We start from the raw sequence: 135,143 nt of genomic DNA, 5'->3' as shown, positions 1-135,143 counted from the left end.
ACAAAGTATCTGGCCTTTAGGAGTAATCATGGTATTTTAACATCCTTTCATCCTGCAGAGTGCAATTTGTGAGTGGCCTGACAGATTTCAAAGTACTCAAAATAAGTGAAACTTTTTTTTAAAATGCCTCTTTATCTGTACTCAGGTTTTATTGCACCTGAACAGAAATATATAGCTGTTCTGCATCACAGAAGTATATTGTCTTACGAATGTGTAAGTAGGGATGTGGTGCTGCATCAGCTGCAGCCACTAAGTGGCAGGAGAAGTACAAAATTTCCTGTATTAGGCTCTGAATCCAACATGCCAGCAGTTTGCTGCCTGTGGCATATGGCAGGGGTCAGAGGACTACTAACAGCTTCCCAAACGGTAACTTGTTCATTGGGGAAATAGACATAACTGTACATAACTATACAAGTTAACAGCCACTGGTGTATAGTTTAGGCAGCATGTATCAAGAACAGTAATACATTCAGAAAGGAAAGCTCTAGTTTCTTCCTGAAGTCTATTCTGAATGAGACCAGGCTTGGGTAGATCTCTTCCAGGAAGAAAAACACATATTCTGTATTAGGCAAGAGCTCTCTCGTTTTTCCTAGCATCTTATAAGCAGGGACAACCTAGTGCAGGTCTTTGTCCCCTGAGGTGATGGCGTACAGGAGTTTCAGCCTGCGGCTACCAGGTGGAGTGTCCCTGGTTGTTCTAGTCACTGAGATGTGTCATGGGAGCCTTTGAGGTAGGTGGGGATTATTCCATTTCTAGCTCCTTAGACAGAGGCCAACGTGTCAAAGCATGTCTCTAGTTGGATAAGAGGTGAAGGAATGCAGCTCGCCCAGGCAGTCTGGTCTCCATCCATTCCCTGGGCCTGAGTACCATGAATCTGATCCATCTGTCTTATTTCTGTTGCAGTCAAACATAGAAATATATGGTTCTGCAATGACCTGGTCAAGGACTGCCTGCTTAGACCATTGCATTGTCTTATTTTTCCAAGGTAAATAAGTGCACATTCTTCTATCTAACAGAAGATGAAGGCAGTATTAGTCACAGTCCAAAGGAAATCCTAGAAGCACTGGCACCAATGCACAAGGGCAGGTGTTGTCAGGGGATGTGTTTGCATCTTCTGCTGGGCCTCCCAATGGGCTTTCCTCAAGCTTCTCCTTATTTCACCTCTACCTTCCCTGAACTGCGCAGAGCCACCTTCTCTCTCTTCAAAACCCATTCCCAGTGCTTTCATGTGAGGGTTAAATCAGAGAGCTTGCAAGCTGTGCAATGAAGTGAAGCAACTGCCTATGGCAGTCTGGGGTCAGAGAAGGGAAATATCAGGTGAGCTTATGACAGCTCTAAGAGATGAATGAAGTTCTGCATGTAGGCAGTGAGATGCCGTGGATTGTGGCACAGGCTGTTCACAAGCCTCCCTGTTCCAGAAGGGGCATAAACTGGCTGTTGCTGTGGCTAGATCTGTGTGTGTAGCTGGCTAGCTGGAAGTGGGAGTTCCTGGAGGTTGTCCTCTGTCTTTTCTAGTAACAGCCACCTTGATGAGGAGTGGACGGATAGATTTTTTTCCTCCTATGTGGCATCTATATGACTCATGCTTTGGTCCTGACAGATGTTCACACTGGTTGTGTTTCTAACTGGCTTCCTGCTGCACCTTAAAAAAACCAGCATTCCCAATGTTCAGTCCTTAGGATAAGTTCTCAGAATTTCAGTCACAGTTGGTGTAGATGAGAAATCTCCAATCTCGGGGTCTGTCATCAGGGTATAATCACACTGCAGTTACTCAAACTCTGGCTTTGGAAGCCTTCACATAAACCCAGCAGGTTTCCAGCACCACCACGAGGACCTACCACCCTCTTCCCTCAAATACTTTTTCACTGAACTCAAACCTGTCATAATCAAGGTGAAATATGATGCCATGAGCATGGGAGAGTAGTTATTTGGAGAATGTGATGGCAGTCTCTGCCTGTAATTATCTGACTGCAGGAATAAGTAGTAATCCTGCCATTAGGAAAGACCATCAACACATGCTCTTTGATCTGCCATGCACTGAGAGGTTCTTACGTTTTAGAGTGTTTTTACCCCAGGATCATCTGGACCAACTCCAATTACACTGCAAGAGGAGAAAAGGGGCCCCATTTCTATCTCTGAGGCTTGGAGCTACAGGATGAATTCTCCCTACAAATGCTGCACTGTAAATCGCAGAAGAGATTTGAAGCTGTTCCCTGGCTGGTTGTGGCTATCTCCCAAGCTTTACCCTTGCTATTTCTGTAAACCCTTCTCTCTTTCCTGTAAGGACCATCACAGTGAAATACGAAATACCTCTCTCTGCTTGTCCTGACTCTTGCAGGACCCACTTAGAATACAGAAGACACATAACATCATCTACAAACAAGCAGCTTTCTCAAGAAACATCCAGTAGGTCTGCTGTTTTTATGGTGAAAGCAATGTTTATGGAACTTAGCTGTTAAAATGGATTTTCGTTGTAGGAAATGAGTGCCCTGCTGTGACACCATTATTCTCAGTTCCAGCAGTTCACTAATGTTCCTTAGAAAAAACCCACAATTTATGTAAGTTCAAGACACTGTATAAGAACTTCAGGAAATGGGCTTCATTGCAGACGTTTCTCAGGGCAGGGACCCAATGCTGACAGAGCTTCTGCTACCACACAGAGCCACTGGGATGCTTTCCAGACCAGAGGAGATACATGGGAGCTGAGTCCTCTGAGGACACGAGGGCTGATACAGCCAAGGGAACTAGCTGCTTTTCCTTGCAGCTAGGATTTTTGGATGTCAGAAGAATGGCTCTATGTTGTGCATGTTGGATCAGCAGTCTGCATTTTCATCCTCCTGCTAAGCAATAGAGCTTCTCTGGGAAAACTGAGAAAGCCCCAAATACTAAAAATAATTGAAATACCCTTTTCTCAGTCCACTGTGAGCTGTAGGTCATGTTGTGGCTGAACTATTCCTTTTCCTTCCTTCTTGGTATCAGACACTGATGCAGGCAGTTAGTTGAAACTGGGTGACCTGAAGGCTAGAGAGAACAAACTGCTTGGCTGAGCACCACCTCTGTTCCTGCGTGCAAAAGAAGAGCATTTAGACTCTGCCAAATGTCGCTGAATGTTCCTGTCAGAGGAGAGGAAAATATGTGCAGCAGTGCCGGAGTGTCAGACTCATCCTGATTTCTTATTTAACACCCACTTCAGATAGAGCTTTTTATTAGAGCTGTCCCCTGGCTTATTGAGAGGCACCTGGACTAGGACACGTAGTCCTGCCTCTGGTGAAAACAAAACTACAAATACCATTTCTGACTCCTTGTAGGGGTCTTCAACAGCTGGCAGCATGCTCAGTTGTATGTGCTGTGATTGTGAGCTGAACATAGACCTCTTTTTATAAGAAACAAGCATTGTTTTTCAGTTCTCTTGTTGATTTGGCCACAGTGCTTATGAAATGGATGTTACAAAATAAAGGCCCTTGAAAGATATTCCCCACTGACAGCTGTGGGAGGTGACCTATGGTGTAGAGGACAGATCACAAGGCAGAAGAATTTAACAAGAATGATTAAGCACTGGAAAAAAATAACTGTGCAAAGAGACAGACGTTTTCTTGCTTGATGTCTTCAACTCATGACCAGAAGCTGTTTTGGAAGAGGTCTTTTATTTGGATATGTGATTGGGCTCTGCTCAAGGAGATTTAGGTGAGATCTTCTTTCTCATGATATGCCAGATGCAAAGCTATATTTTTGAACTAAGAAACATAGGAAATAAAGATAACATAAACTTTGATTTACAGCATACCCTGTGCAAACCACATGTCCTTGGAGGGCTGAGCTCTAATTACTATCTTTAGTTTCTTTCTAACAAACAAACAAATAAAAACCCCATCCAATTCTGTATGATTTACTTTCTCCTGACTTTAGCCATCACACTGTAGAGTTAGCTGATTTGGGACAGGAAATCCTTCAATGAAGGAGAAAGAATTTATATATGGCCATTAAACATTGAAAAGTAAACATTTCAAGTGCCTCAGGCAGTTATGATTACACAGCTTATCTATGCACAGTGGGTTCATGGAGCCTTGTTTCCAAAACCGGAGCAGAAACTCTCAGCGGCTACTTTGTGGTGGATCTGGAGGTATTGCACCTGTTGTCCATGCCACTGAGGAAAGTCTGAGAGCTGAAATAACCTTCCAGTAAGGTCCCTCTGGCTGTTGTGGCTCACTTGTAGGGGAGCTCAGTGCTGCTTTTTCTGAATCTGTTCCTACTGCCAGTGCATCAGTCATGCAGTGACCTCTTCTACACCGGGGCTAACAGGGATCTCAGGTGTGACGTGTCCTGGGGAGCACTAGGGTGGGTGAGACCTTGTACAGAACTTGCATAGTCTCATATCCTGGTGGGGGAGTCTCTCAGTGTATCTTTGTTTTCAAATGAAGAAAAGAATTGGGGCTCTACTGCAGGGAGGTGGAGCATTACTCCAGCCAAGGGTCTTGGGGTTAGGTGGCCCAGGGAATGAACTCTCTCCGTTGTGTGCCCTATAGCCCAGCTGGAGGAAGTGCCTATGTGTCATCAGACCAGGTATGACTTGTTACAGTAGGACATGTTGCAAAAGGTCATCAGACGAATTTACAAACAAAATGCCAAAGGTGTTAAAGAGCAGAGGGTACGTGTCACCGGCTGGACACTCATCAAGTGCATGGCTGGGGGCTGCTGTCCTGCCCCATCAACTGCTGAGGGGGGTGAGCACCCCTGGCGAGGGCGCCAATGCTCATTAAGGCCTGTGCTGACGTGGCGCACAGCTCCTTTCATCCTGTGACCCTGGAGAGTGCTGTGCTGGGCAAAATGGGAGCTGTCGCCTTTAAACAAAGCATCTGTTTATTCTTGAACCAATTAGTGAGGGCAGTTAGATCTTGAACTCGTTACTGAGCCCAAAACAATTACGATAAAAACAAGTTCCAGATGGGCTCAAAAGGAGTTGTTTTTGTCTTTACTAAATTAGAATGGATTCCATGTCTTCAAGTTCCTCTGGCATTTATGGACAGGAAACATGAATTACACACAATAATTTACTACAAACAAAAGAGATGAACGCTGCAACAGCCCATTTATCTTTGCTCATGTGCCTTCTTGAGGTTTATGTGCTGCTTAACTCATGGGGAGAGTTAATAGCTTTTTTCTTTGTTTTCTAACTCTTTGCTATTTTGGTTTGCAGAAACTGAGACAGGAAGCTGTTGAGTTTCTGTTGTGGGGTGAAGCTTACCTGCAACCCCAGGCAAATGCTTGCATGTTCCTTAAAATCAGCCCAGAAATGGGGAAAACAAAACCAGAGGTAACAGGAGGGTCCAGTAGTGGTCTGTCACTGTGTATGTGCAAAACCATTCCCTTTCAGGAAATACATATATATTTAAATCAAAGGCCAAATCAATCCACAGTGGCGAGTGTGCAACACACACTAGTTCTTCTTTTCCAGGAATATTTTCTTGTGAGTTGGTTTGTGGATTGTAAATGTTGACAGTACAACAGGTTACTATCACTAATCCTGCAGATACAGAATGGGTAAATACTGTCTGGAAAAGAGAGTTGCCTCTGGTACCACCATGTTTCAGTTCTTCCTTTGAGTGACTTGAGCAAATGTTACAGACGGGAGTTCTTCCAATTAGTTCCTCGGGCAACTCCAAGAGCCCCCAGACAGAGACCTTTTTCAAAGCCCATCCAAAATGGACTGAAGTCTGGGCATCAGACATATTTTTATGGGAACTCTGAGTTTCTGATATCTTGGGTTTTGAAACTGATGCTGCACATTGACACGAATTCAACTGCTTCCAAAAGGAAGTGGAACCCAGAAGATGGCAGGCAGCAACGGTACATCATTGCTGCTCAGACCTGTGCTTACATCTGCTTTGGGTCCCTGGGCAGGGGGAGGACAATGGGACAAGGCAGGAGGAAATCAGCAAAGAAACTCCTGAGCAGTGTTTCTGTTCTGGCTGTCCCTCACACCTTCTTGCTGCTGAGACAAAGGGTTTGGGTTTGCTTTTTTCAGGCTTTAGTTAGATTCCATGATTTTATAGAAGGTGGCATGTCGGCATCACTACAAAGGTGTATAATGTGAACTCAGCTATGCGGCTAGGCTGATGTGAAGTTGTGGAAGGACATAACTCCCCAAATCCATAAAATGTGACAAGTGTTGTAATAAAGACTAAAGCTGCCCCTGGGCGTACTGTAGTGCATGAAGTCAGTTTGGCTGAGCTCCGAAGGGAGTGAGATCATGAGCAGAAAGCAGCCTGGGAACTGGGGGTGACACTGAGATTTGTTTGGCCTCTTCCAGTGTGAGATGGTGAACTTCCCAATGCATTTCATTGCTACTCCTCCTCCCCCCATGAATCTTAGAAAAGAAGGTCTTAATTAGAAGCCTGGACAAGTAGAGTTCTCCGGTTTTGGCTGGCAAACAAGGGAAAAGAAGAAAAATGAGAAACTGATGGCTTTTTTTTTAGATTTCATGCAGTGTCTGATTTGTACATAGTCCTCCACAGGGAGTAAGTGGGATTGAACATTTGGATTCTCCTCTCTGTGGAGCTATTGAGACCGAGCTCCAGGATGATGACTGCCTTCCAGCAGAGAGGCTCCCCATGTTCATCTCAGCCTTGGTTCAAACAAGGAAGGGGCAGGAATCACAGTGCTTGAATTCAGCTTCTGGCTGGCATTGCCCACAGGCAGTGAGAGCAGATAGGAAACCTCTAATCCCCCATCCAAAGGGGCAGGATATTTATTCCTTTATTTCATTTGTTATTCATTTATTCACTCTCAGTTCTTCGACTCAGTTGCCCCTTCTGCTGGGGCTGCGAGCTCTGCGGCATGCTGAAGGGCCGAGCTGCAGCAGCATGGCATTTGGGCTGAAGCAGCCACATGAACACAGGCAGCCCTTTGCAGAGCTCCTGGCCCTGATGAGGAGCTGTCTTTCCTTGTAAGCTCAGCTATTCTCACCTGCCAGAGCTCTCACATCCATCCCAGCTCCCACCAAAAGCCTGTAACAACACAGCCAAGCTTATTGACACTGCTGCAGTTCGAGGTCCAAGTTTCCCCCTCCACTCCACTCCCAGGATCCCTAATGCGGCCCTGGCCTGGAGCGGTTTCTCCTTTCCCCCGAGCAGCCAGGTCAGAGACAGCTTTCAGCACCGCAGTGCCCAGGGTGCACAGGAACCCGTCCCCTGGTCTCATGGGTGCCCACCTGTCTCGTCTTCTCCCCTCTCTCCCCTGGTGTGTTGCTTTAACCTTCCGTCCCCTCATCTTCCAGCTGGGTTTTGTTCTTCATCAAAGGGCAGTCAGGGTGGAGGTGGTGGAAAACACAAAGACTCCCTCCCCCGCCAGTGATTTAATTTCCCATTAACTGAGGGTTTAAAGGGAAATCTCAGGGCTCATTAAGGTTCTGATGACAGCTTAACCTTCTCCTGCAGAAACCCAACACCAGGCCCGTTCCTCCGCCTGAAACCAGGCTGGCTGTAACATCAGACCTGACTCCTGAGCACGGCAGACAGCTCTGGAAAGCATAATCAGCACGAGAGTAGAGCATGTCAGGTTTATGCAGACCTTTATCAGATCATCCTTTCAAAGAGTGTTTTGTAATATATTTGACAGCTACGGGAGGAGCAGAGACACCTGGTGCTCTCCTGGAGAGCCGAAGGCAAATGCTGTCACCATTACTCCCCAGGGGATCGCTGGGCACCCCCTGACCCACCGCCCCTGGTGGAACCACGCCGTCCCTTGGCTTCAGCCAGCGACTTCGCACTGCCCGGTGCGACCTCGGACAGCTCGGGGAAGCGCCCTGTTGCTCCAACCAAGAAGCAGCAGAGGTTTTAGCACAAATGGCTAAAAACCCCAAGCCCTTTGCGCATTGAGTGAAGGCAAGACCCTTTGGACCAGCAAAGCACCCGGCACACCAGCTGAGGCACTCACGCACCCGCCCCTTTTCACGGCCCAGCTCCCAGCGGCGTGTCCCTCTCCCTCCCAGCAACCGGCTGTCCCCAGGCCGCGGGAACAACCCGCGGACAGCCCCCGGCTCTCGCAGGCCGAGGGCCCGGCCGCCGCGGACCCGACCTGAGCGCACCGGACCCGCCGCCGGGCCGGGGCTCCCGCCGCCGGGCAGCTCCCCGCCCCGCCCCCGGAGGGCGTGGCCGGAGCAGCGGGGGCGGGACCGGGCTCCGCCCCAGCCCGCGCAGCCCCACCTCCAGGGCGCGCACCCTTAGCCCCGCCCCGGCCGCGGTGTCCCACCCTTTTCTCCCGCCGATTCGCCTTCTCCCGGGAGGCACGTGACCTGCTTTTTGCTTTCCCCGCCTTCCCTCAACCACGGCTCACTGGCACCGCCCGCTGCCATTGGCTACGGGAGCTCGCCCCGCCTCCAGGAGGCGGCACCCCACGGCCTCTCCCCCCCCCCCCCCCTCGCCGGCCCGTCACCTGCTGCAGCGGGTCCATTCCGGGTTGGCGGCGGGTGGAGGCCGAGGGCATGAGGCGCGCTCCGGTTGGCCAGCTCGCGCCGCCTGTCGCGTCGGGATTGGCCGGGCGCGGCCCGTGGGGGCGTGCCGCCGCGGCGGCGCGCGGTTGCGAGGGGAGGGGGTGTTAAAGGGCCCGCGGCGCGGCTGGGCGCTGTCGCTGTGCGCCATGGCCTACCAGGGCTTCGCGCAGGAGTACCTGGGCATGCCGGCCGTGACGCGGGCCTACACCACCGCCTGCGTGCTCACCACCGCCGCCGTGGTGAGGGCGTGCGGGGTCCCTGCGGGGGGAGGCTGTGGCGGGGAGGTCAGGGTCCCGGAGGGGGTGCCGCGCCGCGCTGTGGTGGGGGAGCCAGGGGGCTGGCTGAGGGCAGCGGGCGCCCGGCAGCGGGTGGCAGCTGCTCTGCCTGTCTCTCACAGCAGCTGGAGTTCATCACCCCCTTCCAGCTGTACTTCAACCCCGACCTCATCTTCAGGAAGTTCCAGGTGAGGCCTCGCCCGGGCTTCGGGGCCCCTCTTGCCCCTTCCCAGCGAGGGGTGGGTGCGACGGCATGGGCCCGGGGTGTCCCGCTCCCCAGGGCAGTTGGGGAGTGCCCTGTGATCCCAAGGGGCTTCTTTCCCACTCCTCCAGCGTTCCCGGATTGGCGGGAGCTGGGTCGCCAACATGGTGTCCCCTCTTGTCACAGATGCCTGGATGGAGATAACTTCTTCCAGCCTTTCCCTGCCATACACCGCCTTGGCGTTTCCTTTTTTCCTTTACTTAAAAGCTGTCTCTTCCTTTTCTGTGACACCGGGACGTTTGGCCAGCTGATGTCGGGCTGGGTGGGGAAGGCTTTATTGTAGAGAGGCATGGACAGTGATTTACTTTGGTTTGGGGTGCTGAATCGTGGCTGTCCGTCCCTTCCAGAAAAGTAGAGAAATCTTCTTTCCCGCACCTGGAAGGGCAAGATACTTTGCTGTGGGCAATGGAGGGAGGTCCGTCCCACATGAAGGTGGTGCAGCTCTTTGGTGTCCTGGGGTAGTTCTGAGTGGATGGGTGCATGACTGGGTGTCCCTGGTGGATAGGGTGATGGGCTGCTGTACATGTGATGGGGAGAGACCTGTCTGTCCACCTCCTTCTCTCTCTCCTCTCTCTTCTCTTTCAGATATGGAGGCTGATCACCAACTTCCTCTTTTTTGGGCCCCTGGGATTCAGTTTCTTTTTCAACATGATATTTCTGTATCCTTTGGTCTCAGTGAAGCTCTCTGCTCCCTTTTTGGCTTAGACGCAATTCCCCCTGTCCCATCTTCCTCCCCGGGCTGACTTGTCTTGGCAGCAGTCTAAGGCTGTGGATTCTTCCCTTGGCTCTTTTGGCCTGAGCTGAAGCCATTCACCCAACAGCTGTGGCCACCTCCTGTACCTCCATCTCTGCTTGCTGCAGGGCAGCCCTTGCCAAAAGGCTGAAGAAACTGGCAGTGCTGCTGCAGCTCATGCTGGAGAGCAGTGCCCATTCCTGGGGTGAGCCCTGGCTGGAGCACAGCAGATGCCTCTTTCTTTCCCTGGGGTCAGTGCTATGAGGTGAAGTTTGCATTGTTCTGCTCTGGGGCTTGGACACCTGGCTGATGGCTTCCTGTGATGAAATAGCTTGCACCTGGCTTATTCCCTGTAAAGTCATGCTGTGGGGACACAGGGTGGCCAGCTGTTAATTTCCTATACTGCAACCCCTCCCTTCTCTCCTGCTCTCAGGTACAGGTACTGCCGCATGCTAGAAGAAGGCTCCTTCCGTGGAAGGACGGCTGACTTTGTCTTCATGTTCCTCTTCGGAGGGTTTCTCATGACAGTATCCTTTTGAGTTGGTTGAGGCTCTTTGGTGTCTTCTGAGATGCTGTGAATAGCGTGGGGTTTGTCTGCTGGCTCTCTGTATCCCAGCTGTATTGTGTAGTCTGTAGCAGGTACATGCCTGCAGAGCAGGACAGCTGGCTTATGAACCTTCTTGGTGCCATGGGGCAGAGAGCTTTGTTGTGGCCCAGGCCTGCCAGGCACATGCCCTGAGGCTTGGTAGAGCTCTGGTGAGCATGAGGTGGAGGGACAACTTCTGGCTGTACAGCAGCAGCTTGTGCTCCTCATCTTGCCCACCCTCGCCTCCTGGCCTGTGCCTCACCCTTAGAGCGGAAGAAAAATACAGGAAAAGCTGCCTGGAAGTGCTGATGCACCTGGCAAGGGGATGGGCTGCCTGATCCCAGAAGAGGACGTGTGGCGGTGTGCTCGGGAAGCTCAGCCTGAAAGGAATCCCCTTATTACGCTCCACGAGAAACCATCCAGCCATGTCAGGGCAACCGTGTCTGAGCTCTACTGGGTGGAGCAGACTGGAGTGCTGCTACGGTTGGCATGAGGCTGGGTCAGCAAACGGAGCTGCAGCTGAAGGGAAGAGCACAGAACCATAAACACAAGGAGTGGGGTGACTATGTACTGTCTGCCATCAGCATGCTGGGCAGCATGAGCCCAGCACTCTGTCCTCGCAGCCTGTTAGTGGCTGGAGATACCATCACACATCTTAAGGAGTTCTTTTATTGTAGGACAAAATAGTCTGGGTAGGGAGAAATACCTCCCTCCCAAGCATAAAATCTTTTCTGAATGTCTTGCTGTTGTCTTATGCAGATGGCTCAGAGCACTGTTCTCCCCACAGTGGTCTGCATGAAGCTGTGTGAACTCTTGTGGCTGTTGGCCATCCTCAGGTGTCTGGCTAGTCAGTGTCCAGGTCCCTGCAGCAGCTGCGTGCTTGGCCATAGGGAGATTTGGAGTCTAACTGCAACAATGGCAGGGGAATATTTTGCCTCCAGCTGCCTCCTTGTGTCCTGGAGAAGAGGGCTGTGAATGGCAACAGCCATCTCACTGCTGAAATTCTTCTGTAGAAGGCGGATACTGAATGGAACGTGTGGCACATACTAAAAACTAGCTCACAAGTGCTCTAACAATATGAAGGCCCTTATCAGAACGTCATTTTTGATGGTCACTTTGTAAAGGTGACTATATGAGCTCCCTGGTCTTTGATGGCTGTGGAAGGTAGATTAAGGAGTGAGCAGTCTGTACGTGCCACTCCAGAGTGTCTTGCTCCGGGGTGGCAGGGAGGGAAATGCGGTGTGCTATGCCAGCCCAGGAAAGGTTTGGTGGCATGGGCAATAGCTTGGATGCTGTGATCAGCTGCCTGTAGTTCTGGGTTTCCTAGTCACAAGGCATCCTCTGCTGCCTGCAGGTGGTGGGCAGGTTTTTTTCCTTGACTCGGTAGTTCCTAGCTATTTGGACTCTTTGCCAGCCTGTTTTTCCTGGGCCAGGCTTTCACCATCATGCTGGTGTATGTGTGGAGTCGCAGGAACCCTTACATCCGCATGAACTTCTTTGGGCTTCTTAACTTCCAGGCCCCCTTCTTGCCCTGGGTCCTGATGGGATTCTCTCTGCTCCTGGGCAACTCCATCATCATCGACTTACTGGGTAAGTAAGTCAAAGCTGGTGGGTGCTGGGAACAAGGGCCCTTTGCAGCTGCAGTGCTCTCAATTCTTATAGATGCTACTGGGGCACTAGCATGGTTTCTTGGTTTCATCTTATTTCAGATGGTGGATTTCCTAAAGTGAGCTGGCTGAGGCTGCTGGGTGGCCAGCCTCCTGCCTGAGCTCTTGCTTGTGACCTGTGTTTTGCTATGTCTTCCACAGCATCAGAAGTTGGGCACAGCAAACAGCCTGGCCTTCTGGCACCCCGGCACGCTGGTGGGAGCTGGGATGTGGGTACACAGCTGAGGGATTCTTGGAGCTTCATCCTGCTTAGGCTCCCAGCAGCTCTGGGTCAGCTGGCAAAGGAGTCACAGCTGGGCCTGACCTTGCTGACATCTCTCCCCAGGGATTGCAGTGGGTCACATCTATTATTTCTTGGAAGATGTTTTCCCCAACCAGCCTGGAGGAAAGAAGTTGCTGTTAACCCCTGGCTTCCTGTAAGTAAAGCCGATTCTTTCTGGGCTTTGCTGTGTTGCTTTGCAACCTGGGTCCCTTTCATAGTAAACTGTGGTCTGTGACAGCGTGGGGTGACTATAGGACGCAACTGCATGCTGATAGCACCTCAGCTTGACAGTTTATGCCTCTGCTGCAGAAAGCTCTGGCACTTTGCACGTTATATACGTATGTACGCAGGGTCCATAAAGCAGTTGCTGTTACCTTAAGCTTTGCTAGTTGAACTGGAGTGTTCTTACTGCTTGTGGAAATGCTGGATGCAGGTAGGATTTTTTTTCTCGTGTATTTCTGTAGTTTAAGAAAGCAGAATATGTTCTGCTTCATGCTGAGGATCAAAGCTGACCTAGAGATCAAGGAAGCAGGTACTGTCATGGTTACATATTGAGCTGAGCAAAAGAACAGTTAGGGCTGCTGCAGTAGGCAGGTGGCTGTGGCTTACAGCCAAGCCCTGTGAAGGGCTAGGATGTGCCTAGGAGGGCTGAGGGTTTTGTCCTCAGCTCACTTTCCTAACCTGCCTGCTTGGTGGGATGGGCATGTCCCTTGCCAGGAAGATGGTATTTGACACACCTGAAGAGGATCCCAACTATAACCCTCTCCCTGAGGATCGTCCAGAAAACCAACCTAGAGACCAAGACCAGAACCAGCAGCAGCATCCACAGTAACACAAGGGACTTCTCCATGTGGCCAGATTCCTCTCTTCCGGCTGGACTTATGCTGTGGCCCAGGATCCTACTGGAATAACACCAGTTGCCATTCCAATGTGTAATGTTTCACTATTTGTATGGGTAACCCATCTTCCCTTTTTATCAAGTGGTTCCACAGAGCTTTGCACATAAGAACAGATGAATGCTTACGGAGGTGTTCTAGGGACAGGGACTGGAAGTTGTGATGGCTCCTCAGTTACCCAGGGGGGAATAAGTATCAAATGGGGTGTTAAACCAATTACTCCTTCTCTTGCTGTTAATGACTTGCTGTGTGCCAGGTCACTCTTGTCCTCTGTACAAAGACTAATGCTCCTGGCTCTCACTGTTGTGAGACATCTCTGTGGGCTTTCAATGAAGTAGTACTCCCAACTCTGCCATGGTAGAATGCAGCTCAGCCTCTTCCTTTCCTCTAAGTCCCCCACTCCTTTTTTTGGTTGTTTCCAAAGAGTCTTTACATTAAAGTCTTTATTTTTCAGTTGTGTGTCTGTTTCTGCCAGGGACAGAGGCAGCAATTCACCAGTACTCATCAGGACTTTGTTCAAAACTGCCAGGCTGCTTGCTTGGGCTTTTCTTTTTTGGTGGGCAAAGCAAAGTTCAGGCTAGCTGGAATGTGTCCTTCCCCTCTTCTGTCAGCAGGACTGCAGAGCATGAGGAGGGGGGCGGGCGTGTGTCTAGTTGGACAAAGGGATGCCTGGGAAAGGACAGGGGACAGAGCCGGACACTTGATCCAGGCAGTGACTGGAAGTAGCACTTGACACTAGTAATAAAGGCTGTCTGCACATGCAGTGTAATTCCACTCTTGTTGAATTTTTTCAGTTCTGAAACTTAAACATCTGAATTTTAGGGGAAAACTAAACAAGCTAGTCCCTTCCATGAACAGCTGTACTAAATGGATTTGGTCATTCTTGCTAATGCAGTACCCAGGTGTGCCTGCACCAGACCTCAAAGCCTTTGGAGTAAATCTGCAAATGTATCTTAGGATAGCTCATTTGGTAATGTTGCTGTCTGCTCACCTAGACAAGCTTGCAAACCACCACTAAAACTACCAAGAGAAATGTGAGTAACCAGCATCCAATTAAGAATAATGATATAGAAGCCTTGTAGCAAAGGAAGATTGAACCACAGCCTCCCCCACTCCCACCTCCTCTGTGGGCTTCCCATGAGAACACCTTTTTTATGAAAAATCAGACTTAATTTGAACAAGCTATTTTGCTGCACTTGTTTCCTTCTAGGAAGAGGATGCAAGAACTGTACAGATAGTAACCTTGTTCTGGAAGACACAGTGGTTCTAAAGGCTAAGCAGCCTCAGACTTGACAGCTACTTGCCATGTGCTTTGCTCATGACATAGTAACACAGAGCTGGTGTTTCAATCCCTGGGAAGAGTTTGTCTTTAAAGTCTACAGATGTTCTGTTTTAAATTGCTTCTGAGATGGGACTTTGAAATGCAAAATCTGGGCTACGCTTTTAGCTAGGGTACTAGATTAACCTAAGCAGTTGTGATTATAGAGCGAGAAAGTTGCTCCCAGCTGTTGCCTAGTAGTCCTAACACATGGAGAAAGCTGGGTGAAGTTCTCATCTTTCTGGGACTTGGCCCCCTGGACTGTCCTGCCTTGCCCCTGGCTGCTTGGAGGGACAATTCCTACAGCCTCTCTGGGGCTTGAGAAGCAGAGGGAGGCACTTGTAAACCAGCCACAGAAGCTGTAGTCCTTGCATGTCCATGCCTTGTGAATTTTACAATGAGGTAACCACAAGCTTCACAGCAATTAAAAAATTGCATCACAGATGCTAGTTTAAGGCTATAGCACTCTCATGCTTGTTTTGGTCAAATTCCCCAAAGAGGCTGCTTGCAGAAGTACCTGATCATAACAAAGAGAGGCTGAAATGTTCTCATGAAGAGCTGGAGTTTTTATGTCCACGAGGCAAAAATATGTTTTACACGGGAGGCCAAGATGGAGCAGGAGTTCTAGGTTTTGTGTTACTTGCCGAAATAACCTTTCAACCTCTCTAATAAGGAATAACGGATAGAGTACCACTCTGGCACTGGAGCCTAGAATAAGACTGCAATGGTATGATTGCTAAATTGCAAGTTTGTGGTTCCTGCAGACTAACATCTGGAAAAAGTTCCCTCCCACCCAGGAATCAGAACTGGCTCTGCTATTACTCAAGTCTAAACATGATAAATTAAGGCTGGAAAGTGTTTTTTGACTGTGCTAGCAGTGTGGGTGGATCAGCAAGGATTGTAAAACCCATTGGCTTTATGATAAAGGCCTGAACATAACTATCAGGCTGCCAGCAAAATCTGCCCTGCTTGCAACACTCATCAGTTCTGGCAGTAAATGGCAGGAACTCTTATCAAAGGGCTGGTGTACCTCAACAGCAAGGTAGGTTCTAATTAGTTTTTTAAGCAAGCTTGAATTTTTTTAATCTCACTTCAATGGATCTTCTGTTTTTAAACTCCCCAGGGAAAGACAGGTTGTTTCTAGGGTTGCAAAATCCTGACACTGTAGTGCTAAGGGTATTTAAGACACCCACTTTGCTTTGGGTGCTCTGTGCAGTGTAACTGGCAGCTATGTGCACTGACAATGACCACAGCAAAGCCACTTGCTGAAAAGCAGCTGTAGTCTCAGTGATTGCAGGCTTCAGCTTTTGTACCAGTTCAGAGACTTTGTTTTCCAGATGCAGTCTTCACAGAAAAAAGGGTTCACCACACACCAGGTTGACATCTGACAGAAATGAATGTTACATTTGTGACTTCAGTTAAACTGTTCTACCCTTGTCAAGTCAGGCAGCTGAACACCTCACTGAGTTCATTACAGACTGCACCAAGTGTGGTAACAGACCAGTCCTTTAGAGAGTTGTTTGCTGCTTCTAGTTTTAAGTCTCATTCTCTTTCCCTGGAGCAAAAGGTTGCAGGCTGTTTTATCTATCTGTTGAAGTAAAGCACTCAGTTTCCACCATGCTTCAGGAAAACTGAAGGCATGTGAGTATTCAGCATTATACTCAAAAGCATTAATACTAGGCCCTGGGACTGCTCAGTTACCAGAATAGCACAAAACACAGTGAGATTCACTATTCATTCAAACCTACTGAACTCAACCTAAGTAGTATGCATTCCTTTTATTTAAAAAGTTGTCCTAATAGTGCATGTTGCACCTATACAAAAGAATCTTTACACTGTCCACACACAGGTATATAAGGGCTCCAACAGCTGCCACAGGTCTCGGATAGATCACGTGCTAACGCAGCGTTCTTGCTACGTGGCATTTAGGTGGAGGGGATGGGGCAGAAGTCAGCAGTACTGGGAACTCTTGGCAAGTGGAATGTGTGTCCCCTTCAGGGACAGAAAGACCCCTGCCAATCCTAGATCCATTTGGGGAGAGGAGTAGGGATAAAGTCTGTAGGAAGAGCACCAGTGTCACAACAGGAAGATTACCAGGCTGGAGCAGTATTGGCCAAACGTCTCATGCGCCTAGGAGGGAGAGAAAGAGGTACAGTAAGTGCTGTGTTACAGTCATGTGAAATCTTATTAAAACCAACGCTTTTGGGGAGACTGCTGCAGCTTTGTGAACTCTGTAAACAGGTTTATTGCCTAGACAGACTTCCTTGGTCACCTGAGAGTGCCCCTGTTGATAAGGCTAAGACACTATTTTCAGAACAGCTTTTAGGGCACTTTTGCTGATTAACTTGGATTGAACTGATCACTACTGAAAACTATCCAACCAGCCATGGCTAAGAAGCAAAATAATTATGAATCTTAATCAGCAGTAAAAACATCCTGGTAAAGAGCTGAGCCAGCATATTTACTGTTCCCACAATGTATCTTTTGGAGACATTCTAGCAGTTCATTTTTATCTGCCAGGAGCAATTTCACCAAGTAGGAGCAAGTGCTCTCAACTGCTTGTCAAACATCACTTAGCAGGTCTCTGGTGGGCAGAGCTCCTCCTGGAATCACAACAGTGCTCCCCCACGCTGGCAAACAGGTCAGCATCAGTCAGGCTGGAGCTGGGAGCTTGCCCATTCCTACATCAAACAGCACTTTACCCTACATAAAAGGAAGCCTTGTGGCAGGATTCTAGGTAGCATAACAGTGCATGAAACTCCAATATTTTTGATGAATGCCTTCCTATAGGAACAAATCCCCCTGCACAAGCAGAGAGCCCAAGGGAAAATAAAAAAAAAAAAAAAAAAAAGGAAACGTTGCTTCAAGCAGGAGATGGTGAAAGTAGAGATTTAAATGTTTGTGGAGCAAGGTGCTAACAGTTTAATATCCTGAAGCTAAAGGGATATGAGTTTCTGTTGTGGTGCGCAAGTTTGAAATCCTGCCAGTTGGCTCTCAGCAGAGAAAGACAAACATCAAAGCTTTTAACTTCTGTCTTAAGAGACAGGCCAGAAAGAGAACTGTCTGAACGAGTGGCAGCACCTTGTATTTCTGTCCTGGTCTCTGATCTTCTTCTCCATCTCGGCATCTGTGAGGGTTTCCAGAAGAGGGCACCACTGGTCAGCATCCCCCGTGTTGCGAATAGCAATTTCCACAGTCGGCAAAGGGTTCTCGCTGCATGGCAGGGCAGAAGGCAACAAAGGAACATCCATCAGCGGTCCCAGAGCACTCCTCTGGGTTACCAGCCCAGATGCAAGACACAAGGACAACAGAGCGTCATTTACAAGGTTTCAGGCTCAAGCATTCATTCTTAGCACTGCATAGTACAGTCTGGTTCCCAGGAGCACATGAAGGGCTGATGGTTACAATCTTGTGGAGCCTGAAGTTTCTGGGAAACCAACTATGACCATCTCCTTTCACCACCGGAGAGGGGTTTGTCAAAGCAACCATGGCTGACGCAGTTCTCTCCCGCAAAGGCCATTACGTAACTGGCTGACAGTGTTCAAACCCAATTAAGCACAGGCAAAGTTCATACCGGTTTATTAGCGCTGGGAGCACTTCTCCCAGAGCAGCAGCTGAGCAGAGACTGTTAACAGGGCTCTTGGTCTAGCTTTGCCTTTCTGCAACTCTGACTTCCTAGGTGTAGTTTGCGTAGCACACCCCTGACAGCTCTTCCCTGGCAAAAGTCTGTCTTTCTGGGAGCCTGGTGGGATGGGAGCCTGATGGGAACAAACATCGTTCTCCCAACTGCCATGGAAAGGGTCATCTTTTAGGACCTGCTGTTGCAACCAGAGGCTGTGGCTACTCCCTGCACAAGTAAAGAAACACCAGGCTCTGTCCCAGATCACAAGATCTGCTCCTCAGACATCTCTCTGCCCTGACCAGCTGTATTATCACATGCACAAAAATATTTACTGCTTCACTAGCTACTTTTCAGTAAAAGTCAACAGGAACTGACTAGGAGTAGCTTCCCAAATATTGACGGTGGAGCCGGAAGCCCAGCATAAATACAGAGGAGCCTCAGAATGTAAATGTTTGCTTTGAATTCTAGAAAGCAGCTCAGCCTGAGCTGCAGGAAGTGTGTGTGTGAGAGAAGCCCTCCGGCAGGTGTGCACACACATCTGGCCACCTCCACAGAGACATGCCTCCCTCCACAGGATTTCAGCACTCATGGGCAGCCCTCTCATTCCCCCAGGAACTCAAATGCTAATCGCCACGGGAACAGACAACATCTGCATCAAAGCTATTAATCTAGAATAACAACTCTTCAAAGTAATGCTACAATGAAAAATTAATCCAGTGCCTTTGGTATCTGATCCTGGGAGGAAGCTTTAGTCAAATCTACTTCCAGTACTGCTGACATCCACTAAGCAACACTCAAAACCAGGAATTTCATCTTAGCCCCAGATTGCTACACGTTCCACGCTAAATGCTAGATCTTAACTGGCTTTTTTGACTTGATAGCATGGTCTCTACCTCATTTACTATGCTTAACACTGAGCACCCACTAGAATTAAATGTGGGTTGGAAACCCAGCCTCATGCACATAACTTAATTGCTAGCCAACTCAGATACCACATTCCTTTAGCAAAAAATCAGAGATAAACTGAAAAAATTCTCCCTCATCTCTCATCTACATCTCACCCAAAGTAAGACAGCTCCTCCTCCCGTTATTTTCTGATGAAAAGGACAGTGCTGCTGGCAGAATGACTGAAATGCACTGTCAGCTGCAAGATTCCCAGTGGAGCAAGACACTCCCTCTGTTAGGGTGCAGGCCTCTGGCAGTAGTGTCATGGGCATGCCAACAGGGCAGGGAAACATCTTATTTTGGAAAAGGTGACTCCTCAGGCACATAGGTTTGGTGTGTGACAGAACCTGTGCCATCATTCAGGTCTCGAAGGCAAAACTCTGGCTATGAAGTGCTGTTTGCTGCCACTGGAAACCGTACCGAGGGGGAATCATCATAGCACACCATCCCCCTGAAAATCCCATAAGCATCAGTTAACTGTCTGCTTCCAGTCCTGCCCCTTCCATTGGGCTTTCAGGCTCTCCTTGTTCTGCACAGAGCAGGCCATCTGAAAGAACTGCCCTGGCTTTCATCAACTAGAAGACAGTTTCATCTCTCCCTCAGATGATTAAGAGGCACATGACTTCTCAAACCCCCAGTCCCTCGACATACTAAGTAAGGTTCTTTTGATACATCTAAAGCAGACCCTTTCTTACATCAGTGGAATGACTTTGGAGCAACCACCACTCCTGTGGTTTGGGAATTCAGGAACTAACTAACCACAGAACCCAAATATCATTAATCACTGTAAGGTTTCAAAAGTACTCCTTTGCTGGAAGGAAAAAGGGAACAGGAGGACATGTTTTTACTATGACACAAAACGAGGTTTAAATTAGATGGTTTTTCTTCCCTGAACAGCTCATGTCTACGTACTTTGTTCTGTTGCGGTTCCCTTCCTAGTTTTCGATTCTTCCCCTTACAATATTGCCACAGTCTAAAGAAGGCCTGAAATCCACCTGTTTGAAGTACCCCTAAAAGGAAGCACTCTTGAATAACCATGGCCAGATACATGTTTTTAAAGAGAATACCGTGAAGTTGGCATTAATATATCTGAGCGAGCCTGGGCAGCACTGACTAAAACTTTACTTGCTGCAAGTTTCAGAGACCAATAGGAAGCAAAAGGAGAAATGAACCCCCTTCACAACAGTTAACGTGTACACAGATTACTTTCTTAACTCTGATATCTGCAATACATGGAGAAGCACAGGAAGGAGGGAGAGCATTTAGTGTCCACTAAATGTGGACAAAGCCTGCCTCCGACACACCAAGTGGCAAGAATTAGGGACAAATGCCCTGTGGTCTGGGAGGCAGTATGCTAAAAAGTTGTCAAAGTAAATTAACTGGGAATGTAAATAAATTGTGAGTAGAAAAGAGGGCTTCCTGGCCAGCATGGTGTGAACAGGGCCACCTCTCTTCTTCAAGGAAGGTATGAAGAAGAAAGCTCAAACTCCTGGGAATGCTCAGGCAACAAGGAGTCCTACTAAACCTTATGGAAATGAACTCGCTCCCTGCCGTAAGCTAGCTTAAACTATAGACTAAAGTCTACTTCACACTGGCTCCAAGAGCTGCACCTACCAGCAGGGACACTTTTACTCTCTGCTACTGCAGGCCACAATGCAGACAGTGCTAGCTCACTTCTGTCATAATACACTCAGGAGCAGGGGAGAAGAGGCAGTACTACAGGTATCAGATTCCTATCTACCACCCTCCAAGTTCCCATAATTTCTCAGGAATGCACACTCATTGTTCCGTTGTTACAGTTGGATACGGTCCCATGCTGGATCTGCAAATATCAGTCAGCTGTCATGGATGTTAAGGTAGAAGTCACCTCCCCACCTCCATAAGCAGAAAGGACATCAGCAGGACGGACACACAGTCCAACAGTTTCAGTAGAAGAGTTTAATTCCCATGTGGTAAGGGGTGCCTTTCCATTTTCTAATATGAACCACTCTGGGGATCATTTTAGAACCAAGTAGTTGCTGTGGAAGATTTTCAGGATAAAAATAACCTCCAGAGGAAGCAGAGTGAAACTAGTGGAAGAGCAGCTGTTCCAGAGCAGATCAGTGCCCGTTTTCCACAGAAGGCTGACCAGACAGGAAACCTTCGGATGGAGGAGGAGGAAGGAGCAGAGCTCAATGGCAGCAGCCAGCTGCCTCACAGCCTCCACCTCCTCCTTGCTTACCCCCACACCAACTACTCATTGCCCTCTCCCTGAGGTAGGACAGGGCTGGGCGTGTTTCCCTTTGCTGCCCAGGCAGGTCATCCTGCTTCCTTGAACTGACCTCTACAAAACTTCTGTCAACAGTACCATTCCCTCACCTCTGCAAATACATCATTTGCTGAACTCTCAAACTTCCTTGACTGTCACCATGACCTGAACTCAAAAAAAAACAAAACAGAAAAACCACAGCGCACATTAAGGGATACTTACAACCTGCAGACTCAGCAACATGCTGAGGATAACATCAGTACAGTAACTCACCACAGAACACTGCACAGCACAACTGGAAACGATTATCATTAGGAGACAAGTTACAAAGCTGACTAATCAAACCTGACACTGCTGCATTCCAGCTGTGAGAAGGCCCTATGATCAAGCCAATTTTAACATCAGCCGGGGTAGAGAGCTACAGTTTGAATCAATCTTAGCTCAAAACACCAAAGCTTGAGACAGCGGATGGCCCAAGTTAGGCAAAGCCAACAAAACAGAAATGTATCCGGGGCTCATCGTCATCACGAGCATGCTTTAGAAGAGGGAGACGCAAGGTATTCAGTCACTGTTAATTACAACAGACTTTCATTCTGCAGCAAAAGCTGACATTTCATCAATATTTGGTCCTGAAATTTATTACACCCAACAGGAGAAGATTCCTGAGCACAAGCACAAAAAATTGTAAGGAGGACAGAATGGGTGCAAGCCATAAGGACCAATTTCAAATGAAGCTTTCTGCATCAGGTCAGCTGTTCTAAGATTCACTGGTGCTAATACCCGTGAAGTACAAACACACACCCACAGCCATACTAGGAAGATGACAGTTCTGTACCTGAAGGCGTATGTCTTCTGATGCCAACTCAGCTGTCCCCGGATGCTGTAGGCAATAGTTGTGACAAACTCCCCACCCAGGCCAAGCTCTGAGCACAGCTTCAAGGCAAACTTCTCTGGTGAATTCTCCTTCTCTGACATGTCCCACTCGAACTGGTCTACAAGGGAGATGTTCCCTACATGGATGTTTAGCTGGAGACAAGGGACAAAACATGTCATTTGTTTCCATTCTCACAATAGTTTGTCAAAGGTCATTTAACTGAGGAGGCAGAGGCTGGAGAAGCAGAGCGGTAACTCCTAGTTCACTGCATCTGCGGAGCTCCTTAACTGAATTCTTAATTCCAGCAGCATTAAGACAACTCGGCTTTGCTCACCAAGGTTCAGTTCTTCCAAAAGAACATGACAATGCTTTAACTGAACTATTTCATCATCTCAGGGGCTACTAGCACATGAATGTTTAATAATCTGCCACCTTGGTTCTGTTCTCAATACAAAGGACAAAATGCAATCTGGATGCAGGACTGGAATTAAGAGCCCCTTTGCTCCAAGGGAAGCCTTTGTACTCTTACTCCCCCATAACATAACTAGAGAAACCCAAATGGTTCAGCTCTCTGTATTACCTTAATAATAACTCGTTGGTCTGACTGATCTTCTAGGATACTGTCAGTTGGGTATGACTCAATCTGTTGTCGGATGGCAGAGGCAATAGCAGGGACAAAGGTCAGAGGATTCAAATCCAGGTCATCGCAAAGAATCTCAGAGAACATTTCTGGGGTCATTAGCTTTTCTGATACAGAACAAGAATGAACAGAAACTGTTAACTTTCTCAGAAATCAATGTCTGCCACTTACAGAATGCACAAAATTAATCCCACAGTGTGACAAAGGGAATTCCAAATGCATCACCTTTTGTATCAGGTTTGTAAGGACATGCACACCAACATAGGGACTTAAAGCCTTCTTTACTTGCTCCACGGAGACAACGTAGCTATGGTCTAATAATCCACATACATAAAGGAGCCATACACATTAACTGTTCTGTATTTAAAGTATCTCAGCTAACAGAATAGTCTTGGACCACTGAGCTGATGAACTGGGTCAGGAGAATATGCCAGTTAAACTCTTCAGAATACATGTGTCCAGGAATGACTGCAACCCATGGAAGTGGCAGAGCATTCACTAAGAGACATGAGAGCTGAATACAGTCCAAAGTGGGAGAGCTTTAAAGCTTTATGTATACGGGGCAAGGACACGCACACTCATGCTTGTTCTCTCTTCATATTTGGTGATGGATACAACTATCTCTCTCCAGCCTCATGAAACTCTCCTTCCTACATACCATTCATGTTCCACGTAAACGCATCTCTGAGTTTCTGCCCATCAATTTCCATATCAAGTCTGATTGGAACCAGAACCTCCGGCTGGGATGCATTCTCATGGATCACTGCTGGGTCATGGTCATCAAAGCTAATACGAAGAGCAACAACACAGTACATGCAACTAGCACATCTGGCATACATAGAGGGATGGCAATGTTTGTCAGAAGCAATCCCCACACTACAAGTCCCCGATCAGTCTTTTGACAGACTCCTCAATGCAAGCTTACAGGCCTGTGGCAGCCAAAAGTTTATCACCTTTTATTACATCTATCATAATACATTCCTGCAAATAAAACACGGAAGCTTTCCAGGATTACATTTATCTTGGTGTCCTCGACTTTTATAATAGAAAATAAAAGTTAGTCATGAGCCACAGCAGCATTTTCCATTAAATAAATTAGATCAAAGTTACTGGAATATGTCAGTGAGAGGCAGCCTGTCCTTCACAGAGAGGGTGTGCAGGCTCCTCAAATGACAACTGCTCAGCACATCAACAGAAAGTAGAAAGAACTCATCACGAAAAGAATGAACCATTTTCCTGACAAAAGGAAAGCCTCCTCTCTGAGCCATGGCTGGCCGCTCTAAGGAAGAGCCTCAAGACATACAGTTTAACTAAGAACCTCCAAATTAGCGACCAGTAGGTCTTTTGTCAGTTAGAGATAAATCACAACATTATATTAACTCATCAGCACTACCCCAGCACCATGTCATTTTGGTAACAGTTTCCACTTTTCAGAAGCAGGAAGCTGTCTTACCACAGAGGGAATGTTCTCTTCTTATCCCTGCCCATGCGATTTCTGTTAATTGTTGTTGAGCATGGCACTGCATCCAGGTGATGAGAGCTGTTGGGCAGGGTTGGCACCCACTGGTTGTTCCTCTTTGCCTTCTGTTCCCTAAAGAAGGAGACTGCATGTTAAACTGCAGACCCTGAGCACCACTGCTGCTACCGAAGGAATGGTATCATTTTAAACTTCAGTGAGCTCCTGCTATTTTACTCTGGAACCCTCAACAATATTGTTCCACTGAGAACCCATGTTCCACGCTAGCCTCTGGGAAGCCTATTCTCCAGCTCACAATTATTCATCAGATATGAATCCAGGTGCACCATTATAAATACTAGGTTCGTACTTGGATGTTCTATCTATACTTTATAAAAGGACTGCTGAGAAAAGCAAGGTCTCCAGAAGACAGTACGTGCAGAGAGTGTGTTCTGCAAAACATCTGTTACAGCTCGAATGCAGTAATTGCAAGATGAGCTGTATCATCAAACACTTATGTTTTTCTTCCTGTTGTATGTGGGCAGTAACCCAATCCTTACACTCTGGAGATCTTCATTTGCCCAACACTGCAAACGACTGTTAGCACAGACTGGCAAGCACCCCCCTGCCCAATGGCCTGAGTTTATGCAATTTCTTGTGCTTCCTGCCCAAGCTGACATCTTCCAGGCAGCTCTGTTCTGATCTTGGCCCTCACCGACACTGGTTACCTGAGGTAGGTAGGAGGTTCTGTGCTGATAGACACCGCCTTGTATTTCTCATCGTTTCCATCCAAGATCTCTTCCACTTCAGAGGCCTTTAACAGTGTCACACTAGTGGCTAATGTTGTATAGCCATGATCTATTACCAGGAAAGATGCCAATAATTAACATAGAAAAGTACTACATAGCAATTAATATATTAATAGGCTGCATAGTGAAGAGCCCTCCCTGATGCTGCAGGAGGGACTAAAATAGGTTACCAAGCAGTACAAGTGTGTGCCCCAAAAGTCCTTTGGGCTTCGTTTATCTTCTCATAGACACTTAATTTTCGAGAAAGGTTTTGACATGGCATTTTGTACACATGGGATAAAAGGAGATGACAAAACTTTCCACTGTCATTTCTGAGCTGCCAGAAGCCTCCACCCTCCCTCACACACCAGGATGCTCTGCTACTGGGGTAGATTACTTGAACTGGAGTGACCAGAAGCCCAGCCACAGTGCCTGGCACTAAAGAAATACAATTGGGTTTTGACATCCATCTAAACAGCAGGAATAAACGTGACTTTCTTGGGAGCAGGGGTGAAATGTCTTAGTTAATACATAGCAATCCCCACCACATCGCCTAGAAAAGAAATACAATTCACAAGACAAAAGCAGTATGACACCCTGGAATGGTCACATAGTGATAGACCCAAGATCTGCAAAAGGCATCAATATCTCTTTACCTTGTACAGCTTCCTTGCTTATACTCTATTAAAAACATCTTTCATTTGGACTAAGAGTCAAGACACAGGGAGGGTTAGAATTACATGACCTTCCCTCAGGTATTACCACTGGATGAACCTCATTCTTCCAGGGTGCAACTTATTTACAGACTCAAGTAAATTTCATAACAGAAATTATCAAAGATGGAAACAAACACTACAAAAATGAAACCTCAGAAAAAAGTAGTCCTTAAATCCTCATAATTATTAGATAAACTTTAAATCCAACATGCTTCTACTTAAGGAGAGGAAGAGAAGAACAATTCTTTCCTACCCTGAGTTGCCCTTTGCAATCACATGATTTAGCCCTGCACACCTACATCTGCCAAAATGATGTAAAATCTCTTCCACAGCTTTCTGGGAGGAAAAGCCCAGAAAAAAAAAAATCCTCAGTGAACTTAAAGGTTGGAAATAGAAAGTCAATGATCAACAGAAAAGCTGATAAGACTTGGGAAAGGGGGAGAAACCTCAGGACAGCTCTTGCTGAATTACAGAGACCACCTGCATTTGAGAGTCCCATTAGGGTTCTGAGAAAGAAGAGTTAAGCATGTGATCAGGATGCACAATTAGGGCAACCACAGGGAGAGATCAGAGGAAGAGGATTAGACATTAATATATATAGTAATAGCACCAAAGGTCACAGCTGAGATTGTTCCTCTAGCACAGCTAAGAATAACAAGCAGATAAGACTTACATCTTCTGGGACTGTGAGACCGCTGATTTTCTGTTGGGGGAAAAAAAAAAAAAAGAAAACAAAGCAACAGGTCAGCAGGATACTTGGAGGAAAGAGACATAAGTCCAGAATGAACCATTTATTTTTATTATGCTTTAGTCTGAAGAGTGTACAAGTCTAAAGAGTGTACAAGTCATGTTGCTAAGAAATTTAACTGCTTGTTATTAGTCCCCCACCAAAAATAATACTGAGGCAGCTGTATTCTCACTGTGGCAGTCACATCAGTGGCAATACACAACAAATTCTGGGAGGCATAAACATTCAGTCCCTGCAAAAAGCAGTTACACAAAGACACACATTTTCAATGGGGCATCCTTGCAACATTCCTGCCTATCTGACAGAAGAGACAAAGATGCCCCTCTTTGCCTGTAAAAGTCTCTTCTGAAATACGGTATTGATTTTCAGAAGTGGCTTTTGCTTTGTGATGAATGCAGCCAACCCCAGGAAAGCCATGATGGATGTTTCCATTTTAGAACGTTTTTGATCAGTTGATGTTTGTTGCCAGGCTGAACCAGAAGTTACCAGTGCCACCACTGCAGAGTGCTCCATCACTGGGGCAATCTGAAGTGATTTGCAGAGCCCTCAAGGTACAAAGCCTCTGAATCGCCAGAGACGGTTTTTCAAGGCAAGTTTCAGATAAACGTTACTGGGAACGTTTACTCATCTTCTCACCATGTGAAGAGGCCACTATCTTCTTCCTTTCTTCCACTGTGGCTAGTCGCCTCCAGAGCGAGGGATATCTCTTGTACAGGGAACCCCGAAACATACGCAAGTAGTTCCCCACCTACAAAAGAAAAGTGAAGACATGGCCTAGTGTTCCAGTATGGCCTGGTATTCCATTTAGGAGATTTTTAGCAGAAGATGAAACAAATTCAGCTCTTTGTAATGATAAGAGGGACCTCCTAAGAAGGTTTTTTTTTGTTGTTTTTCGTGATAGACTGACTGCACCGGGTCTGGCATCATATACCGCTGCAATTTTTGCAGCAATAGAGAAAACAAAGTTTTTATCAGCACTTATTTCACTAGTCTGATACAAAAAAACTCCCATCCGTTGACAATAAACTGTTTAGTGGGAAAAAAAACCTCCATTCATTTTCATGTATTTTTGAACAACCTAATCTTTCTTTACTTCAATGTCTGTTTCAATGCACAATGCTCAACAGGAATTAAATCAAATCAGATACCCAGATCTCCAACAGTTATCATCTTTACTTTGAACCCCTGTGCCATCTAGACTTTGCTCGAATACAGCAAATGCCCAGAGACTTGTATTTTGTTTTAAATCCTTTGAACATGTAAAATGTGATCACTGCCAATAATCCTCTTTCAAATTTACTGAACACCTGTAAAGCAGTTCCATTCTTCCTGGCACAAGATCTTCACCTGTGCTGAAGGCTACTGCAGGACTTGCTGAACAACAGAACTATTTCTAGACTCTAAAATCAATTTTTAAGACTGGCAGTAGTACACTGGCAGACTGCCACACAATAAGGTCTTTATTCTTTGTTTGACAAGACTCATTTTGATCTTAACATCTACTTTCAGGTAATTTTTAATCGTATCTGTTGCTCTACAGTGCTCATCAATGGACAGAAACTAATGATAGATAAAAAAGGCAACCCTTTTCCTCCTTCCATGTGTCTGGTATGACAGTCTCACAGATTAGCTGACTGCGGTTACAGTTCTTCTTTCAAATCTTACATTTCACATGAGAATGTGAAGGGCCTTCAGCCGTTGCTCAACCTGTACAGCTGGCAATTTAACTTACCCAATATTTCCTTTTTCGCACCAAGTAGGGGGCTAAAACATTTTTTCCAGTTTCCAACTGTGGTCACTTCCCTGGTGCTGAAGCACCAGTGTTTCTTGCTTCAGTAAGGCTCGTCTTCAGGGAGGCAGAGCAGCCTCTCAGCGTGAGCGAACGGTGTCAGCATATACACCGGGTGCTAAAATGCTGCACCCTGGCATGTGTTGGCAAGACTCATTTGCACAAGGCTGAAGGAGCCGCGCTGGCTGATTTTGGTGTTGTTACTAAGCACAAAGGCCTAGATGGGGACTTAATTACCTCACAGCATGTGAAATAATCCAAAACTCCGAACAAGCGTGCTACAAAAATTCCTAAGGCGAGTATGGGGGAGCGAGGCCTCAGGCTGCGATCAGGCGAGGACCCAGCCTCTACGTACTCGTCGTTCGGATCTCCAAGAGCCGCCCTTACTGGGAGCACTGGTCCCAGCACGGCTGAGGCTCTCGGGCAGAGCCCACCGTCCGGCCCCCAAGCAGAGCCCGGGCCCCCGCCGCGCCCGCAGGCGGGGAAGGGCCGAGGGGACCCGCAGGGGCTGGAAGGCCGCTGCCCCCCCCCCCCCGACAGGACTCCCCTCAGCCCCTTCCCCACCCTGAGCCCGGCCCGGCGCCCCGCTACCCCCGCAGCCTCCCCCCGGGCCCTCTTCCCGCCCCGGGGCCGCCGTTGACGCGCGGGGCCGCACCTCGGAGCCGATCATGTAGAACTCGCCGTCCTCCTCCAGCTGGAACTTGACGGGCTTCTGCCCGAAGGTCTTGCTCAGCGCCATCATCATCATCGCGGCGGCGGGAGGGGGGCGGCGGGAGCGCCCGGCGTCCTGAGGGGGGGCCCGAGGCGGCGGCGGCAGCAGCAGCAGCAGCGAGGGGAAAGACGACGGGCGGCGCCGCGGCCTACTCCAGCCGCCGCTCCGCGCATGCGCCGCCGCGTCCCGCCCTCCCGCGGTCCCGCCTGAGGGGAGGATGGCGACGGGCGGGCAGCGGTTAGAAAAGAGGCGTTTTATTGGCGCGGGGCGGTACATAAATACAGAGAGTACTCGCACGGGGGGGACGTGTACGCACGGAGGAGGGGCTGTACAGGCTCTACAAACATTTACAGCTGCGTTCGTGAGGAGGGGCCGGCACCGAGACCCCCGGGGCTGGGGTACAGGTCACCCCCCGCGGCCCGCTCGCTGTCTCCAGCCGGTCACCCGGGTCGCGGAACGGCGAGGGGCACGGCTGGGTCGACGGGTGAAAAGGGAAGAAACCGGCCGCAGCCCCTTTGGGGTTTTGGTTTGGGTTTTTTGGGGTTTTTTTGGTTTTTTTTTTGGTATAAGGTGATGTAGCAACGAGATTGTGCAAAGAGCTGGAGCGGGGCTGTACGGAGTGAGCCGCCAGCCGGGTGTCCGGGCGGACTGGGAACAGTGGTGCGAGACCGATCAGTGCAGTCGTGAGCAACCCAGGATGGGGAACCTGACTCGGTATGAGCACGGGGAGCAACGGGGCAGTGTCCAGCACTGGCACCCAGCACCGTGGAAGGAAGGGGGCCCCTTGTCTATGTACAAATCGGTATAAAATCCTAATGCATACTAGTGATACAACATAAAACCGGGAGTAGGGCTGTGGCAGGGTCCTGGCAGTCACCACGGCAGCCCTGGTGAAGTGACCCTGGCAGCAGCCGCACGTCTGCATTCCTCCGCAGGTACAGTCTGTGTCCTTTAAAGCCCCTGGCTAAGGCTAAGGGAGCCATCTCAGTGGAAGCCCTCCTCCAAGGCCAACATCTGGAGCAGCAAAGGGCTGCTGTTGGGAGCTATGTAAACATAGGAAATGCCATCGGATCAGTTCTACAGGATGGGGTCCGGGTTAATTAGGAGAGTGTGATCCCGATCCAGGCTGGCTTGATGGCTTTTGGGATGCTATTGCTAGAAGAGCGTGGCCACGTTAAGTGTTTAGTGGCCGCTCTTGCCTGCAAAGAACACGGCAGATGCTTTTACATTGATAACAACTGAAGCTGGGGCTGCTGGAACTGGACAGGAGTAAACTTTGTCACTTGTTGTGACAGACACCTGTTGTGTCAGATGCTGAACCTGGAAGGAAGCCAGGAATGGCAGAGGGAACCCTCTGTGTGGCTGCTGGAGGTAAGGGTGATGAAAGGGGAGTGTGGAGGACACAGGCATCCCCCTCATCTGAAGGAGTTGGAGGAAGGTGTACAGCTGAAGAAGTCCTGGCTGATCTGGCGTGGGTAGCCCTCCAGCACTTTCACCTGGACTGGGTCGAACTTCCAGTAATCTCGACCTCTCAGGAAGTAGGCAAAACCTGTGGGTGAGAGAGGAAGGGTTAGAAGAGGCAGGGTTCACGCAGCTCAGAGCTCTTTCCTAGCATTTTGTCTAGCTGATGCTGTAGCATGTGCAGTACCAAAAGAGAGCCTGGAAGAGGCAGGAGATGCTGCTAGATTATTTTCATTGAACCCAGGCTTGTGGCTTACACTGACTGTTCTTTCACACTGTTTTGGTTTTGATGGGAGAAAAAACAGCATGGATTTTATTTTATATGCCTGGTGGTTTTAAATATGCTGTACCCATGTAGTGACCTGGCCCTGAGAGGGCAGAGGACATCTAGAAGCTGAACAGGGCCTATGACAGGGAGCTTGTGAAGACCTGCTGCAGACCATCTGTTACTGTGGGGAAGCTGCCCTGGGATTTAGGCTCTGGAAGCAGTGGGGAGCCGTGCCACTGCATCCTCTGGGAGGAAAGAGGTAGTCACCACACCTGTCATCCCAAGCATGCTGGCTGTCCCCAGTGTTTCTGTGGCACTGTCATACTGTCTTCAGCATGGGGCACATCTGGGAGGACTAGGCAATACCAAAAGCAGCCTGTTCATTCAGGACAGCTGCCTAGGCTGAAGTGTGGGCATCGTTTCTGCTGTCTTCTCATCACTTTCTTTGTCAGGAGAGGTAACAGCTGGCTAGACTCTGTGTCCATTTCTTGGTCAGAAGTTTGAATTCTTTCTATCAGATACTTAACTGTTGATTGTTGCAATGAATAATGATAAAACTTCTCACTTTTATGGGAGAAGCCTCAGTTCCCTACCCACTGGAGGGAGCTGCCCCTTTCTCTCTGCACTATATGGCGTGTGCTACGGCTGGGAAGTGTCCACTACTACCAAATGTCTAAATCTGCCCAGTTCTTCCAGCTGGGCAGTGGTGTCAGCCTAAGCACCCACCCCAGAGCAGGCCATGTCCCTGCTGGCACTGACCAAACTCATCCTGAAAAGCCGCATCTATCTCCGGAGGGACGCCGCGCCAGTCAGCCATGGTGCGGGGGTAGATGTTGTCCACCTGGCGGGTGTGAGGGTTGAAGCGCCAGTAGTTGCCTCCACTGAAGATGTAGATCTTGTTCTTCTCAGCCCCCCACACCAGAGCTGCCTGCACAGGGGATGCAGGGAGTCCCAGCTCCACAGTCGGGGTGGGACCAGATACCCGTCTCTCACCATCATAAATCCAGTACTGAGAATCTGGCAAGGAGACAGAAAAGGGAGACAAGGGGTCAGAAGCTTTTTGGTGTCTGATAATTTGGCAGTGAACTGCACAACTGCAGCTGGTGCCTTGGCAGAGTTCCCAGGGAAAGCTGCACCTGAGAGGCAAAAACCCCACCAGTATCATGGACACTGTCACTGACAGGTGCCCAAAGTGCCATCAGTGCAAGGAGTTGACTTCCCACCTCGGTCCAACCTGGAGGGTGTCAGCGGTGGGACGAGGAGGACCATTTTAGCAGATGTCTTTTCTCCTATTTGTGAAAGTTATAATAAAAGACTTGGCTGGAGGGAGCAGCCTCTGCCCTGCAAACTCGGCGCTTGGAGGAGAACATATGTGGGCATGCACAGGCATAAAGGGGGCATGCGGCTGTAAAGGAGCAAGCTACAGAAATGAGGAAGAAATTGCCAAGCTGAAACACAGACTGGAAGCATATTTCCAGATTAGATTAAAATGGGAATCTCTGTAATTAGCCTACGGCATGTAATACTTTCCCCTTATCTCATTTTAACTGATGGTAGGAGCCTGCCAATTTTAGCACTGTAAGTCCTAGTGTGCAGGTCAGGTGCTAAGTAATCTGTTTATGCAGGAACACTGCCTGCAGAGCCATGTGGCGTGCTTTCTGGTACTCGGTCTCACAGCACGCAGGCGGGGCATGCACACCCAAGGCAGCTGGGCACCCACGTCATTCTGCATCCCCACTATTAAATTTACACTTGGAAAGAGCATTAAGGAAAACAGTGGAGCTGAAACAGGGGTTGTTGCTGGTCTTGGAACTCCAGAAGTGGCCAGGAGGAGGTTTGGCTCCCTGTGGGTGACTGGTTTTTAATCCCCGTGGTGGCAGGAGGTTGCCTGGCTCTGCACACAAGCCCCCTGTAGGCTCGCTCAGTCTGGGGGTACTACAGAAGCTCTGCATCCAGGCCTCTGAGGTGCAGAGAAGATGCTGTCCATCCCCTGAGCAGGGCCTCGGGGGCACAGGCTCAGGAGTTTCACAACCTGTGAAAGTGTCTGGGGCTGTCTTCTGGCACAGTGCTTCCAAGGACAGCTGGGGAGATGGAGCAAGTGTTTCCTTCCTCCTCCTCTGCAGCATTGCCAGGGCAGAGGCTCAAAACAAGTGTTTGTGTTCCAGAGGAGGAGAATGGGATATCATGGCTGTGTCTAAAATAAAAGTGACCCCTCCTTCTCTCTTCCTCCCTCAATAATCGGCTAAAAAGTTTAAACTAAACAGAGAAAGAAACAAATAGCAAGGATCACTGGATTGCTGAGGATGCCCAGAAGGTTTTTTCTCCCAGGAACTTGTTGGGTCCTGAATACCCCCCGGTAAAGAAGACGCATTTCTGAGCTGTCTGATCCCAGCCCAGCTCTTACCTTGGAAAAACCAGATATTGCCCAGAGGGTCCTCGAAGGAGGCATCGACAGAGCTGGGGATCCCCTGCCAGTGGCGGGAGGCCAGGGCTGGGTAGCCATCCTGCAGCTTTCCAGCTCGGAGCCGCCACACATAGCGGGACTTGAAGAAGAACAGCTCCCCTCGGATGGTGGACGCGGCTTCGAAAGCTGTGTCGCAGGCATCAGGCTGCACAGACTGCCAAAGCACGGTCGGTCAGGTGCTTGGACTCGTGGGAGCCCCCCCTTGCCCAGGCTGGGTTCAACAGACGAGAAGTCCCTGCGCCCAGGCCTTTACCCTGCACCGCACTTGGCCACCCTCACTTTGAGCCCACAGAAGGACCATACATCCTCCAGATGTCTCATCAGCAAAGCCTGCTAACACTCTCCGCTCCTGGCAGCAGAATCTTTTCCTAAATGCTGTTTAAATCCAGCCCGTTCCTGAGGGACGCTGCTCGGAAGAAGACCTCCCAGGCATGGTTAGGCAGAAGGAGGTTTCAACAGCAGGATCCCCTGCCCTCTGGCATCTACAGCACTCGCTTCAGGCACGGCCTGGCCAAACAGCTCCAGGGCTGCAAAACTCTGTGGGTCGCTAATGCAACTGTCCTGTTTTCAGCTAGTTTTGGTTGGGTATGTGCTGCCCAAAGATCCCCTCCCCGCACATCCCAGGCTGGCTGGCAGTGCCAGCCATGGGGTCCAGACCTGGGCTCAGCAGCATGCGTGGAAGGCACAGACACCAAACCATGTGTAAGCCTGCTGCTGGCCTCCTGGTGAGGACGGTGCCAGCCGTGGTGTTAGAGGAGGACATGGACAAGCTGTTGACTCACCTCCACGTTGGTGATCTCATTTGTTTCAAGGTCTGGCTGGGGCAGCTCTGCAGGCTGAGTTGGGGTTGGGTCGGGATCCAGTTTGGGTTTCCCGTAGAGGTACTGGATACCTTGCTTGTCATCCTCACTCAGGCTTAGTGGGTAGCGGAAGATGTAGAAAGGAGACATTAGTGACTTGGAGACAGCTGTGTGCTGCAGGCCCAGGACGTGGCCAAACTCATGAGCAGCCACTTGGAGAAGGTCAGTGCCTGCAAAGGGAAAAGATGGAAGATGCTTTTGCCTGCTTGTGTGGGGGACGCCTGCCTCCTAGGCTCACTTCTACCAATTATCAGCCACTGACAATGCACTGAGGTATGTTGTAGGAGCCTAATGCGAGGAAAGAGAAATCTGTCTTGACTACAGTGCTCACAGGTTGTTGTTCCCAGGGTTTTCCTGGAGCACTCTGAGTGAATTCATACACTGAGGTAGTACTAGCCTGGGCATGTTGGTAATTTGTAATTCCGTCGCCAGGGGCTTCTGTACCCCACCAGCTATCAGGAAGAAAAGGGTTTTCTGTGTGCTTTTGGGTAGAAGAAATTTGCACGGGGAGGAAGTCTGGCCCATAGAAGTAGATGTCGGGGTGGTAAGGTTAGATTTTGTCCACCCAGCCTTGCAGCAGTTGTTGGCTACAGCAGCAGCGTATCAGGTCCCACTTAGATCACATCCACTGTGGAAGATACCTGTGTCAGTGAGGATTAAAACTTGCTAATGGCCATTGTCACACAGACAGCAGAGGGAGCTCCTTTATTGCTTGTGTGTGGACTGTAGCAAAAAGGTGACATTTAGAAATAAATTCATAAAAAATTATCCAATGTCAAGGCCTGGGCTGCCTTCACCAGACTCAAGTAGATTTATGGGAGATCACGTTTTAGGAATACATGACCTTGCAGCATCTAGAAAAGGAGGGGGGGGAAAGTCGATTTCAGTATGCAAAAATGTGTCATTTGGCAGGTGTTGTATAGCTTCCAGTGGATCATTTTTGAAGTTGATGAATTTCAGGGAAAGCTAGAAGAGAGGCATATTAAGCAGCAAAGCTTCTGAGCGGGGCTGGTTGTTGACAAGTCCCAGCGTATTCATTCACTTTCCCTCAGCCAGAAATCCTCCAAGCTGCAGCCCAAGTGATGAGAAGGGCAGGGATGTGAGTCAGCCAGCCTCGCTGCTCCAAGCAGGATTTCCCTGCTGGCTCCAGGGGAGCAGGTCACTTCTCAGCACTGGGACAGGATGGGACGGGACGGGACGGGACAGGGCGGGATGCAGCTGGGAGGAACACCTGGGAAGGGCAGAGGGGAAGGTGAGCCCCTGTCTTCCTCTGCTGGTCAGCTTTACGTTGAAGCGATGAATTTGCACAGCACTGACCCAATTAAATCGACACATCTAGGTCAGCTGAGAAAGTGGGATTTCTATGTCAGTGATTTATTACAAACTTTCAGACACTTCTGTTTAGCTTGGCAGACTCCTCACTTGATGCTTTCCAGTGTTGGCAGATCAGCTGTGCTATTGTCAGATTCTCTGGGGGAGGTGGACAACAGCACGCCTGAAGGAGCTGTGCTGGGCAGCATCCCTGTGTCCCTCACAGAAGGTCCTCCACGTGGAGTCCTGCTTCCTGCACGGCTCTGGGGTGACCCCAGGGCACACCTTAGCCCTCCTTGTACTTCTGCTCTCCCGTCTGTAAAATGAGGCTAAGGATTTCCCCGTCTCACTGAGAGCTGAGTCAAGGATTTATCCATGTTTATATTGTAAAGCTCTTTTCAGCATATTAAATGGCAATTAGCTGCAAAGAGCTTTTACAACATTTATTTATGGAAGACGTAGAGGAGGAAAAAAAGGCCATGGAATAGGGCTGGATTCTGACGGGAACTGGCATCCATTTTCAGTTTCTGGTTTGCCTCCAACACTGTCTTTGTGGGAGAATGTAGGAAATTCTTCAACAACACAGGGAGCCCCAACAGAGGGTGAAAAATGGCAGAGCCCACCTTTCTCTCAAGAGCAGAAACACTTCTGCAGAAAGGTCTGGTGCTCTCTGGTTCTCGTTTTGGGTCAGCATGAGCAGGGTCGGAGACATAGCGGTCCTGTGCCCGACGCAGAGATTCAAGTTGGTGTACAACTGACAATGACGTGGACTTTGGGGGAGTCCATCTGAGCCCTGAACGTGGCAAAATGTTTGGGAAACCCCAGAGAGGCAGCGGTTTAACTTGGGCTTTTGTGATTGTTTCTTTGTCCCTGTAGATAAACTGGGAAGGAGGAGGAGGGGCTGACCTGGGTTAATTTTGGTGGGTCTTGCAGAAACTGATGCTTTGGGCACTGATCCAGATGGTCCCAGGCGGCACTGCAGCATCTCATGAGATACTGTGACACCAGACCCTGAGTGCCCAAGCAGAGAGCTACCAGCTTGGATCTATTATTAGCAAAAAGAAGAAAAAAAAAAGAAAAAAAGAGTCTTGACTCGATGTGGTGTTGTTTATGGTCAGAGCATTCCCAGGCTACGGGGACAGAGCTGGAGCCTGGGTGGTTTCCCTTTATGGACTTGTTTGAGGGCGGATGGTGAAGAGCGCTTGCAGGGACTGGGGCTGAGGCTGTCCTTTGGAAGACAACTGTGTCACCCCGTGCTTGAGCCTCAGTTTTCCTTCATCCTTCCCTTGCTTTATTTCTAATGGCTCCTGCCAATGCTGGGTGCAATTCCCAAGTGGCAGGGCACATAGCTGGGCAGAGGAGCTGTCTCTCTTTCTTTCCCCACAAAGGGGGAGCCCACCAGGCAGCCAGGGTCCTGGTTGCTGGACACTGGCTTTGCTGTGGCTGAAAGATGACAAGGAAAGACCTCAGTACTAACAGTAGGCTTGTAAGTGGTGGGAGACGATAATGCACACCACAAAAATGATTGGTGCCTCTCAGTTTTACAGGGCCCCTGTTCACATCACAACGGAATAATTTCAAAGCGCACTGATAAGCATCCTGGAGCGTCCACAGCTCCCCTTGAAACGGTACCGTACCCAGGTTGTTCCCAATCGTCCAGGTCTCATCATAGTCAAAATGGACGTCTCCCTCCCGGTGTGTCTTGGGGAAGAACGCGTGTGCCAGGATTCCTCCGGGCCCGTCAAAAGGCAAGTTGTCTCCATGCCAGTACCTGGAGGGAAGACACGTTGCACCTCAGACAAACAGTCACGTACCTCCAGTGAACAGCATTGTATGGCCGAAGGTGGGGAGCCACTGGGAGGGGACAGCAGCTCTCGCTCCCATCCCAAGTTCATCCCACCAGTCCAGATCAACTGCTCGGAGCCCTTCTGATTGCCACAAACCCACTTCTGAGGAAGCAGAGCTTGGTCACACCAAGCATTGAGGAAGCAGAGCTCGGTCACGCCAAGACCTGGGGAGTTCGTATGTTTTCTCAGGGATGTTTCTCTCCTCCCCCTGTTCAGCTTCCAGCCCAGAGCTGATCATGGAGCCTAAAGAATTAAGGAGATGACTGCTCAAGCCAAGATTAAGTCAACATAGCTGAGTGGTGGGGGGATGCGGAGGGGCAGCCGGCAGCGAATCCAGCCAAACCCTCAGGTCCTCACTCAAGCCAAGCCCATGTTGAGTAATGAAGGTAACCCATGAGAGACGTGGCCACTTTAGAGAGCTGAAGGAGGCACAGGCAAATACACAGCATGCAAATTGCATCACTGCTTGGACGGTCTCCACTGCCTTTATTAGTTCTGTGCAAACACGCAGCAGAGGGAAGTCTTTGCCCCCATGCGTATTTTGCCAAAAGTGAATTTCAGGCTGAGAGCCAAGATTCATTTAACCAAGAAACTGTATTTGTCTTTGGGCAGACAGTTACGTTGTTCAGTCAAGGGACAGGATGGAGGACCTGAAGATGGAAAGTCAAAACAAACGCTTAGGAAAACAGTCTGTGGGCAGAGAAACGTAAATATACCAGGAAAATTAATGAATGATCAGTAACAGTACTGTGCACAGCCAGCATGGAACAGCTGCACTTACACCAAGCAGCCCACAACTGACAAAAAAAAACAAACCCAAAAACATCCGTGTCTGAAAGCAGAAGTGAACCTCCATTTAAGTGCCTAACTTGTGTGCTGGCAGTTCTCTGCTCTGGTTAGAGGCTTGGGGTCTTGCGTGGAAGGCTGCTTCTCTGTCTGGGAGGAGGGTGCTGCTGCCCACCATGCTCACCTTGTGAAATCGATGACGATGTCAGCCCGTCCCTCCTGTACCTCAGTGAAGGTCAGCGGGGTCACGTCACTCCACACTTTCAAAGCTTCCTCGATGGTCCTTCTCACTTTAGTTTTTACAAGTTGCCACGGGAACCTGATAATTCTGAAAGGCAACGGACACTGGATGAGGAGAGCATCAGCCGCTGTCCCATGGACACTGCTGTCATGAAGACACTAGCTGTAGGATCAACGTCACTAGGGCTGCCACTCTCTCTCAGCACCGGAACATTTCCAGTCCATACAAGCACTGCCCCGGCACCCTCTTCCAGACAACATGTGCAGCAGATAAATGCCATTAGTGTTGAAACCCTCTGGCTGGTGGGCCCAGAGGTGAGCTCTCTGGAGAGCTTTGCAGATCTGTGTTTTCCTGAAGTGCTGCAGCATTTCCCAGGTCTGTCTCCTGTGGGTCCACCCCCACAGAGGTGCCTGGGAGTGGTGTGATGTGATTTCTCCTCCTTAATCTCTGCGTTTTTTGCCCCTGGAAACCTGGGCTCACTCAGAGCTGCTGCTGCCTCTTCTGCCATCCTATAACATAAGCAGGCTGTAAGGTCTGCCACAGATGGAGCTTTCTTTCCCTTCCATTAACAGTGTTGGTGTGTGTTCATCTCTGCTGTGTTTCTTTCTTTAACATTGTTGACCAAAAAAAAAAAAAAAAAAAAAAGCCTTTCTGTTATCTACAGGCCCCTAACACTATGAGGAACTGTCTCCTGCATTTAATTAAACAGAAGATGATTTACATGCTGTCAAGGTCCATACAAGTGTGCTCACTTCTCCACTCATGCCCCTGTGGGCAACTGGGGAGGCAGCACAACCCTCCCGCAAGCCTGTTGAGCAGATTTGCAATTGAGAATGTGTGGGGTGATTTGGGCAAAACTTTACACTGAAGTCGTGTTTATGGGAACATCAATAACAGCTGAATAAAAAGGTCTTTTTAAAATAAACTGTGAGGCGAGCCCACAGAGGGGTGGCTGTAGGGGCAAAGGTACAGCACGAGAGGACTGGTGTTGGAGGCTCGGCTTGGCACGTGTCAGGGGTTTGATGTAAGGAAGTGATTGTATGTGCACGGGGGTGTTGATGCGGGACTGAGCGAGGGGTGATGCAACGGCTGCGCAGAATGCGTTTGGGCAGGGGTGGGTGGGCAGCTGTGTTTATGGGAGGGTGTGCATGAGGGGATGTGGAGGTGCTGGGTACGACTCTGCTGGTGGTTCAGCATGTGGCTCCCCTGCCCCCTGGCTGCCCTCCAGCTTTTATGGTCATCACAGCGTGCCGCGCTCCAGGGAACATCAGACTGAGAGGTTTGGGGAGGGAGAAGCAAACCAGCCTGACTCCCGTTTTCGGGCCTCTCTTACTTGTAGGTGAGATCGGTCTTGTCCCAGCGTCCGCCGGAGAGGACAAACCGCTTCTGCCGGTTCCGCCCGTTCTGGCCGTCTGGCAACACTGGGAGGTCCGGCACGCCGCAGCGGGGTGGGTTCCAGCGTGCCACCTGCTCATCCGCACCCACGGGGAAGCCCTTGGCAGGCACACCGGTCCCCACGGCATTCACCAAGGAAGACAGCCAAGGACTCTGCTCCTTCCAGGTGTGATGCTTTCGAGACATGTCCTAAAAGGGAAAAGCAAAGCCATGACCTCAGTGTCTGGGAAGAGACATCCTGATGCAGAGCAGTGAACATCTGCCCACAGCAGTCCTGCAGTGGTGAGTTCCTCTGCCTGGGGCTGTTCCCCCACTGCTCGGGCACCAACTGCTCCCCACAAACATCCTCCGTTCCCTGGGCTCTGCTGCTCCGAGGCCAGGTCGTACCTGGGAGGCACTGTGTCATGCCATGGCACCCCCTAAGCACTGGGCTATTTTTGGTCCGCTTTTCCTTGGCGGCTGGCCGGCAGGAAATGCTTTTGCAAGCAGTGGATGAGAACCAGACCCTTCAAGAACAAAACAAATCACTAGGGAGAAAATTCTCCCCTTTTGCCCCAAATCCTTTATTCCCTCCTGGCCCTTGGGTAGAGGTGATATTAATGGGAGGAAGCCTTTAGTTCCCAGCACACAGTTGTGCTCCCTGCTGTTGCTTCCATAGTGTCCCCTTGCTGTCCTGGCATGGTGAGCAGGCTCTCAGCATGGCTAGGGGACATCACAAGCTGGAGAGCAGGACACATGGGCCTGGGGGGTGACTTAGCCCAGCCCATGGGGCAGAGAGCCGCAGTGACTGTCCCTGCAGCCCCTATCGCTGCCTGAGGTCACCGATTCTGCAGAGTGAGGCACAGGACCATACCCCCCTGCCTCACTGCGCCTGTGACTCTGCTTGGGGATAAGATCACTTGGGGTCTCCCACACTTAGTTGGAAAAGCACGGTTCCTCTTGGCAACATAAATTAATGCTAATTAGCTGACTTCCATTGGTTTCCCACCTGACAGCAGGACTATGGGGCCACCATGACACAACCCAAGCATAATCCCCAACCTGCTGTGAGGCATGTGGGGTGAGAGGCACTTGGTCCCTGCATCACCATGCAAGCCAGAGGACCAAATGTGGACTTTTTTGCCTGATTCTGTGCAGGCAAATTTAAAGGTGTTTGAGCAGCAGGAGGAGCTGAGATGCAGCAGTGATGCATCTCTACTCAGACCAGCAGGCTCTGTCCCACAGGGCTCCAGGGCTTTAGGGGTCCCCTTCCTTCCCCTGCAAAGAGCTGCCTTCTTCCAGGCCAGCTCTCCTGGCTGCCCTGCCGGGGACACAAAGGTCAGGATGGCATGATGCCAGAGCTGCCATGATGCCGTGTAATCCGCGTGCTGCCGCCACTCTGTTCCCTACAATGAGCCCATTCATGCAGGCTGGAATGAAGTGTGAAGCCCTTGGCATTAATTCCGCTACTGAGCTCCCAGCTCTGCAGTGGCCCTGTGCCTCTGAGCGATGCACAGATGGAAAAAGGAGCCAGGGAGGTCACACAAGGTGCAGTTTAGGTGTCCGGCTTTTCGTGTGTCTGTCACCACTCCAGCCTGCCAACTTGTCCTCCCCAGCCAGATGGACAACCTTGGTGGCTTGGCACCTGCCAGCCTTTGCCTTAGAAACCATCAACCCAATCCTGGTGTCCCAGTGCACTTTCACACACCACGGGAACTGCACCATCAACACATGCAAAGAGAGATAGTCATTTTACATCCTGAAGAGCAAAGCCTACCCAAGCCACCAGCCATGGCACTAAGAATCCATCCAGTGTTTTAGTGGAAGGATGGAGTACAAGCTGGCCTGTCCCAGGGGAGTCTGCAGCAGGCTGCTCCTGCTGAATGCTGGAGCCCTGCCCGGTCAGAGGTACCTGTCTCTCTAAGAGGAGCTCTCTGCGAGCTGCCTGACACCCTGCCTGAGCTGGCAGCTAGCATCTGTGAAGGACAGCTGGCAGGAGGAGCTGATAAGGTTCATATCCTGGCCAACACCTTGCTCGCAGCCCTGATGAGACCCTCTGCCAAGCATATGATGGCAGCTGTGTCACCAAAGCCCAGCCTGGAGGGCCACTCGGTTCCTTGCTCCTGGGTGCGCTCAAGAGCACCCACTGCCACCAGAGGCAGGTCCTGTCGCCCGAGGACATGGGGTGATGAATGTGTCTGGTTTCCCAGGACCAGGAGGTGCAGGACAGCTGCTCCAAGGCACATGGGGAGAGTAGAGATGGACCCTGGAGAGAGCCCTTGCTGTGGAACTGGGAGCACTGGGAAACCCTCAGGAGTTGCCCAGGTAGGTGAGCAGGCTGAGGCTGACCCAGATGGGCTTGCTGCTGTTTTTTTGTCTTGCCTATGCTAAGCGCGTGCGCGCGCACACACACCCCCCCTGCCCCGGTCTCCTGGGAAGGCCAGTTGTTGCCTTACCAGCTGGGGGCACTGGCATAAACTGGAGATTATCACTTTCCTCCGAGCAGGAGCAGAAAGAGGAGGAACTGCCTGTTTTCTTCTGGCCCCCAGGGATTCCATGTTCAGAGGCAGACCAGAGGTAGGTTTTCTCTCTCCTCTTTGGTTACCTCAAGGCCACTGGCCTGGATCCCAGCTTCCAGCCATCCAAACCCCACCCTGCCTTAGGCAGGAGCCTCCCTGCTCCTGCCTGCCTGCCCTCTGCTGAGAGCAGGCCCTGGGAGGGGACACAGCGTGACCCTGCGAACGGCACTGGGTGGAAGCAGGAGGCAAGACCTGCCCTGCTGCCCCGTGTGCTCACTGTGCCCCTAGACAAACAGCGAGTCTCTCCCTGTCGTCACTGCACCGACATTAGCACCATGGCAGGAAAGGGCTGGAAAATGCCACTGCAGGCGCAGCCGGCAAGGGAAATGTGACGGGCAGAAACCACTTGCCAAACAATGCTCAGGAGACACGTCAGGCTAGAGATTTCAGTCTCCTTGGCTGGACACACCTCGCTGCAGGCACTTCCCAAGGCTTAGATAATGTGTCCTCTCGTGTCCTCTTGCTAAGGTTGCATCCTTCCCACGCAGCACTGAAGCCACCCTCTCCTGGGGAGATCCTGCTTTGTTCTCCGGAGCTGTGGTATAATGCCCCAACTGTATGCTTAGGGGTTTGCTTAGGGCTGTGCTGCTGCTGAAGCTAGTACAGACCTGTGAAGAGAGGATGAGGAGGGCACTGGCTGCTGGGTAACGGGTCTGATCGGGGCATCCCCACTCCTCCCATCCCACCACCAGAGGGGAAACGATTACCGAAGACAAAAGCAAAGGAAAATCCCTGCAACCCAGGGCAGGCGTTCAGACTAGCTGAGTGCAGAGCCAGATCTGAGCCTCTGGCTAAGGGTGTGCAGCCACTTGCACTGCCCTTCCCAGTATAACCTGCAGTCAGGGGTGGCAGCTGCGCATGGGAACAGACAGTTCTTAGCTAAGGGAAGAGGCCAGCGCTTTGCAATAGAGACTGAGCAGCAAAATCTCTGCACAACACGAGCACAGAGGAGCAAAGCTATACACACAGAGGGCTGTGCTGCAGGCTGGCCACAGCTCCTCACAAAGAAAGTGCCTCTTCCTGCAGCCTTGTGACCAAAAGGCTGAGAGGGAACAGGAGGGAAAGGACAGATCCCATGGGAGAGCAGAAACCACAGCGGAGGTACAGACTGCCCACTCAGTTCCTCGCAGCTTTATCAGCCCTCAAGTGCTGTGATACAACAGCCATCACTTCTGGGTCTGCTGGGGCCAGATGAACACCGGCCAAGCATCCCAGGAAGTGTTCCAGCCATCCCGAGGAGCCAGGAGCATCTTTAACCTCATTGTGTTGGGCAGCACTCGCCTTCCAGAGCCTCCCAGGAGGAGAAGCAGCCGGAGCAGCACAGTGGAGTATCAGCAACGCTGTGTATAAATAACCTCAAGAGTGAGGCCAGTGCCTGGTACTGACAAAACCAGTGCTCTCCTCTGCCTGGGTCCATCCTCTGCTGCCTGCCCTGAACTTAAACTTGTCTCCCCTGTTGTGTACCTAATTACCTGGGCTCCTGCTTGCTTCTGCAGCACGGACATGAAAGAAGACCCCTCTCCCTGTCAGACGGGAGCGACTGGACAAGTTACAACGCGAATCCCATCAGTCTTGGATACTTCCCCTGTCACTGGGGGCTGTTTCCTCCTCTGCTAGGGGATGAGCTCATGGGCTTTCTCCCCACCTCCCTGTCCCTTCTGCTGCTGCTTTTCCGTTTCTCCCTGCTTTCTCCTTCTGTTACTCAGAGTGTTTGTCGAGACCCTGGTGTTTGCTGCCTCTTTGGCTAGTAGCATTATCCTCCTCCCAGCTATGAGCCTGCACCTCGGAGCACTCCTGTGCTTAGTTCAACATGTGGGGAAGGAGAGCAGAGATGCCTTCTCCTGCAGTTCTCAAGTAAGACAGTTCTCTCACCCCATTTCCGTCCACTGTCAGGTGGCAGCCCCAGGGGCTCTGCACCCCTTAACAGGCTGCAGCAATATTCCTGCCTGAGATCAGCACTGTTGTCCTGATGCACAGAGTACCATGGCCAGCTTTTTGGCCAGCCTGCCCCTCAGCCCAGCATGGATTTGCAGGGGTTGGATTTGAAAGTGCAGCTACAGCTGATAGTTAGTGGTAAAACTGGAGCCAGCTCCACTCTAGTCAGGTTGTGTCCCAGAAGCAGGCTGGCCTCAGAAGGTGCTAATGCTGCAGGTGAAATTTCATGGCAGAAACAGATTATGTTTGTAGTCTGGTCACACCCTGAGCTAAGCGTGCTCCTGGTCAAGGCACTGTTAGTGGAAACAATGGAAACTCAGTGGAAACAATGTCTAGGCAAAGCCACCAGATTTATTGATCCTACCTCTCCCCAAAAAAGGCAGAATTTCCCAACCCCTCTAACTATGAATTCTTTGCTTACACAAAATACTTCTGCTACAGGACTGGGTCCTTCATGCTGGGCTGCAGCCTGGTCCCACTGCAGACAGAGCCTGGGAGAACGCAAAGGCTGAGGCCAAACTTTGGCCAAATGAGGCCAAATGGGAGGTGCTGCAGTGCCTGGCCGTGCATACACAGTTGGAGGTTCCTCTCCACTCACTTCCCATACTCCGTGGCACCATGAAGCACTACCTCCTGGGGCCTGACAGTTTGTTTCCGGATTATTTAGGGGTAGTTGTTGTTGGCAACGAAAAAAGGAAAATGTTTATTTTTCCTAAGCAACGTGGAACATAAAACATTATGGACTGCAAATGTTTATGCCCACAGACAGAATGAGAAGACCCAGGCTGTGATGTAACAAGAGAAAGCAAATGAATAAACACTGCAGGACTATTTTTATTATCAGACACTTTAATTACGTGACAGTTTGTGAGTCTAGTCCATCAACACCACAACCAAGCTGCTGGTGTCACCCAAGCAACAGTTTGCCAGAAACAGGCGTACTTACAAAGCAAACAAGCCCCAGGATGCCAGGATAGCAAAAGGTTTCAAGAGCCCTTAATCTGATGACCTAGAAATTCCCTTGAAACCAAGAAACCGCTCTAGGTTGTGGCACACTCCAGGCGGAGGAGGAAGGGGGTTGAAAAGTTTTGTTCATTGTGCAATTACATCTAAACTAAGGTGAGCAATGAGCTACCGGTGCCCAGCCCAAGGACAACAGCCAGGACATCTCCCACTGAGTACGGCCACCTGGCGCTGCGCAGCCTTCTCCAGAGCTATGGGTGGATGTTCTACCCTTGGGGAGCGTATGCTGCTCAGATGTGTAGGCTGGGATCTCCAAACCCACAAGACAAGCACTCTCCCGCTGCCCAAAGTCCTGGAGATGTCTGGGGGGTTTTCCCTCTTCGCTAATTTTCACAGAGCCACTTTTGTGAGACGGTGATGTCTCTCCTGCCCAAATTCCACTAAAAGGAGAAGGTGCGGTCACCTGTCTGTCCTTGTGGGTCTCATCTGCACCAGGATCTCAGTGAACCTCTAAAAACATGTCTTTGGCCCTCAGTGAACCCCTGAAGTGCTCTGCTTTTCATTTTGCTGGACAGTTATGTGCAGACTCAGCAGTGCTTCCATTCACGTTACAGGCTGAGCCATCCCCAGTGTAAGAATATCCAGGAACACTTCATTTACCTGTCCGAGTATTTGGGATTAGTAGGAAAGAGCTGACAGTGTCTGCAGGACAATTTTTCCACAGAAGATTCTTTTTAAGCAAGACCTACACAGTGCACCCTTCCTCTGCTGAGGCCCCCAACTTAGGGTGCCAGGGAGGGATACGCATGGGTGAAGCAAGTGAAGCGCAGCATCAGCTGGAGTGAGGGATCCTCCCCAAAGTGCTTCCCTCCTCCCTGCTCTCTTCTCCCTTCCCGGTCCGCTTTGCCAGCTGCACACCCCAAGTCTTGCCACACTGCAGGGTGTGCATGTGTGTTGCATGTGAAAGCACTAACACAGCAAACCCGCTGAGAATAACTGCTTACATGTGTCTTGAGTCTCTCCCAGAGCGGAGGATAAACATGCCTAAAATTACCCCAACGCTCACTGCAGTTTTTAAATAGCCAAACCAAAGAGTGCAAATCAAACCCTTCCTGTGGGAGCTGCCTGAGCCCTCAGCAAGACAGGCGGCCTCCCGGGGCTGCGGGGAAGGCAGCACCATGCTTCCAGCGGGGAACCTGCTGGGTTCAGGGTGAGAGCTACAGGATATGGCTCCCGAGGGATTATGCTGGCAGCTGGGAGGGTGCCCACCACTTCTCCACTGAGAAAGAGTTTCCCAGCAAATGGACTGACTTTGATTTCCCAGGGGAGCCGAAAGCAATGCAGGAATTCAATGTCTGCGCGTGCACTGCCCCGAGGACTGCAGATCTTTTGTTCTCAAGTTTTACAGTGGACACCAGACACAGCCTGTATTCTGCTCTCAGTTTTCTCTTTCTTTCTTTCTTTCGGCGTTAATGTAAAAGTCAAGGAGATCTACAGGGTTTGCTACAAAAAACACAGGTCCTTCTGCAACTTGCCCTGTGTAGCCTGGCTTTAAAATGAATCTTAGCCCTTGATTCCCTCCCCCCTCAGTTACTGCTATTGTGACTTGTTACTGGAGCACCAAACAGCCATGGTGCAGCATCCTGCAGCGCCTTAGGGTGGTCCTTGGCCACCCCATCTACTAGCACAGCTCAAGGAAGTCACCGTTGTCTGTCTTGTAGGAGTGCAAGTCTCTTTTCCCCGTTCAGCCCCTCAGCTCCTTTCTCATTCATCACCCGACAGCAAAAGGTTTAGCTGCTGTTAGACACAGGGAACATCTCTCTGTGCAGAGAGACTTAAAGTAGCCAGAGAAGTGAAGATGCGATGGCATGGCAGAGCTCTCTAGAGAGGGTAGAGAGTGGTACGTGTGGGCCACTGTCAGCCCAGCAATCCCACTTCAGCCGTTCTGCGCTGACATCCGTACCCTAGCCAGGAGAGGAATGGGGTGCGCTGCTGTCAACTTACGTTATGTGTAAGAGCAACCACCGTGATGCTGGCTTTACCTCAGAGGCAGTAGAATAACCTTCAGAAGCCTAGACACCAGATAAGCAACCCAAAAGAGCAGCTATTTGGGATGAGAGAACTGCTATTTGAAAGGATGGGAAATCATCTGTCCATTTCCAACCCCAAACCAATGCAGCCACTGCCTCTGCAAAGACTGAGTGAAATATATTGATCTGAAACCCCGAGCTCCACATGGCTGGTCAAACACACAAGCACAAGGTGTTCCTGAACAAAACATACCTGTAGGAGCATCACCTGGAGTTACTCCAGCCAAGAGGAAAGTATTAGCACTCACGATGGAGAGCATTAGCCTGGGATGAGGAAGAAACCATCTCTGGGCAGTGGACTGAGAACTGGGGGGACCTTCTTCAGGAGTGTGATGGTGGCTTAGATGGACCAGGAGCCTGGGCAGACCTGGACCCCTGCATTAACTCTGTGCTCTTCAGCAGTTTGGTGTATTCCCCCCATTCAAGGGGTACTGGCCAATGCAGATGAGCCCCAGCAATCTCTGCAGTCAGTCAGCAGATGCAAGCACCGGCAAAAGGAAACGAACGGTGCACGTTGCAGCTGGACCAGACCCACGTTCAGACGGTGCGGAACCCAGGCTGGCTCTCCCTTCCCCGGGGATCCCACACAGGTCCTTGCTGGCAGCAAGACCGGGACCAGAGGCCACGGAGGTCCCTCCGGGAGCAGCAGCTTCACAGCCTGCACACGGCAGAGCCCAGCCAGCGTCCTCACAGGAACCAGCGGTCTCCGGCTTTACGCAGGTGGAGCTCTGCCCTCCCAGCCCGCCGCTTGCTGCGTTCAGATGGGGATGAAATCCGCCGAGCGGTGTCATAACTGGGGTGCAGAGTGCCACCGCCCGAGTGCTCGGCCTCACCTTCCTCAGAGGCAGAGCGGAGCGAAGCGCAGTGACATTTCGTTTGGAATAATACAAGCACTTTGGGGGCCAAGGCTGCTCAGTGCCAAGTCCCAGCCCACAGCATATTTAGCAGCCAAGTTGGAAAGTACTCAGATGACAGAGCTGATAATAAAACCATCGGCAGAACCTGAACTAATCCCCTTGGGCTGCTACTGGGCATTTGCTCTGTCATTATTTTATGGCACACTAGCGAAGCGCATGTATATAATAACCCAATTACGCACGCACACATTCCCAGCACAAGGAGCTCTCTGTCTTCTCCCGTCCCCCGAAATCCCTCGCAATCCGCTGCTCTTCTCCGGCAGCGGCCGTCCCTGCTGCTCGCAGCTCCATCCCAGGTGCTGGGATCTGGCAGGCATGTGCGGGAAGAAAAAGAGCTCCGCTGCTCCCCTCTTGCCTGCGCGTTTGATTCATCCCTTTAGCCTCGTCTCCCCGTAACACTTCTCGGAATTGCCAGCACAGCATGCGGGGGGGTGGGGGGGTGGTATTATTAGCAGGCAGCGAGTGCTCTGCTGCCTTTAAAGGAAGGGGGGATCCCGTGTCCTCTCGTAAACCCTCCTCGTCCCGCTCCCTGGTTTTCCCTTGCTGGCTCCGCAGAAGGGAGCACGCTTGTGAAAACTTGCCTAACGTGCCAAGAGGAGCCCGAGGACCTCGGGGGGCACCGCTGGGACATCGTCCCCCGGCCGGTGACTCCCGGCAGCGCATCGCTGCCCGTACCGGCATCCCGAGAGCGGCTTTGGGGAGGGGGGGGGGGGGGGGATGGGGATGCTCCCCTCGGAGCCGTACCGGAGAGCCTCGGGGCTCGACGGAGGGGGGATACGGAACACCGGCGAGAGAGAGGCACCGGGTGGTCCCGACTCACCGGTTTGTGGCGGCGGGCGGGCGCGGCGGGCGCGCAGTGCAGCAAAGCGGCGGCCAGCAAAGCGGCGGCGGCGGGCAGCGGCGGACGGACCATGCCGGGCGGCGGAGCGGGCTCGGACATGGGGCGGAGGCGGGGGGGGGTGTCCCCCCGCTGAGCCTTTTATTTCTCCATCCCCCCCCCCCCCCCCCTCCCCTTCCCCGCTCCGTGGCCGCCTGCCCTCCTCCTCCTCCTCCTCCTCCTCCTCCTCCCCGCGCCTCCTCCCGCTCCTGCCTTTTGTTCTCCCCGAGCCGCGGCTCTACGGGCCGGGGGGACACGGCCCGCCGGCATCGCGGGAGGGGGGTCCCGACCGGCCCGCCCCGCTCCGCCCCGCCGCCGGGGGCGGCGGGGCGGAGCGGGGCGGGCCGGTCGGGACCCCCCTCCCGCGCCTGCCCGTCCCTGGTCCCTGTGCAACCGGGTCCCGCCCCCCCCCCCCCCCGGAGCAGGTTGTGGAGGTCCCCGAGGCCCTGGATTTCTCCCCGGGGGATGATATTCCAGCGGTTGGAATGACCTAGGGCCGGTGTCAGTGCTTCCAGTCCTGCAACTGGTTTCCGTCTGGGTTGGGACGGCTTTGAAGGGGTCGGTTTAAAGGTGTCTTTCGCCTCTCCCGCCTAGGGGTGCCACAAACCTCTTAGACCTCCCAGTCCCCACTCATCTCTGGGTTTTATGTCCCCGCATCCCTGCTTTGCCCGTGCGGGGCTCTGCTGAAGCCATCTGTGCGTGCCCAGCCTTCGCTTACCATTTGCAAGAAGGCTTTCCCTGTGCGGGATGCTGAGGGAGGGGAAGGAAGGGAGCAGCTCCCCATTTTGGAGATGCCAAAGCCTCCATCTGCTCAGCCACCTGGAGATGGAGGCAGCAATGTACAGATCTGGTTTCTCGGTTCGTGTTTCTATGGGAGAAGCCCTGGACTGTGTCAGCATCCCCTCAGCAGACAGAGTTTAGCTGCAAATTGTTTCAAGAAATGTATGCAAATAAGAAAACTTTGATCTCCAGCTGCCTGGGCTGGTGTGCAGGGAGTGGGTAAGGCTTCCTGACATCCCGGACTGTATTACTGTTTTATTTGTCTGTGATCAGTTGTTCATGTTTTGTTTTATGGGAACCATACTGAGGATGTAAATACTGGGTACGGTAAGCAGATGCGAGAAGAAAGAGCCTGCTCGTGACCGTGCTTGGAAGGTGCTGCAGTGCCTAGCTCGTGGGCTGTTAGTGAGATGTCCCCACACCAGAGGAGTGTGTTTGGCGTATCGCCTAGGCCTTACTTGTAAGAGGGGAAAGGGAAGGAGGGAAGAAGCAAAAGGGAAGAAGCAAGGAGCTGGTGTTCACGGGGGTCAGACTTTACATTGTGGAATTTACCCTTCTCCTGCTATTCTGGCTGTGCCTGGGGAATGCAGAGCAGATCCTACTTTCTTGCCTTGCTCTGAGCCAGACAGCTGGGTCCCAGCGAGAAAAGCTTTCCTGCCTTTGTCTCTCTTTTCTTTAGTGTCGTGTCTTTGAATGCTGGTGTCTCTGGGAGCTCGGTGCCTTCCAGCCCATGGCAGTGGAGCCTGTTGATGCCCTGGGGAAGTGGGGAGAGGCGTGGGAGCAGCCTGCGAGGCAGCGACAGGCAGTTTGGCTCTTCCTAATAAAGGGAGACTTTTGAAGGGGGTGTTCTGGGAAACACAGTCCTTGCAGAGATGGGACCGCGTGTGAGAACTGCTGGCTTCTGCCAAGGCACTTAACACAAAAGAAAGTGCATGGTGTGTTTGGGATTACAAATATTTCCCAGCCCAGCAAGTAGATGTTTAGCAGCAGGAAAATGGCCCACTGGGTGGGCTGGGGGCTTGCGTGCCCACCTTGTGCAGAGAGCCCTACGCGCAGCCTTGCAGAAGTCTTTTTTGCTAGCGCTCCTGTGCTGGGAGGTCTCTCAGCCGCTGTCTGTCCATGCAGCCTTCATCCCTACCTCAATCTGCAGCTTGCTGAATGTACAGAGGCTGCTGGCAGATGAGCACAGGGCTCCCACCCCAGCCCCGGAGCACTGACAGCCTGACATCTCTCAGTGCAGACGCTGTCTGCTTGCTTTCCTGCAGCTCCTGCCAGGCTGGAGCCAAATTTGGGGTTCAGGGATCTCGTGATGGCTGCAAGGAGCTCAGTAGAAGCCTTTGTGATCAGGAGGTCCTGCCAGTCACTAATGTTGCTGATACAGCATCCCCATGCCTGACTCTTCTTGCTCGGCATCTGCCTCAATGCCTTCCAGTCCCAGCAAGCGGCAGAGCTGTCATGGGTTTTCCAAGTCCTCCTGGCCACATGTGTTAGCTCTCCTTCCACTCCCCTCAGGTTTTCCAGCAAGGAGGGACCTTGTGAACGCCTGGGCAGGCGAAGCGGCATTGTGATGTAAGACTCAACAGGAATCACCAGTGGGGGGACTCATATCTCTCAGCAGCCCCCTCCCCAGCAGGTGTTTGGTAGAAAGGGACTGTGCAAGAGGGAGGAAGGGAACGCCGGGTCCGATTCTGCTCTGTTGTGAGCAGAAAAGAGGTGGAATAACTCTTTCAGTTCATGGGCCATTTGGGTGAGAAACTGCTGTGTAAGGCACTTGGGACTGAGAGGAGGTGGGGGAAGAGGTCTCTGATGAGAGCTCAGGGGAAAGGAGAGGAAGTGAGAGAGAAACTGAATTTAAATGGATTAAGCCTGTCTGTCCAAAGTTCTTTGTTTCCTGCCACCTCCCTGGTGTGACTTTCACAGCTGTATTCTGTGTGGCTGGGGACCTGGTTTTAGGTTCCCTGCAAAGTCAGCATGGAGCTTTACACCTCCTGGGTGTTTCCCTGAGCAGCTGGAAGAGGGTCCAGAAGCCAAATCCCCAGGACAGAGAAACTGATTTCTCTCCTCTAATGTCTTTCCTCTTCTCTCTGTAGGTGATGGCCTCATGAATTGATGTCTCCAGCATCACTGCTCAGTGGGTGACGAACAGGGACACATCCTCATCAGGCAAGTCTCAGTTCTCACCCTCTTGCTTTCGGGATTCCCCTTTTCTTTGGCCCTGGCATCTTGTTTTCTCCTGGGCAGCCAAAGCGGGTGTTTGTACAGGTGGAGGTAGGTACAAACAAGGCTGGGGGTCATGCACAGTGAACTGCCCTTGTAAATACCAGGGATCAGGAGTATTTCTCCAACAGGCCTTGAATTACCCGGTTCTCCTCCTCAGCTGGCAGCCCAAAGCATGGGCATGGGGAGGGGGCAAGAAGAGGACATAGAGTTAGGGCAAATTTCGCCTTTGGGCCTCGACTCACAGGTGGAAAGGTAAAGTAACATGTAAAGTAAAGTAAGATGTAAAAATGTCTGTTAGTCAGCAAAATGCTATGCTTCAAAGCTCTTTTTAGCTTTTTAAAATATTTTAAATGAAAATGGCTGGAATTGTGCAGGCCGTCCTGGATCCAAACAGTACGCTTTGAAAATGCCAAAATAAAATGTTTTGATTTTTTTCCAGACTTCAGCTTAACTACGCCAGCGCAACAGTCTCACTATGAATTTCCATAAAGTTTTGCTTGATCCACTACTACTTATTTTGCATTCATTTGGGTTTGCCTTCAAAAAACCCCCTTCCTTGACCTTAATTCTGGGTTGAACCCAGCGGTGCAGAGTCTGACGAGGTTGGGATCTGCCTAGTGTACTGCCCTTACGAAACCAAGGGGCACACGTAGAGCTGAGCCCCTGGGCTGAGTGCACGACTACCTGCAGGGCTGCTGGGCAGCCACTGCTGCCTCCTCCAACCTAGGAACAAGCGAGCTGGTGGCAGGACTGTCCTGCATCTGCGCAGGGGTCCAGTCCAGGAGCGGGTCTCCAGGGGAACAGCTAAGGCAGCCGCAGCCCTGTCCCCCCGTGTAGCTCGCACGGCAGCTCACGTGGTGCCCGAGCAGCTGCGGGGTCGTGCGGCTTTTCCTCCCCCTTCTCCCCCATCAGCCGTGGTGCAGCTGCAGCCAGCCCTGGGATTTGGCCCCCGAGAAGCAACTCCCTGCTGGGCCGTGGTCTCGGCAGGGCAGGGGCAGGCTGCAGCCCCGGGAGAGGTACGCCACAGAGTTTGTTGTCTAATCATATCCTGCCCCCGTGCCAGGAGCCGAGCGCACACAAACAGTGCCGGGCTCCCGGGGCGAAGCGCTGCCTGCGAGATAAGCTAGGCAAGGAAAACACATCCGTCTTCGTGTCTCTTGGCCTGAGACGGAGTTTCGTCTGCTGGCATTTTCCTGGCATAGGCTCAGGGCACACCACAATTCACCTGAGGAGCCAGACGCTGGGGAGCCAGCTCCCATTCCTGGCGAGAGGTGTCGGCCCCGACTGGTGCAGAGCGCGACGCCTGCGAGGAGCTGGCGGTTGAGGCCCTGTTGGTGCTCGGGGAAGGGTGCTGACCCCCAGCTGAGCCCCTGCGGCAGCCTGGACCCGGCTGCACGTTGCCAACAGTTGTGTTCATCGCCTGAGCAAAAGGGCGAGACTCCCTGCCCAGATTCCCTGTGCCCGGCCGTGCACCCACCACCAAGCAAAGCCCAGGTTGAGAGCTTCCAGCCAGCAGCCTGGACAAAGCAGAAATGACTGGGAGATACAGAGCCGAGCAGAGACTCGACTTCAGCCTGCGGCTGCTCGGTGTCTGATAAGGAGGCTGCTAGTGCCGTCTTGCAGCGCTTTCGACCTGCCAGCTCTCTGCAAATGAAACGTCCTGGTGAAACGCCCCCCACCCTTGGCTCCCTGTGATCCCCTCCGAAGCCGAGCTGAGACTGGAATGTCTCCTGGGATGTGATTCCCTCTAGCCTAAGGGGGACTGCGTTAATAAACCGCAGTGTGAGCAGTGGAGGTGATGGGGGAGGAGGCAGGCAGGGCTGGTGAGATGAGGCTTTTACAAACAAGTCGCGGGTCTGCTGGAAATGTCCCATCCTGTCCTCTCTCCCTCCCCCTGTCCCCGGAGCCGAGCTGTGGAATTCAGGGTGTGGGTCGAGGCTTTTCTTCATACACGTTCCTGCTCAGAGCAGCCAAGACCCTCTCCCCCCTCCTCAGCAAATGCTGCTGAACTCACCTCCCTGGAACAGGTACTACTCCCCCAGCCCCTCTCGGCTCAGCCTCACTGCTGCCGGGACCCTCCTGCCCCTCCGCATTGCTCTGGCATCATCCTACAGCGTGCTTTTCCCATGATGAGTTGAAGGTGTCCATCCCTGGGATGTGCAGGCCAGCTTGGCAAGCCAGGGCCAGCAGTAGCAAGGAGAGAGCGTTCCCTGCATCTCGGTGGGACCAGAGGGCGGCTGTGCTCATGGCAGGGAAGCAGCTGGGCTGGTTGGTGCCGGCTGAGCAGAAATAGGCATCTGCGTGGCATCTGCCCAGCATCAGGGCAGTGCTGTGGGCTCTGACTGAATGAAGTCACGTGAAAGCAGTAAGGATGCGAGCCAGGAGAGAAGAATGACAGGAGAGCAAGCAAACTCAGCGCAGAGGAGATAACCGGGAAGAGAGATCACGGACGTATGGGTTTCGGTTGGTGTGAGTGCTCTCTTGGCTCCCATTGGGATGCAAAGTGCCTCTCACTACAGTTAAGTTTATGCAGCAGTGATGCAGTGCCCTGCAATTCGGAGTTCATGCTACCCTGGATGCTGTGGGGAAGGACGCATCTGTGACCCACGCTGCGCTGCCACTAACAAATGTCACTGCAATAAATTGGCTGCCAGACTGTGGCAGAGCTTGAGTCCCAAGATGTTTTTCCACTTTCTCTTAGACAGCAATTGCTGAACTCTGAGACTGCATTATCCCAAACTCAATGTAGAAGCCTCAGATCCAGGGAAGCACCCAGAGGCCAAACTGAAGATTCCGAAGAACGGTCTAAAAGGAGCACCACGAGAGCTTGCACAAGGCTGAGAATGAATGCAGCACGGCAGACACAGTGCCCGGCCTTTGCAGAGAGCTCCGGTGTTTGCTCAGACCACTGATTTTGCAAAGGCCAGGCTGTTCCTGCAGAAGAGGATGCATGCACTGTTCCTGTTGAGGAGCCCATGGATGGTGTCTGCATTGAGCTCAGCACTCTATGGTGGAGGCTGCAGCTGAAAGAAGAGCATTTCAGCGGCAATCATCACAAAACGGAGTGCACAACCGGGCTTCCTTGTGCATTTGCAGGGGATATTGACCCTCCATGTGAAGAGGAGACACCACCAGGTTCTTCTACAGAGGAAAGAGAAGATGGGCTCCAGTATTTAGCTTCCAGCTGAGAAGAGGTGTTGGAAGCTGATGGCTGGACAGCCTCAGTAGGGCAGGGAGAGCAACGTGGTGATTAAAACTCATGAGACATTTTGGAGAGCTGAGACAAAGGATCCCGAATCGCAGGTGGCTGTGAACTGTTTATGGAGAGGCTGCAGAATCGCACAAGATCTCTCCGGCTGCCGTACGGGCTATGTCTTTTCTTGGGAAGGGGGAGATGGGGGAAGGTAGTTACTGTAATAATCTAGTTCAAAGCAGTAGCTGTTCATGGATTGGTGCTAACAGCCTCCTAAAAAGTCACAGATGCCTCTGCCTTACACACAGACCCCATGCTTGCTTCCGTATTTGCTTACGTGTTGTTTTACTACAGACACCTTGGAGCCATCAGCACCCCCCTCAGAGCTGTCCTTGGGGAACCACCGAGCGCAGCTCTCCAGAGATGTTTGCTGTGTGTCTGCAAAAGGCAGGGGGGGAAAACCAGACCAGCTAGGGAGCAGCTGTGCAAGAGTGGAGGGAAACAGCCTCCGGGTAGACATTTGGATGAGAAGGAAATGCCAAGCCTCAAGCCCATCGACCGGGACAGCACAGGTAAAGCAGGAAGCCTGTAAAGGTGTGAGATCCCTCCAGGACCCGCTCAGCGCTCTTACCTCCTGCAAGGGGTGTGAGCTCGCAGCTTTGGACTCCCTGAAACCGCCTGGCAGATCTCAGCCAGAGGAGAGGCAGCGAAGGGCACTGTCTCATTGCTCAGATCCTCCAGACATGCACCAAACCAACCTGCGCTGGCTTTTTAGCTGCACTGCTTATGGGGTGCTCTGCAGCCATGAAGAAAACAAAACAAAATCTGTGGGCTCAGGTGTGCCATCTTGTCCCGTATGTAGCAGGTAAATTCACAGAACTCACAGTAATTGTCATCCTCATGATCTGAGGATACATTAGAGGTGTTTTGGAAGAGGTAGTTTCCTGGCTAGGACTGAGGAATTTTGGGACGCAAAAGCCCTTCTTTCAGTTGCAACTAATGGCATCAGCCTTCAGCTGGGATCAGAACATGCCTCCGAGTGTGCAAGCCCTGCTTCTGCATGTGTGAATACAAAGGAAATTGAAGCTCTGAGATGCAGCTGCCACTGGGGAAGAGATTTGGAAAAGTTCCCTTTCGACCACCTCCTCTTTCCCCACGAGGAGGTGAGAGCATCCACATTCCATGTTTGGTACCTTCCTCCACCCGCGGGTCACCAGGGTGGGTTTAAGTGGCACAGGTAAATGCAGAGGTGCACCTACACCTCCCAGGACCCATGGGCATGGCTGAGAGAAGCCTCTTCTGACGGGGAAGAGCTGTCCGGAAAGCCGGAGCAGAGCAGTCTAGCTCTGGTGTGCTCCAGCAGTCAGGCCCTGGGGTTCAAATGGGAAACACTCATGATGTGAATGGATTCAGGTCCGGAAAAGCCTTCAGACCAAAAGTGGGCTAGCATGAATGAGTTAAAATCCTTTCGTTTGCTTTGTGAAATTTATTGAAAACTACATTGTTCATCTGCTGAAACTTCACAGCTGTTGAGATTGCCCTCGGGGCAAACCACATCCAAGAAATGGCATGTAGATCCTGGGAGCACAAGACTTGAAAGCTGAAACGGCACTCTGCAGTGCTGCCTTCCCTTCCCTCGCAGTCACGTCTAGCCATCTGCGGCTCCTCCAGTTAGACACCGCAGTTTTTTCTTCCTTCCTTTTCTCATCTCTGACTCTTGCAGTACAGTGACTTCATTTCACAGTCTTATATTTTGGCTAAAAAGAGACTGAGGAAAGATGCAGACAGCAAGAGGTCTGCGTGGGGAGAGTGTGCTCAAAGCCCGTGGCATCCAGCGTGAGACAGGGCTATGTGCCACACGGCAGTGGCGATGCCATCGAGTATCACCTGCCTGTGACGCTACCGCTTTGTTATCCCTTGGGGGAACGGCGGTGAGGCAGGACTGCAGAAAACGTGCCCCTTCGCTTAGGAAAAAAAATCTGTGAATTCCTTTTAGTGGTAGCAACTTGCTTGTTTTTGGTTTTGTTTTGGGGTTTTTTTTGTATTATTTGTTAGTTGCAACTTCTGCTTGCAAAAAACTTTATAGGCTAAAAAAAGTAGCGCTTGCATATTTACATCTGACCTGAAAGCTCTGTATGGACTTGGGAGACTGAAATCAGCCACTAGGCACAAACAAAATTAGGACTAGCCAGAGCTCAAAGATGAAGATAAAAGCAGGACACAAGAAACCCACTGACTGCAATACATTCAGTCATAAATGATTCATGGAGTAATTTTGAGTAGCAAACACATTGGTAAGAACTGGAGGTTTTGTTTCTTTTTTGGGGGGGGATTGTCCACAAACAAAAATATTGGCTAATTCATCAGAAGCTTTCTTCTGCTTTGAATAGTTTGCCCAGATCCCTGAGCAACCATCCCGTGCAATTTGCTGTTAACCTAAATAACTTAAATTCAGGTACACCCAGAGCACTGCCCAGATCTGCCCCTGCATGCAATAATTAGGGTTCTCCAAGCGCAAACCTGCAGCTCGGGAGGCAGGAGGCTCCATCAGCATCTCCAGATGGCTACCTGCTGGTGGTGGCCCGTGGCAGGGACGGACATGCCGCAGCGTGGCATGGCTGCGTGGAGAAGGCTTCTGTGGAAACAGGCCCCTTGTGGGTGGCACCGCTCCCCTAAGCAAACGCCCTGTGAAGGTGCAGCCTGGCACAGGCAGACATACGCTCTGTCATCCGATGATGGAGGGGCAGAGACAGGTAGGAGACCCAGGGAGGCCCGGTATTGCATTCCTTACCTCTGAAATAACCCCTTGTGATCCAAACGGTTGGGGAATTCCTAGATCTCTTTGTAGCCACATTTCGGCTGTGACAGCGTGAGGATTTAAGTGAGGCAAACTCCGAAGGGGGACATTATTACCTGCTTTTAGAGCACCGGGGAGAAAGCAGTTGAAAAAAATAGACCTGCTTTTTACAAACCTTGTCTTACCTGGTCCTGCTGCTAACAGGAGGGAATGTACAGGCCGGCCAGCGCACCGAGTTATTCAGAAATGACTGGGTTTGAGTAAATCTTTCCAGAACTATTCAGGAATTAGTTACTGTCTTTCAGATTTATATGTCCCTTAATCCAGAGTCAACCTTCAAGTGTAGGCAAGCCCTAACACTTGAACTATGTAAGGAGGGATCTTCTGGAGCAGGGGAAGAAAGAGAGGCAGAAACGCAGCTACTTGATTGAATCAAAGATCAAATTTAGGCTGAAAAATAGGGGAATTAGGAAGTTTGGCCAGGGAAGCAGTAAAAACTGTCGTGGGGATATTTAGATGCAAACGGTGCCCTGCTGCACAAGTTCCCCGAGTGAAGGATGGCTCCTCGGCAGGGCTCTGCGCAGGGAGACCTAACACAGTACTTCCACCTCCAGCGCTGAGGACTCTCCAGCTGGGAGCAGAGGGCTTGGAGTGGGTGGTGTGTGTGCGGGTGGAGTTGTGTACACTCAGCCTCTCAGACAGCCACAATAAATTATCTCATTAGTAAACCCAGGGTAGCTGTGCTCCTCAGCACATACCCGGCCTCCCACAGCACAGAAAAACTTTGCGTCTAATTAACCAAATCAAAGGGTCCCCCAGACGCAGCTTAAAGGGACGCTCTCAGCTTGAAACCCAGGCTCCTTCAGCAAGTTGTTCTGCGCGTAGTGGAACTAATGAACCTCGATTTCTTATGGCTGGAGGTCTGGCATTCCCTGCGCTCCCTGCAAATCTGTCCTCTCCTCCCCCCAGCACATGCCTAGCTTCTTCCTATGACCAGGGACAACCAAGGAGGGAAGAGGAGCCCGTGGTGTGGTAGCCCCAGCCCCACGCACTGATGGGCTTGACCGTGCTCACATGCCCAGGGGTTTCCTCGCAGTAAGGGGCTCCCTGAGGTCACCCTTTTGTCCCCTCCTGCCTTTTTTTCTCGTGTCTTTAAGACCTCTGTTTCCCCACAGGTGCTCATGGCTAGGCGGGATGGGGCTGCACGGGGGAGGGAACCCCGCTCCCTCAGGATGCGTGGCTGGGAAAAGGGAAAAACGCAGGTGCTGCTGAGGCAGGGGCTTTCCAGTTATAGCCTTCTGGTTTTACAACTGCTTGGCCCCCTCTCCTATTAGTGGGCAAAAGACAGGCAAATGCCGAATGTAAAATGCTGCTGTTCCAGCTGAAAGCAGAACTGCACAGCACAGCTCCCGGGGCAGGCGAGGTCCCTGGCACCGTGGGAGGAAGGATTTGGGGGTGTTACCGCTCAGAAGAGGAGACCAAAGTTGTGTTTGAGGCACAATCCCTCTCCTCAGAAGCGTAGGAGCTGCAGCTCTCCCCCTGCCTGCCCAGCTCCTACGCTGAGGGGGTGGCTTGCTTTACAAATGCTTTTCTCTTCCCCTCGTGCTGGAAATTTGATTCTACAAAAACACTTACACAGCAGCTAATTGCCAACCCTACGGTGACTTAGCTCTCTAATTCCTGCCAGTCAATGAACCAGCCCAAAGAGCTGGTTTTCATAACTTGCTGAATGTACGAACACAGCCCTGGAGACATAACATAGCTGGGATTTTTTTTTAACCTTGGACAACTTCTGGATCCTTCTCAATTTTGGAAATTTCTTTCACTCCACAGGGCATAAGGGACATCCAAAGATGGAGCTGGCAACCAGGCCCATCCCGGGCAGACATTGAGCAGACATAGACCCACAGAGGTCCCGGAGACCAGCTGGGGTGCCAGGGAAGAGATGATTGCCAGGAAATTGGTCTGAAGGTAAAACTGGCGTCGTCCAGCCTGTCTGTTCGTGATTTGAGGGCTCATCGTCATCTCTCCATGGATTCCTACTTCCCAACCAATGTCCACGCCTTGCAAAGCTTTCCTTGATCTGCTGGTTTGTATCCAGAGGGCTGCCGCAAAAATTGTTGTGCTGGCCAATGGCTTAGACCACATCATTCCTCCCCACGCTCCTCCCTGGCACCCTCTTTCCTCTGCCCCGATTGTGGACTGTTCATCTTCCCTCTCCCAGCCCTTCATTACCCACCTCTCCTCCACCCATCCTCTCCCACGCAACAGAGGCCGTCTCCGTCGCCCATTTCCAACAAGCCCCTTCACGCTCTCTCGTGCTCTGCTGCACACCTGGGAGAAGCAGCCTCCGAGCATTTGCAAAGCTACCGCGTCGCCCTCCTCGAAGCTCTTCCTTTGGTCACCCCATCTGCGGAAACCTCCACAGCAGAGCCGCTCTGCTCTGCTCATCGCCCGCTAGCGGGGCCTCCTTGCTCCCTCCCGCTGCCCGGTCTCCCGCCCAGCCGTCGGTTCTTCGCTCCTGCCCGGAGCTTCGTCCTTTGTCGTAGGCTCCGTGGCTCCACGGCGCTCAGCAGAACGTGGTGGGAGCCCAAAAACGGGCTAAGCCACGTTTGGGCCGGTGACTCTGGAGCTGGTACGTTGCTTCACCTGCAGGCGCTGAATTTGGGCGCAGCGAGATACCGGTTCGCCCTTGAAAGCGCGTTGGCCGGGCCGGTCGGGTTGCGGCAGCGTAGCGGGACAAACCGAAACGCAACGTCAAACCCCGTGTCGGGGCGGGCAGAGCTGTGGTCAGTGTCTCCTACGGAGCCAGAAGCCATCCCCAGGAGTACGAATCGTTCCTCCGCCGCCGCGGCCCATCCCCCGTTACCGGGGGGGGGTGGGGGTGTTGTTGAACGGCCCCTCCGGCGGCCCTTAAACACCGGCGGGGGGGGCTCAAGCCTGGGCGTACAGGGCCAGCCCCCCGCTGCCCTGCTCAGGGCAGCCGGTCCGCGCCTCCGGGGGCCGGAGGAGACCCCCGCCCCCCTTGCTGCGGTTCGGGCTCCGGCGGTCCCTTTCCCCGCCCGCTCCGGCCGCCACCGGCCCCGGGCCCCCCCCGTTCCCTCAGGCGGCTGCGCGAGGGGAGAGGCCGGGCCCCGCGGGGCGGGCGCGCCCCCTAGCGGGGACGGGCGGCGGCCGGGGGCGGGGCCCGGGCCAGCCCCGCCCTTCTCCGCCCGGTGAAGCCCGGCGGGAAGACCCCGCCTTCCCGCAGAAGGGCGGGGCGGGTGGCGTCGGCCGCTGCGGCCGAGCATGCGCACGGCGTCACGTGGGGGCGGCGGCGGCGGCGCCTCTTAAAGGCGGCGGGAGGGGGCGGGAGAGCTGTGAGGCGATGGCGCGCGGCGGCAGGAGCGTGGGGCGGCCCGCGGCGGCACCGGCACCGGCCAGGTACCGGGGGCGACGGCGGGGCCGGGTCGGGTCTCTGCCCACCCGCCGCCCCTTTCTGACTCGCTCCTCTTCGCAGCCCGGCCCCAGCGGCCCCGGTGCCGGCGGCGCAGCCGGCGCAACCCGGTCTGATGGCGCAGATGGCGAGCACGGCGGCCGGCGTGGCCGTGGGTTCCGCCGTGGGACACGTCGTGGGGAGCGCCCTCACCGGCGCCTTCAGCGGCGGCGGCTCCTCCGAACCGGCCAAGGCGGCGGTTCCCGCCCAGGTGAGAGCGGAGCCGGGCGGGCGTCCTTGCCCTGCCCTTGCCCGGGGCGGGGCGGTGGGCCGCGGGACCGGGGGTGAGGAGGGGCGGCGGGAGCCGGGCCGGTCCCGGGGAGCGGGGACCGCCGGGCCTTGCGAGGGCCGCTTGGCCCGTGCGGCGAAGGACGGACGCAGGAGCAGGCCAAGGCGACGGGGCCGGTCCCGGTGAGAGGCGGTAAGGAGCCGCCGTGTTTACTGAAGGAGGTGCCGCTGCCCCCAGAGCTCTTTCCCGAACCGGGTCCTTGCCCGCAGGAGCCCAGGCAGCAGCCCGTGTACCAGCAGTCGCCCTACGGACCCTGCCACTATGAGATGAAGCAGTTCCTGGAATGTGCTACCAACCAGAGAGACCTGACCTTGTGCGAGGGCTTCAACGAGGCGCTGAAGCAGTGCAAGAATAGCAACGGTGAGTCTGTGCCCTGTCCCTGCGGGAGGGCTGGGTAGTGAAGGAACTGCTGCCCGGAGAATACCCGAGGGGGTTCAAAGGTTGCAGACGCAATCTGTTGCGGTTGTAGTGCCCCTCAAGGCTTTAAACAGGAAGTGGTTCTGCCTTTCCTGTGTCCTGGAATGCGGAAGGGAACTGGAAAGGGCAGGAGAAATGATCCTGACCATGTCTCTCTGAAGGTGAGGAGGCTGTAGGTGCCCTCCTGCAGGTTCCTCTCTTGCTGCTGTGGGAAGCCTGCTGCTTTCCCTACTTGATGCCCTAATTCCTGCTGCACCTGTTAAAAGCAGATGTCAGTAGCTGTGTCTTGATCTGGTCACCTTAGGTAAGAAAGCTTTTATTAACTCCAGCTGCTGGAATGTGCACCTAATGCTGAACTTGTACTTTCTCCCTGTAGGTGTTTCTTCTCTCCTGTGAAGAATCTGCCCCCTTGTAGGGAAGAGGAGCCTGGTGTAGAGCCCTGCTGCCTGCAGGGAGCAGAAGGATGGACACGGGATGAGCTGGAGGGAACAGACTGACCAGACAGGAGTCTTCTAGTGGTAATTTACTTCTCGACTAGTAGAGAAGGAAAGGAGTGGTTGGACCTGTGGGAATTCAGAATTCAGATAGTGCTGTATTTATTACAGAGAAATAAAGGAGTTTATTTGGACCTATCACTTGTGCTTGTTCTTTATTTAATTCTCAAGCTAAAATTAAGCTACCAAAATGTTAACAGTATCAGCCACTTAAAGGACAAGGCACAATTGTGTATTTCCTGCCAACAGGAGGTGCAGCCTAGCAAGAGCTGTGCTTGCATGACTTGGCAAAAGCAGATCCACAGCTGAGTGGAGACTGGATTGGCTGCCCTCCAGGCAGAGGAGGGGCTGGAGAGAGGTAACCTGAGATTTGTCCTACAGTATTTTCAGTAACAAATTATTTTTCCATTGATACCCTCTTCCTGAAGAGCTCTTCTGACCCCAGAGCTAAGAAAATATGACCTGTCTGGCAGATACAGTCGGCTGATCTTACTTAAAAGCCTTAGCAGGTTATGCAATGTTCTCAAGGTCACCAGCCTCAGGTTAAGTTCAGAGCTGCTCTCCTCTTACTGTAGCAGAACAGTTTCATGAGTGCTGCCTGCAGACTGGCCTCCAGCAGGAGACCCTGTTCCCCATGTTAGTGTGAAAGATAACTTCGAGGCTTCAGCTGGAGTTCTAGTGGCACAGCAGTGAAACCATGATACTTTCAGATGTTTAACCGCTGAATTTTCATGGCAGAATTAATCTGTCAACTGCTGACCTCTGGCTGTTGAATATTGGGCAAGTTCTCAGCCCCTTGCCTGGATCGGTGAAGAAATCCATGTCTAGATGGTAAAAGCTGGCAGCAGATACTGTAGGCTAGTGTTGAAAGTCCTGCCCCTTCTAAATGTCAAGCCTTAAATTCTTGGTGGTAGATAATGTCCCGAGCTGTGCCTGGCCCTATCTGGGGTGCCTTGTGCTCTCCTGAGAGGCAGCCAAGGAAAAAAGTAGATGCCAGAGACTCTAAACCCAAGTGCTTGGTGTGGTGAGCTGCCCCGGTGTGAGCAGGGAGGAACCACTGTAATGAAGCTGTCTGAACTAACTGCCTTCAAGAAATAAATATTAGACTGATACTGGTGTGTGCTGGTATGGGTGGAGAAGCTGTTAAGGAGAGCCATCAGGAGCACCTGCAGCAGGTGTGTGCTGTCTTCTGACCTGTCTTGGCTAAGTGCTAGCAATGCTGCTTCTGGAGTTGTGGAGACTCCAGATGTCTCTTGAACAGCTTTTCCTGGTGACTGCAGTGGACAGTCTCTAGAAGGCCGCTGCCAGTGTGGTGATGGTATTGAAGGCAGACTCATCCAGTGATGCAGGTGCATGTTCCCCTGGCTGCCAGCGCAGGTGGGTTGAAAGGAGGTGCAGTTTCTTGTCACTTGGGAGTGCAGGCCATGCCATGGGAACATGAGTGATCCCTTGAAGCAGGAGGGTGCTGCTTTGGAGGTGGTAGTGTGGACCCCTGAGAGGAGCAGGGGGATCCCAGGAAAAGGAGCCAAGTAGCAGAGGATTCTTGTTGAGCTGGGGGTGAGTGCCTGGGCAGTACGGCATGGTGGTTGAGCCCTGGTGGGTGGCTGCACTGCATTTGTGACCAGTAATGGGTCTGTTCCTCATCTAGGGATGCCCTTGAGCCTGAATTCACCTGCTACCCACAGCCATTACTGGTGTTGTGAGGGGGCATAGTGGAATGCAGAGGACAGTCCTGTGGATGGTGTACAAGGGCTGCGCTGGGGAGAGGAGTCATGCCTGCACCCTTGGCTCCTCTGTGGAGGTGAGGTGGGTGCCTGGCTCTTCTTGCCTGCTAGGTCAGCGTAGTGCTTCCCCAGGTTCTCTAGCAAGGATTCATAGCAGGTGGCCTCAGAGCTTTCTCCTCCTGCCAGCAGAATGGGAGAAATGGATTAATCTCTCTCCTGGCTGAAAACTGAAATAAAGACTTGTAACTGGGGCAGGCAGCTCTGCCCAGGGAAGGTTCCTCCTCCCCCAGAGCAGCCACCTCAGACAAACATAAGGTTCAGATCTAGCTCTTCATCTGAGCTGGCTTCTGCCTCCTCAGATTTACTGTGCATGTCCAAGTGACTGCTGAATGGACCCCCCCTTTCCAAAGCTGCATCTTTGTTTCTAGGAGGTGAAAGGGTTTTCCTGGTGTGTGGAAGCCCTCCTGCCAAAGCAGACCCTTCTTGGCTCAGAGGCTGAACTGCGCTGTCTTGCCAAGGAACTTACGGATGACTCTTATGAGGATGTAGTGCTTCCTTTCCCATAGGTATTTACTGGTGAATTTGGATGCAGGATTTTCCACTTTGCTCAGGTTTATCAGGGCCCCCGTTTCATCCAGAAGATCGATGCAGTCTGGAGGGAGAGAGATGTGGTGAAGAAAGTCCAATGTGCCCCTGAGCGGCCGACATGAGCCTGTGGGGTTTAGAGGTATTTTCCTTTGCAAGTTATGCTTTGAAGAGAATCTGTTGAGGTCTAGAGGGGAGGAGGTTTGCTGCCCCTTTCCCTGTGATGATCTGGAATTCCCATGCAACCTGTTTGTTACTCTCTGCTGCTTCTCTATGGGTGAGTCCTGGTCCCTCTGGTGACCGCTGCTCAGGAGCACTTGTACCTTCAGGTGTGCCCTGACGCTTCCCCTTCAGGTGAGCCGTGAGGATCAGGATGCAGCACTGCACATTCACCATCTCCTGGCAGGTGGCTGCAGACAGGGAATGAGCCCTGAGATATGAGTGTGGTCACCCTGAATCCAGGGACCCCATGGACACGGCAGAGGCACAGCGGGTGGCTGAGAAGTGCCCGCTGTCACGGCCAGCAAAGGTAGGATCCCTGCGTTGCCATCAGCAGGGCTTTGAGCTGCCGTATTACAGCCGTGTCTGCTGGTGTTTGGTGCTGGGAATGCTCCAGGTTAGGAGCGGGGATGAACGTTTTGATTTGGGGAAAATGGTTCTGATTCATGAAGTGTCTCTGGCCTTCAACTTTGTTTCATCAAACATGAGTAGGAAAAAGCAGTGAGCCCTAGCCCTTGCCAGTCCCCTTCCACAAACTTGTCCCGGTCACAAGGGGAAAGAGCTGGAGATCACGTCTGAGTCACCAGGGGACATTTTGGACATGAACTCTCACCAAGTTTGTCATGATTGAGAAATCCCCAGGGCTGACACGCGTCAGTAGTCAGAGCTGGGGATCCAATTCAAATAGCAGAGGGAGCAAAGGCTTAGGACCATGTGTGTCTGTCTGGTGGCTTCAGCTGCAAGTGTCTGGGGTCAGGCAAAGGCTCTCGGCCAACTGGGCAAGGCCAGGACAGGGTCTGCTCGTTCCCTCCCACCAGCTGCAGATACCTGCTCTCTGAAGCTGAGGGCCAGGATTTGAGCCAGGGAACCCTTCCCACACAGCCAGGAGCAGAGGAGCTCTGCTGGCAGCTGTCACTTCTGCCCCATGACTCTTCTGGTTGTGTCTAGGTAAGCAGAGCTCCTTCCAGTGATTCCCCAGAGCTGCAAGGCTGGGAACGCATCCTTGCCTCTGGCCTCCCTCCCTGCAATTAACTTAGCTCTGCTGGGATGGTTTTCCTCCATAATTCATTGTGTAGGGGTTAAAGATCACCCTTTTTTATGAGGCAAAGGATGCTGATGTGCCCTGGCAGAGCTCTCCTGCCCCGTTCCCTAACGACTGGGCATTGCCATGCATCAAGGTACCATGTCCCTCCCTGCCGCTCATGGGGCCACCACCTGGTGGTGACAAAGATGGTCCAGGTGACCAGCCGGCCCCCAGAGCTGAGGCAAAGCTGGTGCTTTCCCTCTGTATCTCACAGTAACGAACATGGTGCTTAGCCTGCCTCGTCCCAGAGCTTCTCTCCTCTAGCAGGGGCCCAGGCCCGCGATGTGGTGGCTGCTGGTACTGGGTGCTGTCCTGCAGGCGGTGGGGATGACAAAATGCCTGATGGTGATGGTATTAGCTGCTGGAGAGCCCTGGGGAGGGACTGCATTTCCAGCTGATGCGGTCGCGGTTTCAGTAGCCAGATTTCCCAGCAATGGGGAATGGCCCCCGCAGATTCCCAAGCCTCCTGCAACTGGGGAGTGGGAGAGGGGGACAGAGCAGGGGCTGGGCTAAACAACAGCCTGTTGGTAAGGCTGCTTGCTCTGTGTGGTCCTAGCTGCTCTGAATTTCAGACTTTTTGCAGTCTTGGGGTGTTTCCTGCCCCAGATGTTTGTCCTGCAGCTCATCTGGGCTGTGATGGTGCCAGATCTGCCCACCCTGCTCCTAGCTGAGCCCAGCGCTGCTGCAAGGGCAGCCGCGGTCTCCTCTGCGAGATGGTTGGATGCCACTGGAAAAACCTTCCTCAGGACCCTGCCTGCTCTGGTCCTACTCTGGAGCATGAGGTAGTGGGGTTTTGCAGCCTGGGAGAAGCTGCGAGCAGTTGTCAGGACGGCAGCTGCACCTGTGCTGCAGAGCGGGAGGAAGCCACAGGGCTTAGCAGCAAATCCGGGGTGGTGCAGCAGTTAAGTCCTGGTCCGCGTTTTGCCCTGGCCTGACAGGGGTAGCTGTGCTTGGTCAGTGACGTGTCAATCTAGGATAAAACCTGCTTTGTCTGGGTGAGTTCCTTCTGGTCACTAAGCACCTCTCGTACCTCATGCAGGAGGGAATAAAGCTGGCAGAACAGGGTCAGCATGAGGCTGGGCTTGTACCTGCTCTTGCACCTTGCGCAGCCAGGTACTTTCCTGCACGCCTGGGCTATCAAAGTGATGTGCGTGGCTTATGCACCAGCCGCATCTTCCGTTTGGTGCCCAAACGTTGCTGTACAAGTGATCCTGCAACAGAGCTTAGGGGGCCCTGTAGCATCATGCCCTTTTCCTGCAGAGATGCTGAGACACGGATGAAATCACACTCCCAGGCTGGTCAGCAGATGTGGAGGACCTGAACGGTGGGAACCAGTAACAACACTGATGTACTGCATATCCAGTGCTTGCTGCTCCGTGGACTAATTCCCTTTCTCCAAAATGCTCCTCCTTGCACGAGGAGCTGATTTGCTTCTACCTTCATGGGTTTTTGTTTCACATGTCTAATCCATGGACTTTATCTGCTCGGGGCTTGGTGACAGGGTGTATGTGTGGCATTCCTCACCTAGGACACATGTGCGGGGTGACTCATGTTCACCTTGCCACCACCTTGCAGAGTTTGGGGAGTGCTGGTGGGCAACAGCTGGAGCTGTGTCTGCAGTATGCTCCTACCTGCGCGGGCTCGGGGGCCTGGCTGCATAAAACACAAGCTGCTGATATACTGAAATGGCAGGGCTTCACAAGGCCAGAAGACATCAAGGCAAAGCCCCAGCCTTGAAGGGGCTTTGGAGCTGGTCTCATGCAGCTGCTGCTGCCTGCTGTAGGCTGGCTCTGATAAGTCTAGTACAGCAGGTTTGCCTGGATGGGCACAGGTGGGACACAGCCAGGCTTTACCGCATGTGCAGGGACTGCTGTGTGGCACCTGCATGCTCCACAACCCCCGGCAGGTGTACAAAAGCCCTTGCTGCCCTCCCGTACTGCAGCATTCCCTGCAGCCCAGCTGTGCAAGGTGCTGTACGGTCCCATCAGGTCTAACTGGCACCTCGCTACTTCATGGCACTGCAGGTACGGACCCTGCTCCTTGTCATCTGCGTTATAGCTGCTCTGATTGCTCCAGTCACTGCCTTTCACTCGTTTTCCCCTCGCTGCTCCCAAGGGAGGCTGTGTCACAGTAAATTGGGCAAGGTTGCATGGGTAATTGCTTTTGTTAGACCAGCTAATAGAGAAGGCAGAAAAAACAGACGAGCCATTGGGTGCACCAGCCCTTGTTCAGAGCACTGCAGTGTGGCACAGCAAAGCGAGCGACCAGCTTGCTGCATCGCACCCTTGGATGAAGGTGGTGCTTCCTCTTCAGGATCTGCCTGTCCCAGAGACACGGTGCTGGGATGTTCTAACGAGGCCGGGCTCTGTCTCAGAGCACCATTTTCCCTCAAACCGAGAGCACGCATGGGCCAGTCACGTCAGGAACCACTTGCAAACTTCTTTGGCTTGGGGACGCCTTGGGAGTAAGGCTGGGTGCTGCAGAGGGGTGGGAAAGGGCCATCCCTGGATGGTGATGTGGTGGCATCAGGGGTGGGGGGCTGAGCCTGCTTGTGGAGGGCGGGAGGTACCCACCGGTTATGGGACACTGTGAAATGCCTGCTGACCACCCTGCTGCGAAGGACTGCCATGGGCTGGAGGGTGCAGAGTCGTGCCGGGGGGGAGGCCAGCCCTTGATTGTGACTGGGTGTGTAACGTGGTGTCTCTGGGCCCTACGATGGGTGTTGCAGAGAGGAGGGGCTTTACGCCCGGTGAGTCTGGCAGCCTCTTGCTGTAACGGTCTGCTGTCTTTCCGCACAAGGCACCAGCTGTGCTGCAGCTGTGTCTCGCTGCACTGGCTCCCTTGGGAAATGCCTTCTGGCAGGCGACTTCAGCAGCCACCCTGCATGTTTGCCCGTGGCTGCTGATTCTGAGGCGGCCGTGGCAGAGGCAGCACTCTCAGCACCGTTGGCAGCTCCCAGCCTGTGCCGTGGGGCAGTCATTCTTGTCACAGCGATGGAGCTGCATGGGGAAGGGAGCAGCAACTTTCCTTATATTGCTTCTGTGATGAGACAGCTGCAGGGGGGGCTCTGGTATGTCCTGTCTTTCATTCTCCCTGGTGGCAGCAGGGCCAGCTGGCCCCCAGCCTGCTGCTACCACAGGGCATCCTTGGTGTGGTGCGACTCAGGCTCCCAGCCTCCTGCGCTCCTGGTGGCAAAGGGCCCGAGGCAAAAGGTCGGAGTGTAAGACCTCAGGGAAACCTCTCTGCTCCCCCCATCAGAGAGGAGAGATGGTCAGTGATGCCTCCCCGCTGTACCCCAGTACCCGGGGCACAGGGTAGTGGGGCAGGCTGTACGTGCATCGGTGCACCTGGAGGAAATGGCCTAGCCTAGGGTGAAGGTGGGCCGTGGGTCGCGATGCTTAGCTCTCGCCCCGCTGCTCCGAGCCCCCTCCCAGAAGCCCAGCTGCAGCAAAGCGAGCAACGCGCGGAGCTGGAGTCCCTGAGCCCCCTGTGTCATTTGCATACACCTCACCGGCGCCAGCGGCACAGCAACCTGGGTTCGCGTAGCACTGCAGACCCTCTCCGAAACAGCCTCCCTTCCTTTGCTTCCTGCTATGGTCCTGGGCTTCATGGTCCTGCTCCTGGTGGGGACGGTGGGGACAGGTAAGGGTGGTGTGGCTGAGGTAGCTGCTGTCTGGGGGGGAGCACTGTGGCGTGGCAGGCAGGACTGGGCTGTACAAGGGGGATGTTAGTCTGAGTAGGGTGTTTTGCTCCAAGGCGGTGTGGTGTGATAAGCTGGATGGAGGTTGGGTAATGAGGTTGCCTCAAGGGAGCAGGGGGACATTTTGGGGCTGGGGGCAACGGGGGACATGGCTCAGCCCATCAGTAACTGCATCCTTGGTGTGCGCAGCTTCCAGGGCTCAGCCCGTGCTGACCCAGCCATCCTCCATCTTGGTGATGCCTGGGCAGACCGCTCGGCTGTCCTGCACCCTGAGCCCCCAGTACAATATCAGTGAGTTCGGCATCTCCTGGTACCAGCAGCGCCCGGGGCACTCCCTGCGGTATCTGCTCTATTATAACTCTGAGCGAGACAAGCACAAGCCCGCCAAGATTCCCGACCGCTTCTCTGCTACCAAAGACCTTGCCAGCAATGCCTGCATCCTCATCATCGCATCTGCCTGCCATGAAGACAATGGCAACTATTACTGCGCCCTGTCACATGCCTTCAACTGGTTTTAGAAATGGGGAACAAAAGCTTTCTGCATTTTCCCTTGCAACCCTGATGCAAAGCCCTAAACAGGGAGAATGGCAGCCCAAGGAGGAATGGAAAAAGACCCTCTTATGTGCTTGAGCAAGCCCAGCAGCACGGCATTGTGCCGTGAGGTGCAGCAACCTCCCCTTCAACCCCAAACGTCCCCCATGGAGCATTAGACAGCCTGACGCAGTGCAAGACCTGCCAGGGCTCGGCCCAGGAACACACAGGAGCAGGGATGCGGTGGGAGGATGGAGACCTCTGCCATGGCCGGGCTCTCCTGGGCTCTTCCAGCACTCGGCACAGCGCGGGCTCGGTCCCGGCTTGGGCTTCTGTGCAGTTTGGCTCGCCTGATAATAAAGGTTAATCCTTAGCCACGCGGCTCGTGTCATGGATGTGGAGTCCGGGAAGAGCCCCTCGGGTGTCTCCCTGCGGGGATGTCGCCATGCCCTGGGGTACGGGTGTTCGGAGGGTGACCCCAAGGCGCTATGGCGAGGCGTTTGGTGGGATCTCTTGGGCCTGGATGGAGCTGTGTCACCCATCCCCGGCGGAGCCCGCCTTCCCCAGAGAGCCAGACCCCCACCCGCGCTGCCCTGTCCCCGCACCGTAAGGACCTGTCCCCTGCCGGAGGCCCCTCAAGGCCTCCTCACGGCCCCCAACGTCTCCCCACACCCCCCATCTCCCCACAGCCGCCATCTCCCCGTGCCACCATCTCCCCTCACGGCCCCAGCGCCCCCCCACAGCTTCTGAGGGGAAAAGGATACGTTAAACCACGCGGGCACTTGTGGATACTTTATATGAACATTTTCACACGGAAAGATAATGCATTTTTCCACAAAAATCCCACAGATTTCATGAAAAAAGCTGCGGGGGGACACACACGCCAAAGCGCTGGTCACCCCCTCACCGGCGACGGCCGCACTGCGCATGCTCGCCACTCGGGCAGGCAGAGGGGGCCGGCGTTAGGCCCCTTCCGCAGGCTCCTGCCTCACGTGGGGAGCTGCTAGCGCTGCCATTGGCTCGGGGGAGGAGAAAAAGGCGGCGCGTCACTTCCTGGTTACCTCAGTGCGCGTCAGAGTAACGGAGCGGCCGGAGCTGTGTGGAGGAGCAGGATGGTGAGCGGCGGCCAAGGGGGGCCGCGGCCGCTTCCCCACACCGCCGCCGGGCCGGGGGAGCGGCCCCGAGCCCGCAGGTTCAGCGTGGGGCGGCTGCTTGGTCCGGCTCGCCCCGTTGGGGCGGCGGCGGCCGCCGTCTTGGTCTTCCCCCGGGCAGCGCATTCCCTCGCCTCCGGCCACGTGCGGGAGCGGGAGCGCCTGGCTCTCCCCGGGTGGGAGCAGGCTGGGCTGTCTGTGCGGGGCAGCTCGGGCATGCTGAGGGGTTGTTTCCTCAAAGCTGAACCTGAAAGAAATCCCTGCTGGTCCTGTAACGGTTTGCCAGAATTTGCAAGCGCCCTGGAGCGGCAAAAAGGTTTTGTGTTGTTCTGTTAAGTAACTTGGGTTAAAACGCTCTTCTTTCCTCCTGCTGTGTGCAAAGTTGGTGTTAGTATTAGGGGACCTTCACATCCCACACCGGTGCAGTGGTCTACCGGTGAAGTTCAAGAAGCTGCTGGTTCCGGGAAAGATTCAGCACATCTTGTGTACAGGAAACCTCTGCACCAAGGAGAGCTATGACTACCTCAGGACTCTGGCTGGGGACATCCATGTTGTTAGGGGGGACTCTGAGGTAATGTTCTTGCTGCTGTTAATTCCTCAGCCTGCCTTCCTGCATGCGGTGGTTGTCTCGATGAAACCTGGGGAGTCCTTCACCACTAGCAATTCCTGAATTGTAATTCACCAGGATAGGAAGTAGGAATGAGTAAGACTGAAGAAACAAAAATTTTTTTAGATCCTTCTTGTTGCACTTGCAACAGGGGGGATTGGGTGTTGGGGGGTAATACATGCACTTGATTCATATGAACTCTGTCACAAATCTGTCTGTGATTGCTGTGAGGCCTCTGGAGTCCCCCAGCTGGCTGTGTAGTTGCAGAAACTGGGGGCTTGTGTGTGTTTGTTTACTGTTGGGTAGCCTTGAGGCTCCTGATCTCTGTGCAAATTCCCCGCTCTTTGCTCTGTAGTTGCTCTTGCTGGGGTGTGGTACAAGCATCCAGTGGGTCCGCATGCTGAAAGGGACCTTGTACGCTCAAATGGTGAAAAGAGGGTTTGTGTCTTGGAACATAGGAACCAGCATTGCATAGGTGAGGGGTCTCTGGCTGATTTATAGGCGGTGCCTTTCTCCTCCTCAGAGCCTGAATTATCCTGAAGAGAAGGTTGTAACTGTCGGGCAGTTCAGAATCGGGCTGATTCACGGCCATCAAGTTATTCCCTGGGGCGATGCAGCCAGCCTGGCACTGCTGCGGAGGCAGCTGGATGTGGACATTCTCATCTCGGGACACACGCACAGATTTGAAGCATTTGAACATGAAAACAAATTCTACATCAACCCGGGATCGGCTACAGGAGCCTACAGTGCTTTGGAAATGTGAGTGAGGGGGGCCCTGAGCTGCCCAGTGCAGCAGAGCCCATAGGCGCTACCTGAAATGTGTTCATTCACCTGCGAGTGTCTGGCCACCGTGGTGCGGAGCGCTGGTGAGGTGCTGTGAAGGAGCAGGAGGCCAGCCCTCTCCCTTCCCGGGGTACGCAGCGGGGCTCCCCTGCTCCCAGGGTTTGACTTGGCCCACGTGTTGGGCATGGCCGCCCAGCACTGGAGTGTCTGGGGCTGCTTCCTGGGCCCAGAGAGGGGTGAGTCGCGGCAGCTTCTTGAAGGCCTTTTGCTTTCTGGTGTCTTCCCAGAGGCTGCGTGCTAATATTTGGTGGGAAATCAGGCTTCCGGAGGCACTGTCGGCTTAAATGCCCCAGCCTGACACGACGTAGGCTGTTGAGTAGCCTCGAGGGCTCTTGTAGGCTGAGTGTAACTCTGCCTGAGACGCTCCTGTCAGTACCCGCAAACTGCAGTGTTTCCCAGATCCCTGCGGCCCTTGGCAATGCCGTGTATTAGAATACATAAGCAGAAGGTCTGTCATAGCAAGAAGCGTGAGCTAACCGGGAAGACTGACAAAGTATGTTTTCTTTCCAGGAACATCATCCCTTCGTTTGTGCTGATGGACATCCAGGCTTCCACAGTTGTGGCTTATGTATACCAACTAATTGAGGGTGATGTGAAAGTAGAAAGAATTGACTTCAAGAAGTACTGAATGATGCTCAAACCTGCCCGTTGGCTTCTCCCCGCCTTGCATTCCTTCTCTGTCCGGTGAAGTCGAAGGGGAGGCGGGCCACGGGGGGGTGCTGCTGCTGCGGCGTGCCGGGCTGTAGAGCAGCCGCATCGCTCTATTGCTCGTGAGCTTGTGAGAAAACGTTAGTCTTGGTTCCCAACGCGCAGGTGAAGCAGAAGAGACTGCTGATTAAGAGGCCTGTGGAAAATACCCTGTGTCTAAGGAGGAGCTGCTGTCTTCCTGGCCTAAGGGAGTCACAGCGGGTGGTGGTAGCTTGGCACCGAAGCTCTTCTGTAAGACAACGGACATAGAATAATAAACTCCTTTCTTTGGGCGTGCGGGTCCTGTTCATTTTGCTTCTAAGAGGTGAAGGGGGTCTGGAATTTGGTGTGAGGGGGCTGCGAGGGAGGACAGGAAGCTGCCGCTTTCTTCCTGAGACGCGGCCCCGAAACATTTCGGGCTCTGTCGGAGATGCCCAAGGACTCTGCTTCGGCAGACTCATCCCACCTCCTGCTTAGGGCAGCACGGAAAGGCAGAGGCAGGTCTGGGAAGAGCGGTGTGGAGAGCTCTGCGCCGGTGTGCGGAGCTGGGCGTTTGCCCTCAAGCTCCACGGGTAGCGGAGGCCGGAGCACTGCTCCTCGTCCCCGCGGTGCTGCTGAGAAGTGGGAGCGTCTGCGGTGCCGGAGCCATCGTGGCCCCTGGCCAGGGAGGTCTCAGAGCACCGGCCTGCAGTGGCGGTGCTGGTGCGGTGCTGGGCCGGGTGCGGAGCCCCGCGGAGAAGCGGGAGGGGAAGGGGAGCGCGGCTGGAGGAGCTGTGCTGCCGCAGAGGGATGCTCTGAGGGTGGGTGGGTGATGCCGGGGTCGCAGGCCGGGCAAAGGCGGCTGCAGAGGATGCTTCAGCAAGGCAGGGTAGAAAAGCGTTCCTGCCGTCCCTCGGCACGTGTCTCGGCTGAGGTTGTATTTGCCAAAACCAGAGTTGAGGAGCATTTGGCTGGACACCGCGGTCCAGCGGTCATAGTCTTCTGGCTGCTGAGCGAAACCCGCTTGTGGTGCCCTGGTGCGAAGCAGGACCTGGTTTTCCCAGCTGAGTGGCCCACGGAGCAGGCAGCCCAGCGTGATCTTGGTGCCTTTGGTGGGCGAGAGATGTGCCTGCAGTGGGCAGGGGGAGCACTGGGACAGGAGCTGCCAGGGAACATTGCGGGGCCACACTGGCATGGAGGGGCCGTGCCCGGGCAGGTGGGGGCTTAAAAGGGAGTCGGGGTCCCCGGCATCACCCAGTCGGTGTGGGGATGCGGAGCTGGTGGGATCGTGCCATGGCCTGAGCCCCTCTCCTCTTTACGCTGCTCGCCCACGGCTCAGGTGCCCTGGCCAGACTCGCTGCACCCATCCGGGGCCTTTGAGCACAGGGGTCCCATCCCCGCCCTGCTGCCCAAGAAAGGCTGTGCTGGTGGGGCGCTGGCTGACTCCCATCTTCTCTCCTCTCCCTCTCCAGGTTCCGTGGTCCGGGCAGCGCTGACTCAGCCACCCTCGGTGTCAGCGAACGTGGGACAAACCGTCCAGATCACCTGCTCCGGGAGTAGCAGCAGCAGCGATGGTGTTGGCTGGTACCAGCAGAAGGTTCCTGGCAGTGCCCCTGTCACTGTCATCTATAGCAGCAACAAGAGACCCTCTGGCATCCCTTCGCGATTCTCCGGATCCAAGTCTGGCTCCACAGGCACGTTAACCATCACTGGGGTCCAAGCCGAGGACGAGGCTGTCTATTACTGTGGTAGCTTGGACAGCAGCAGCAGCTATGGTGTCTGGTGACAACAAGTAATAGGAATTGAGACACAGACTCCTAAATCAGGGGAAGGTTTTCTGCCCTTCTCCCTCCTGGCTGAGCAGAGTTGTAGCTGTGGGGCTGAGGCAGGTTACGTCCTCTCTGCATGACTAAGGTTGTCAATGTCATCCCTTTTGTGTCCCAGACAACTGGAGGTGACTTTGTGGCTGAGGACCATTGTCCCGGTCCCTTCAAAGTTCACAGTGTGGCATTGTCTGCCACCCCACGGGCTCTTGCTGCTGATGACCACGTCCTGCTGCTGCTGCCAGAGCTGCCTCTGTGCTGGAGTATGTTGGGCTGGGCTCTGCTCCCCAAATTTCCCTGTGATCGTGTCTGCTTCTGTTCTCCCCTGACTTTGGCGTTCCCCACCCTGCTGCCTGTGGAGGGCTGTGCTGGTGGGGCACTGGCTGACCCCCGTCTTCTCCCCTCTCTCCTCTCCCTCTCCAGGTTCCCTGGTCCAGGCAGCGGTGACTCAGCCACCCTCCGTGTCAGCGAACGTGGGACAAACCGTCCAGATCACCAGCTCTGGGGCTGGCAGCAGCAGCGGTTATGGTTATGTTGGCTGGTTCCAGCAGAAGGTTCCTGGCAGTGCCCCTGTCACCGTCATCTACAACAACAACAACAGACCCTCAGACATCCCTTCGCGATTCTCCGGATCTGCATCTGGCTCCACAGGCACGTTAACCATCACTGGGGTCCAAGCTGAGGACGAGGCATTCTATTACTGTGGTGGCTACGACGGCAGCAGCAATGGTGCCACGGTGGCATGGATCTATGGGGAAGTGATCCAAAAACTTCCCGCCATCGCAAAGGCCAGTTATGAGTCTCTGCTCTCCCCGTTTGATGGTGGTCACCACCTCGGCCCTGCCCTTGCTGGCCTGTGCTGCAGGTGGCTGTGCCTGGTCTGCCAGCTCGGTCATCCCTTAGAGCCCCAGGTTTGTGCCTGTCCCTTGTCATTTGTGAAGGAGAGGAGAGGAGGATGGAATGGAATGGAATGGAATGGAATGGAATGGAATATTTTGGTTGGAAGAGACCTACAACGATCATCTAGTTCCACTGCCTGACCACTGCAGGGCTGACCAAAAGTTGAAGCCTGCTGTTAAAGGCATTGTCCAAATGCCCCTCGAACACTGACAGGCTTGGGGCATCGTCCAGCTCTCTAGAAAGCCTGTTGCAGTGTTTGACCACCCTCTTGGGAAAGAAATGCTGCAAGGACCCCCAGCAACCCTGCCCCATGCTGCAGGGCCCAGTTCCCCCCGTGCCCTTTGTCTCTGAGATGGCCTGTTTAAGCAGGACACTCCTCTGTCCATAAGGATGATTATCAGGCCATTGAGGCATCCAGGGGAGGAAATGGGGCTGGAGCGGTTAAGATACTGGTTTCTGCTGTCGATCATGTGAAGATCCTGTGATAGACGAAACCTGCAGCGCGTGATATCATCGAAATATGCCCTATTAAAAAACCATAGAGACAAGCCGTGGGGGCTCCCACCACCGAAGAATTGAAGATTGAGGACCAACAGGACGCCGCTGGATCCATGGTGGTGACCACCCTTCCAACTCCCACCACTGACTGCTTGCCTGAGGACCAACGGGACGCCGCTGGATCCATGGTGGTGACTATCCTTGCAATCCTATCCCAACCGCTTGCTTGATTTTTCCCTTTTCTTCCGTTCTATCCTATTGCCACTATTTTCCACTTTTGATACATTTGATAATAAAAGCTCTTCTGGGTATTCGGCATTTGACCTCGTTTGTGTCTTAATCTTGCTCTTGGGATCATATCGAAACCTTCTCCGACATTGGATCGGGACAGTGGGGCACTGGCTGACCCCCGTCTTCTCCCCTCTCTCCTCTCCCTCTCCAGGTTCCCTGGTCCAGGCAGCAGTGACTCAGCCACCCTCGGTGTCAGCGAACCCGGGACAAACCGTCCAGATCACCTGCTCCGGGATTAGCAGCGGCAGTTATGCTGGCTGGTTCCAGCAGAAGGTTCCTGGCAGTGCCCCTGTCACTGTCATCTACGAAAACACAAAGAGACCCTCAGACATCCCTTCGCGATTCTCTGGATCTGCATCTGGCTCCACAGGCACGTTAACCATCACTGGGGTCCAAGCCGAGGACGAGGCTGTCTATTACTGTGGTAGCGCGGACAGCAGTCGTTATGCTGTTATAGTGACAAAGAGATGTCGGAGTGAGATACACAGGAGTTCAAAATGGGAGTTTTCTGCCCTTCTTCATGGCTGAGCCGGGCTGTGGGGCTGCACCAGGTTTGTGTCCCCTCTGCATGGCCATGGCTGTAAATGTCCTCCCAGTTGTGCCTCATGGTGCGGGATGTGGCTCTGGATCTGTGGACACCTGTGCCTGTCCCTACAAAAGGGATGGCATTGCCTTGTCACCTGCCCTGCTGCCTCTTGCTGCTGGCAGTTCTGTCCCGCTGGTTCCGCACGTTCTCCTCGCAGTGCTCCGGGGTCTCTGGTTTCCTCAGTGGTATCATGGCCTTTGGGCACAGGGGCTACTTCTGGCATCCAGGACGGGCTGTGCTGGTGGGTGTGAGAGACTGAAAGAGTTAATGTCTCCAACGTGGTGGGGCAAGTTCTGCTCAAAGACAAACCCTGCACAGCAAGGAACCAAGGTGAAAAGCCCATCAGCACAGACATCAGCAACAGGAGGGGAGGCCGTGCTGGAGGGTGCGCAGCTCCCTGTTCTGATACAAAGATCAAACGATGGCAGTGTCTGCAGGGAAGGAGAAGTTTCTCCACAAAGGACCCCCAAGCCCAAAGGCTCACAAACTGCTCGTTAGCCTGAGGAGTTCAGGTGCCCGCCCGAAGGAGGGGCAAGGATGAGAAAAGGACACCAACTGAAGCCCGGGGTGCGCAAGCCCACCGGGACTGGACCCCTCGGCTGACTGGTCCCCTCGGCTGACTGAACCAACGCTGGACCCAGGACCGGTGGAATCTTTCTCTCTTCCTTTCTCTCTCTCTGTCTTCTTCTCTCTTTCCTTTTCCTTTTCCACAATCCCTGCACCTCATCCGTTTCAAGATACAAACTGTTGACCAAGTCTGAAACTAAGAGTGGATCCAGCTGCCCCTAGACCCTTCTCCAAGGAGCAGTGTGGAAAGCAAGGGGGTCTGCTCTGAACCTCGTGAACTCAATGGGGGGGATCTCCTTATTCCCTTAAATTGATGTATATGGTTACACGGTGTACAGAAGTAGTCTTATGTCAATTCATGTTGTGAGAAACCCTGTCACCTACTACCACGCCTCCCCAGTTCAGTTTGCTTCTGTCATGAATAAAATCTTTAACTGATCGTTTAGTGTCTTTTTACCTTAATTTATCCTGAGGGAATTTGGAATTAAACAGGACTCCCTGGTCTGTCCAGTGTGGGTCATGACAGTGGAGCACTGGCTGACCCCCGTCTTCTCCCCTCTCTCCTCTCCCTCTCCAGGTTCCCTGGTCCAGGCAGCGCTGACTCAGCCACCCTCCGTGTCAGCGAACGTGGGACAAACCGTCCAGATCACCTGCTCCGGGAGCAGCTATGCTTATTACGGCTGGTACCAGCAGAAGGTTCCTGGCAGTGGCCCTGTCACTGTCATCTATGCTAACAACAAGAGACCCTCAGACATCCCTTCGCGATTCTCTGGATCCAGGTCTGGCTCAACAGGCACGTTAACCATCACTGGGGTCCAAGCCGAGGACGAGGCTGTCTATTACTGTGGTAGCTGGGACAGCAGCAGCAGCAGCAATGGTGTCTGGTCACCACAAGTAATAGGAAATGAGACTCTAAAATCAGAGGTAGGTTTTCCGCCCTAATCCCTCCTGGCTGGCTGTGGCATTGAGGCAGGTTCCTGTCCCCTCTGCATGACCATTGCTGTGAATGTCCTCCCTTTTGTGTCCCAGAGAACTGTATGTTCTCTTGCTCTCCCTCGTGCCTGGGGAGCATTGTCCTTCTCCCTACAAAAGTCAGTGTGGTCTTTTCATCCACCCCACTGCCTCTTCCTACTGATGACTATGTCCTGCTGCTGCTGCCAGAGCTGCCTCAGTGCTGAGCTGCAATATGTTGTTTGGGCTCTGCTCCCCAAATTTACCCGTGACTGTGGTTGCATCCGTTGTCCTCCAACTGTGCTGTTCCCCTTGCCCGGGGAGGACTGTGTTCATGGAGCACTGGCTGGCACCCCTCTTCCTCCCGCTCCCCTCTCCCTCTCCAGGTTCTCTGCTCCGGGCAGTGCTGACTCAGCTGCCCTCAGTGTCGGCGTCTCTGTGACAAACTATCTGGATTACACGCTTTGGGAGTAGCAATGAATATGGCTGGTACCAGCAGAAGGTTCCTGGCAGTGCCCCTGTCACTGTCATCTACGAAAACACAAAGAGACCCTCAGACATCCCTTCGCGATTCTCCGGATCCAACTCTGGCTCCACAGGCACGTTAACCATCACTGGGGTCCAAGCCGAGGACGAGGCTGTCTATTACTGTGGTAACAAGGGCAGCGGCAGTTATGCTGTTATAGTGACAAAGAGATGTGGGAGTGAGATACACAGGAGTTCAAAATGGGAGTTCTTTGCCCTTCTCTGTCATGGCTGAGCTGGGCTGTGAGGCTGGGGCAGGTTTGTGTCCTCTCTGCATGGCCATGGCTGTAAATGTCCTCCCAGTTGTGCCTCATGGTGCGGGATGTGACTCTGGAGCTGTGGACACCTCGTGCCTGTCCCTACAAAAGGGATGGCATTGCCTTGTCACCTGCCCTGCTGATTCTCGCTGCTGGCAGCTCCATCCTGGTGGATCTGCATGTTCTCTTCGCAGGGCCCCAGAGTCTCTGGTTTCCTTGGTTTCCACAGTAGTACCATGGCTTTTGGGCACAGGGGCTCCATCCGACACACAGGGAGGGCTGTGCTGGTGGGGCACTGGCTGACCCCCGTCTTCTCCCCTCTCTCCTCTCCCTCTCCAGGTTCCCTGGTCCAGGCAGCGCTGACTCAGCCGCCCTCCGTGTCAGCGAACCCGGGACAAACCGTCCAGATCACCTGCTCCGGGGGTAGCAGCAGCAGCTATATTTATGTTCACTGGTTCCTGGGAGTGCCCCTGTCACTGTGATCTACGCTAACAACCAGAGACCCTCAGACATCCCTTCGCGATTCTCCGGATCTGCATCTGGCTCCACAGGCACGTTAACCATCACTGGGGTCCAAGCCGAGGACGAGGCTGTCTATTACTGTGGTGGCTACGACGGCAGCAGCAATGGTGCCACGGTGGCATGGATCTATGGGGAAGTGATCCAAAAACTTCCCACCATCGCAAAGGCCAGTTATGAGACTCTGCTCTCCCCGTTTGATGGTGGTCACCACCTCGGCCCTGCCCTTGCTGGCCTGTGCTGCAGGTGGCTGTGCCTGGTCTGCCAGTTAGGTCATCCCTTAGAGCCCCAGGTTTGTGCCTGTCCCTTGTCATTTGTGAAGGAGAGGAGAGGAGGATAGAATAGAATAGAATAGAATGGAATGGAATGGAATATTTTGGTTGGAAGAGACCTACAACGATCATCTAGTTCCACTGCCTGACCACTGCAGGGCTGACCAAAAGTTGAAGCCTGTTGTTAAGGGCATTGTCCAAATGCCCCTCGAACACTGACAGGCTTGGGGCATCGTCCAGCTCTCTAGGAAGCCTGTTGCAGTGTTTGACCACCCTCTCGGGAAAGAAATGCTGCAAGGACCCCCAGCAACCCTGCCCCACGCTGCAGGGCCCAGTTCCCCCCGTGCTCCCCGGCTGGCACCCAGAGCCCTGCCGGGTGCCTCCCTGCCCTCCTCCCAGCCCAGCTGCCCCAGGAATCCCCGGGGGGTTCAGCCGAAACTGCGGCCCCAGCACCGAGAGGTGGGAACGTGCCATGGGCCGGGGAGCTGGACCAAAGCTTTGCCTTCAAGCCCTGGTGGGGTCTGCTCTATTGTGCCGCAAGAAGAGCCCGCGGGCTACTCCAGCGTCGGCTGTGCTTGCCCAGTGCCGGCCCGTTGGGCTCACGCTCAGCCTGTGCAGGAGCCCCCCAGCAACTCTGCCCCCCTGGGCAGTCCCTGGCCCTGGGCAATGCCCCACCGTGGCCCCAGGACCGCGAGGGGCTGCCCGGCACCCTGACCCCATCCCCGTCCGATGTCGGGACCGTCCACCTGGGTACCTGATGTGTGGCTGGCCTTCTCCCTCTGCTCCGCGCCGTGCTCGCCCATGGCCCATGTGCCACGGCCGGAGTCGCTGCACCCACGCGGGGTCTTTGAGCACAGGGGTCCCATCACCGTCCCACTGCCCAGGGAGGGCTGTGCTGGTGGGTATGAGACTGAATTGTTATCTCAAGCCCTTTGCCTCAAAGATTGTTAGGTGTGAAGGACTGGACTGTCAACTCAAGGAACTGTGAACTGTTTATCTCGAGCCCTTTGTCTCTGAGATGGCCTGTTTAAGCAGGACACTCCTCTGTCCATAAGGATGATTATCAGGCCATTGAGGCATCCAGGGGAGGAAATGGGGCTGGAGCTGATAAGATACTGGTTTCTGCTGTCGATCATGTGAAGGTCCTGTGATAGACGAAACCTGCAGCGCGTGATATCATCGAAATATGCCCTATTAAAAAACCATAGAGACAAGCCGTGGGGGCTCCCACCACCGAAGAATTGAAGATTGAGGACCAACAGGACGCCGCTGGATCCATGGTGGTGACCACCCTTCCAACTCCCACCACTGACTGCTTGCCTGAGGACCAACGGGACGCCGCTGGATCCATGGTGGTGACTATCCTTGCAATCCTATCCCAACCGCTTGCTTGATTTTTCCCTTTTCTTCCGTTCTATCCTATTGCCACTATTTTCCACTTTTGATACATTTGATAATAAAAGCTCTTCTGGGTATTCGGCATTTGACCTCGTTTGTGTCTTAATCTTGCTCTTGGGATCATATCGAAACCTTCTCCGACATTGGATCGGGACAGTGGGGCACTGGCTGACCCCCGTCTTCTCCCCTCTCTCCTCTCCCGCTCCAGGTTCCCTGGTCCAGGCAGCGCTGACTCAGCCACCCTCCGTGTCAGCGAACCCGGGACAAACCGTCCAGATCACCTGCTCCGGGATTAGCAGCGGCAGCGGTGTTGCCTGGTACCAGCAGAAGGTTCCTGGCAGTGCCCCTGTCACTGTCATCTACTACACCGACAAGAGACCCTCAGACATCCCTTCACGATTCTCCAGATCCAAGTCTGGCTCCACGGGCACGTTAACCATCACTGGTGTCCAAGCCGAGGACGAGGCTGTCTATTACTGTGGTGGCGTGGACAGCAGCGGCGGCTACGGTGTTCCCCCATCAGGGGAATGGGGAATGGGGTTTACGGTCAGTTCATCACACTTTATTTTCTGCCGCTTCATCATCCTCAGGGGCAAGACTCATCACACTCTTCCCCTGCTCCAGCGTGGGGTCCTTCTCACGGGACAGTCCTCCATGAACTTCTCCAACGTGGGTCCTTCCCACGGGCTGCAGTTCTTCACAAACTGCTCCAGCGTGGGTCCCCCGTAGGGTCACAAGTCCTGCCAAAAAACCTGCTCCGTGGGCTCCTCTCTCCACGGGGCCACAGGTCCTGCCAGGAGCCTGCTCCAGCGTGGGCTTCCCACGGGGTCACAGCCTCCTTTGGGCATCCACCTGCTCCGGCCTGGGGTCCTCCATGGGCTGCAGGTGGAGATCTGCTCCACCGGGGACCTCCCTGGGCTGCAGGGGGACAGCCTGCCTCACCATGGTCTTCCCCACCACGGGCTGCAGGGGAATCTCTGCTCCGGCGCCTGGAGCATCTCCTCCCCCTCCTTGTTCACTAACCTTGGTGTCTGCAGGGTTGTTTCTCTTTACATGTTCTCACTCCTCTCTCCGGCTGCTGTTTCCGTGTGACCCAACAACTTTTTTCCCTTCTTAAAAATGTTATCACAGAGGCGTTACCACTGTCGCTGATGTGCTCGGCCTTGGCCGGCGGCGGGTCCGTCTTAGAGCTGACTGGTATTGGCTCTGTCGGACACAGGGGAAGCTTCCAGCAGCTTCTTACAGAAACCCCCCCTGTAACCCCCACCGCTACCAAAACCTTGCCACACAAACCCAATACACTCAGCCACCCTCGGTGTCAGCGAACCCGGGACAAACCGTCCAGATCACCTGCTCCGGGGGTAGCAGCATTTATAGTTATTATGGCTTCTACCAGCAGAAGGTTCTTGGCAGTGCCCCTGTTACTGTCATCTACAACAACAACAACAGACCCTCAACATCGCTTTGCGATTCTCCACCACCATGGTCATCAATGTCCTCCCTTTTGTGTCCCAGAGAACTGGAGGTAACATTGTGGCTGAGGACCATTGCCCTGGTCCCTTCAAAGTTCACAGTGTGGCATTGTCTGCCACCCCACGGGCTCTTGCTGCTGCTGACCACGTCCTGCTGCTGCTGCCAGAGCTGCCTCTGTGCTGGAGTATGTTGGGCTGGGCTCTGCTCCCCAAATTTCCCTGTGATCGTGTCTGCTTCTGTTCTCCCCTGACTTTGGCGTTTCCCCACCCTGCTGCCTGTGGAGGACTGTGCTGGTGGGGCACTGGCTGACCCCCGTCTTCTCCCCTCTCTCCTCTCCCTCTCCAGGTTCCCTGGTCCAGGCAGCGCTGACTCAGCCACCCTCCGTGTCAGCGAACCCGGGACAAACCGTCCAGATCACCTGCTCCGGGGCTAGCAGCAGCAATAGTGTTGGCTGGTACCAGCAGAAGGTTCCTGGCAGTGCCCCTGTCACTGTCATCTACAGCAACAACAAGACACCCTCACGGTTCTCTGCATCCATCTCTGGAACCGTGTCCAGATCAACAGCCACGTTAACCATCACTGGGGTCCAAGCCGAGGACGAGGCTGTCTATTACTGTGGTAGCAGGGACAGCAGCTACAATGGTGAGACAGGACTACGGGAAGTGATACAAAAACCTGCTGCCATCACAGGAGCCAGTTAGAATTCTCTGCTGACCCCGTTTGATGGTGGGGCAGGTCACCACCATGGCCCTGCCCTGTGCTACAGGTGGCTGTGCCTGGTGTCCTGGATTGGCCATCCCTTAGAGCCCCAGGTCTGTGCCCATCCCCTGTCATTTGGGCTGGGGAGGGGATAGGACAGGACAGGGTAGGATAGGATACGATAGAATAGAATAGAATAGAATAGAATAGAATAGAATAGAATAGAATATTTCAGGACCTTCCACCTGGGTCCCTGATGCGTGGCTGGCCTTCTCCCTCTCCTCCGCGTGCTGCTCGCCCATTGCTCAGGTGCCCTGGCCAGACTCGCTGCTCCCATCCGGGGTCTATAAGCACAGGGGTCCCATCAACATCCTGCTGCCCGGGGATGGCTGTGCTGGTGGGTCACTGGCTGACCCCCGTCTTCTCCCCTCTCTCCTCTCCCTCTCCAGGTTCCCTGGTCCAGGCAGCGCTGACTCAGCCACCCTCCGTGTCAGCGAACCCGGGACAAACCGTCCAGATCACCTGCTCCGGGAGCAGCTACAGCTATGGCTGGTACCAGCAGAAGGTTCCTGGCAGTGCCCCTGTCACTGTCATCTACTACAACAACAAGAGACCCTCAGACATCCCTTCGCGATTCTCCGGATCCAAGTCTGGCTCCACAGCCACGTTAACCATCACTGGGGTCCAAGCCGAGGACGAGGCTGTCTATTACTGTGGTAACTGGGACAGCAGCAGCAGCTATGGTGTCTGGTGACAACAAGTAATAGGAATTGAGACACAGACTCCTAAATCAGGGGAAGGTTTTCTGCCCTTCTACCTCCTGGCTGAGCAGAGCTGTGGCTGTGGGGCTCAGGCAGGTTCCTGTCCCCTTTGTACCACCGTGGCCGTGAATGTGCTCCCTTTTGTGTCCCAGAGAACTGGAGGTAACTTTGTGGCTGGGGACCATTGTCCGGGTCCCTTCAAAGTTCACAGTGTGGCATTGTCTGCCACCCCATGGGCTCTTGCTGCTGATGACCACGTCCTGCTGCTGCTGCCAGAGCTGCCTCTGTGCTGGAGTATGTTGGGCTGGGCTCTGCTCCCCAAATTTCCCTGTGATCGTGTCCGCTTCTGTTCTCCTCTGACTTTGGCGTTCCCCACCCTGCTGCCTGGGGATGGCTGTGCTGGTGGGGCACTGGCTGACCCCCGTCTTCTCCCCTCTCTCTTCTCCCTCTCCAGGTTCCCTGGTCCAGGCAGCGGTGACTCAGCCACCCTCCGTGTCAGCGAACCCGGGACAAACCGTCCAGATCACCTGCTCCGGGGGTAGCAGCAGCAGCGGTTATGGTTATGTTGGCTGGCACCAGCACAAAACACCTGGCAGTGTCACTGTCATCTATGCTAACAACAAGAGACCCTCAGACATCCCTTCGCGATTCTCCGAATCCAGGTCTGGCTCCACAAGCACGTTAACCATCACCGGGGTCCAAGCCGAGGACGAAGCTGTCTATTACTGTGGTGGCTGGGACGACAGCAGTGATGGTCAGGGTCACGTTGATGCTGAGATTTGTCCTTTCCCTCCTGTTCGTTTCTACGTCTCCCCCTGCGCGGGGAAGAGCTCCAAAGGGTAGGCAGTTGGCTCCCTTTTGCACTTGCGCCTGTTCTGGCTCTGCCTTTGCAGGGGTTTTTCTCATCTCTCCTGCTGCCACCGCCCCTCTGGTGCTGCCAGTGCAGTGTGGGTGCGTGGTGCTGAGCACCTCCTTTCTTTGCCCTGGGGACCTGGAGGCGATGGTTTCTGTGGGGCAGCAGTGCTGTGCTGCTGGGCAGAGGGAGCCTCTGTCCCTCCTGTGTCCAAGGGCCGTTCCCTGGAGATGAGCAGAGGTGGGGTCCGGGGGAATCCCTGGGCTGGGTAGGGACCCACTGGCTCTGGGAAGGTCTGTCCATTGCAGGGCTATGCTCGAAGCTGCCAGGCACTCTGTGCCCCTTGCTGTTCCCCGCCCGAGTACTCTGGGCCTGGGCTGCATTTGGGGACGTTCCTGACTCATCCCGAGGGGTGCAGAGGAGCCCAAGAGCCAGAGTCCATGTGCCCTTGGTGCTTTGTGCTGCCGTGGGGACAGGAGGCGTGTGGGGAGAGGATGCTACTTGGGGCACATTTGGTCTTAGAATCATAGAATCATAGAGTCATTTAGGTTGGAAAAGACCTTCAAGATCATCGTGTCCAACCATCAACCATGCCCACTAAACCATGTCCTGAAGTACCACATCTACTTGCTTTTTGGATACCTCCAAGGATGGTGACTCAACCACTTCCCTGGGCAGCCTATTCCAATGCCTGACAGCCTTCTCAGTAAAGAAATTTTTCCTAATATCCAACCTAAATCTCCCTTGCTGCAACTTGCAGCCATTTCCTCTTGCCCTGTCTCCGGCCACCTGACAGAAGAGACCAGCACCCACCTCACTACAACCTCCTTTCAGGCAGTTGTGGAGAGCGATAAGGTCTCCCCTCAGTCTCCTCTTCTCTAGACTAAACGGCCCCAGCTTCCCCAGCCGCTCCTCATAAGACTTGTGCTCCAGGCCCCTCACCAACTTGGTTGCCCTTCTCTGGACACGCTCCAGCACCTCCATGTCTTTCCTGTAGCGAGGGGCCTAAAACCAAACACAGGACTCGAGGTGCGGCCTCACCAGTGCTGAGTTCAGGGGAACAACCACCTCCCTGCTCCTACTGGCCACACTATTTCTGATACAGGCCAGGATGCCATTGGCCTTCTTGGCCACCTGGGCCACCTGGGCACGCTGCTGGCTCGTATTCAGCCGGCTGTCAACCAGCACGCCCAGGTCTTTCTCTGCCTGGCAGCTTTCCGGCCACTCTTCCCCAAGCCTGTAGCACTGCATGGGGTTGCTGTGACCGAAGTGCAGGACCCGGCACTTGGCCTTGTTGAACTTCATACGATTGGCCTCAGCCCATCGGTCCAGCCTGTCCAGATCTCTCTGTAGGGCCTCCCTACCCTCAAGCAGATTGACCCCTCATCCAAATCATCGATAAAGATATTAAACAGAACGGGGCCCAACACCGAGCCCTGAGGAACACCACTTGTGACCCGCCGCCAACTGGATTTCACCCCATTCACCACAACCCTCTGGGCTCGGCCATCCAGCCAGTTTTTCACCCAGCAAAGAGTACACTTGTCCAAGCCACGAGACGCCAGCTTCTCAAGGAGTATGCCATGACAGAGTGTCAAAGGCCTTGCTGAAGTCAAGGAAGATAACATCCACAGCCTTTCCCTCATCCACTAGGCAGGTCACCTAGTCGTAGAAGGAGATCAGGTTGGTCAAGCAGGATGTGTCTTTCGTAAACCCACGCTGACCGGGCCCGATCCTCTGCTTGTCCCGGACTTGCCACGTGAGCGCTCTCAAGACAAACCGTTCCATAATCTTCCCCGGTACCGAGGTCGGGCTGACAGGCCCATAGTTCCCCGGATCCTTCCTCCAACCCCGCTTGTAAATGGGAGTCACGTTGGCAAGCCTCCGGTCCTCTGGGACGTCCCCCGTTGACCAGGATCGCTGATAGATGATAGAGAATGGCTTGGCAAGGACCTCCGCCAGTTCCCTCGGTACTCTTGGATGGATCCCATCGGGTCCCATAGATTTCTGAGTGTCTGGATGGCGTAGTAGGTCACTAACTATTTCCTCCTGGATTAAGGGGGGTATGTTCTGCTCTTCATCCTTACCTTCCAGCTCAGGGGGCAGAGTACCCTGAGGATAACTGGTCTCCCTATTAAAGACTGAGGCAAAGAAGGCGTTAAGTACCTCGGCCTTTTCCTCATCTCTGGTGGCTACGTTCCCTTCTGTATCCATTAAAGGATAGATATTCTCCTTGGGATTCTTTTTACTGTTAACATACGTGTAAAAACATCTTTTGTTGTCCTTTAGAATAGTGGCCTGATTTAGTTCTAGCTGAGCTTTTGCCTTTCTAATTTTCTCTCTGTATGATCTAACAAGATCCCTGTACTCCTCCCAAGTTGCCCGCCCTTTCTTCCAGAGATGATAAACTCTCCTTTTTTTCTTGACTCCTAGCAAAAGCTCCCCATTCAGCCAGGCCGGTCGTTTTCCTTGGCGGTTCGACTTGCGGCATGTAGGAATAGCCTGGTCCTGAGTCATTAAGATTTCCTTCTTAAAGAACGTCCATCCCTCCTGGTCCCCTTTGCCCTTCAAGACCGTCTCCCAAGGGACTCTCTCAACCAGTGCCTCCAAGAGGCCAGAGTTTGCTCTCCGGAACTCCATAGCGGTGGTTTTGCTGACCACCTTCCTTGCCTCACCAAGAATTGAAAATTCTATCATTTCACGGTCGCTAAGCCCAAGACGGCCTCCAACCATCACACCTCCCACCGGTCCTTCCCTGTTCGTAAACAACAGATCTAGCGAGGCTCTTCCCCTGGTTGGCTCACCTACCAGCTGTGTCAGGAAGTTATCTTCCACACACTCCAGGAACCTCCTAGATTGTTTACTCACTGCTGTGTTGTATTTCCCGCAGACATTGGGAAAGCTAAAGTCCCCCACAAGGACAAGGGCACACGATTCTGAGACTACTGCCAGCCGCTTGTAAAATGATTCAACCATCTCTTCAACCTGGTCGGGCGGTCTATAACAGAATCCCAGCACAATAGCTGCCTTCTTGGCTTTCCCTCTCATCCTCAGCCATAAGCACTCCACCTTGTCATCAGAATCGTGTAGCTCTGTACAGTCAAAACATTCCCTAACATAGAGAGCCACCCCACCACCTCTTCTACCTTGCCTATCCCTTCTGAAGAGCTTGTAGAGCTTGTAGATCTTGGAAAGGCCCCAGTGGAGCTCATGCCCCCTGCCCAGGCAGCCCCCCGTCTCTGGTCTCCATGGTTCGGTGTCAGCGAACATGGGACAAACCGCCCAGATCACCTGCTCCGGGGCTAGCACCAGCAGCGGTGTTGCCTGGTACCAGCAGAAGGTTCCTGGCAGTGCCCCTGTCACTGTCATCTACTACAACAACAAGAGACCCTCAGACATCCCTTCGCGATTCTCCGGATCTACATCTGGCTCCACAGGCACGTTAACCATCACTGGGGTCCAAGCCGAGGACGAGGCTGTCTATTACTGTGGTGGCTTGGACAGCAGCAGCAGCAATGGTGTCTGGTGAAAACAAGTAATAGGAATTGAGACACAGACTCCAAAATCAGGGGAAGGTTTTCTGCCCTGCTACCTCCTGGCTGAGCAGAGTTGTGGCTGTGGGGCTCAGGCAGGTTCCTGTCCCCTTTGTACCACCGTGGCCGTGAATGTGCTCCCTTTTGTGTCCCAGAGAACTGGAGGTAACTTTGTGGCTGGGGACCATTGTCCCGGTCCCTTCAAAGTTCACAGTGTGGCATTGTCTGCCACCCCATGGGCTCTTGCTGCTACTGACCACGTCCTGCTGCTGCTGCCAGAGCTGCCTCTGTGCTGCAGTATGTTGGGCTGGGCTCTGCTCCCCAAATTTCCCTGTGATCGTGTCTGCTTCTGTTCTCCCCTGACTTTGGCGTTCCCCACCCTGCTGCTCGTGGAGGGCTGTGCTGGTGGGGCACTGGCTGACCCCCGTCTTCTCCCCTCTCTCTTCTCCCTCTCCAGGTTCCCTGGTCCAGGCAGCGGTGACTCAGCCACCCTCCGTGTCAGCGAACCCGGGACAAACCGTCCAGATCACCTGCTCCGGGATTAGCAGCAGCAGCGGTTATGGTTAGGTTTGCTGGTTCCAGCAGAAGGTTCCTGGCAGTGCCCCTGTCACCATCATCTACAACAACAACAAGAGACCCTCAGACATCCCTTCGCGATTCTCCAGATCCAAGTCTGGCTCCACAGGCACGTTAACCATCACTGGGGTCCAAGCCGAGGACGAGGCTGTCTATTACTGTGGTAGCGCGGACAGCAGTCCTTATGCTGTTATAGTGACAAAGAGATGTCGGAGTGAGATACACAGGAGTTCAAAATGGGAGTTTTCTACCCTTCTTCATGGTTGAGCAGGGCTGTGGGGCTGGGGCAGGTTTGTGTCTCCTCTGCATGGCCATGGCTGTAAATGTCCTCCCAGTTGTGCCTCATGGTGCGGGATGTGGCTCTGGATCTGTGGACACCTGTGCCTGTCCCTACAAAAGGGATGGCATTGCCTTGTCACCTGCCCTGCTGCCTCTTGCTGCTGGCAGTTCTGTCCCGCTGGTTCCGCACGTTCTCCTCGCAGTGCTCCGGGGTCTCTGGTTTCCTCAGTGGTATCATGGCCTTTGGGCACAGGGGCTACTTCTGGCATCCAGGACGGGCTGTGCTGGTGGGTGTGAGAGACTGAAAGAGTTAATGTCTCCAACGTGGTGGGGCAAGTTCTGCTCAAAGACAAACCCTGCACAGCAAGGAACCAAGGTGAAAAGCCCATCAGCACAGACATCAGCAACAGGAGGGGAGGCCGTGCTGGAGGGTGCGCAGCTCCCTGTTCTGATACAAAGATGAAACGATGGCAGTGTCTGCAGGGAAGGAGAAGTTTCTCCACAAAGGACCCCCAAGCCCAAAGGCTCACAAACTGCTCGTTAGCCTGAGGAGTTCAGGTGCCCGCCCGAAGGAGGGGCAAGGATGAGAAAAGGACACCAACTGAAGCCTGGGGTGCGCAAGCCCACCGGGACTGGACCCCTCGGCTGACTGGTCCCCTCGGCTGACTGAACCAACGCTGGACCCAGGACCGGTGGAATCTTTCTCTCTTCCTTTCTCTCTCTCTGTCTTCTTCTCTCTTTCCTTTTCCTTTTCCACAATCCCTGCACCTCATCCGTTTCAAGATACAAACTGTTGACCAAGTCCGAAACTAAGAGTAGATCCAGCTGCCCCTAGACCCTTCTCCAAGGAGCAGTGTGGAAAGCAAGGGGGTCTGCTCTGAACCTCGTGAACTCAATGGGGGGAATCTCCTTATTCCCTTGAATTGATGTATATGGTTACACGGTGTACAGAAGTAGTCTTATGTCAATTCATGTTGTGAGAAACCCTGTCACCTACTACCACGCCTCCCCAGTTCAGTTTGCTTCTGTCATGAATAAAATCTTTAACTGATCGTTTAGTGTCTTTTCACCTTAATTTATCCTGAGGGAATTTGGAATTAAACAGGACTCCCTGGTCTGTCCAGTGTGGGTCATGACAGTGGAGCACTGGCTGACCCCCGTCTTCTCCCCTCTCTCCTCTCCCTCTCCAGGTTCCCTGGTCCAGGCAGCGCTGACTCAGCCACCCTCCGTGTCAGCGAACGTGGGACAAACCGTCCAGATCACCTGCTCCGGGATTTACAGCAGCTATGCTTATTACAGCTGGCATCAGCAGAAGGTTCCTGGCAGCGCTCCTGTCACTGTCATCTATGCTAACAACAAGAGACCCTCAGACATCCCTTCGCGATTCTCTGGATCCGGGTCTGGCTCAACAGGCACGTTAACCATCACTGGGGTCCAAGCCGAGGACGAGGCTGTCTATTACTGTGGTAGCCAGGACAGCAGCAGTGCTGACTGGGGTTATGAAGGCACTAAGCAATGGGGAAGTGAGACACAGACCCCCAGCATCGAAGAGGAAGACCGCCCTTGATGTACGTGTCCCCAGGTGTAAACTCCTGGATCTCCTGCTCTTTGATTAACAACAACTATGGCTGGTTCCAGCAGAAGGTTCCTGGCAGTGCCCCGTCACTGTCATCTACTACAACAACAAGAGACCCTCAGACATCCCTTCGCGATTCTCCGGATCCAAGTCTGGCTCCACAGCCACGTTAACCATCACTGGGGTCCAAGCCGAGGACGAGGCTGTCTATTACTGTGGTAACTGGGACAGCAGCAGCAGCTATGGTGTCTGGTGACAACAAGTAATAGGAATTGAGACACAGACTCCTAAATCAGGGGAAGGTTTTCTGCCCTTCTACCTCCTGGCTGAGCAGAGCTGTGGCTGTGGGGCTGAGGCAGGTTCCTGTCCCCTTTGTACCACCGTGGCCGTGAATGTGCTCCCTTTTGTGTCCCAGAGAACTGGAGGTAACTTTGTGGCTGGGGACCATTGTCCCGGTCCCTTCAAAGTTCACAGTGTGGCATTGTCTGCCACCCCACGGGCTCTTGCTGCTGCTGACCACGTCCTGCTGCTGCTGCCAGAGCTGCCTCTGTGCTGGAATATGTTGGGCTGGGGTCTGCTCCCCAAATTACCCCGTGATTGTGTCCACTTCTGTTCCTCTCTGACTTTGGCATTCCCCAGTCTGCTGCTCGTGGAGGCCTGTGCTGCTGGGGCACTGGCTGACCCCCATCTTCTCCCCTCTCTCCTCTCCCTCTCCAGGTTCCCTGGTCCAGGCAGCGCTGACTCAGCCACCCTCCGTGTCAGCGAACGTGGGACAAACCGTCCAGATCACCTGCTCCGGGGCTAGCGATGATTTTGGCTGGTTCCAGCAGAAGGTTCCTGGCAGTGCCCCTGTCACTGTGATCTACGATAACAAGAGACCCTCAGACATCCCTTCGCGATTCTCTGGATCCGGGTCTGGCTCAACAGGCACGTTAACCATCACTGGGGTCCAAGCCGAGGACGAGGCTGTCTATTACTGTGGTAGCCAGGACAGCAGCTACAATGGTGAGACAGGACTACGGGAAGTGATACAAAAACCTGCTGCCATCACAGGAGCCAGTTAGAATTCTCTGCTGACCCCGTTTGATGGTGGGGCAGGTCACCACCATGGCCCTGCCCTGTGCTACAGGTGGCTGTGCCTGGTGTCCTGGATTGGCCATCCCTTAGAGCCCCAGGTCTGTGCCCATCCCCTGTCATTTGGGGTGGAGAGGGGAGAGGACAGGACAGGGTAGGATAGGATATGATAGAATAGAATAGAATATTTCAGGACCTTCCACCTGGGTCCCTGATGCGTGGCTGGCCTTCTCCCTCTCCTCCGCGTGCTGCTCGCCCATTGCTCAGGTGCCCTGGCCAGACTCGCTGCTCCCATCCAGTGTCTATAAGCACAGGGGTCCCATCCCCGTCCTGCTGCTCTGTGACGGCTGTGCTGGTGGGGCACTGGCTGACCCCCATCTTCTCCCCTCTCTCCTCTCCCTCTCCAGGTTCCCTGGTCCAGGCAGCGCTGACTCAGCCACCCTCCGTGTCAGCGAACGTGGGACAAACCGTCCAGATCACCTGCTCCGGGGGTAGCTATAGCTATGGCTGGTACCAGCAGAAGGTTCCTGGCAGTGCCCCCGTCACTGTGATCTACGATAACAACAAGAGACCCTCTGGCATCCCTTCGCGATTCTCCGGATCCAAGTCTGGCTCCACAGGCACGTTAACCATCACTGGGGTCCAAGCCGAGGACGAGGCTGTCTATTACTGTGGTGGCTACGACAGCAGCAGCAGCAATGGTGTCTGGTGAAAACAAGTAATAGGAATTGAGACACAGACTCCTAAATCAGGGGAAGGTTTTCTGCCCTTCTAACTCCTGGCTGAGCAGAGTTGTGGCTGTGGGGCTGAGGCAGGTTACGTCCTCTCTGCATGACTAAGGTTGTCAATGTCATCCCTTTTGTGTCCCAGAGAACTGGAGGTGACTTTGTGGCTGGGGACCATTGTCCCGGTCCCTTCAAAGTTCACAGTGTGGCATTGTCTGCCACCCCACGGGCTCTTGCTGCTGATGACCACGTCCTGCTGCTGCTGCCAGAGCTGCCTCTGTGCTGGAGTATGTTGGGCTGGGCTCTGCTCCCCAAATTTCCCTGTGATCGTGTCTGCTTCTGTTCTCCCCTGACTTTGACGTTCCCCACCCTGCTGCCTGGGGAGGGCTGTGCTGGTGGGGCACTGGCTGACCCCCGTCTTCTCCCCTCTCTCCTCTCCCTCTCCAGGTTCCCTGGTCCAGGCAGCGCTGACTCAGCCACCCTCCGTGTCAGCGAACGTGGGACAAACCGTCCAGATCACCTGCTCCGGGAGTAGCAGCAGCAGTTATGCTGGCTGGTACCAGCAGAAGGTTCCTGGCAGTGCCCCTGTCACTGTGATCTACAGTGACAACAAGAGACCCTCTGGCATCCCTTCGCGATTCTCCGGTTCCTTGTCTGGCTCCACGGGCACGTTAACCATCACTGGGGTCCAAGCCGAGGACGAGGCTGTCTATTACTGTGGTGGCGTGGACAGCAGCGGCAGCTACGGTGTTCCCCCATCAGGGGGATGGGGAATGGGGTTTACGGTCAGTTCATCACACTTTATTTTCTGCCGCTTCATCATCCTCAGGGGCAAGACTCATCACACTCTTCCCCTGCTCCAGCGTGGGGTCCTTCTCACGGGACAGTCCTCCATGAACTTCTCCAACGTGGGTCCTTCCCACGGGCTGCAGTTCTTCACAAACTGCTCCAGCGTGGGTCCCCCGTAGGGTCACAAGTCCTGCCAAAAAACCTGCTCCGTGGGCTCCTCTCTCCACGGGGCCACAGGTCCTGCCAGGAGCCTGCTCCAGCGTGGGCTTCCCACGGGGTCACAGCCTCCTTTGGGCATCCACCTGCTCCGGCCTGGGGTCCTCCATGGGCTGCAGGTGGAGATCTGCTCCCCCGTGGACCTCCCTGGGCTGCCAGGGGACAGCCTGCCTCACCATGGTCTTCCCCACCACGGGCTGCAGGGGAATCTCTGCTCCGGCGCCTGGAGCTCCTCCTCCCCCTCCTTCTGCACTGACCTGGGTGTCTGCAGGGTTTTTTCTCTTACCTGTTCTCACTCCTCTCTCCGGCTGCTGTTTCCTTCTGTCCCAACAACATTTTTTCCTTCTTAAAAATGTTATCACAGAGGCGTTACAACTGTCGCTGATGTGCTCGGCCTTGGCCGGCGGCGGGTCCGTCTTAGAGCTGACTGGTATTGGCTCTGTCGGACACAGGGGAAGCTTCCAGCAGCTTCTTACAGAAACCCCCCCCGTAACCCCCACCGCTACCAAAACCTTGCCACACAAAGCCAATACACTCAGCCACCCTCGGTGTCAGCGAACCCGGGACAAACCGTCCAGATCACCTGCTCCGGGGGTAGCAGCAGCTATGGTTATTATGGCTGGTACCAGCAGAAGGTTCCTGGCAGTGCCCCTGTCACTGTCATCTACTGGAATAGCAACAGACCCTCTGGCATCCCTTCACGATTCTCCGGATCCTTGTCTGGCTCCACAAGCACGTTAACCATCACTGGGGTCCAAGCTGAGGACGAGGCTGTCTATTACTGTGGTGGCTACGACGGCAGCAGTTTTGATCGCGTTTATGAAGGCACTGAGTAATGGGGAAGTGAGACGCAGAGCCCCGCGTCGAAGAGGAAGATTTTCAGCCCTTGTTCCTCATGGCCAAGCAGAGTTGTGGCTGTGGAGCTGAGCAGAGGTTCCTGTACCCTGTCCAAGGACATGACTGTGAACATCCCCGCTTCCATGTCCCAACACACAGGAGATGACTCTGCGGCTGAGTGTTCCTTTTCCCCGTCCCTGTAACAGAAATGCCATTGCCTCATCCCCAGCCCTGCTGCCTTTTGCTCCTGGCAGCCCCATCCTCCTGCTGCTGCTGGAGTTGCCTCTGCTGGGTTGCGCTGCACCAGGCTGGGCTCTGCTCCCCAGAAGTTTCTGTAGCCGTGACCAGGCCCCTTTCCCTCAGAGGCTGGTGTTCCACGTCCCTGCTGATGCCAGCTTTCCTGCCAGGGCCATGGCTCTCTAGTGTTCATTTCTGGCTGTGGAGCTGTGGGTCTCTCTGGGACATCAGGGCTATTGGGCACAGGGTCTGCATCCCACTGCCCGGGAGGGCTGTGCTGGTGGGGCACTGGCTGACCCCCGTCTTCTCCCCTCTCTCCTCTCCCTCTCCAGGTTCCCTGGTCCAGGCAGCGCTGACTCAGCCACCCTCCATGTCAGCGAACGTGGGACAAACCGTCCAGATCACCTGCTCCGGGGGTAGCAGCAGCTATGGTTATTACAGCTGGCATCAGCAGAAGGTTCCTGGCAGTGGCCCTGTCACTGTCATCTACAGCAACAGCCAGAGACCCTCAGACATCCCTTCGCGATTCTCCGCATCTACATCTGGCTCAACAAGCACATTAACCACCACTGGGGTCCAAGCCGAGGACGAGGCTGTCTACTACTGTGCTGCCCAGGACGGCCGGGCTGGTCAGCACCCCGACGCCCCGCTGGACGGCCATGGTGGGTGCTCTGGGTCGACTGTTACTGTCCGCTGTGCGCGGGTGGCAGCGATCGTGACGGTGGTGCTGGAGGATGTGGAAGTGACACAGCTTCTGGTAGCGCAGAGCTGTGGCGCGGCCGGTTGCTCCTGTCCGCAAAAATGTGATGTTGGCGCTGGTGCTGTGTGTTCGTTTACTGTTGGGTAGCCTTCTCGCCAGGAGGCCAGCCCTCTCCCTTCCCAGGGTACGCAGCGGGGCTCCCCTGCTCCCAGGGTTTGACTTGGCCCACGTGTTGGGCATGGCCGCCCAGCACTGGAGTGTCTGGGGCTGCTTCCTGGGCCCAGAGAGGGGTGAGTCGCGGCAGCTTCTTGAAGGCCTTTTGCTTTCTGGTGTCTTCCCAGAGGCTGCGTGCTAATATTTGGTGGGAAATCAGGCTTCCGGAGGCACTGTCGGCTTAAATGCCCCAGCCTGACACGACGTAGGCTGTTGAGTAGCCTCGAGGGCTCTTGTAGGCTGAGTGTAACTCTGCCTGAGACGCTCCTGTCAGTACCCGCAAACTGCAGTGTTTCCCAGATCCCTGCGGCCCTTGGCAATGCCGTGTATTAGAATACATAAGCAGAAGGTCTGTCATAGCAAGAAGCGTGAGCTAACCGGGAAGACTGACAAAGTATGTTTTCTTTCCAGGAACATCATCCCTTCGTTTGTGCTGATGGACATCCAGGCTTCCACAGTTGTGGCTTATGTATACCAACTAATTGAGGGTGATGTGAAAGTAGAAAGAATTGACTTCAAGAAGTACTGAATGACGCTCAAACCTGCCCGTTGGCTTCTCCCCGCCTTGCATTCCTTCTCTGTCCGGTGAAGTCGAAGGGGAGGCGGGCCACGGGGGGGTGCTGCTGCTGCGGCGTGCCGGGCTGTAGAGCAGCCGCATCGCTCTATTGCTCGTGAGCTTGTGAGAAAACGTTAGTCTTGGTTCCCAACGCGCAGGTGAAGCAGAAGAGACTGCTGATTAAGAGGCCTGTGGAAAATACCCTGTGTCTAAGGAGGAGCTGCTGTCTTCCTGGCCTAAGGGAGTCACAGCGGGTGGTGGTAGCTTGGCACCGAAGCTCTTCTGTAAGACAACGGACATAGAATAATAAACTCCTTTCTTTGGGCGTGCGGGTCCTGTTCATTTTGCTTCTAAGAGGTGAAGGGGGTCTGGAATTTGGTGTGAGGGGGCTGCGAGGGAGGACAGGAAGCTGCCGCTTTCTTCCTGAGACGCGGCCCCGAAACATTTCGGGCTCTGTCGGAGATGCCCAAGGACTCTGCTTCGGCAGACTCATCCCACCTCCTGCTTAGGGCAGCGCGGAAAGGCAGAGGCAGGTCTGGGAAGAGCGGTGTGGAGAGCTCTGCGCCGGTGTGCGGAGCTGGGCGTTTGCCCTCATGCTCCACGGGTAGCGGAGGCCGGAGCACTGCTCCTCGTCCCCGCGGTGCTGCTGAGAAGTGGGAGCGTCTGCGGTGCCGGAGCCATCGTGGCCCCTGGCCAGGGAGGTCTCAGAGCACCGGCCTGCAGTGGCGGTGCTGGTGCGGTGCTGGGCCGGGTGCGGAGCCCCGCGGAGAAGCGGGAGGGGAAGGGGAGCGCGGCTGGAGGAGCTGTGCTGCCGCAGAGGGATGCTCTGAGGGTGGGTGGGTGATGCCGGGGTCGCAGGCCGGGCAAAGGCGGCTGCAGAGGATGCTTCAGCAAGGCAGGGTAGAAAAGCGTTCCTGCCGTCCCTCGGCACGTGTCTCGGCTGAGGTTGTATTTGCCAAAACCAGAGTTGAGGAGCATTTGGCTGGACACCGCGGTCCAGCGGTCATAGTCTTGTGGCGGCTGAGCGAAACCCGCTTGTGGTGCCCTGGTGCGAAGCAGGACCTGGTTTTCCCAGCTGAGTGGCCCACGGAGCAGGCAGCCCAGCGTGATCTTGGTGCCTTTGGTGGGCGAGAGATGTGCCTGCAGTGGGCAGGGGGAGCACTGGGACAGGAGCTGCCAGGGAACATTGCGGGGCCACACTGGCATGGAGGGGCCGTGCCCGGGCAGGTGGGGGCTTAAAAGGGAGTCGGGGTCCCCGGCATCACCCAGTCGGTGTGGGGATGCGGAGCTGGTGGGATCGTGCCATGGCCTGAGCCCCTCTCCTCTTTACGCTGCTCGCCCACGGCTCAGGTGCCCTGGCCAGGCTTGCTGCACCCATCCGGGGCCTTTGAGCACAGGGGTCCCATCCCCGCCCTGCTGCCCAAGAAAGGCTGTGCTGGTGGGGCGCTGGCTGACCCCCATCTTCTCTCCTCTCCCTCTCCAGGTTCCGTGGTCCGGGCAGCGCTGACTCAGCCACCCTCGGTGTCAGCGAACGTGGGACAAACCGTCCAGATCACCTGCTCCGGGAGTAGCAGCAGCAGCGATGGTGTTGGCTGGTACCAGCAGAAGGTTCCTGGCAGTGCCCCTGTCACTGTCATCTATAGCAGCAACAAGAGACCCTCTGGCATCCCTTCGCGATTCTCCGGATCCAAGCCTGGCTCCACGGGCACGTTAACCATCACTGGGGTCCAAGCCAAGGACGAGGCTGTCTATTACTGTGGTGGCTGGGACAGCAGCAGCAGCTATGGTGTCTGGTGACAAGTAATAGGAAATGAGACACTGACTACTAAATCAGGGGAAGGTTTTCTGCCTTTCTCCCTCCTGGCTGAGGGGAGCTGTGGCTGTGGGGCTGAGGCAGGTTCCTGTCCTCTCTGCACCACCATGGTTGTCAATGTCCTCCCTTTTGTGTCCCAGAGGACTGGATGTGACTTTGTGGCTGGGGACCATTGCCCGGTCCCTTCAAAGTTCACAGTGTGGCATTGTCTGCCACCCCACGGGCTCTTGCTGCTGATGACCACGTCCTGCTGCTGCTGCCAGAGCTGCCTCTGTGCTGGAGTATGTTGGGCTGGGCTCTGCTCCCCAAATTTCCCTGTGATCGTGTCTGCTTCTGTTCTCCCCTGACTTTGGCGTTCCCCACCCTGCTGCCTGGGGAGGGCTGTGCTGGTGGGGCACTGGCTGACCCCCGTCTTCTCCCCTCTCTCCTCTCCCTCTCCAGGTTCCCTGGTCCAGGCAGCGCTGACTCAGCCACCCTCCGTGTCAGCGAACGTGGGACAAACCGTCCAGATCACCTGCTCCGGGATTTACAGCAGCTATGCTGATTACAGCTGGCATCAGCAGAAGGTTCCTGGCAGCGCTCCTGTCACTGTCATCTATGCTAACAACAAGAGACCCTCAGACATTCCTTCACGATTCTCTGGATCTACATCTGGCTCCACAGGCACGTTAACCATCACTGGTGTCCAAGCCGAGGACGAGGCTGTCTATTACTGTGGTAGCAGGGACAGCAGCTACAGTGGTGAGACAGGGCAATGGGAAGTGATACAAAAACCTCCTGCCATCACAGGAGCCAGTTAGAATTCTCTGCTGTCCCCATTTGATGGTGGGGCAGGTCACCACCATGGCCCTGCCCTGTGCTACAGGTGGCTGTGCCTGGTGTCCTGGATTGGCCATCCCTTAGAGCCCCAGGTCTGTGCCCATCCCCTGTCATTTGGGCTGGGGAGGGTACGGGACAGGACAGCACAGGGTAGGATAGGATAGGATAAGATAGAATAGAATACAATAGAATATTTCGGGACTTTCCACCTGGGTACCTGATGCGTGGCTGGCCTTCTGCCTCTCCTCCGCGTGGTGCTCGCCCATTGCTCAGATGCCCTGGCCAGACTCGCTGCTCCCATCCAGTGTCTATAAGCACAGGGGTCCCATCCCTGTCCCACTGCCCGGGGATGGCTGTGCTGGTGGGGCACTGGCTGACCCCCATCTTCTCCCCTCTCTCCTCTCCCTCTCCAGGTTCCCTGGTCCAGGCAGCGCTGACTCAGCCACCCTCCGTGTCAGCGAACGTGGGACAAACCGTCCAGATCACCTGCTCCGGGGGTAGCTATAGCTATGGCTGGTACCAGCAGAAGGTTCCTGGCAGTGCCCCCGTCACTGTGATCTACGATAACAACAAGAGACCCTCTGGCATCCCTTCGCGATTCTCCGGATCCAAGTCTGGCTCCACAGGCACGTTAACCATCACTGGGGTCCAAGCCGAGGACGAGGCTGTCTATTACTGTGGTGGCTACGACAGCAGCAGCAGCAATGGTGTCTGGTGAAAACAAGTAATAGGAATTGAGACACAGACTCCTAAATCAGGGGAAGGTTTTCTGCCCTTCTAACTCCTGGCTGAGCAGAGTTGTGGCTGTGGGGCTGAGGCAGGTTACGTCCTCTCTGCATGACTAAGGTTGTCAATGTCATCCCTTTTGTGTCCCAGAGAACTGGAGGTGACTTTGTGGCTGGGGACCATTGTCCCGGTCCCTTCAAAGTTCACAGTGTGGCATTGTCTGCCACCCCACGGGCTCTTGCTGCTGATGACCACGTCCTGCTGCTGCTGCCAGAGCTGCCTCTGTGCTGGAGTATGTTGGGCTGGGCTCTGCTCCCCAAATTTCCCTGTGATCGTGTCTGCTTCTGTTCTCCCCTGACTTTGACGTTCCCCACCCTGCTGCCTGGGGAGGGCTGTGCTGGTGGGGCACTGGCTGACCCCCGTCTTCTCCCCTCTCTCCTCTCCCTCTCCAGGTTCCCTGGTCCAGGCAGCGCTGACTCAGCCACCCTCCGTGTCAGCGAACGTGGGACAAACCGTCCAGATCACCTGCTCCGGGAGTAGCAGCAGCAGTTATGCTGGCTGGTACCAGCAGAAGGTTCCTGGCAGTGCCCCTGTCACTGTGATCTACAGTGACAACAAGAGACCCTCTGGCATCCCTTCGCGATTCTCCGGTTCCTTGTCTGGCTCCACAAGCACATTAACCATCACTGGGGTCCAAGCCGAGGACGAGGCTGTCTACTACTGTGGTGGCGTGGACAGCAGCGGCAGCTACGGTGTTCCCCCATCAGGGGGATGGGGAATGGGGTTTACGGTCAGTTCATCACACTTCATTTTCTGCTGCTTCATCATCCTCAGGGGCAAGACTCATCACACTCTTCCCCTGCTCCAGCGTGGGGTCCTTCTCACGGGACAGTCCTCCATGAACTTCTCCAACGTGGGTCCTTCCCACGGGCTGCAGTTCTTCACAAACTGCTCCAGCGTGGGTCCCCCGTAGGGTCACAAGTCCTGCCAAAAAACCTGCTCCGTGGGCTCCTCTCTCCACGGGGCCACAGGTCCTGCCAGGAGCCTGCTCCAGCGTGGGCTTCCCACGGGGTCACAGCCTCCTTTGGGCATCCACCTGCTCCGGCCTGGGGTCCTCCATGGGCTGCAGGTGGAGATCTGCTCCCCCGTGGACCTCCCTGGGCTGCAGGGGGACAGCCTGCCTCACCATGGTCTTCCCCACCACGGGCTGCAGGGGAATCTCTGCTCCGGCGCCTGGAGCTCCTCCTCCCCCTCCTTCTGCACTGACCTGGGTGTCTGCAGGGTTTTTTCTCTTACCTGTTCTCACTCCTCTCTCCGGCTGCTGTTTCCTTCTGTCCCAACAACATTTTTTCCTTCTTAAAAATGGTATCACAGAGGCGTTACAACTGTCGCTGATGTGCTCGGCCTTGGCCGGCGGCGGGTCCGTCTTAGAGCTGACTGGTATTGGCTCTGTCGGACACAGGGGAAGCTTCCAGCAGCTTCTTACAGAAACCCCCCCCTGTAACCCCCACCGCTACCAAAACCTTGCCACACAAAGCCAATACACTCAGCCACCCTCGGTGTCAGCGAACCCGGGACAAACCGTCCAGATCACCTGCTCCGGGGGTAGCAGCAGCTATGGTTATTATGGCTGGTACCAGCAGAAGGTTCCTGGCAGTGCCCCTGTCACTGTCATCTACTGGAATAGCAACAGACCCTCTGGCATCCCTTCACGATTCTCCGGATCCTTGTCTGGCTCCACAAGCACGTTAACCATCACTGGGGTCCAAGCTGAGGACGAGGCTGTCTATTACTGTGGTGGCTACGACGGCAGCAGTTTTGATCGCGTTTATGAAGGCACTGAGTAATGGGGAAGTGAGACGCAGAGCCCCGCGTCGAAGAGGAAGATTTTCAGCCCTTGTTCCTCATGGCCAAGCAGAGTTGTGGCTGTGGAGCTGAGCAGAGGTTCCTGTACCCTGTCCAAGGACATGACTGTGAACATCCCCGCTTCCATGTCCCAACACACAGGAGATGACTCTGCGGCTGAGTGTTCCTTTTCCCCGTCCCTGTAACAGAAATGCCATTGCCTCATCCCCAGCCCTGCTGCCTTTTGCTCCTGGCAGCCCCATCCTCCTGCTGCTGCTGGAGTTGCCTCTGCTGGGTTGCGCTGCACCAGGCTGGGCTCTGCTCCCCAGAAGTTTCTGTAGCCGTGACCAGGCCCCTTTCCCTCAGAGGCTGGTGTTCCACGTCCCTGCTGATGCCAGCTTTCCTGCCAGGGCCATGGCTCTCTAGTGTTCATTTCTGGCTGTGGAGCTGTGGGTCTCTCTGGGACATCAGGGCTATTGGGCACAGGGTCTGCATCCCACTGCCCGGGAGGGCTGTGCTGGTGGGTCACTGGCTGACCCCCGTCTTCTCCCCTCTCTCCTCTCCCTCTCCAGGTTCCCTGGTCCAGGCAGCGCTGACTCAGCCACCCTCCATGTCAGCGAACGTGGGACAAACCGCCCAGATCACCTGCTCCGGGGGTAGCAGCAGCTATGGTTATTACAGCTGGCATCAGCAGAAGGTTCCTGGCAGTGGCCCTGTCACTGTCATCTACAGCAACAGCCAGAGACCCTCAGACATCCCTTCGCGATTCTCCGCATCTACATCTGGCTCAACAAGCACATTAACCATCACTGGGGTCCAAGCCGAGGACGAGGCTGTCTACTACTGTGCTGCCCAGGACGGCCGGGCTGGTCAGCACCCCGACGCCCCGCTGGATGGCCGTGGTGGGTGCTCTGGGTCGACTGTTACTGTCCGCTGTGCGCGGGTGGCAGCGATCGTGACGGTGGTGCTGGAGGATGTGGAAGTGACACAGCTTCTGGTAGCGCAGAGCTGTGGCGCGGCCGGTTGCTCCTGCCCGCAAAAATGTGATGTTGGCGCTGGTGCTGTGTGTTCGTTTACTGTTGGGTAGCCTTCTCGCCAGGAGGCCAGCCCTCTCCCTTCCCGGGGTACGCAGCGGGGCTCCCCTGCTCCCAGGGTTTGACTTGGCCCACGTGTTGGGCATGGCCGCCCAGCACTGGAGTGTCTGGGGCTGCTTCCTGGGCCCAGAGAGGGGTGAGTCGCGGCAGCTTCTTGAAGGCCTTTTGCTTTCTGGTGTCTTCCCAGAGGCTGCGTGCTAATATTTGGTGGGAAATCAGGCTTCCGGAGGCACTGTCGGCTTAAATGCCCCAGCCTGACACGACGTAGGCTGTTGAGTAGCCTCGAGGGCTCTTGTAGGCTGAGTGTAACTCTGCCTGAGACGCTCCTGTCAGTACCCGCAAACTGCAGTGTTTCCCAGATCCCTGCGGCCCTTGGCAATGCCGTGTATTAGAATACATAAGCAGAAGGTCTGTCATAGCAAGAAGCGTGAGCTAACCGGGAAGACTGACAAAGTATGTTTTCTTTCCAGGAACATCATCCCTTCGTTTGTGCTGATGGACATCCAGGCTTCCACAGTTGTGGCTTATGTATACCAACTAATTGAGGGTGATGTGAAAGTAGAAAGAATTGACTTCAAGAAGTACTGAATGATGCTCAAACCTGCCCGTTGGCTTCTCCCCGCCTTGCATTCCTTCTCTGTCCGGTGAAGCCGAAGGGGAGGCGGGCCACGGGGGGGTGCTGCTGCTGCAGCGTGCCGGGCTGTAGAGCAGCCGCATCGCTCTATTGCTCGTGAGCTTGTGAGAAAACGTTAGTCTTGGTTCCCAACGCGCAGGTGAAGCAGAAGAGACTGCTGATTAAGAGGCCTGTGGAAAATACCCTGTGTCTAAGGAGGAGCTGCTGTCTTCCTGGCCTAAGGGAGTCACAGCGGGTGGTGGTAGCTTGGCACCGAAGCTCTTCTGTAAGACAACGGACATAGAATAATAAACTCCTTTCTTTGGGCGTGCGGGTCCTGTTCATTTTGCTTCTAAGAGGTGAAGGGGGTCTGGAATTTGGTGTGAGGGGGCTGCGAGGGAGGACAGGAAGCTGCCGCTTTCTTCCTGAGACGCGGCCCCGAAACATTTCGGGCTCTGTCGGAGATGCCCAAGGACTCTGCTTCGGCAGACTCATCCCACCTCCTGCTTAGGGCAGCGCGGAAAGGCAGAGGCAGGTCTGGGAAGAGCGGTGTGGAGAGCTCTGCGCCGGTGTGCGGAGCTGGGCGTTTGCCCTCATGCTCCACGGGTAGCGGAGGCCGGAGCACTGCTCCTCGTCCCCGCGGTGCTGCTGAGAAGTGGGAGCGTCTGCGGTGCCGGAGCCATCGTGGCCCCTGGCCAGGGAGGTCTCAGAGCACCGGCCTGCAGTGGCGGTGCTGGTGCGGTGCTGGGCCGGGTGCGGAGCCCCGCGGAGAAGCGGGAGGGGAAGGGGAGCGCGGCTGGAGGAGCTGTGCTGCCGCAGAGGGATGCTGTGAGGGTGGGTGGGTGATGCCGGGGTCGCAGGCCGGGCAAAGGCGGCTGCAGAGGATGCTTCAGCAAGGCAGGGTAGAAAAGCGTTCCTGCCGTCCCTCGGCACGTGTCTCGGCTGAGGTTGTATTTGCCAAAACCAGAGTTGAGGAGCATTTGGCTGGACACCGCGGTCCAGCGGTCATAGTCTTGTGGCGGCTGAGCGAAACCCGCTTGTGGTGCCCTGGTGCGAAGCAGGACCTGGTTTTCCCAGCTGAGTGGCCCACGGAGCAGGCAGCCCAGCGTGATCTTGGTGCCTTTGGTGGGCGAGAGATGTGCCTGCAGTGGGCAGGGGGAGCACTGGGACAGGAGCTGCCAGGGAACTTTGTGGGGCCACACTGGCATGGAGGGGCCGTGCCCGGGCAGGTGGGGGCTTAAAAGGGAGTCGGGGTCCCCGGCATCACCCAGTCGGTGTGGGGATGCGGAGCTGGTGGGATCGTGCCATGGCCTGAGCCCCTCTCCTCTTTACGCTGCTCGCCCACGGCTCAGGTGCCCTGGCCAGACTCGCTGCACCCATCCGGGGCCTTTGAGCACAGGGGTCCCATCCCCGCCCTGCTGCCCAAGAAAGGCTGTGCTGGTGGGGCGCTGGCTGACCCCCATCTTCTCTCCTCTCCCTCTCCAGGTTCCCTGGTCCGGGCAGCGCTGACTCAGCCACCCTCTGTGTCAGCGAACGTGGGACAAACCGTCCAGATCACCTGCTCTGGGTTTAGCAGCAGCAGCAGTGTTGGCTGGTACCAGCAGAAGGTTCCTGGCAGTGCCCCCGTCACTGTCATCTATAGCAGCAACAAGAGACCCTCAGACATCCCTTCGCGATTCTCCGGATCTACATCTGGCACCACAGCCACATTAACCATCACTGGGGTCCAAGCCGAGGACGAGGCTGTCTATTACTGTGGTAGCGAGGACAGCAGCTACAATGGTGAGACAGGACTACGGGAAGTGATACAAAAACGTCCTGCCATCACAGGAGCCAGTTAGAATTCTCTGCTGACCCCGTTTGATGGTGGGGCAGGTCACCACCATGGCCCTGCCCTGTGCTACAGGTGGCTGTGCCTGGTGTCCTGGATTGGCCATCCCTTAGAGCCCCAGGTCTGTGCCCATCCCCTGTCATTTGGGCTGGGGAGGGGAGAGGACAGGACAGGGTAGGATAGGATAGAATAGAATAGCATAGAATAGAATAGAATAGAATAGAATAGAATAGAATAGAATATTTCGGGACCTTCCACCTGGGTACCTGATGTGTGGCTGCCGTTTTCTCTCTCCTTAGTGCGGTGCTCGCCCATTGCTCAGGTGCCCTGGCCAGACTCGCTGCTCCCATCCGGGGTCTATAAGCACAGGGGTCCCATCACCGTTCTGCTGCCTAGGGAGGGCTGTGCTGGTGGGTCACTGGCTGACCCCCGTCTTCTCCCCTCTCTCCTCTCCCTCTCCAGGTTCCCTGGTCCAGGCAGCGCTGACTCAGCCACCCTCCGTGTCAGCGAACGTGGGACAAACCGTCCAGATCACCTGCTCCGGGATTTACAGCAGCAGCGATGGTGTTGGCTGGTACCAGCAGAAGGTTCCTGGCAGTGCCCCTGTCACTGTCATCTACAATGACAACCAGAGACCCTCAGACATCCCTTCGCGATTCTCCGGATCTACATCTGGCTCAACAAGCACGTTAACCATCACTGGGGTCCAAGCCGAGGACGAGGCTGTCTATTACTGTGGTGGCTACGACAGCAGCAACAATGGTGAGACAGGACTACGGGAAGTGATACAAAAACCTCCTGCCATCACAGGAGCCAGTTAGAATTCTCTGCTGACCCCGTTTGATGGTGGGGCAGGTCACCACCATGGCCCTGCCCTGTGCTACAGGTGGCTGTGCCTGGTGTCCTGGATTGGCCATCCCTTAGAGCCCCAGGTCGGTGCCCATCCCCGTCATTTGGGCTGGGGAGGGGATAGGACAAGACAGGACAGGACAGGATAGAGTAGGGTAGAATGGAATATTTTGGTTGGAAGAGACCTACAACGATCATCTAGTTCCACTGCCTGACCACTGCAGGGCTGATCAAAAGTTGAAGCCTGTTGTTAAGGGCATTGTCCAAATGCCCCTCGAACACTGACAGGCTTGGGGCATCGTCCAGCTCTCTAGAAAGCCTGTTGCAGTGTTTGACCACCCTCTCGGGAAAGAAATGCTGCGAGGACCCCCAGCAACCCTGCCCCATGCTGCAGGGCCCAGTTCCCCCCGTGCTCCCCGGCTGGCACCCAGAGCCCTGCCGGGTGCCTCCCTGCCCTCCTCCCAGCCCAGCTGCCCCAGGAACCCCCGGGGGGTTCAGCCGAAACTGCGGCCCCAGCACCGAGAGGTGGGAACATGCCATGGGCCGGGGAGCTGGACCAAAGCTTTGCCTTCAAGCCCTGGTGGGGTCTGCTCTATTGTGCCGCAAGAAGAGCCCGCGGGCTACTCCAGCGTCGGCTGTGCTTGCCCAGTGCCGGCCCGTTGGGCTCACGCTCAGCCTGTGCAGGAGCCCCCCAGCACCTCTGCCCCCCCGGGCAGTCCCTGGCCCTGGGCAATGCCTCACCGTGGCCCCAGGACCGCGAGGGGCTGCCCGGCACCCTGACCCTGTCCTCGTCCTGCTGTGGGACCCAGGGACAGGGGCTACAGCTGGGAACAAAGGTGCCAGATCCTCCGTGTCATGAGGCGCTGCTCGTTTTCAGCAGTGACATTTCCTGAATCCCCATGAGTGTGACAGGGCAGGGGACAACGGCGGGGGGTGTGATGGAGCCAGGCTTTGGGTAGGGGTGCTGGCCCCACAGGGTCCGCGTTTGTGGTGTTGGGTGCTGCCGAATGGGCAGCTGGGTCCTGGGTGGCCTTATCCCCCCCGATCTATGCCCAGGACGGTGCGGTGGGGGGCCGTGTGCCACGGGTTCAACAAGGAGGGCATGGGCAAGGCTGCACCAAGCACCCTGTGGTCATCGGTGGTGGGGGGGAAGCTACTGTATGCTCCCCAGCAAGCCCCACTCCTGGCCCCAGTTCCCTCGCCTGCTCAACTTTAAGGTCCTGGGTGCTCATCACTCACAGATAATGTTCAGCTGAGGACCTTAGAGGTATGGAAATGAGGCCTTCACTCCTGCCTTTTCCCAGCCATTTCCCCATGGGAGAGCCTAGCTAGGCCCAGCTGGACCCCAAAACTCGACCCCAGTGACAATAGCCTGGGCAAGCACTTCTCCTTCCATCCCTGGCATGGGCGACAGCTCGTCTGCGCCCCACAACCCGGGGGGGGGGATGTTGGAGCTGCAAGAGCTGCCTGCCTCCCCCCAGTCTCCCCTTGCCCCCAGCAGCCCAGCTCTCCTGCGCCCTTTGGCCCTGCGGCCGCTCGGCCCAGGCTGGGGACAGGAGGTCCGTGTTGGCGTGTTTCGGACTCTGAGCTGGGACGTGTCTCTGCTCTGTGCCCGGGGACAAGCCCCGCTGCATCTGGGGTGGTGGGGCTGGGCGGGCAACGGGGAGGGAGGTGGGGAGAGAGGCGCGGGCAGGATCCGGCCACGAGCGCGGGATCAGATTTGCATGGAGGGGCCGTGCCCCAGGCAGGCAGGGGCTTAAAAGGGAGCTGGGGTCCGCGAAGGAGCCCCATCGTCGTGGGGACGCGGAGCTGGTGGGATTGCACCATGGCCTGGGCCCCTCTCCTCCTCGCGGTGCTCGCCCACAGCTCAGGTGCCACGGACAGACTCGCTGCGCTCGGCTGGGGCCTTCGCGCACAGGGGCCCCGTCCAGCACCCGTGGACGGCTGTGCTGGTGGGGCACTGGCTGACCCCCGTCTTCTCCCCTCTCTCCTCTCCCTCTCCAGGTTCCCTGGTCCAGGCAGCGCTGACTCAGCCACCCTCCGTGTCAGCGAACCCGGGACAAACTGTCCAGATCACCTGCTCCGGGGGTAGCAGCTACTATGGCTGGTATCAGCAGAAGGTTCCTGGCAGTGCCCCTGTCACTGTGATCTACTGGAATGACAAGAGACCCTCTGGCATCCCTTCGCGATTCTCCGGATCCTTGTCTGGCTCCACGGGCACGTTAACCATCACTGGGGTCCAAGCCGAGGACGAGGCTGTCTATTACTGTGGTAGCTACGACAGCAGCTACAATGGTCCCACGGTGACACAGAGCAATGGGGAAGTGAATCAAAAACCTCCCACCGTTGCAGGAGCCAGTTAGGAGTCTCTGCTGTTCCCGTTTGATGGTGGGGCAGGTCTCCACCATGGCCCTGCCCTGTGGCCCTGCAGGTGGCTGTGGCTGGTGTCCCAGCTTGGCCATCCCTTGGAGCCCCAGGTCTGTGCCCGTCCCCTGTCATTTGGGGAGGGTATGTACAGCACTTGGGAACGTGCCACTCTCCACGGCCACATTGCCCATTGCTGGGGCCCAAGCCAAGCCAGAGGCTGTCTCTTACTGTGCTGGCTGGGACACCACTGCTGATCGGGGTCATGGTGACTCCCAGCACTGGGGAAGTAAGTGAGATGCAAACCCACTGCTGCCCCAGGGCCCCTCAGGTGCCGACTGCTGCTGCTGCCACCAGAGCTGCTGTTTGGATGCGGAGCTGGAGCAGCACGTGTGCCCGTAGGCGGCTCCTGCCGTGGGGCACGTGCTCTGCTCCAGCGGGTCCCCTCCACGCTGCCTGCAAGGAGACAGCCCCCCTGCAGCCCTGCCCTGCCCGTGCCCGTCGTGCTCTCTGTGCACCGGGCACCCTGGGGCTGGCATCGTAGGGCACAGGGCGGCATCGGGGTGGGGGGGCATTTCCCATGGGCGCAGCCGCTCTTGGGCTGGGCACGAGGGTGCCGATGGCAGCCGCGATCCCTGTGCAACGGGGAGGGAGGTGGGGAGAGAGGCGCGGGCAGGATCCGGCCACGAGCACGGGATCAGATTTGCATGGAGGGGCCGTGCCCCAGGCAGGCAGGGGCTTAAAAGGGAGCTGGAGTCAGCGAAAGAGCCCCATCGTCGTGGGACGCGGAGCTGGTGGGATTGCACCATGGCCTGGGCCACTCTACTCCTCGCTGTGCTCGCTCACAGCTCAGGTGCCATGGCCAGACTCGCTGCGCTTGGCTGGGGCTTTTGGGCACAGGGGCCCCGTCCCACTGCGCAGGGAGGGCTGTGCTCCTGGGGTGCTGGCTGACCCTTGTCTTTTCCTCTCCCTCTCCAGGTTCCCTGGTCCAGGCAGCGCTGACTCAGCCGCTCTCCGTGTCAGTGAACGTGGGACAAACTGTCAGGATCACCTGCTCTGGGTTTAATGTCAACAGTTCTGTTGCCTGGTACCAGCAGAAGGCACCTGGTGGTCCCCCTGTCACTGTCAGCTACTGGAATGACAAGAGACCCTCAGGCATGCCCTCACGATTCTCCGCATCCAAGTCCGGCACGACCAGCACATTAACTGTCACTGGGGTCCAAGTTGAGGACGAGGCTGTCTATTACTGTGGTGGCCATAGCAGCAGCAGCAGCAATGCTCCCACGGTGACACAGGGCAATGGGGAAGTGATACAAAAACTTCCCACCATTGCAGGAGCCAGTTAGAAGTCTGTGCTGTCCCCATTTGATGGTGGGGCAGGTCCCCGCCATGGCCCTGCAAGTGGCTGTCCCTGGTGTACGGGCTCAGCCATTCCTTAGAGCCACAGTTCTGTGCCTGTCCCTGGTCATTTGAGGAGGGGATGATGGCCAGCAGCCTTGTCCCTGCCCCACACTGCGGGTCCGAGGTCCCCTGTGCTCCCTGGCCGGCACCCAGAGCCCTGCCGAGTGTCCCCCTGTCCTCCTCCCAGCCCAGCTGCGCCAGGAGCCCTGGGGCACTGGGCACGGGCTCCCCCCAGCCATTGCCGATTTCAGCCCATAAAGGAAGCGATTTCTGGGGGTAGGTGTTTGCACAAGCCATGCCAGGGCAGTTTCAGGACGGTTTATGCTGCAAGGCTGCTTGGCACATCCTACCCTTTCCCTTCTTGCTTGCTTCCAGGCATGTCTGGGTGAGCCACGTGGCAGCAGCGGAGAGTGCCTGGCGTTGCCTCCGTTTCTCAGCCCTGGCAGCTGGGACGCAGCAGCCATGCATAGCCTCCCCAGTGCCTTCCCTGTGACTAGCACCCCCTTACCTGCCCCCTCTTCCGCCGAGGCCACGTGCCAGGTAGGTACTGAAAGACCAACACCCCTGGTACATCCAGCACGGCATCAGTTCTCCTCCATACCTCCCTCCAAGGAGAAGAGGTGGACTTTCAAGCTGAACGTTGTTCTCCCTTTACTGTCGTCCCCTAAAATGGAACCGAAACCCCATCAAAGTCTGAGAAATGCTCACAAACTGGTCATCCACAGGAGATGGCATTTGCTTCAGCTAAATGCTTTGCACAGACAATTTCAGTGATTTTTTTTTTTTTTTGCTAGTTTCAGTCTTTGCACCAATGCAATAAGCCTATCCGGAGGCAAACCAAACCTCTGAAACAGAAAGTGCCTCAAACCACAAAATCTTTGAAGCATCATTTATTTTCTAGTGACTCAGGAGGTTCACTGACTGCCTCTTTCTAGAACCACTTGCACAAACCACAGCATTTGAATATTTTTGAGTTCAATTTAAGTTGGCGCTATTGAAATTCAGTGCTCCAAGAGCTTGTTTGCTCTGAGCCGAGCACCCGGTGCCCTGTGAGATTGGCACCGCGCTGGAACAATACTTTACAAAGCAGCAGCCAAGCCTTCCCTGGGAAATTTGAAGTTAATCGGTCTTAGCCGAAACCCATCCTGGCTCACTTTTGCCTTGGCTATTGCAGCTGTATGCAGGCACCCTCATCCCTTGCATGCTTTTTTCTCCTAGTCCCAGCTCTTCCTCTTTACCAACAGCCTTTGATGCCTCCTCTCCAACCCCCTTTGCAAACCTTGGCCCTTGGCAGATGCTCCTGGGAGCCCACACCTGAGGGCTGTGGCTCCAAGGGCTGTGAAGGCAGGGACGATTAGGGCACTACCAGGAGTAGAAGCCTGGGGAATGCAAAATGGGCCCGGGCAGCTCTGCGGAAAGCTGAGTTCCTGGGTGGGTAGGGGATACCGCTGGCAGGGTGCTTGGAACAAACCTGCGGTTTCCCTGTCTCCTGCGCAAGGAAAATATATGATGTCTGCCATCCCCTTCTGTCCGTGCTGCTCCTCCCTGCCGCTCCGGAGCTGGCTTAGCTGGTGGAGCAGCACCATCCTCCACCCCCGGTGCCTTGGGAAGCATCCACCACCTTGGCAGGACCAGGTGAGATGGGTTTAAGTGCTCCACTTGGTGCTGAAGGCTCCTCCGGCACCGTCCATCTTCAGCTCCCAAAGGCAGGAGGGTGCCCAGGGCAGGACAGGCAGCACACGGGCTGCCTGCCCTCCGCTGCGCTCACCCTGGCAGTAACATTTGTTCCCCCTCGGCACACGCATGGACTGGAACCTGCTGCTCTCGTTCGCCCTTTACTTCATGCTCCTTGCACCCCCCTGGCCCCGGCTTGCCCGTAGCCCAGGCCACGCTGCCCACGCTCGGCGCATCTCTGGCATCTCCGCACGGACCGGCCCGGGGAGGAGTGCTGCAGTGCTCAAATGGGGCGAAGCTGGACCTGGTGAGCTGCCACCTCCCTCCCCAGGGACAAGGTGGGATTGATCCTAAGGCCACCAAAGGCAGACTGGCCCAAACTGAGGGGGACCTTCACCAAAACTTGTGAGTCAACGAGCATTTTATATGGGAGTTGTTTGGAGGGAGACTGACAGGCGATTTCAGCCAAGACCTTGACCAACGGTGGCAGAGCTGCTGGATATCCCTTGGGAGAGATGGGTCGGGGGGAGGATGCACAAATGCCATCCCTACTCCATCATCCCCAGCAAGCAGCACCACACAAGCTGCATCAGTGACTGGGAGCCCGGCTGCCTCCTCACCATGTTGACGGGGCGCAGGGGCTGCTGGCTGAGCGTAAGCAGCTGCTTGGGCTTCTTCTGCGCAGCAAAGTGTCACTGAGTTTATTTCTTTGGCAGTGGGACCCAGGTGACCGTCCTCAGTAAGTCAGTCCAATGCTCACGCGTGGTCTTCCCAGTGCCAGGGGCTGTATGGGCTCTTTCTGGGGTTTGTGGTGTTGGTTTTTTCCTTTCTTCAACTTCTCCATTTGGTTATGGTAGCGTGTCCTCCATCTGTCTAACTGCACTGAAACATATTCACGTGCCTTTCCTTGACAGGAGGAAACAAGGTTTTATGGGCTAATTGAGCTTTGCTGCTTGCAAAACATTTCTGGTGCTTTCAAATCTGCAGACCCTCTACTGATCCTGTGGGTCTCGTTCAACTTGTCTGAGTGAGTGCAGGAGTTACTGGGTAAAAGTATACCCATATATTTGCCAGACAGCCACATTATATTGGAGTTTATGAAACAGAAATTTCTTAACATTTCTCTTTCTCCTAAGGAGAAGCTCCCGGGTATGCTTTATGGTATGATGAGGAAATATATAGGGGGTTGACGTGGAAGGCTTCAAGTCTGAGCAGATGGGTTGGGCTTGCTGGCTGAGGACAAGGCTGCCTCTTCATTTCCCAATGGCACTCAGAAGGATCGCTGCCTCTTCAGCCTCCAAAAAGCAGCATAGCTGAGTCTTGGCTACAGCCGCACACGTGCGTGGCACAGAGCCGAGCTGTGGGATGCTGGTGACGGGGAATCCTGCAGGCACGCATGCTGGGTGTCCTCCAGACAGCTGCAGCCTCTTACCTCCCGGGCAGTGTTTTTAGATTGCTAGGCTGAACATTAAGAAAATAAGCTGACTGCAGAGACCTTGAGCTATTAGCTCCTTTGCTGGTGGTAGGAGCTGTACTGAAAGACACTAGGCAGGACCAGAACCCTATGGGTACAGCCGTGTCCACACTTTAAAGACCTTCCTCCTTCCACATCCACCTCCCCGCACCACTGTCTCTCCCCTCGCAGGCCAGCCCAAGGTCACGCACGAGATTGGCACCATCAAAAAGGTCCTGACTAGATCTGAGTGCTCCTAACCCCACTGGGGATTGGACCACCCTGGCCCTGGAGCGTCACACTCCCCAGCACGGTGCTTCACCGCTCGCCCCATCCCCGTCCTCTCCTTCTGTGCGAGTCTCTGCCATCTCTATGGGCCCTCCCTTCTCCCCGTGCCTGAATCCTTCCCATCTGCCCTGCCCCATCCTGGGCATCATCCAAATAAACCCTGAGGTAGTGTTGGCCCTGCATCCACATCTCCCAGTCCTTCCTCCTTGGTCAAATATGATCACGACCCTGCAACAAAACATGACCCCGCAACAAAACATGACCCCGATCGGTGAGAGCTTAACCGCTCGCTCTCACATCTTAAGCTCACTGGGTTGGTGCATTTTCCCCTGCAAAGGTCTGCAGCTGGTCCTCGGGTGTCCCCAGCTGGCCGCTGCCTTCCCTCCCTGGGCTCCTGCCCCAAATTCCGTTGCACATCTCAGGCACTGGGGCTGCACTAGCCCTGAGTTTGGTCCCGGGCACTGGCTTGATCTCCCACACCAAAGGTGGGAGCTAAATTAAGTTGGAGAAAGCAGCCGGCCAGGGCTCCTCCTCTGCAGCGCCCAGTGCTGGCTGCTGCACCTAGCCCTCCCCTCCGCCTGCAGATGAGGCCCCCCCAAACCAGGCGGGCCATAAAGCACTGAGACCTGCGCTGAGCTCTGTTAGGGCAGAAATAAAAACCCCCGTGAATTTCGCCTTTGGTTATCACCCACTGATGCAGCAATAGGTGCCTTCAGCAAGCATTCCGGGGCCTGATCCTCTGGCATGGCCGGTGGGTTTCGTTGGCTCAGGGGGGGGGCCCTGAACTCCCCCACAATGGAGCCAACCCCGCACCAGCGCCTTTGCCGGTGCCGACGTGCCAGGTGTGACAAAGGGAAGTGCTTATCCACCCTCGGCGGGATGGTCCAGCGCCCCATGGCCACCCCCGAGCGCAGGGCTGAGCTCCAGCGCAGCAGCGGGCGCAGCGGGACGGCAGCTGGGGCTGCACCGCTCCGCTGCCACGGGTTGCCCCAGCACAGGGCACCCTGACACAGCTGCTGCAAGGAGGCTCACCCGCCCGCCAAGCACCGAAAATCCTGCCCAGGTAAGGAGGTGAGCTGCGCTGGGGTCCGGTTTTGCCCCGGAGATCAGGGCCAGGCTGCAGGGTGGCACGAGCTCAGCGAGGTGGGGGTCCCCCGTGAAACCACAGCACCTACACCAGCACTGGTGTTTCTGGGCAGTGGGAAGGGTGGATGGATGGTTTGTTCATGCGATTTGCTCACACGCGTACCGTCCGATGGCCAGTGATCCCTGTTTGCCCCAGCTGCAGCCATGGTGTGGCCTGAGGGGTGGCAGGGTGGTGGCCAGTGCCCCCCAGGGCAGCCCACAGTCACCTGCATGGCAGCAAGCGCAGGTCGAGGCAAAGTGCTGCCTGTCACACCTTAGGGGCAACCAAAGCCCCCACCAGCCCTTCCTCAGCCGGGATTAACGTCCCCACACCGCAGGCAGGGACGTGGGCTTGTAACGAGTACCAGGCGCACGGTCCTGGGTAGCAGCGTGTCCCCGGAGCAGCCGACGACGCAGCCACAGCTCTGGAGAGCCCGGCCAACGCAGCCCACGCAGGATGGTGGGACCAAGGCCATCCATTTTCCCATGGCCCCTCCAGCAAGGACACACAGTCATCCCCATATGGCTGTCCTGCTACTTCTGTCCTGCCACATCCACCGGCACACGTCCAGCACCGTACATCTAGCCCGCTGCGTCCATCGGGGCATCTCCGTCCCGTCACCTCCATCCTGCTGCGTCCATTGCGGCGTCTCTATCCCATCACCCCCATCCTGCCGCATCCATGGGGGCCCAGGACTGCTCCCGCCAGGAGGCAGGAGGTTTTTGCATGGCTCTGTATCACTGTGTGGTGTATTCGGGGCCGGGACCCTGTTGACCGTCCTAGGTGAGTCGCCGACTTCTTCTCGGTCTTTTCTTCCCCACAGCGAAATTGTGACATTTTGTCGATTTTTGGGTGATTTGGGGGTTTTTTCTCGGACTTGGCGCTGGGCTGGGGTCTGCCGCCAGTTCAGGGACGGGCACTAGGCGCAGTGTTGCCGGCTGTGTCTTGTCCCTGCGGACTTGGAGGTCGCTGGTGTGTGCCATGGAGGATTGGGGGGTATTTTCTCAATTGAAAGATCTTAAAATTTGGCCAGGAAATGTGTCTGAGGTCTCAGGGAGCCTATTTCAGAAACTTAGGTTTAGGTCTCTAAGATAGTAAATTTTTGTCTTTGTTAAAGAAATTAGTCATTAGTCTAAGGTCTAAGGTCTAAGTCCTCAACTCTTAGTCCCGAGGACTAAGTCTGTCACCCTCGGTGAGGAACAGGGTCTTCTCTGCGGCGTCCCGCAGCCGAGGGTGCGGGCGCTGCGAAATGGCAGCCCGTCCTTTGGCCGCGAGCAGGCTGAAGTCGCATCCGACTTTGTGTTAAAATGGCATGTTCCCGGGATCTTAACCCAAATTTTTCAGGGGTATCTTAAAGAGCTCGTTGTCCAGGTAAGCCGTGTTAAAAATGGAGATTATTGAGCTGAAAATGCTGCTGGGAACAATGTTTGTCTGTCTTTGTAATTTTTAGAAGAATTTGACCAAAAATCCCAATCTGAACCAAATTACTAAGTGCGTAAGATCGAGAAAAATGTAGTTTGACAATTTCTTCAGCAGAAAGTTTTTAATGGCGGAGTCCACCTGATTTTGAAATAGAGATAGAGACATTGTACATTTGAGGAGGCAGCAGAACCACCTCAGAAATACCAAATATCTTTTCTCCGTCTTCTTTCGGGTGATTCTTAGTTGTACTTTTTCTGAGACGTGTCTGAAAGTAGAACTGGGCAGAAAACAGGATGGTTTGTCTTTGAAACTTTGATATTTTAAAAAATTGCATCACAAAAGGAAAGAAATGGGTTTATGGCAACTAACCAGAGATTTTGTTCTATATATTTATAATATAAATATATATAAAAATATGTATGTTATAGATAGTATATATATAACATACATATTAATATGTATGTTATATATAACATACATATTTTATATATGAAAAATATATAAATACATAAATATGTATTATATAAATGTTATATAGTTATACATATAATTATATAATGATAATTATACATATAATTATATAATGATATATACTATATATGTAGTATATCGTATATTTTATATATGTAATATATAATATACACATATATGATGTATATTAGCTGTATACATAGATATCTTTAATATATAATGTGTATATGTGCACATATATATACATATAGTATATATATAACTTATATACAAGTATATATGGGATGTATGTGCATGTGTATTACACATATATTTATTTATATATTTTTTATATATATATATATATATAAAATATATAAAAATGTATCCCAAATCTAAATACGTTGGAGTTATAAACCCTGAGCTGAGGGGGAAGCGGGGCGTTTCTGGGCAGTGCCAGCTGGGGCGGGCAGGGCAGGCAGGCAGCGGGCTGTGGCGGGGCACAGGCTCCCCCGTCACCCCGCACCACCGTCTCTCCCCTCGCAGGCCAGCCCAAGGCCTCGCCCTCCGTCTACCTCTTCCCGCCGTCCCCCGACGAGCTCTCGACGCAGAGCAAAGCCACCCTGGTGTGTCTGCTGGGAGACTTCTACCCCGGCGCCGTGCAGGTGACCTGGACGGCCGATGGCCGTACCCTCTCCAGCGGCGTCGAGACCAGCCAGCCCCAGCGGCAGACCAACAACCAGTACATGGCCAGCAGCTACCTGACGCTGAGTGCCTCCGACTGGAAGAGCCACGAGACCTACGCCTGCAAGGTCACGCACGAGGCCGGCAATGTGGAGAAGAGCCTGAAGAGATCCGAGTGCTCCTAACGCCGCCGGGACCTCCCCGTGCCAGGCGGCCCCTCGCCGGCCCCCTCCCTCTTCCCCGCTGCTGGGGGCAGCGGCTGTCCCCCCGCCGCAGATGTCTCTCCCCGTGTCCCCCCGTCCCCTGCTCCCGTACCCCTGACCTGAGTGTCACACGAATAAACACCGACACTGAACTAGCGCTGGCTCAGCATCCCTGTCTCTGTGTCCTTCCGACGCGCCCGCTCCCGCCCCGCGCCCGCCGGCATCGCCCCGGCATGGAGGAGGGGGGAATGGGAACGCAGACGCGCGCGTGTGTCGCTGGGGCTCCTCGCGGCTCTCGCTCACCCCGGGGGGACCCCAACGAACCCCCCCGGCACTGCCGAGACCAGGGGATGAGCAGCCTGGGGCAGCAGCCTGGTCTAAGCCCCCACGTCAGCCGCGAGCACGCGGCCCTGGCTGTGCCATCCTTGCCCGCCGGCCTCTGGGTGCCAGGTCCCTTGCGGGGACACGTGGCTTGTGGTGGGACCGTGGCCAGCCACGTCCCTTTGCTGGCCAGCCCCGGCTCTGTCCCCGTTTCCTCAGTCACCCACGCGTCCCCTGGGATGGGGGTGCCGGTGTAGCCGCCGGCCATGCACGTGCACCGGTCTGTCCCTTGCACCCCGTGCCACAGCAGCGTGGGGGGCCCCCCCGTGCGCCACGTGCCCGGTCACACGCCATCGTGCCATCCCCGGCACAGCCCTGGGGAAGTTACGGCCAGGGCGACGGCGAGAGCGCCAGAGCTCGGCTGCCGTCACCCCATCGTTGCTGCCAGGAGCCACCCCGGGGACAGGGGATGGGAGCACCCAGCCACGCTGTGTGCAGTCCTGGGGGGAGATGCCCCTTCGCCAGCCTCTTGGTAAAGGGGGGACGGCCCCACCACGTCCTCCTCCCCGGGCTGTGTCAGTGCCAGTGGGGTGCCTGGCCCCGCCAGGCTTTGGGTTGCCACGTGTCCCTGCAGGTGCCTTCTGGGGACACAGAATCATAGACTGGTATGGGTTGGAAGGGACCTTTAAAGGTCATCCAGTCCAAGACCCCTGCCACGAGCAAGGACATCTGCAACTAGAGCAGGTTGCTCAGAGTCCCGTCCAACCTGACCCGGAATGTTTCCAGGGATGGGGCATCTACCACCTCGCTGGGCAACCTGTGCCAGTGTTTCACCACCCTCATCGTAAAAAATGTCTTCCTTATATCTAGTCTAAATCTATCCTACCCTTCTTTAGTTTAAAACCATTACCCCTCGTCCTATCGCAACAGGCCCTACTAAAATGTTTGCCCCATCTTTCTTATAAGCCCCCTTTAAGTACTGGAAGGCTGCTATAAGGTCTCCCCGGAGCCTTCTCTGCTCTGGGCTGAAGAACCCCAACTCTCAGCCTGTCCTCATAGGAGAGGTGTTCCAGCCCTCTGATGATTTTTGTGGCCCTCCTCTGGACCCACTCCAACAGGTCCCTGTCTTCCCTGTACTGAGGGCTCCAGAGCTGGATGCAGTACTGCAGGGGGGGGGGGTCTCACCAGAGCGGAGCAGAGGGGCAGAATCCCCTCCCTCGACCTGCTGGCCACACTTCTTTCAACGCAGCCCAGGATACAGTTGGCTTTCTGGGCTGCAAGTGCACATCGCCAGCTCACGTCCAGCTTTTTATCCACCGGTACCCCCAAGTCCTTCTCTGCAGGGCTGCTCTCAACTCCTTTATCCCCCGGGATGTATTGATACTGGGGCACAGGAGGGATGACCAGAGCCCAGCCATGGGGAGTGACCCCCAGTGAGGTACAGAGATCAGTCCCACTCGGGGCAGCCCCTGTGCCCATCCCAGGGACCTGGACCCCCATGACCACTGTGGCTCCTCCGTGCTCCCCGCTGGCAATCAGCTGCCCTGGGGAGGCTGGGGGCCAGCCAACACCTTCACCATGGGATGGGCGCTCCCCACGTTGGCCTTGCTTGGGGCAAAGCCCCCAGCAGCCGGCAAGGAGAAAGCACCGCTCTGTGCAGCGCTGCCGGCTGTGTGTCCTCCCTGCTGCGTCCATCTGTCCTGTCCACTTCAATGCCTCCCTCTATCCTACCCACCCCAACGCCTCCATCCATCCTACCCATTCCAACAGCTCCATCCGTCCTACCCACCCAAGCATCTCCATCCTATCCACCCGAATAGCTCCATCCATCGCAGAAAGCTCTGACGGAGCTGCCCACCCCGGCTCTTTAATGCTCTTTTTTACCCAGCTGTTCAGCAACCACTTGAGGATTTCTCAGGAAATGAAGCCAAAACAAAACCAAAAATCTTCTGCCTAACTCAAACTCTATGAGACAAGATCCGAGGGGGCAGTTTCTGCTCTCTGCATTGGTCCTTGTCTGGCAAAACGCCTAAGGGAGCGGTTCCTCCCAGGGAACAAGCACTGCGGCAGCAACCCCAAACCTGTCAGGAAAGCAAATACCAAAGAGGAACTCTGAGTGGAATTAAGTTTCTTTCATCCATCTCTTCCTCACATGGACGTGCCAGGGCGGGCAGTGATGGCCCGAATAAAGCAGCGGTCCTGCTCCCGGCGAAAGGAGCCCCGTGTCCCCCGTCACTGCTGGGGACCTTGCAGCAACAGCAACACAGTAGTTTAGCATTTCAGAAGACTTTATTCTGGTGGGAAGATGCTGCTATTTACTCACATAAGGTGCTTTTCCCAGCTTGTATTTCTGCAGGATGTGCAGCTCTCCGGCCAGCTCCGGCTCCGCAGTCACATCCCCAGCACCAGCCTGAGGCTTCCGACTGGCGCAGCATCCCCGTCCCTGTCCCCGTCCCTGTCCCCATCCCTCCCCATTGCTGCTGCAGACAGCAGCTCCCTGCTCCACGCCGACCCCATGTCCCCATGCCCAAACCGCTCCCCCACCTACGTCTCCTGCACCCAGGGGTCACCCCGACAAACACTGCCGCCGAGCTTGCGCTGGCTCTGCGTGGATGCCCAGGTCTCCTGCACCCTCCACCCCATTCCCGTGCCGGCGTTATCTCCGCGCGCACTAAAAATCATCTTTTGCCAAGCAGCGAGGCTGTTTGCGGCCGCTGTTTCTCTCTCGCTGCCTGGTGACCCTGCAGCCCCTGGGAACACAGGGCACCGGGAGGTGCACCGAGTGCCCCAGACCTCTGCCGGCCTGTCTCCCTGCCTGCGTGCCACCGAAGGGGGTCATCCCGGCTGGTGCAGGCAGGGGCTCAGCCCCTGCAGCACAGCCCCACTCTCACCCCCAGTAAAGCTTCACCCCCCAACTGCGGCCGGGGCCACCCTGGGGTGCCCTGCTCCAGGGCTGCTGGGGTTTCCCCAGCTCCACCAGGCGTTTTGTCCTCAACGGGGGACAGCGCGAGCCTTCCCCAGGCACCCCGAGCAGCTTCAGGGACGCGTGCCAGCCCTTGCGGGATGTGTGCCAGCCCTGCGGGGGCCGTGGGCACTGTGCAGTCCTGACAGGGCATGGATAGAAGGGGCAGGGGGGGACATGAGCCCTGGTCTGTCCCGGCCCTCCTTCCCTCCTGCTTTTTGGCAGGGAGCTGGCAGCAGGGCCTAGACCCCACAAGAGGTGCCAAGAGGTACCTTGTGCTCCAAAACAACATTTTTGGCTTTATTCCGGCTTTATTCCAGCTTTATTCTGGCTTTATCCTGCTCCCCAGCCAGGCAAGGGAGACCCTGCTGTGGCACAGCCCCGTGCATGGGGCAAACCCCCTTCCCATCGCCCTGCACGGGGGACTGGGCTGATGGAGGCAGTCCCAGCGTCCCTGCCCATGTGTGGGGTGACAGGCTCGGGGTTTTCCCAGGAAAGCCCATCCCCACAGGGCAAACCCATGCCCAGGCCGGATCGCAGTCCCCTGGGCTGCCAGTGGCCCCAGGGAAGGAGCCAGCAGCGGGGTGCTCAGCCTGCACCGGAGCCAGGGGAAGGAAGGGTGGGCGACAGAGGCATCTGTCCTGCCATCTTTCAAGAGGAGCTCCCCTAAGAGACAGGTTCCTGGGCAGAGAGAGCTCGCAGCGGCAGAGAGCCGGCAGAGTTGGTCCTGGGGGGCTGCCGGGCTGCGGTAGGGGGTCCGGGAGGCGAGGGTCCCCGCAGCGCGGCCGCATGCGCCCATCCCAGCTCGCTGCTGGGGGACGCAGACCCAGAGAGAGCACCAGCTCCTCCGCCCTGGCGCTGAGCCCCTTTCCACGCTGAAGCGAGGTTATTATTCCCTGGCAAACCCCTGCCCGTGGAATCCTCACCCCCAGCCTCATGGTGCTGTCGGGGCTTTCACCCAGAAGAGCGGCTGCCTGGGTTTCTGCTGGCCAAAAATGCCCCAAGGACCAAGAACTGATGCCAAGAAGGAAGCTCACTTTTTTTTTCCGCTGATAAAGCACAAGCCTCAGTAATTATTGATTCCAGTATTTGGCAAATCATGCCCTTAAGCACCAGTTGAGGCCGGAGTGAATGACGGGGTAACACAGGAGCCCCTGTCCCAGACACGCTGCCAGGTTTTACCCTGCTAAATTCTACATTTGGGGGGGGGGGGGGGGCAGCTGGTGGGGCGTGGGGTGGCAGGGCAACCCTTTCCAGAGGGCTTGAAATCCATCTCGACGTCCCACAAGTAACGCTTGTCCCTCAGCCACAGGACGCTGTGCTTTGCACAGGCTGTTTGGGGCAAGTTCTGCTGGGCCACAAGCCGGGGTCTCGCTTTGGCTCAGGTCTGGGCGAGCAGAGCGCAGGCACATCTCTGACTCCGGGGGCAGAAAAGCTCACCAATTATTGATTAAAAGATTTTGCTAAATCCTTTCTGTAAGCAGCAACTGTCAAGGAAAAAACCTGCTGAATTATAGATCAGTGGCCCCAGCCCCCCCGGGGCTCCCATACTCCCCCACCGCCTGCAGCACGGCAAATTTCCAGCCAGTTTTACCCATAACAAGCCTTCAACCGGGCTGGAGAGCCACCGCTGGGAATCACACTGGGATGGGGGGTCTGATCTAGCCGCCGGTGGGGAGGGAAGCGGTGCCTGAGAAGAAAAAGCATGTCCCACTCCTGCAGCCGCCCTTGGTGGGGTTTTCTGGTGAGCAAATGTGCTGAGCGAAACTGAAACCTCCGCCTCTCCCCAGCTGCAGTTCTCGCTCTCGCTCTGCCGTCTCCTGTGCTGCAATTTTAAACAGTCATTTTTTTTTTTTTTGTTTTCCCACTTCACCGTTAATTTTAAAACAAGGGGGATCTAATTTACTAAATGAGATGCTTCAGGAAGGCTTTAATTAGCTGCAGAGAGAGGCGGTGGGTTCCATGGTAGGGTCGGGGCTTGGCGAGAGCTGCCCTCCTAGGCTGAGGCTTGCAGGCGAGGGTTTAGCAAGGCCTTCAGAGGGGAGTTAATAAACCCCAGCGGTTTAGATGCTTTGGGCTTGGAGGGGGCCCACGGCCGAGACCAGAGGGAGGGACGTGGGGATGGAGGCAGAGGGATGTGGGGCCACAGGAGCTCTTGCAACCCTTGCCCCAAAACACAGCGCCCAGCCCCGGAGGGAAAAGCCCTGCTCCGGTCCCCAAACTCTGTCCTGGGGCGAGGGCAGCTCCCGCACCCATGGCCTTGCTCTTGGGGGTGGTCACGCCGGAGCCCCTCCGTGGGGGCCACCTGCGGCCAAGTTTGTCCCCCAAAAACCAGCCTGGGCTTGCTTTTTTTTTATTGCACATCACTCGGTGATTGCCCCAGGCCACGGCAAGCCCCAGCATCTTGTGCCAGGAGGATTTGGGGGTCTCCCTTTGAGGGGATGTGGCGGGAGCAGAGCGAGTGCACCTGGGGCTGATGAAACACCTCATGTGGAGAGACATGGGCGACGTGGCGCAGCCGGAGGGGACCGGGGCATCCCGCCTGCCCTCCCCGCGGCAGCTGCAGCCCCCCAAACAGCCGCTGTTCCTGGAGGCAGCAGGGCTGAAACTCGAAAGCAAGAGCTGGGGCTGAGAATAGCCCCAGCCCAGGCTGGGGGGAGCGGGGCAGAGCCGGACCCCGCTGGGGCAGCCGTGGGAGGACGGCACGAGTCCTCCCGCTTTGGCTTTGCAGCTGTGCCGAGCTCGGGCGATACCCGACAGCCTCTGCCCTGCCTGAGCCGGGGGGATGTAGCCCCCGAGCACCAGGAGGGGCGGCTAGCTGGTGGCTCCTGCACCACCCCCCCCCCCCCGAAATCCTCCCGCTCACGTAGCTGCTTTCTCTGAAAGGTTTGGGGAAAGGCTGTGCAGAGCCCAGACTGTGCCACGCCAGCTCTCGCCCCTCCCGGCCCCCCCCCAGCCGGCACCGCCATGCAGCTGTGCAGCCGTGGGGCATCCCCCGGCTAAATTTACTTCTCACCCGCCACAGTCTCCAATCAGAAACTCGAAAGGGGGCTCGAAAAAAGGAAGCGAAACCGTCTCCAGTGGGTGCTGATGCGTGAAGGCGAGTGGGTGCCACGCGGCAGAGCTCCGAGTTGGCAGAGCCCCGAGTTGGCAGAGCCCCGAGATGAACGCTGGCTCTTTGCTGCGGCGAGCTTTGCCCCGGCCTCGCCGGGCTGTCACTCTGTGGGGCCGTCAGCCACCGCGGTGGCGGGGACAGGTTTTGGGGCAGCCTGAAGCTGCCCAAAATTGGCAGGGTGGGTGGTGGTGGGGGACCAGGGACACGCCGGGAGCTGGCGCCCAGGCTGGTGGGGCTGTGTGCCATGGCAGGGTGCGTGTCCCCAGCCCGGGGTCACCCCTCCTGTCTCCTGGAGAGTCCCTGGCACGGCCCCCCCCACAGCGGGGTCTCACCTGGCAGAGGGGTCCCAGCTGCTGCACGTGCACACACATACGTGCACACACACTTGCACATGTACACGCACACGCACACACCCACCCCAGTGATCCCAGTGCATCCAGGCCCCCCAGGCTGGGCACCGCTGACCCCACACATGCGGGGTTCAGGGCCAGGGCTGACCCGGACACCGCTCAGCTCGTGGCCTCGTCCCCTTGTGCCACCGCCACAGGGAGCCCAGCCCAGGGCCTCCTGCTGCCACCCCACTGCCGGGTCACCCTGAATCCTCGCTCATTAACTGAATTAAACTAATCAGTCGCTGCCTCCTGCCAGGCAGCCCCTTAGCTGGGCTTGTCCATCAGTCCGACCTGCTGCAAGATGCATGGGGCAGCCTCCTGACTCCCACAACATGGGGCAGATTTCCTCGAATCTGGGAAATAAAATACAGGTTATGGATGAATAAAATACGGGTTATAAATTATAAAATACAAGCTATGAATTATAAAATACTATCAAACACCCCCTGGGCAGCCCTGGGTCAAAGCCCCAGCTGGGGACAGCCAGAAAGCCCAAGGCCGAGGTTTATCGCCCTGCAATTGAAAGGGAATTAAATGAAATAAATAAAAGTTTGAGGCTGGCGTGGTCGAAAACACGACCTGAGCGATCAAGCCCACTTGCAAAGACGAAAACATTTGCATAGCTCTGTCAAAACAGCAACCGCCACAGCACGCAGCTGGCGGCCGGCAGGAAGGCACCTGGAAGGATGGCCTGACCCCTCGCCGGGGGGCTTATTTAGATGTGTATTAAACCCTAGCCACTGTCTGGGGAGAGGTAAACAGCCCCAAAGATCAACACCTGGGCTTGTAAACAGGTTGTAAACAAGCTGAACTAACTCAGAAACAAACACCTTTCAGCTGCTTCAAAATATTTATCATCTCAAGTTTAGCGTGTTAATAAAATAAAACTCCCAGCAGAGCTTCAGCCCTGGCCTGGGGACCCAGCAAACGCTTGTTTTCTGCTCATACTTGGTGTAAACAGCCACGTCTCCCCAGGCAGGTGTGCTGATGGAGAGGCTTTATCGCAGGGCTGGTACTGCCTGTCTGGAGAAATATGGTAGATAAATTTCAGCCCTTGTTAGGACTCCCAAGATGTTTTTTTTTTTTTAGCTTAATGTTAAGAAATTTCTAGGTAGGGAACGTTGGTGGCAGGGTGACAGCAAGGCGGTGGCAGTGGTGGCTGATGCGTATGATGGAGGCGGCCACCGAGGTCATCCCCAGGCCCTTGGGAGGGAACAGAAGGGTTTGACTCAACCAGTTAGGGAGGACTTTAAGCCAAATTTGGTTTTCTCCCCCTCCACGGCCTGCCGGGGTGAGCAGTGCCAGTGCCACGGCTTTTGCAGCCAGCATTGGGGTGCACCCCAGGGCTCGATCCTGCACCCCGGCCAGTGCCACCCTCACCGGCAACCTCCCCACCCTGAGCAAACGCCGCCAGCTCCAGCCACAGCAAAGCCCCAGCCCTTTCCCCTTCCTCTGCAGCCACGGTGGGGGAAGAACATCGCGTTTAAACGTTTCTGCCATGTTTTGGGCACTTTTGGCCAGGCACCCTGGCCGTGGGCAGGGGGGTGCCGACGTGCATCGCCGGCCCCCCGCTGAGCCGGTGCTCTCCCCGGGCAGCTGCGCTGACCGCAGCCCCGCTGCTCGGGAACAGCCTTTGCTAAAATTACAGCCCGGCCGAAAACAAGAGCCCGCTTCGGCCAAACACCAGCTGGGAGCCAGGAATAGCCCCAGCCCCGGCACGCACCGCTTCCTCGGCACAAACTTTCCAGCACGTGGCACCCAGAGCATTGCTGCCTGCCCGTGCCACGGGCAGGGTGGGAGGCGGGAAAAGCCATTTTTCAGCCCTGTTTCAGCAATGGTTCTTGGGTGTGGGGGGTTCTGGGTCCTTTTCCCGGGCAGCCAGGGCAGCCCAGCGTTCCTGGCGGGAGGTTCCAGGTCCTTTTCCCGGGCAGCCAGGGCAGCCCAGCGCTCCTGGCGGGAGGCACAACGCCTCCCCAAATTTTGGGTCCCAGCAGGCTGCGCAGCGTGTGCCGAGCCCTCGGAGCGGTTTTGCTGTCTGGCCGTACAGAGGGCCTCGGCTGCCAGACCCTGGCTGGTACCGCTACCGTCCTCTGCCAGGGGCACCGCGGTCGGCCAGGATGGGTCCCTCAGGGGACGGGGACCCTGAGCCCAGGGGTGTCTGCTCCCAGGGCTCCATTTTGCCCCTCTGCTGCCCTTGGAGAGCCACAACCTTGTGCCCTTAATGGCTCCCCTGGGCGGGCAATGTCTGGCCCCAGGCTCTGCCCCTCACACCCCAGGCTGGTACAGGAGCGGACTGGGGCAGGAGGGGGGGGGCTGCAGCCATTTGGGGCTCACCGCGGCCCACCAGGTCCCACCACGTTCTGCAGCTGAACCCCCTGCTCTTGCCAGCTGGGCCTGCGACCACCCCGGGGCTGGACCCAGTCACACTCGTGGGGCAGCGGCCCCACGGCCTGTGGGTGCGAGGGGCAGGGGGCACCGGGGGGGGAACGGTGGGACACGGAGGGACACGGGGGGCACAGAGAGCGTGGAGGACCCGGGGGGAACCCGGGGGCAGAGGGGAACACAGCCGGACACGGCGGGAAACAGAGGGCACAGCGAAAACGAGGAGGCGGGGGACAGACCGGCACCGCTGCCCACCGCCGGTAGAGGGGCGCCCCCTGGCGGCCGCCGCCGCGCTCCGGCAGCCGCTCCCCTCCCGGCGCCCCCGCGTGTCCCGTGTGTCCCCCCCCCGCCGTGTCCCAGCACCCCGGCGTGGGCATCGGGGGGGGTCTTCGGCCCCTTCAGGCCCTGGCGATGCCTCATCCCCGCTGCGGGCTTCAGCAGGGGGGGATGCTCGACCCCCCTGCGCCCACGGGGGCCGCAGCCGCCCCTTGGGCTGGAGCCCCGCGCTGGCAGCGGTTCCCCCCCCCCCCCCCAGAAACGATGAAAACCTCAATCCGCCCCACTCCGCTGCCAGATAACAACCTGTGCTCTTACGGCCATAATTCACGAGGAGACGGGAACACGCCTGGAGCTTCGGCACATTAATTAGGATGCAGCCCGTTCGCCCCGGCCCGGGCTCTGCTCCTGCCTCGCAGCTATTTCTGCCAGCGTAAAATTAGGCTCCGTGGAAAGAGCCATCGGTTTTCCCTGCATCCTGCCCCAGGGCCCTGAGGGGTGCTGCGACCCCGGGGACAGCCCCGTCCCTCCGTCAGCCAGCCCCAGTCCCGGGGAAAGCAACGGGGCGGTTATCGGCAAGCGCGGGGACCGCAAAGAGCCCGAGACACACGCAGGGCCAGGATTTGGCGCTGGGGATTTATTGCACGGGGAAGAGAGGGGGAGTCTCACACCCACCCGCACAGCCGCGCGCAGGGCCAGTATCGCCGAGCGCCACCCGCACACCGTCCCCCAGCTCCCTCCCCGCTAACCTCGCACCCCCGTGGCCAAGCACCCTGCCCCAGCAACACCAAAGGGACACAGGGTCAAAGAGACAGGGACCTGCAGCCACCAGCAAGGACCTTGCCTTTATTCCAGCCCCTCCAGCATCCCCTCCCGGCAGCCCCCAGCGCCTGGCTACAGGGGCAGCGCAGGGAGGCTCCGGGCTAGCAGAGATTCACCCCTGCAGAGATCCAAGTTGGCAAAATCTTCACCCGGCTGAGGTCTCGACGTGCTTTTTTTTTTTTTTTTTTTTTTTTTTTTTTGGGGGGGGGGGGGTGTTCTCCCATTTACCCATGAACCACGTGCGTTTGGCTCCCTGTCACCGTTGCAGCGGGGCGATGCTCGTGTGGAGACCAGCGAAAGGCTGGGCCAGACCCTACGGGGTGGGTGAGAAGGGGCCGAGCGAGGCGAGCAGGAGCAGGGGGGAGAGGAGCTGGTGGCAGCCCCCGCACAGGGACCCGCCGCTGGCTGTGGCCGCCCTGGAGGCGAAGACCTTCCGGCTGCGGAGGGGCTGCGGCGGACGGAAGTTGTTGGTCATTTTTAGGAGCGTGGGACCGGCGGCCGGGAAGTGGAGGGTGCTGACAAACGCCCGCAGCTGCGCAGGGAGAGAGGGCAGGGGTGGGCAGCCGCTTCGCCAGGCACCCCGAGCCCCCCACCCGCTCGTGAGCCCCCTTCCGTGCTGCCCCGCAGCCTATGGCACAGGACCCACGGCATGGCCCTGTGCTGGCAGGTGTCCTCCCCGCCACCCCTCCCGGCTCCCCCGAAACCAGACCCAGAGGGTAAGGACGAGAGCCAGGGCCTTGCAAGGATCTGCTCTTGAGTTTTAAAGGAGCTAATCGTGTTTCACTGCCTGTGCTGAGCACTTAAAGAGCAGCTGGCCCATGACACCCTCAAGGAAATACGTCTACTAAGATGCTTGGGCAGCAGAGGAGAACTCACTCGCTCCATCCATCTATCCGTCCATCTATCCACCCACCCACCTCCTTGGAGCCTCTTCTGAGCTCCAGTGGGTTTGCTCCCATTTCACTTTCTGAATACCGGGGCTGGGCAGGAGAGTGCTACGGACAGGATTTCTCCCCGCTGGCAGACGGCCACAGCTCCGTTACTTAACCCTCATAAAATTAATTAATCGCCAGGTTGCCGGGAGGGTTATTATAGAGATTATTTTCCCTGTGCTCTTGCTTAGGGGTCAGGAAGGGCAAGGAAAGGGCCACCCAGGAGGGCCAGCCCTTTGGGCGCTGGAGCAGGGGGCTGTGCAAGCCGGTACCTGCTCCCGGCCGATCTCCACCGGCTCCTCGAAGACGGTCCAGACGACGACCTCGCTGCAGTCAGGGGTAGTGAGGGAGCCCTGGTAGCGGTAGTACCCAGAGAGCCGGCCGGCATGCGGCAGCAGGGTGCTCAGGCGGAAGGTGGAGGCCAAATCCACGGAGTCCCCTGTGGGGCGAGACGTGGGCAACTCAGCCCATCCCGTGCCGGGGACATGGCGGGGACAGCGGGGCCACCCCCATCAGTTTTCCTTCAGATGGCTCCAAGGACCGGCAGGTCCTCCCCGCCTCGACCCGCCGGAGCGCGCCCCTGCCCTCCCGCAGCGGGGTCTCTCCCCTTTCTGCCCCTGACCCCACGAGGAGACGACTCACCAGCCTGGGAGACGTTCCTCAGCCCCGCCACGATGGTGTTGTAGTTGGCGTTAGGGGTTTCAGAGACCTGCCGAAGGGGAGGGTAAGCGGCTGGGGCAGGGCAGAGTTGGATCATCCCGCATGGCCGAGCATCCGCAGGCAGAGCCAGCCTCGGCCCTGCATTGCCGCGGAGCAGCAGCGGGGACGGGTGTGCTCCCAGCCGGCACCCCCTTGCACGAAGCCAGCGAGGGGGGGGGGTCGTGGTACTTTTCACCACTGAGGTTCCCCAGCCCCTCCTGGCCTTGACCCAGCCTTCCTGCCCCTTCTCGCTCCCTTGGGGCAGCCGTACAATGCTCCCCCGGCCGCACCGTGAGCAGCCTGATCCCGGGGGGCGGGGGGGGGTCCCCTCCTGCCGGCAGCGTGAACCCCCACAGACCCACCTGGAAGAAGAAGCCGAGGACGGCCAGCCCGTTGGGATGCCCCTTGGCCTCTGCCAGCGTCCGGTACTTGACATTGATGTGGACAATGTGCAGCTGGGGAAAGCACGGAGGGGCCAAGTGTGGGCAGTCGCCCCCAGCCGACCCCCCCTGCAGCGGGGAGCTCGCCCATGGGTCTCCCCGGCCAGCCTGGGGCAGCCAGACACTGAGCCAACCACCCCCCCGAAAAGCCCTTCTTAGTCCCATGGACGCTTCCACGGGGCAGCCGCGGAGGATCAAAGCACCCCAACGAAGCAAGCGTCCTTTGAACAGGGTGGAGAAAGGGGGCCAGCAGTCCCAGGGTGCCTGCCAGCTGCAATACATAAATTTTGCTCTCCTCTGGCAGCTAATTAATATTTTAGAGGCGCAGAGTCTCTTTCACCCAGAAGGATCCCGACACGCTCGGCACAGCACGTTCCCGCACGCTCTTGCTTGCGTTCACTGCCTCAGCGTGCGGTCCCGCCGGGGCGCAGAGCCCTCCAAACCCCACTGAGTGCCTCCGGGGAGGCAGCTTGGCCCACGCGCGGTAAAGAAAAACCGTGAGTCTCGCGTCAGCTGCTTTTTAACCACCCAGGTGCCCTGTGCAGCGGCTGTCCGTATCCCACCATCAGCACAAGGCTGACGTCAAGCGTCACCGAGCCCGGTCATCCCGCTGCGTGGCAGCCTTGGGACGCGCTAGCATCATACCTTCCCGTCGCACCAAGGATTTGGGCCGCCCAGAGAGCGCGATGGGTGCTTTTTCTCGCCTACCTCCATGGGGAGCTGGCGCCCGTCGAGGGTGTGCTCGGAGCCGTTCCCGGCTGGGCTGCCCCAGTGGAAGTGGAGCTGCAGAGCGCGGTACCTGCTGGGGAGGCCCCCGCCGCTGATGGTGATGTGCTCGGAGGCCAACTCGCTCGCCAGGCTCAGCACCACTGCAAGGGCAGCAGGATGGCGTAAGGGCGGGGGTTAGGATGGGGGACAGCCCTGGCACGCCTGGGCTTGTCCTCCCCGGGCTTCGTCCCAGCACTAACACAAACCCACGGAGCAGGAGCAGCCCCAGGACCCTCCAGCTCGAGGGCAGAGAGCAACCGGGAGCGGTGGCGGAGCCAAGCCGAGGGCAAGGTGCCCGGCCACAGCACGCACCCGTGTGCCCGTTGTTTGCCAGCCTCCACTTGCCCGGCGGGGCCTGGTCGTAGCCCTCGAAGAGGATGTCCCCGAGGCCGCTGTCCCGCTGCAGCCGGCGCCTGTCAATGTTCACGGGGGACTGCTTGTCGCCGCCGCACGTGGCTTTCAGCTCCTTCCAGTGGCTGGGTCCTGCAGAGGAGGAGCAGGGGCACCACGGGCAGCCACCGAGCCACCGCTGCCCCCCGGGGGGGGGGACACGAGGCCAAGGGTGGCTGGGTCCCCAGCCAGCCCCACCGCGCTCGCCTGCATCTCATGGGAGCTACCCTCCCGCCCGGCCAACCTTCCTCCCTATTGATGAGCAGGGGCTCATTTCAGCCTCATCCATAATTCAGCAGGATTTCCTCGTGGGGCCGGGGGCTATATTTAGCTCGGCAGCGGCCGCTGATGAAGGGCAGGCTTTTCTCCCAGCCCCTGCTGCCCATCCCAGCAAGCAAACCCTCGGTGTGGGGCTGCGCCGGTCACTGTTCCCCCACGGTCCCCAGGCTGGGGCTCATGCCAGGGCTGGACAGGGGGCTGCTCTACGCAGAGGGAGCAAACTGCCCCATATGGCTCCTGCGAGGGAAGGACAGACAGGAGCTGCTGAGAAAGAGAAACGAAGGACTTAAGGCCCATTCACAGAACACGCGGTTTGGGTTTTACCACGTTTTAGCCTACCCACGCTGGTTTTGTCCAGTTACGGCAGGTGACTGCATCCTGGCCACCCCACTTGTCCTGAGGCAAATCCCACACGGGGTCCAGCGTGACCACACGATGCCCATCGGCAGCTCCCGGGGTGGAGGGGTCACTGTGGCAGGAGCCAGGCAAGGACGCGGCAGTGCCAGCAGCCGGCCGGACCCGCTGCAAACCCATCGTGCTGCCCGGGGCCCGTGAGCGGACATCCCCACGGCTGCCACCACGGCCAGACCACACACCCCGTGAGTGTGGCTCGCCGTCCCTATTGCCCCGGCATCATCTCTTCTCACAACACTCATTGTGGTCCACAGCTGCGGGACATAGCCGGCCACTCTGCTGGTCACTGCTCCGGCGTGGCTGCCGTGAATCCTCACTCCTTCGCCTGGTGGCCCCGGGGCAGCCCGAGCTGCAGGTGCCCGGGGTGGAGGTGTCGACTCTGGGCACTGCCGGCAGCTGGGCTGCAATCCCATCCGGGGATGGGATCTCCAGCCCTGTCCACCCAGGGCACCACCGGTCCCGGGGGAGCTCAGGGCATCCCTCCACGGGCACCGCTGGTTCTGCTCTAGCACACGTTATGGCCGGGCAGCCTTTGGCTGACCCACGCGCTGTTACCCCCTGTATCCGCTGCAGCCGGGGTCTGGGGAGGACCATTCCCCCAGCAGCACCCCACGGTTCAGCTCTTGCATTTACCTACCTTCCTCTTGGGCAGACAAAACCACAGACACGCGCACCTCCTGCCCCCCTGGGCTCAGCCCTGTCTCCTTCCCTTCTCCTCTCATTACTCCAAGGCAGCTTTTTGCCTGGAAACCCTGAGAGCCACAGCCTGGCCGTGCCACCACCTCACCAGCACGGTGCTACCAGGTGGCCCCACAAATTACACGGTGCCTTCATTAAGGGACTGTTCCCTGCGGCCCTGCTGGGGGTACATGGCCGGCTCCACGCGGCCCAAGCCGCTTCCCGCTGGCCCTGCTCCCCTGCCGAAATCTGCCCTCGCCGCCGGCCTGATGACGTTAAATTGCCGGTAACACCGAGCGCTGGTCCGGCAGGGATAAGCAGAGCCCAGCAATTCATGCTCTCTGGCCACAGCCTGTGTGCCACGGCAGCTGGGCACGGGGCATGTAAACCCAAGAGCTATAAAACAGGTGGGCCGTAACAGCTGATTAAATGCTCGTTGATCCTTAATTAACCTTTTACAAGCTATTTGCATGCTTCAAGACAAAGTGCCCCCAGCCATACTTCCCTTCCCCAGCGCGGGCAGGCAGGGCTTGCTGCCTGCCCAAACGGAGCCATCCCTCCTCGAGCCGGGCCCCACGGCCCCCTTGATGCCCGTGCCTCTCTAGGGTTGTCAAAGGCATATTTTAAATCTGGGATTTAATTTGCTTCAGGTGAAAGCAGCGAGGCTGGTGCTGCCCCAGGAGCACCTGGACCTCCACGGCGCTCAGGCCCCTTGTCTCCAGTCTCCGCATCAGCACGCCTGGAAGTGAAGCTCCTCTAACCATTCCCACCTTGGTACGACGTGGGTGAATTTGCCCTTCTCCAAGCCACGCTCCCCACTGCGGCCTCGCTGATGCTGCCCAGGGTGCCCTCGGCCGGGCACTGTGGGGAGACACGGGGGTCCGAGCTCTGCACAGCCCCAGCACCCCCCATCCCTCACACGGCACCACTCACCACATTTGGGGTCCTGCGAGTCATAACACCACTGCCCTGTGGGAGAAAGGAGAGCTCAGGACAGGTGACGGAGACAGGCACCTTCTCCCCAAATCCACCCATGGCCTTGCCCGGCCCCTCCGACGGCGAGGGCACCCCTCATCGCAGCCGGGAGTCCCGCCGGCACTCGCGTTCATCCCAGTTATTCTCGGCGCTGGTGTTTTCACGCAGCTGCACCCTCCCTGCCTCCCCCGGCCGTTCCGCAGGGAAACCTCCCTCGGCATCGCTCCGCTCCAAGGCAGCCCAACCTCGCCGCTTGCGGGGCTCCTTCCCCGGCTGCCGCAGGGCCGTCCCCCCCCCCCTTACCCATCCAGGGAAGGCGAGGCAGCCCCTCGCCCCACGCCAGATGCCTCGCCAGCCCCCCAGCAGCCGTGGGTGAGCAGGGAACTGAGGGGGGGGGGGCTGCCGCAGCCCTCCCCTGGTTCTTCCCGTGGCTCCCCGCAAGGTGGGCTGGCAGCAGAAGGCGGTTTCTGGGGGCTGCAGCAGGCGGGGGGTGGCGGTGGGCAGCCCTGCGCCCACGCCACAGGGATGACGGCTCGCCCCGTCGCTCAGGGCCACCTCAGCCAGAGCTGCCGAACTCCCACCGGCGCTGCTGCCCGCGCTCGGGGCGGCTACGAGGGACCGCGCGCTCGATGCCGGGTGCCGGCGCGTCGGACGCGGGGACGCCGAGGGAGCTGGAGCCCTGGCCGCTGCTGTCTGCACATCCACCCAGGGCCGTCGGCTCCGCGACGGGAGCCGGGGAGCGAACCCCTTCCCTCCTCAGCTCCCCGCTCTGCTCCTAGCAGGAGGCGCGCAGCAACCTGGCGCTGCCCAGGGCCAGCCTACGCAAGCGGTTCCCGCTGATGGCGGAGGGGCCATGCCAGCAGGCTGGCTTCAGGCGAGCCGAGCCACGCTCTCGTGCCAGCCTCGGCCGCTTGGACCGGCAGGACGCGGGCAGCCCTGGCTGCCTCCACCTGCGCTGCTTGCAGCCCCAGCCTGCAGCACCACATCCAAATCTTCGCTACGGCGGCACGGGAGACACCAGTCTTGGAGGAGAGCAGGGAGCGGGACGGTGCAGGACTCGGAGGGTTCCCAGGGCGGGGACCTCAAGCTTTCCTCCCCGTTTAGGGGGAAGTCGAGGTCCCGGCAGACCCTCAGATCCGCACCCGCCAGCCGTCGCCTGGCCTCGAGCATCCTCTGGCAGGAGCCA

General features: G+C 55.4%; 9 protein-coding genes, 2 long non-coding RNA genes and 1 gene segment (V, D, J or C); 8 read left to right on the top strand and 4 right to left on the bottom strand.

Moving 5' to 3' along the window:
• Window positions 1-8,464: 8,464 nt before the first annotated feature.
• On the top strand, window positions 8,465-13,938 carry DERL3 (derlin 3). 4 transcript variants are annotated; one of them, XM_041125939.1, is made up of 7 exons: window positions 8,465-8,494; window positions 8,886-8,951; window positions 9,611-9,684; window positions 10,192-10,285; window positions 11,739-11,934; window positions 12,337-12,427; window positions 12,991-13,938. In XM_041125939.1, the coding sequence occupies exons 1-7, from the start codon at window positions 8,480-8,482 to the stop codon at window positions 13,103-13,105; spliced, it is 651 nt and encodes a 216-aa protein (XP_040981873.1). In that variant the 5' UTR covers window positions 8,465-8,479; the 3' UTR covers window positions 13,106-13,938. The 4 variants fall into 4 exon arrangements, with proteins under 4 accessions (XP_040981873.1, XP_029880544.1, XP_029880546.1 ...); XM_030024684.2 differs by lacking the exon at window positions 8,465-8,494 and adding an exon at window positions 8,579-8,772 and having other exon boundaries at window positions 8,889-8,951; XM_030024686.2 differs by lacking the exon at window positions 8,465-8,494 and adding an exon at window positions 8,580-8,727 and having other exon boundaries at window positions 8,889-8,951.
• Window positions 13,939-16,250: 2,312 nt separating this feature from the next.
• On the bottom strand, window positions 16,251-29,198 carry SMARCB1 (SWI/SNF related, matrix associated, actin dependent regulator of chromatin, subfamily b, member 1). Its single transcript, XM_030024683.2, has 10 exons — window positions 28,969-29,198; window positions 27,161-27,272; window positions 26,450-26,479; window positions 25,001-25,130; window positions 24,270-24,407; window positions 23,475-23,602; window positions 22,757-22,923; window positions 22,138-22,328; window positions 17,569-17,700; window positions 16,251-16,617 (listed from the first exon to the last, which is right to left on the bottom strand). The coding sequence occupies exons 1-10, from the start codon at window positions 29,059-29,061 to the stop codon at window positions 16,578-16,580; spliced, it is 1,161 nt and encodes a 386-aa protein (XP_029880543.1). The 5' UTR covers window positions 29,062-29,198; the 3' UTR covers window positions 16,251-16,577.
• An 84-nt stretch (window positions 29,199-29,282) lies between these two features.
• On the bottom strand, window positions 29,283-49,061 carry MMP11 (matrix metallopeptidase 11). 2 transcript variants are annotated; one of them, XM_030026548.2, is made up of 8 exons: window positions 48,942-49,061; window positions 39,597-39,847; window positions 38,207-38,350; window positions 37,027-37,160; window positions 34,001-34,248; window positions 33,159-33,372; window positions 31,514-31,771; window positions 29,283-30,574 (listed from the first exon to the last, which is right to left on the bottom strand). In XM_030026548.2, exons 1-8 carry the CDS (start codon window positions 49,059-49,061, stop codon window positions 30,441-30,443), a joined length of 1,503 nt encoding a protein of 500 aa, XP_029882408.1. In that variant the 3' UTR covers window positions 29,283-30,440. The 2 variants fall into 2 exon arrangements, with proteins under 2 accessions (XP_029882408.1, XP_040982287.1); XM_041126353.1 differs by lacking the exon at window positions 48,942-49,061 and adding an exon at window positions 47,398-47,653.
• A 12,283-nt stretch (window positions 49,062-61,344) lies between these two features.
• Window positions 61,345-62,801, top strand: CHCHD10 (coiled-coil-helix-coiled-coil-helix domain containing 10). Its single transcript, XM_030026511.2, has 4 exons — window positions 61,345-61,411; window positions 61,488-61,674; window positions 61,962-62,112; window positions 62,546-62,801. The coding sequence occupies exons 1-4, from the start codon at window positions 61,356-61,358 to the stop codon at window positions 62,563-62,565; spliced, it is 414 nt and encodes a 137-aa protein (XP_029882371.1). The 5' UTR covers window positions 61,345-61,355; the 3' UTR covers window positions 62,566-62,801.
• Window positions 62,802-63,106: 305 nt separating this feature from the next.
• C9H22orf15 (chromosome 9 C22orf15 homolog) lies at window positions 63,107-66,252 on the bottom strand. The gene is made up of 3 exons (XM_030026512.2): window positions 65,296-66,252; window positions 64,914-65,039; window positions 63,107-64,566 (listed from the first exon to the last, which is right to left on the bottom strand). Exons 1-3 carry the CDS (start codon window positions 65,366-65,368, stop codon window positions 64,352-64,354), a joined length of 414 nt encoding a protein of 137 aa, XP_029882372.1. The 5' UTR covers window positions 65,369-66,252; the 3' UTR covers window positions 63,107-64,351.
• On the top strand, window positions 66,252-70,879 carry VPREB3 (V-set pre-B cell surrogate light chain 3). Its single transcript, XM_030026817.2, has 2 exons — window positions 66,252-69,917; window positions 70,165-70,879. The coding sequence occupies exons 1-2, from the start codon at window positions 69,869-69,871 to the stop codon at window positions 70,491-70,493; spliced, it is 378 nt and encodes a 125-aa protein (XP_029882677.1). The 5' UTR covers window positions 66,252-69,868; the 3' UTR covers window positions 70,494-70,879.
• A 704-nt stretch (window positions 70,880-71,583) lies between these two features.
• On the top strand, window positions 71,584-74,087 carry LOC115346612 (vacuolar protein sorting-associated protein 29-like). Its single transcript, XM_030026773.1, has 4 exons — window positions 71,584-71,621; window positions 72,040-72,228; window positions 72,788-73,023; window positions 73,618-74,087. Exons 1-4 carry the CDS (start codon window positions 71,619-71,621, stop codon window positions 73,733-73,735), a joined length of 546 nt encoding a protein of 181 aa, XP_029882633.1. The 5' UTR covers window positions 71,584-71,618; the 3' UTR covers window positions 73,736-74,087.
• Window positions 74,088-75,066: 979 nt separating this feature from the next.
• LOC121233550 lies at window positions 75,067-75,565 on the top strand. The segment is given in 2 exon segments: window positions 75,067-75,112; window positions 75,246-75,565. Coding segments are annotated over 2 exon segments (360 nt in total).
• Window positions 75,566-84,823: 9,258 nt separating this feature from the next.
• Window positions 84,824-118,267, top strand: LOC115345496 (immunoglobulin lambda-1 light chain). Of its 7 annotated transcripts, XM_041126270.1 has the most exons (8): window positions 84,824-84,841; window positions 84,982-85,292; window positions 91,725-91,849; window positions 92,179-92,312; window positions 93,076-93,115; window positions 93,592-93,885; window positions 116,101-116,136; window positions 117,772-118,267. In XM_041126270.1, exons 2-8 carry the CDS (start codon window positions 85,273-85,275, stop codon window positions 118,092-118,094), a joined length of 972 nt encoding a protein of 323 aa, XP_040982204.1. In that variant the 5' UTR covers window positions 84,824-84,841; window positions 84,982-85,272; the 3' UTR covers window positions 118,095-118,267. The 7 variants fall into 7 exon arrangements, with proteins under 7 accessions (XP_040982204.1, XP_040982207.1, XP_040982206.1 ...); XM_041126273.1 differs by lacking the exons at window positions 84,824-84,841; window positions 84,982-85,292; window positions 91,725-91,849; ... (1 more) ...; window positions 93,076-93,115; window positions 93,592-93,885 and adding exons at window positions 108,809-108,918; window positions 109,052-109,342 and having other exon boundaries at window positions 116,098-116,136; XM_041126272.1 differs by lacking the exons at window positions 84,824-84,841; window positions 84,982-85,292; window positions 91,725-91,849; ... (1 more) ...; window positions 93,076-93,115; window positions 93,592-93,885 and adding exons at window positions 108,821-108,918; window positions 109,052-109,339.
• Window positions 96,583-97,782, top strand: LOC115345497. The gene is made up of 2 exons (XR_003924869.1): window positions 96,583-96,650; window positions 97,313-97,782. It is a non-coding gene; the product is annotated as an uncharacterized LOC115345497 (long non-coding RNA).
• LOC121233551 lies at window positions 98,326-99,102 on the top strand. The gene is made up of 2 exons (XR_005933235.1): window positions 98,326-98,807; window positions 98,941-99,102. It is a non-coding gene; the product is annotated as an uncharacterized LOC121233551 (long non-coding RNA).
• Window positions 118,268-128,386: 10,119 nt separating the features above from the next.
• Window positions 128,387-135,143, bottom strand: part of LOC115346613 (carbonic anhydrase 15-like) — a 9,910-nt gene continuing 3,153 nt past the window's right edge. For 2 of the 5 annotated variants that reach the window (XM_030026775.2, XM_030026776.2), the window contains exons 2-8: window positions 133,916-133,951; window positions 131,534-131,704; window positions 131,162-131,322; window positions 130,376-130,468; window positions 129,957-130,023; window positions 129,587-129,753; window positions 128,387-128,914 (exon numbers count right to left, since the gene is read on the bottom strand). In XM_030026775.2, the coding sequence (XP_029882635.1) occupies window positions 128,696-128,914; window positions 129,587-129,753; window positions 129,957-130,023; window positions 130,376-130,468; window positions 131,162-131,322; window positions 131,534-131,704; window positions 133,916-133,951 (914 nt within the window). In that variant the 3' untranslated portion in view covers window positions 128,387-128,695. Of the gene's footprint in view, window positions 128,915-129,586; window positions 129,754-129,956; window positions 130,024-130,375; window positions 130,469-131,161; window positions 131,323-131,533; window positions 131,705-133,915; window positions 133,952-134,260; window positions 134,306-135,143 lie in introns of those variants that run through there. The other 3 variants (XM_041126355.1, XM_041126356.1, XM_030026777.2) reach the window with 2 other exon arrangements.

This window comes from Aquila chrysaetos, chromosome 9 (genome assembly GCF_900496995.4).
Source record: "Aquila chrysaetos chrysaetos chromosome 9, bAquChr1.4, whole genome shotgun sequence".
In the NCBI taxonomy this organism is placed as follows: Eukaryota; Metazoa; Chordata; class Aves; order Accipitriformes; family Accipitridae; genus Aquila; species Aquila chrysaetos.
This window is presented reverse-complemented; position numbering and strand designations above follow the sequence as displayed.

Coding starts and splice junctions, on each gene's coding strand:
- DERL3 (XM_030024684.2), top strand. CDS start 8,635: ATGGCCTACCAGGGCTTCGCGCAGGAGTACCTGGGCATGCCGGCCGTG. Junction 9,685..10,191: donor TTTTTCAACATGATATTTCT/GTATCCTTTGGT, acceptor TCCTGCTCTCAG/GTACAGGTACTGCCGCATGC. Junction 11,935..12,336: donor CATCATCATCGACTTACTGG/GTAAGTAAGTCA, acceptor ATCTCTCCCCAG/GGATTGCAGTGGGTCACATC.
- SMARCB1 (XM_030024683.2), bottom strand. CDS start 29,061: ATGATGATGATGGCGCTGAGCAAGACCTTCGGGCAGAAGCCCGTCAAG. Junction 27,273..28,968: donor TCTACATGATCGGCTCCGAG/GTGCGGCCCCGC, acceptor TTTCTTTTGTAG/GTGGGGAACTACTTGCGTAT. Junction 22,329..22,756: donor ACCAACGAGTTATTATTAAG/GTAATACAGAGA, acceptor CCTTGTCTCCAG/CTAAACATCCATGTAGGGAA.
- MMP11 (XM_030026548.2), bottom strand. CDS start 49,061: ATGTCCGAGCCCGCTCCGCCGCCCGGCATGGTCCGTCCGCCGCTGCCC. Junction 37,161..38,206: donor ATCGTCATCGATTTCACAAG/GTGAGCATGGTG, acceptor TCTTCCCTCCAG/GTACTGGCATGGAGACAACT. Junction 30,575..31,513: donor GGCTTTTCAGGATGAGTTTG/GTCAGTGCCAGC, acceptor TCTCACCCACAG/GTTTTGCCTACTTCCTGAGA.
- CHCHD10 (XM_030026511.2), top strand. CDS start 61,356: ATGGCGCGCGGCGGCAGGAGCGTGGGGCGGCCCGCGGCGGCACCGGCA. Junction 61,675..61,961: donor AGGCGGCGGTTCCCGCCCAG/GTGAGAGCGGAG, acceptor CCTTGCCCGCAG/GAGCCCAGGCAGCAGCCCGT. Junction 62,113..62,545: donor GCAGTGCAAGAATAGCAACG/GTGAGTCTGTGC, acceptor TTCTCCCTGTAG/GTGTTTCTTCTCTCCTGTGA.
- C9H22orf15 (XM_030026512.2), bottom strand. CDS start 65,368: ATGGTGAATGTGCAGTGCTGCATCCTGATCCTCACGGCTCACCTGAAG. Junction 65,040..65,295: donor GCGTCAGGGCACACCTGAAG/GTACAAGTGCTC, acceptor CTCTCCCTCCAG/ACTGCATCGATCTTCTGGAT. Junction 64,567..64,913: donor CATCCTCATAAGAGTCATCC/GTAAGTTCCTTG, acceptor TTCTGCTGGCAG/GAGGAGAAAGCTCTGAGGCC.
- VPREB3 (XM_030026817.2), top strand. CDS start 69,869: ATGGTCCTGGGCTTCATGGTCCTGCTCCTGGTGGGGACGGTGGGGACA. Junction 69,918..70,164: donor GGTGGGGACGGTGGGGACAG/GTAAGGGTGGTG, acceptor TGGTGTGCGCAG/CTTCCAGGGCTCAGCCCGTG.
- LOC115346612 (XM_030026773.1), top strand. Junction 72,229..72,787: donor TTGTTAGGGGGGACTCTGAG/GTAATGTTCTTG, acceptor TCTCCTCCTCAG/AGCCTGAATTATCCTGAAGA. Junction 73,024..73,617: donor GCCTACAGTGCTTTGGAAAT/GTGAGTGAGGGG, acceptor TTTTCTTTCCAG/GAACATCATCCCTTCGTTTG.
- LOC115345496 (XM_041126270.1), top strand. CDS start 85,273: ATGGTGTCTGGTGACAACAA. Junction 93,886..116,100: donor CGACAGCAGCAGCAGCAATG/GTGTCTGGTGAA, acceptor TATCACTGTGTG/GTGTATTCGGGGCCGGGACC. Junction 116,137..117,771: donor GACCCTGTTGACCGTCCTAG/GTGAGTCGCCGA, acceptor CTCCCCTCGCAG/GCCAGCCCAAGGCCTCGCCC.